General features: G+C 40.0%; 9 protein-coding genes across 10 annotated transcripts; 5 read left to right on the plus strand and 4 right to left on the minus strand.

Annotated features, from left to right (window-relative positions):
* Nucleotides 1-3,336: 3,336 nt before the first annotated feature.
* LOC140941018 (protein kinase C and casein kinase substrate in neurons protein 2-like) lies at nucleotides 3,337-11,768 on the minus strand. The gene is made up of 4 exons (XM_073389965.1): nucleotides 10,847-11,768; nucleotides 8,349-8,469; nucleotides 5,745-5,863; nucleotides 3,337-4,503 (listed from the first exon to the last, which is right to left on the minus strand). Exons 1-4 carry the CDS (start codon nucleotides 11,638-11,640, stop codon nucleotides 4,227-4,229), a joined length of 1,311 nt encoding a protein of 436 aa, XP_073246066.1. The 5' UTR covers nucleotides 11,641-11,768; the 3' UTR covers nucleotides 3,337-4,226.
* A 1,261-nt stretch (nucleotides 11,769-13,029) lies between these two features.
* On the plus strand, nucleotides 13,030-22,071 carry LOC140942351 (uncharacterized). Its single transcript, XM_073391306.1, has 2 exons — nucleotides 13,030-16,268; nucleotides 18,717-22,071. Exon 1 carries the CDS (start codon nucleotides 13,250-13,252, stop codon nucleotides 16,235-16,237), a length of 2,988 nt encoding a protein of 995 aa, XP_073247407.1. The 5' UTR covers nucleotides 13,030-13,249; the 3' UTR covers nucleotides 16,238-16,268; nucleotides 18,717-22,071.
* A 1,678-nt stretch (nucleotides 22,072-23,749) lies between these two features.
* LOC140940187 (apoptotic protease-activating factor 1-like) lies at nucleotides 23,750-53,190 on the plus strand. Of its 2 annotated transcripts, none has more exons than XM_073389099.1 (21): nucleotides 23,750-24,119; nucleotides 25,737-26,060; nucleotides 33,310-34,196; nucleotides 35,001-35,202; nucleotides 35,688-35,881; nucleotides 36,618-36,802; nucleotides 37,300-37,429; nucleotides 37,814-37,939; nucleotides 38,953-39,081; nucleotides 39,702-39,827; nucleotides 40,090-40,215; nucleotides 40,676-40,798; nucleotides 41,226-41,351; nucleotides 42,203-42,322; nucleotides 42,763-42,888; nucleotides 43,661-43,786; nucleotides 44,096-44,224; nucleotides 45,682-45,810; nucleotides 49,025-49,150; nucleotides 49,525-49,644; nucleotides 50,644-53,190. In XM_073389099.1, the coding sequence occupies exons 1-21, from the start codon at nucleotides 23,798-23,800 to the stop codon at nucleotides 50,788-50,790; spliced, it is 4,023 nt and encodes a 1,340-aa protein (XP_073245200.1). In that variant the 5' UTR covers nucleotides 23,750-23,797; the 3' UTR covers nucleotides 50,791-53,190. The 2 variants fall into 2 exon arrangements, with proteins under 2 accessions (XP_073245200.1, XP_073245201.1); XM_073389100.1 differs by having other exon boundaries at nucleotides 35,001-35,193.
* LOC140941022 (uncharacterized) lies at nucleotides 26,310-31,276 on the plus strand. The gene is made up of 2 exons (XM_073389969.1): nucleotides 26,310-27,168; nucleotides 29,335-31,276. The coding sequence occupies exons 1-2, from the start codon at nucleotides 26,514-26,516 to the stop codon at nucleotides 30,384-30,386; spliced, it is 1,707 nt and encodes a 568-aa protein (XP_073246070.1). The 5' UTR covers nucleotides 26,310-26,513; the 3' UTR covers nucleotides 30,387-31,276.
* A 4,553-nt stretch (nucleotides 53,191-57,743) lies between the features above and the next one.
* LOC140940600 (small ribosomal subunit protein eS10-like) lies at nucleotides 57,744-65,235 on the minus strand. The gene is made up of 6 exons (XM_073389596.1): nucleotides 65,160-65,235; nucleotides 64,666-64,810; nucleotides 63,771-63,843; nucleotides 63,582-63,683; nucleotides 62,320-62,444; nucleotides 57,744-57,858 (listed from the first exon to the last, which is right to left on the minus strand). The coding sequence occupies exons 2-6, from the start codon at nucleotides 64,807-64,809 to the stop codon at nucleotides 57,802-57,804; spliced, it is 501 nt and encodes a 166-aa protein (XP_073245697.1). The 5' UTR covers nucleotide 64,810; nucleotides 65,160-65,235; the 3' UTR covers nucleotides 57,744-57,801.
* Nucleotides 65,236-65,918: 683 nt separating this feature from the next.
* Nucleotides 65,919-67,458, minus strand: LOC140940738 (ARL14 effector protein-like). The gene has a single exon (XM_073389700.1). The coding sequence runs from the start codon at nucleotides 67,347-67,349 to the stop codon at nucleotides 66,762-66,764; it is 588 nt and encodes a 195-aa protein (XP_073245801.1). The 5' UTR covers nucleotides 67,350-67,458; the 3' UTR covers nucleotides 65,919-66,761.
* A 408-nt stretch (nucleotides 67,459-67,866) lies between these two features.
* LOC140940191 (uncharacterized) lies at nucleotides 67,867-69,162 on the plus strand. The gene is made up of 3 exons (XM_073389103.1): nucleotides 67,867-68,007; nucleotides 68,104-68,160; nucleotides 68,293-69,162. The coding sequence occupies exons 1-3, from the start codon at nucleotides 67,972-67,974 to the stop codon at nucleotides 68,545-68,547; spliced, it is 348 nt and encodes a 115-aa protein (XP_073245204.1). The 5' UTR covers nucleotides 67,867-67,971; the 3' UTR covers nucleotides 68,548-69,162.
* Nucleotides 69,163-69,367: 205 nt separating this feature from the next.
* LOC140940189 (condensin-2 complex subunit H2-like) lies at nucleotides 69,368-96,031 on the minus strand. Its single transcript, XM_073389102.1, has 23 exons — nucleotides 95,813-96,031; nucleotides 94,597-94,698; nucleotides 93,479-93,534; nucleotides 92,941-93,016; nucleotides 92,007-92,081; nucleotides 91,175-91,251; nucleotides 90,648-90,687; nucleotides 89,724-89,838; nucleotides 89,406-89,489; nucleotides 88,311-88,417; nucleotides 81,858-81,929; nucleotides 80,912-80,981; nucleotides 80,087-80,206; nucleotides 79,650-79,706; nucleotides 79,307-79,377; nucleotides 78,873-78,969; nucleotides 77,336-77,434; nucleotides 77,164-77,228; nucleotides 74,282-74,383; nucleotides 72,571-72,631; nucleotides 72,049-72,089; nucleotides 71,873-71,917; nucleotides 69,368-71,252 (listed from the first exon to the last, which is right to left on the minus strand). Exons 1-23 carry the CDS (start codon nucleotides 95,945-95,947, stop codon nucleotides 71,118-71,120), a joined length of 1,902 nt encoding a protein of 633 aa, XP_073245203.1. The 5' UTR covers nucleotides 95,948-96,031; the 3' UTR covers nucleotides 69,368-71,117.
* A 5,169-nt stretch (nucleotides 96,032-101,200) lies between these two features.
* Nucleotides 101,201-102,919, plus strand: LOC140941176 (tetratricopeptide repeat protein 28-like). Its single transcript, XM_073390148.1, has 2 exons — nucleotides 101,201-102,028; nucleotides 102,729-102,919. Exons 1-2 carry the CDS (start codon nucleotides 101,341-101,343, stop codon nucleotides 102,761-102,763), a joined length of 723 nt encoding a protein of 240 aa, XP_073246249.1. The 5' UTR covers nucleotides 101,201-101,340; the 3' UTR covers nucleotides 102,764-102,919.
* Nucleotides 102,920-109,690: the final 6,771 nt, after the last annotated feature.

Here is a 109,690-nt window from a genome sequence, read left to right on the forward strand (position 1 = left end):
GGAAAAGCCCTGGGGACTAGGTTGGTTTTCCACGGGATTATTATCATTATCAGGGGCCGATTTATTAATCGCTGGCTGGCGTGGCTGCTTGGGCTCCATATTACCCATGATCGTTTTGCACCCGTGCTGTGTGGACAGGTACCGCGTTGGCCAGTTTCCAGAGTTTCCACTGGAACGATTCGAGGTAGACTGCAAAACAGTCGGGTTTTTCCTCAAAATCAGTAAAGAAATCGGTAAAGCGTGGCGTAAAAGTCTTACGCGCGCGAAGCGCGCGAGCCTCTGAAGCGCAGCTTAGATTGTATTCACAGCGAGTGTTATAATGGGCTCCTGGCGTTGTAGGTCTACCGTAACAGTGTCCGTCCGAGAGGGTTTGCACGTTCCGCTGCACTCTCAACAGTAGGCTGATTTAGCAACAGAACGGGAACGTCAGTTGGCGACGGCGCGCGCAAACCAAACAACTGGCTTGACCAATGGCAGAGCGGCAAATTGAGTACCGGAAGTCGTGTTTAGTCCTTTCCGCGCGCTTTCCCGTCGTCAACTGACGTTCCCGTCCTGTTGCTAAATCAGCCCAGTGTAAACGGAGACGAAAAAAACTAAAGCCCTTTCCTTACACCGTCACTCATACCAGTTATTACCCCAGTGGCTTTGCAGCCAGCCACCTAAGAAGAGAGACTGTAGGAAGCATTCAAAGAAAAAAAAAAAGAAAAAAGAAAGAAAAAAATTGGGATCAAAGCAACCAATATGCATGGGCGTGGCTCACGCATTATTTACTCTTTCCTGTTTTGCTCCTTTTCGTTTAGTTTCTTTAGTGCTTGAAACAACCTCATGCGATGCCTCAGTGCGAAGACTTATTGACGTACCGTCTGATCAACCCAAGTTACCGAACAAAAAATGTATAATGGGATGCCCCCTCTCTCGCGTTCGGATCATACGAATGGGTGGTTTGTTAGACAGCCATCGAAAATGTCAGAGCATGTAAAGCTACGAAAAAACGAGCAACAAAAAACTGCAACTTGTTTTGCGACATTGCTGCAAAAAACGAGTTGAATAGCGATGTTGCGCGTTTTACTACTCACATAAAACTTGTCTTGCAACAAATCAGGTTGTTAACAGGTTTAAACATGGGTGGTAAAACGCCAAACTCGTCCCCAGGGCTTTTCCCTTAAAAAATGTCCCGCCCCACCTATTTTTTAAGGGAAAAGCCCTGGGGACGAGGTTGGTAAAACGCGCAACATCGTTATTCAACTCGTTTTGCAGCAATGTTGCAAAAGAAGCTGCAGTTTTTTGTTGGGCGTCTTTCCGTCCCTTAAGACAGGCCACGGGAGGAAGTGATCTCACGCAGGGGAGGAAGGCAACTCAGCAAAGTTTTATAAGTGGACGAAGAGAGGGTGGCGCTTCATCTTATCCGCTAGTTTGGCGGCAAAGTCGAGGCTACGTTAGCAGCAGGTGGGCCTTTATCCCAGGAAACACTCACTTTGGGCGACAGGACATCACTAAACACCCATTCCGCGGGCCCCCAGACGTAACAGACCACCCCTCCGGTAAGCTCCCGGGGGACACAACTGAACACACCTTCCATGGGCCCCCGAGGGACAAAACTAAACACCCATTCCGCGGGCCCTCCGGCGTAACAGAACACCCCTTCGGTGAGCTCCCGGGAGACACAACTGGACACACCTTCCATGGGCCCCTGAGGGACAAAACTAAACACCCATTCCGCGGGCCCTGCGATGCAACAGAACACCCCTCCAGTGAGCTCCCAGGGGACACAACTGAACACACCTTCCATGGGCCCCTGAGGGACAAAACTAAACACCCCTTCGGCGGGCCACCGGGGGACGTAACTCAACACCAGGAGCCCATGACTACATAGGCTCCTGCTGAACACCTAATTTTTAAAGTCAAGAGAGGATAATTATACTTCCTCGAGGTGCTTTATTCTGCAACTTAAATATCCTAACCTACTGCGTTAGCGGTTTTTCCTGACTAAATTTCACTTCATTATTATAAAAATAGTTACCATGTTAACCCTAAAGGCTCTACCTTAGCTTTGTAAGCTGCTTTATTTTTTGGGCGCTCAAAAGGGACATCATGCACTTGTACATGAGAGCGAGCCTCGAGTAGAAGGAATGAAGGGAGCAACTGTCCACTCCGCCTTCTCAGCGCACGACGTTCCCTCACATTTCACGTTGATGCAATATTTTGTACACTATTTCAGCCACCCTATACAGTACGGTAGCATCATTTCTGGCATATAGGAGATTTTGGTATGACCTTTACAATATACACTAAGTATAAGAAGTTACAATGACGAAGAAAGGAACCTTATCACAGTGCTCTATCACAAAGCAAGACTTAAAAATAATCGCTGACAAGAGTTCACTCATGCACGTGAAGCGTGCGTTCTTTAGTTTCTCCTACGTAAAATAACTGAAATTATGCCAATGGTTAACATATTATTCCTTGATAGCTATGTTCTACGTTTTACGCTACCAAACATTTTACTAAAAGTTTCTATTGGGTACTGATCCAGCATAATGTTTGGAAATTTAATCTTTCACTTGTGAAAACGAAACAAAGCTATGTTTACAGCTACAGGGCTCAAATCACTCATTAGAAACCAAAGAAAAAACAACACAAGATCAAATTTCTTTTCTGAGTAGTAAGTATGGCAACCCCATAAAATTTCGTTCACAAATTTAGAGTTAGGTTAGTCAGTCAGCGTGGCAAATAATCTCACCCTAACTTTGTCCAAGGATCAATTTCACAAAACTTTTACAGGACAGTGTAATTTTTAAGTGTAGAAATTGTTTTCACCCTCTAAAACAATGGCTACGCTAGTAAATCGCTCTTGGAAAGTTTTAATAAATTGACCCTAGGAGTAAAAGAAAAAAAGGTTCAAATGTACTATGCTTTAAACATAAAAACCGTCTTAAAATAGCCTCTCTCACAAGGGCTACAACAAAAATAAACAACAACAACAAAATATAACAAACACCAGTAATATCATTGCCAGCTGTAGAGATTATTTGCAGTGTTACTGCTATACTATAAAAGAAATAGAAAACTCTTTTTCCTAGTTTCTAGAAAGCTATGGTAATAAATTTACTAGCTGGGATTTTGTTGCTCAATATAGAACAGGGCTGCAAAAGGCAGCTGGACGTGGTATTGTTTCGGGTTAAGGTTCCATAGTCCCATACCCCTTCCAACCTCGTTCCCAGGGTCTCTCATCTTCCCACCCAAGCTCTCTCACTTGGGCGGGAAGATGAGAGACCCTGGGAATGAGGTTGTACCCCTTCCCCTCTCTTAGAGTAATGTCACAGAAAACGTGGGGCATTTAATAAATGGCTACAACCAGGATTTTATTGCCTTTTCGCCTGAACATTCTACTGGTGTGTGCAAGTCTCTAGAAATAGAGAACGCATTTTCTATTTCCATCTTTCCACTTTCTATTACATAAACTGACTTTCATATTAATAATATTGCATTCTACAGTATTTTCACTTGCTCTGACTTATTTTATCAGACCTTTGCTTAAATTCAAACACTTATATAATAATAATATGAGTGATTTGACTGTAGAGTACAAAATCTACAAAATATTACACTTCAGTGAAACATTACTATTAATAATAACTCCAAAAATATTCCAACACTATATTCAGTTTACATTGACTGATTCAAGCGTGAGCGAGTCCAACAACAATACCTTGCTGTGACACAAAAAGCCTGCATAACACACCTTATTTAGCCAGGCAAAAGCTGAGAGTCTAGTTGAGTACAAGGCAAGACATGAGCATAGAGCATCTTCAATTTCTGTGATCTGTTAAATAACACTTCTTATGCAGGCTCCTCTGTTTGTCTCTATTTATACCTCTATTTCTATAGTAAAATAATTATTGTTTTATCTGAAGATTCAGATTACAAGCATAAATTGAGTGTCACTTGACATACCTCAAACCTTCTAAAAACTCATTCATGAAAAATGCTAAATAATTTTGACCTTCCATATAATAGTTTCTCACAAAATAATGATCCCCGAGTAGACTTCATAAAAACTACTTCAGCTGACCTACGATCTTGTTAGCAGACTTTGGATGTTTCAACTACATTTCAAGTTGTTATGATCTGCTTTCGGGGTCTAAGCATTCAAGGAAACCTAGATGCAAGTTCCTGAGTAACATGACCTACTATTACACTAATGATATACACCAAGCAGTTTTTCCTTACAGAGGTTCAACGTAGGAGCCAGGAAAATGCCCAACTTTTCCTTGGAATCTCCCCTGGCACCATCCCTGGTCATCTTGGGAAGAGAGTTGAGTGAGCACATCTCCTTCTTTGAAGTTCAGCTCATCATCTTCAATACCTTGAAAGTCGTACAAAGCCCTGACTGGAATACCAGCATCTTCTACAGGTGGCGGCTCCCACTCATCCGTACCAGCTTGGTCACTGAAGTCATCATTTGATGTTGATGTGTAATTGTTGAATGGATTATGTTCAACACTACGAAAAAGAAATCAAGATGGTATTGACAAATACCTAGAGTGATACACTATTCTAACACAAGATCTCGATGTTACTCAGAATTTGCATTCTAATTTTATGTGCATTATATAACCTTTATTTTAAGAGGGTGACACCAATTACTATGAAAAGTATTCTCCCTAGTGGCCCTCTAAAAACATAATTGATAATAATAAATTACAACAATCATGATAAAAAGCCTATTTACAAATAGTAATTATAACAATAAAAGATCTTACTATCCTTTCACTTACTGTTTACAAAAAACAAACTGGATGTTTAAATGAAAAGGATGTTATTCCGTCAGTGAGAAAGGCAGCTCAAAAGAAAAAATCCAATTACTCCCAAAAGGAGTCGAACAGACCTGGGATTTTTTCTTCCAAGCTACCTGTGTCACTGATGGGAAAAAAACTTTCTCATCAGTGTATTCTCCACGCTTAAAATTCACCGTCACATTTCTATCATGGATTTTTGTAGTTCTAACTTCCTTAATGCTGCCAATTGAACAGATTTTCCATCTACCAGGGGAATATATCTTTTTTACTGAGGTAAGTATGGTGGAGCAAAGTTGGATACCATACAAACTTGTTCTTTGTGGCTGCAATGGTTAAATATAGTTTTTTGACATCAAAGATCATATGGAATTCCTAGACATTTTCTCTGGATTGTGCTACCAACATGCCATATCAAGTATTGCAATGTAATAACAACAACTGAGACCTGTTAGATGCAGCCGCTGCTGGTACCCCACAATGGGGAGGTGAAAATAAGGTTCAATAGTATTATTTTTATGCCACCAAATGTTCTACTAGGCCAATAAACCCACACCCACATAACGTCCAAAGGCCCAACAAAAGTTCTGAGCATTACCTCCTATGAATCAATTGCTGGTTTAAAAAAGCAGGAAGTCTCTGTTAAGTTGTGGTTCAATTTTGTTCTTGGTTTAAACTTATTTCCCTTTGTTTAAAACTCATTATCATATATTATGAAAAAAAATTTAAACCACGGATAAAATTGAACCACAACATCTCCAAGTAACTTGCATGGAGTTTATTTTTGTAATAAATGAAAAATCATGCAGTTTGTTGTTTGACAAGAAAATGGCAACCCTAACTTACGCATTACGTCAAGTTCCCTAAGAAGATAGTGTGCATTTAAGTCTTTACACTGAAAAAGGATTTAAATGGCCAATACATTTCAATAAGTACAACCAAACATACGTTTCATTTTTGTGAGAGTAATCAGTATTGTCTTCAATGTGATTCTGTGTGCCAGGATATGCTGCTCCATGCCCATGACTTCGTGTTGAGGACCGTTTAAGTGGTATTTCATTGTACTCCTATAAGAACATCAAAACAACAAAAATGGAAATGAAGGGCCTAACTTACAGCAACAAAAATAATTTTTCACAGCCAGCGGAACATCACTGACAGTAAAAACTGCTTAATTAATATACCCATCAGAGGAGCTAGGGTGGTGCAGTGGTAGGAGCGCTCGCCTCCCACCAATGAGGTCCAGGTTCAAACCTGGCATTGACACCATAATTACGAAGGTTGAGTTTGTTGTTGGTTATCTTCTTTGCTCAGACTGGTTTTTCTCCAGGTATGACAGTTTTTCCCAAATTCCAATTCGACAAGGAATGGTAGGTGATGAAGCACTTTGTGGATGTGCTACCTCTAAATCATTATTCATATATTCACTATAATTTCTCAGCATATCACCGAAGAATGCGTCCTGGACTCCCTCTGATTTTGAGCATACAAGATTTTTGGGCCAAACTAAAAGCTCTTATCACACGAGCCTGTCATTAAAAAGCACAAAGTTTGTGGTTTCATAGTTCCAAAAATTATAATTAAGGAATGAAAAATAGGGTGGTTTTACTCAATAACCATTTGACCCTCACCTGATAACTGTCTGCCTGCGAGTGCTTTTTACTGACTGACATAACCAAGTCTGACTGTGTAACATTGGCCTGTAAAGATGCTTTACAGTCTAACTGCTGGAATTCTGTTAGCTGAAGATCACTAACTACCTCAGGTGTGACTGTCGTATCCATTATCTCACAATAAATTAACTCCGTATTGACCTCTCCGTTTCTAGTCATACCTACAATATCGCTGTCTTGTGTTTCCTCCAAATTATGTTTGACAGCTGTACGGAATTGATTTGATGTACAGGTAATGCCACTGTATATGAAATTTGAGACCTGTTTGGGACTTGCATGCTCTGCAGCTTTGATTTCCTTTGAGCTAGTTCCACTATCTGTCTGATCACTATTTGTAATATCTACAATTGTACAATAAACTGCCTCTGCGCCATTGCCATATGTCTCCTGCACAATATGAACATCAGAGGAAAGTGATCTATCATGAGGCTCTCCTACATCATTCACAACCCTATCAGTTACACGTAATTCGCCATTTCTATTGTTTGACTCAATGCTACTAAATGACCCTCTCTGAATGCTGTGTTCTGAGTTTAAATTGATAAGATCAAATGAGTCTTTCTCTCTATCTTGGTTATGCGCCTCAAAATGAACATCTTCAGGTTTGTGGAGCGACCCCTCAATGCTAAGCACCTCAGTTGATACATTCCTTTTTATTTCCTTTTTTCTTTGAGATGTGAGATGTTTTTTGTATGTTTTTCTGTTTTGCAGCTCTTTAATGGCAAACTTTCCTTCCTACACAGGGCATAAAACAAGGATCACTCTAACAAGAATGATATACAACTATCCTCCGAAGGGGAGGTGAATAGTGGTGGATATACACCGAGACGCTGTTCACCAACCATGAGGGGGATAGTTGTTTTCGTATTTACCAAATGAGTTAGATAAAAATGAAAACAATAACTTTTTGTAAATTAAAAACGTCACTTAGTAGGAACTTTGTTTACAATTATTTACAAACATTTTGGGGGTTAATCGTCAAGTGAGTTTTACCACTTTTGTTGCAAATTCAGCATGAAAATAATTTTCCACCTACCAGTAAACACGAACAAGCCAAAGTGGTATTTGTAAGTACGAATGCTTCATTTATTGGTCAAGTTTCGCCTTTCGCAAATGACTTGAAACGAGACGCCACCTTGGCTTCAGTCGTAAAACAGTGAATAGCCAAAGATATTCTGAGTTACGGGAGCCAATCAAAACGCGCAAAAATTGTTATTCACTGATTTCGTAAAATAATACTAATGAGGGTTATTTTTGTTTTGGCCAGAGTGAAAGCAAAAACTAACACTGTGTTCAATGACCACTGCTTATCTTGGGCTCTGTTGATAAGAATAGCTAACTACATATATAGTGACAACGAACTGTCTGTCTAATACATAATAAAATAACATCAAAACACTAATATTAAAAAATGCTATGGGGCTATGCTATGCTTCCCTCCCTCCCATACCCAATGGTGGGAATATAAACAGTGGTTGTCACTTAATGAAGAATTTTCCACTACATGGGATGGCTGGGAAGTTGAAAAAACTGCAGTTTCACTTTCAATGGTAAGATGACTGAGTGGAGTCCTGTTGAGTCTGTAATCACATAGGGAGAGTCTGATTTTCATTTTATGAGTATGATTACAGACCAAATTAGACAAAATTAAGTTTTGTGTGAGTTTCAGCTCCATTAAATCCTATACCAATATTGTAAAACATTTTAGGAGGAGCACCCACGATGTGTTTTATTACTGCTTATGAGTAAGGGCTAAGGGAATTAGAATTAACCAAACTTCAGAAGAAAAAATTTTCCCAAAGAAATGCACACCAAAACACCACTTTGTATTGTCCAACTATAAAATAGGCAAAACAGTGCAAAAGAGTACGTTCAATACCTCAAAGACTGGCCAGTTTTGTGGCATGCCTGTTCCATGATTGCGTGACCACCAGTCCAAATCAGCCTGCATATCTGCTTTTTGAAAAGTCAAGCTCATGTTGACAAATACACCCGAAAACCTGAGGAACAAAAAAAAGACAGAAAAAGTAAGAATTAGCAGACTACTTTTTATTATTACATAGAAGAATATGTCGGGTAAGAAACCCAAGAAGCATGACATTCTTCCTTTGTTAGTAATAAAAAAAAATATTATTGTTGAGATTCAAACTATCTTTTTTGAAAAAAAAGGAGCGATTGAACATTTATAAGAGTTTTTCTCTAAAATTTAGATTTACTTAAGATTTTTTGCAAAATTTCACAGAAGGTTACGTCAGAGACCCACTGCATGACTTAAAAAACATAAAAGGCAGTGTGCATAGAAAGTTGTGGCTGACAGCCCGGGGCTAGTGGATTTGCAATTGGGCTAGTAAAATCTATCCTTAACTTGCCTGACGGGCAATTGAAGTTTTTTTGGGGAGGAATTCACATGAGAGAAGTACTGTAAAAGAATCAAAATTATTATCTTACTACTGTTTAAATTCCTAATTCATTATGATGATTGAAAGCTGACAAAGTGAAATCATTAAAATTATCCTGATACATATTACTGACGGAAACGTGACACTGACGGAAATGTTGTGACACTCATTTAAACCGGATGTGACTCTTTTAGTATCATATTAGTGTTATCCCTTTTTTTTTTATTGACATTTGAAATTGGAGTAGCTGAAAAAGAGAGTAGTGCAAAATCACCTTTTGTTGAGATCAGTCGGAGAGGAAATGTACGCGCGGATGGTGATTTAAATAAAAGAAGGATTTATGATTTAAACGAGTTATTTTGTGCCCCACAAGTTCGGTACATTACAATGAATTTATAATAAAGTAATTAATGAATAATAAACAATAAATGCACCCTACAACTACAACATTTTACAAAAACAAACACATTCACTGAGAGTCTGACTGTTGGAAGTGTGAGAGTTGGTTTACTTTATAGAACTTTGCACTTGTAAGCTGGTTGTCATGTCTTGAATTGGGCATCTAATCGCAAAATCATGCATCACATTTTGTGCATGTAACCTTCAAATATGTGTTTCAGTTGTATCTTGGTATGTGTGCGCGTACAACTTTATTTTGAGCTCGCGCATTATTTCTTTATTTATGTAATTGACATGTACATTTAGTTCGTTAATTAACGTCTTAATTTTACTTTGCGTTATTTTCCTGACTTATATGTGTTGTCCGTGACTGTGCTCAGATGGTGGGTGGCTCTTCCTAAAATGTTCTGCAGTTGGTATAGGATTTAATGGAGCCAAAACCAATTGTGGAATTGCACGCATTTTAGGCGTCTTACTGATGAACAGTTGCGACACGAAGATATATATTTTTTAGCAACTACTATATATAATTTGCAGTCTGTCCACTCTGAAATATGATAAATACAAAGACCAACAAAGTTTACATAGAAAATGATTCTGTGCTTTAGAAATACAAAAAGAAAGACAGTCAAATCCATAAGTATGGACACCAGGAGGGAGGGGGGTGGGGGGAGCTTATAAATGGGCTGCGTATTTTTAATAGGGTTGAGTTTAGAGAAAATGTAAAGGCTCCAAGGATGGCTTGGAAGTGACCATTAAAACCACAAATTTTGCTCAAGACCACAAACTAGTCAATTTTGTTTCACAATAGCGCCATTTATATGAGGAAAAATGAGATGCGTATTACATAAGACATGTCCTAAATAGGACACAAACTATCCCGTATAAACGGCACATTAAGACGCAACTTAGCTACAACGCCTCTTATCGAAGAACAGGTGTTAAGGGTTGGTCTTAGATAAGACGCATCTTAGGTAAATTTCACAGAAATGTGCCATTTACACGGGAGAGTTTGTGTCTTATTTAGGATGCGTCTTATGTAAGACGCATCTTATTTTTCCTCGAATAAATGGCCCTAATATCTTCACATGTGTTACATATTAACATGTTTTAGAACTTTAATAAAATTATTTGCAAACTTGCAACAAATTGAATATAATAGCATAAAACAGCTGGTTTCTGTACACATGCTTTTGCAAGCACAAATGAAGGCAAAACATGATATGTTTTTTAAAAAACGCACAGTCTTTTTACCACGACATTAAAGTTAATTCAAGACAAATGCATGGAGACAATGAAGCTATAAAAGTCACTTATTTCTTTCACTTCCTGTGTACAATAATTAACCAGGAAATACCAAAAGCAATACATATTCGCAGAAACAGTTAAAATTTTAGCAAATTGAAATGTCTACAAGACAACAAACTGTACACTATTTGTTCATGTACTTAATGGGCTTTAAAGACTTAAGCTTCTATTAATTTGCAACAGGCTATTTAAGCCTAATTCTACAACAATTTCATTAATTAATTTCGGTTTCCTAAAGAATTAATAAACAAAAAAGAAAAGTAATACTTACTCTGGGCTTTCCGAGATATCCAAACATTTGTGATACTGAGAAAGAACGTCTTTAAAAAACGTTAGTCTTGTGTCTTCATTCTCTTGACATCTTTCAAACTCTTGAATCATATCTCGCTCATATTGAGAATTATAAGCAGTAATTTCCTCGAGTCGAAGTTCATATTTTTCTCTACATTTCTCCATTTCTCGTTTCGCTTTTTCTGTAGCGTCCTGTAACTTTTTCAGTTTATCTGCAGGCTTGTCTGCGTCATGACCAGCTTCGGTTTCCAGCTTCGAAGCCTGGTCAGCGCTCCTTGCGGCGTTTTGGTAAGCTTTCTTTGCACGTTCAACTTTTGCTAAGCGTTTCGCCCACGGCTTTTGCGCTCTTGTAAAACCATCGTCAGCTTCTTTCGTCTCTTTCCACTGAAATATTCCTTTATGGTAATTTTCATTTTTCCACTTCTTTATGGACTCGTGGACTTCGTCGATTAGCTTATCTCGGCAGTGCATGTGAATTTCAGCCCGTGACTCAGCCTCCGTCACTGCCCCAAGCATGGCAGCCTCCATCGTTCCATACTCTGGACCGCTTTTTACGCATTCCTCCCATTTCTTAGACCAAGCTTTCAACTTAAACGCGTATTTGGCTTCAATGTTCGCTCGTTCAACGACGAGCTTCATAAATTCGTCGCATAATTTCGCACCATCGTCGATCCGTTTGACTGTTCGTTTGAAATTGCCTACGTCCCAAAAGCTATCTGTTGAAGCGCTGTAGAGGTTCTCGTCCGAACCTCTAGGAGTTTCTCGCATGGACATAGCGTAGTTTAACTCCAAGAGTTTCTGTTAATAATATTTCAGCTCGAAAATAAAACTCTTTTTTGCATTTTCGATGTTTGGTAGTATTTTGAAGGTGTGGGGATCATGATTTCAGGTAGCCGCATGCGCGTGTTTGATGTTTTGTTTGCACGCTGGCTAGGAAACGCGGGCATTTTTTCGTTACATTCGATAATTTTTTGGTCAACTCAGAAGTTTCTGGCAATAAGAAAGTTTTATATTTAACCGGAGCACCAACAATGAGCAGCTAGCAACAACATTCTTTTGAGACAAGGGCAAAGTAAAAATAACACGCATAATTAAAAAAAAGGGTTATCTGCTGTTTTTTTTTTTTACCGGGAGCCGAGTACAGTCGGCTCCTTTTTTTTACTTGTTTTGTTCTGCCTTTTCCGGGGACTTCCTGTAAATAGTCACGAAAGACCAAAGAGCTCTATCCTTGATTGATACTTATTTTTAACAGCTGTTTTTAAATATAAGTTTGTTAAAGGGTCATCTCACCCATCAAAGAGAATATTAAATAAAGATAACGTTTTTATTTTGCTTGGAAACAATGCATGAAGCCCGTGACAAATCCGAAAACAAATAACAAAAGAGAAGGTTTTTTCTTCAAATTCTACCAAAACAATTAATTTTGACCTCATTTAGCGGAAGAATATTAACCTCAAGTTTGTGAAGTTTTATACACGAATTTTGGTTGTAAAATCTGTAAAATACAGACTGGTGACATGACACGAGCTACATTGCAGTTTAAAAATCTGCCCTTGTGATATTTGATAACTCCCTAAAGGGATAATGCTTGAAGAGATCAAAGTGACCACAAATACTTTTGAAAATTCTTACAGTTTTCTTTGTGTCCTTCGTGATGACCCGGACAAAAAACATTCAGGCTTACCACAGTCTATGAAAATATGTTATTTGAGATATCTACTGCTTGTTCGGTGCAGGATCACCGAAAATTGCATTATGATTTATCAAAATTCACCCAGAAGTGATTGCACATCCGGCTTGGGTCAACCAACGTAAAGTGATAACAAATGTACTTCGTTACGTGGGCATGTCAAGCGAAGTGTGAAATATATCACGCTTTAACGTCACATAACTCGGCCCGTTTGATCCGCCTGCTGATGAAGAATTCGCCGAAACGCTACAGTCTCGATAAAAAAGGCCAAGAAAGCCATTAAAAGAAAAATCCGGCTGCAGCTGATGATGAATATTTTCCATAGCAAGCCTTCCTGTTTCTAGCTATGACATGTGACAAGTTTTTGTAGACCACTGCCATTCACACAATTAACAAGCGCGTCACACCCCGGTTTCAAAGCGAGGCTAGTCTCTTCCCGAGGTTTCAAAAATTTGATTGACTGCTATCCCAATATGGCCACCTAGACGCTAAAATCGTCCATTTTCAAGACCTTTGTACTTCGAATTCGCACCCAATAAGCAAAAAGTAGTCGTTCAAGGATTTGTCTTTTGATTTGTTCGAATAAGAAACGGATAAGTTTGGTCGAAAGGGCTTTAGATTATCGCGTGACGTTGTCCTGCTTTCTGCGTGTTTATACTTTGGATGGTTTGATATGCGATATCTTGTGCAAAAATGAATAGCGAAGCTAATGACAGTACGGATGCAACAGTGGGTATTGAGAACTCTGAGACCGTAGAATCCATCGCAGAAACTTCAGGGGAGAGCCGTACGGATAGAATTCGTAGGCTGAATAGAGAAAGACAGAGACGAAGGCGCGAAAAACTGAGGATGTCACGCCAGAGTGAAGCGCCATCGACAACCAGTAACGACGTGGACCCGAGCAACGATGTTGACTTGCTGTCTGAGGGTTGTGCGATCGTAGAGGTGACGCTACCGCTAAAAGTCGAGACAGAAGTTCCAGAAGAAACGGAGGAGAAGCCGACTCCAAAGACTACGAGGCCGAAAAGATCAACAAGAACACGGCAAAAAATATCAAGGCGAGAAGCGACCGCGGAGCAAACTACTTCGGACACAGTGTCTTCGGCAAACAACGCCATTTCACCACCATGTCACGAAAATAACTCGAAATATGATGGCGCTTCAGAAGAAAGCACAGTCCTTGTCGTCGCGAGCGAAGTAGAAGTGGTTGATGAAAAGCCTCAAGAAAACGGAACGGAGGAACTTGCTGAAACTCCAGAAAGTAAAGCAGACGGTAAAAGAAGACGTCTACGTGAGTCAACGAAGAGACAAACAGACAAATCGCCTGAAGACGTCGCGACAAAGCGAGTTGTTAGAGAGCGTGAAAAAAAGAAAATGCATGATTTGCCCGATGAGGTCACGGCCAGACGTGAGAAACAACGCGAGTTAAAAAGGAAACAGAAAGAGCGAATGAGCAATGAGCAGATTGAGGCGCTGAGAGCGAGATATCGTGAATGGCGGCGAAAACGAAAGGAAACCATGACGAGCGAACAACTGGAGGTAATTCGGAAAGGAAATCGGGAAAGGCAACGAAGACGGCGTGAGCGATTAGGTATCAGAAAGCGGTCAACAACACCACAGACGAAAGGGGCTAGCGAAGCAGTGATACAAGGCATTAAGAACAAGCAAGCACAGATTATTAAACCGCTGGAATCGAATCTAACTCCCGAAGCAAGCCTTGTAGCAGCCGTAAACCAGGTCGCTTCGCTGAACAGCGTCGAAGCAGCATCGGCAGCCGCCTCTTTGATGCCTAATCCCTCTCGAATTGAGGGCCCTGTCGCTGTCACAGTGGAAGTGAATCCAGGGGCCCCTGGAATGACACCTAATGTTGCCCAAAATACACAGACCGTCGTAGGACAGCCGCCTTCTTCAGCCGGACAGATTATAAGTCTTCCTGTCACATCAGCAAATGTAACACAAGGTTCGTTGCCTCCCGGAATGCCCATGCTTGGCCCTCAAGGAACTATTCTACAAGGTCTGCCACCTGGATCGGGAACTCTTTACAGCATGTCAATGCCAGGAATTCAGGGGACATTGTTGTCTGGAGTGCCTGTTACTGCTGGACAAGCTGCAGTGCAAGGAAACAATGTTGCTGGAATGCCTTTCACAGGAATGCAAGGTCTTGTGCCGGGGATGCCTGCTCAGGGTGCATTTCTGCCAGCATCACAGGCTGGAGTCCTTCCGGGAATGCAGACATTTAGCAGTATGGCGCCAACCATGACCAAAGATGGGCAGATCTTACACAGCATCTCCACGCTTCTTCCTATAGCTCCAATGCAGGGCATTCAAGGAACAGGCCAAAGTGTGGCCTTTCTTGCACCCATGCCTATTGCTGGTCCCACTGGTCAGGTGCAAGCCTTTCAGGACGTGAGAGGAGCAGTAGCTACACCAATCAAGGCCCAAAGTCCTGGAACAGGAACAATGGTTGCTTCTGTACCAATAGCAGAGAGTGTCACAGCAGAAACAGTTGCTGTTGTAGCTCCAGGAGATGGAAGTGATACAAGTGGGCAAGATTCCAAAGTAAAAACTGCAGAACAACCCAAACCCAGAGGAAGGAGAGGTCGTAAAAGAACCACTTCTGCTGCTGAGATGCTAGCTAACCTGAGCAACCTACCTCCAATGAGCACTCCTATGTCCTCAATGCTATCTGCCCTGGCTTCCCAGGTCAGAGAGAATTCACATTCTTCTGTAGTGACCGTAGAAAAAGACAGTGAGCCACCAGCCAAGAGAGCTGCAGGTGATGCTTCCCAGGTCGCAGCAGTGAAAAGAGCGCCCCCTCAAAATTTGAGTCAGTTAGCAGTCATGGCTGGAAATGTACCCTCTACCGGGCCCAACACAGTTACCTATACAGAGAGTAGTTTTCCTGTTTCAAATTCTGGTGCTAAAATTCCTCACATGAGTACATTTCTCAATCCCATGGGTGGTGGTCAGATTCCGAGTATGGGTGTACCATTTGCCAGGCCTGTGAATACCTTTCCTCCTGGGGTACAGGCCATGCCCGGTCAGTTCTTTGCACCAAAAGTGTCAGTTGGTGTTGCAACAGAGGAGATCAGTAAAACAACAGTAGGCACCAACACTGAAAGCAACAACCATGTGGAAAACAATGGGATTTACCAATCAGCTGCAATGTCATCCATAGGTACTATGACTGACTCATTGTACAAAGTTTCTGTCGGGACTTTGACAGGACAGAACAATGACCAAGCACTCGATGGCAACACAAATTGTAACACTGAGACTGTCCTAGGAGACAGTTTAACTGTAGTTCAAGTTGATGTCATTGCACCCAAGGAAACTACAACTGTGGTCCACCCACAAGAAATCAGTCCAGAGGAAATATTGCAAGAGGCCTTAAACCCGGAGCAGATTGAACCAGTTGTTCAACCACTCGATGGCAACACAAATTGTAACACTGAGACTGTCCTTGAAGACAGTTTAACTGTAGTTGAAGTTGATGTCAGTGCACCCAAGGAAACTACAACTGTGGTCCACCCACAAAACATCAGTCCAGAGGAAATATTGCAAGAGGCCTTAAACCCAGAGCAGATTGAACCAGTGGTTGTTATACCAGAGGATGTAGTTGAAGAAGTGGTAGAAGTAGCTGAAGTAGCAAAGATCACGCCCATTGGAGGTGCTATGTAAACATGGGGATGCAATCAGGACAAGCTTGATGGTAAATAATATTACTGTGATTATTCTGGACTTAGTAGAGGTAATTTTAGGTCAAGTTTAAAGCCTAGAACATGACAATGATTCCTCCTTTGTATCAAGAGAACCATAAGGCCCAGGTAAAAGATTAAACTTCAAATGCTATGAACTTAACTCTAACAAGCAAAATTTATTGTTCTCTCTCATTAGTATTAGGTTCATCAAATGTTACAGTACTACTCAAAAGTATGTTGACAATCACTTGCGCCTTGATTCTCGAATCTCGAAACTTTCAAGAATCGAGTCTCAAGTATTGAGATTCAATTCTTGAGTTTCGAGAGTTGAGTCAAGAAATATGAGGACTTTGTGGCCTGATTGATTTCTCGAGGATCAAATTCACCAAACAGACCACACTCTGGTTTAAAAGATTGTGAAGTACACACTGCAGACTGCCACAAACCACTTTTGTAAGCCTCGCTTTCTTTCCTGTCCCTGGAAAAATTTTCATTTTACGGTATCTGAAGAGGGAAATTTTGTGCAATTTAAGGGCCGAGTTAAAGAATTAGAGTCATGGGAGTGGCACTTTTATTAACTTAAATTTGCTTTATTAGAAAATTGTTTTGTGTGTGTAGCCAGTCCTTCTGTGGCAACTACATGGTGACTTTTGGCAGCTGCCAGAGCTTCTGGAGAACGCACACAGTGCTGTTTATTGTGGTGTAAAAGGATTTGTTATGACAAGTCCACAGATGAAATCCAACAGTAGGGCCATTTATACGAGGAAAAATTAGACGCGAACTTTCCGTATAAACAGCACATTTCGTCTAAAATAAGTCGCGTCTTAGCTAAGTCGCGTCTTATTGTAGACGAAATGTGCTGTTTTTACGGAAAGTTCGCATCTTATTTAGGACGCGTCTTATGTAAGACGTGCCTTATTTTTCCTCGTATATATTAATGGCCCTAGTGTATCTGTTGCAGGCCAAAATTATTAATCAGGTTAAAATTTTTTAGCTTCTAAAGGTTGATTCTCAATTTCCTTTGTCTCTTAACAAAGAAAATTGATAATCAACCGAGATCAAAAAATCTTGACGTGAATTTAATTTTGACCTGTAACATATCCACTGAAGTGAAACTTATTACTTGAGCTTGTGTAGCACTGAGAGTCGTAATCTGCAAGTGGTATTTAGTCCACAAAAGGGGTCATGGTCCCAAGCGTTCCTAGCAGAGACTGAGGAAACTGGGGATAAAAGTGGTAAACTTTCATAATATGGAAATGAGACTGGTAACAAGTATGCTGTTTATTTTTGGCAATGATGTAATTTTTGTGTGTTTATACGGGCATACTCAGTCAATGCAGAAACAAATCCCCGAGAACGATTTAAGAAGTAAATACCCCGAAGAGTACTTGAAAGTTGATAAAAAAGGACTGTGAAAAACTTATAGCAAGGAAATACTGTTTCGTGTAGGAAGCCACTTTGTTGCATAGGTAAAGAGTTCGAAAGCAAGTGAATTTAAATTTATGTGAATCAAGAATATTTCTGAAATATTTGAAGCAATTCCTGGCAAATTCAATTTGTTATATGTATTTAATTAATAGATAGTGGCATTGCACTTTATAAATACTTGGAATATCAATGACTTAACTATTTGTCACATATGTGTCATGCAGCTTTGTACTGACTGTCAAGCACTCTGCTTGCAGCACTTCATTTCCAATGGAAAGTTCTAGTCTATAAATTGTGAACTAGTCTATTTAGTTTTGTAGTATTTGTAGAAATGTGCTTTTTTTTCATACTGAAGTGTTCATTGATGTTTCCTTGGTGTCATAATGTAGATTGGCAAAGTCTCTGAGCCTCATATTGCCTTTGGAGATTCGTTGAAATTCATAAAAATTTAAACAATCTTATAGTTTTTATTGAGGCTTACCCACATTATAATATTAATGGTTAGCAAATGGCACAAGTTCAGGTACCCAATTGTAATGTTATAATCTTTTTCCAATTTTTAAAACAGAAGGTATGCAAAGTTTCTGACTGTTGTATTTACCAAAGGCAGTCAATGGTTACTGTGTAACGTGACTAGCTAGAAGTTTTTTGTCCTTCCCCACACAGACCCTATAGCTTCCATGCCTGCACAGACTTCTGAAGAATAAACTGCTTCCCATTTTTTATCTTATCTCCAAGCAAGGTTGAGTCAATGCTTTTAGAACGTCGTGTTGAAGCTATTTATAGTTTCCTGTGATACTGTTGCTGAATTCTGCTGAAGAGTACTTTTACTTTGTGTTACTTGTGTTACTTTTCCTACATGTATCATTAAATGCGAAATGTGATTGGCTTAGAAAGGGTGGTTATTTTTTGCAGCATTTGTTCACCACTTGTAAGATGCAAAATGAACGACTTAATTATGGTTTTCAAGGAATAGAACAAGGGAATGTTTGTTTCTTACATTTTCTGTTTCTTTGTGCATTGGTTTTCAGATTTTCTGTTTCATGAGGACAAAGACAAGCAAAAGACATTGAGAAGTATCTACATGAGGTCCCTATTTTAAAACTCTTTGAACTTAAAAATTTATTTAATTAGCATAAAAAGAGGAGTACAGTTGACTCTCCTAGGATGGGCTACTGCATTAAAAAAAAATGTTCCTATTCAAGGGGGTGTCTCTCTGTCAGCTGTCCACCTCAAAGAGAGTGAAAAAAAGGACATTAATTAAAATAAAATAAAATGACTGAAAAAAAAGGAGAGGTCAACTTGAAGTGTCCTTTTTGGGAGTTTTCTTCCCTACAAAGTTGTCCATCTTTTACTTTAAGAGGTGTCAGTCCACTTTAAAGAAGAGGCCAACTTGAGGTGTCCGTCTGGCAGAGATGCCTTTTATAGAGGGAGTTGACTGTAATATGTGGCTGGAACCACCACTAAGTGGACCGTGCTTTTTTTAAAGGAATGTCGCCCACTGTGGTGTCTGTGAAAGTTACAAAAAAACCTTTGACAAGGTACCTTGATTTTAAAATCTTCTCTGTGTAAAGGTTATGTTACATGAGACTATTCGCAACGACGATTTTTAGCGCAACATTGTTCCAAAATTGCATCGCTGTGTTGCGCTTAAAATCGTCATTGCAAATCCTTCTGTGTAACGTCAGCTTAAGAAACAAAGGGTCCTCATTACAATTCATTCCCTATCAAGTTATACAGTAGCACATCATATTCTTTATACTATACATATATATTATATATATATAGCACACAAATTATTAGAGTTAATTATTAGACTTCTTCTGAATCTATGCTGCCTTGTGACTCCAGTTTATCCATTAAATAATTTTATTTAGAGACAGAAGTTTATTGGCATTGGCTCTCAGAAAGGTTGATAAGAGTAGTTTTGTAGTAAAATGACGGCATGTCACAATGACTTGGTTTATTGGTTTAAGGGAATTTTTGTATATTTTATCTGTTTATGGTAAGCTGGTATGCAGTAATTTTTTAATATACAGTACATGTGAGAAAATTTAGACTGGTGTGAAAATCTTAATGTTGAATTATCGCTTAAAGATGAGTGATGTTTTGAAAATATCGTACTTAGACGTAAAGTTTGATTTTTCATAGTAGGTGTTATAATACCTTTTTAAGTGCATGGTGGACTATAACTACTCCTTCATTTCCCATAGAGATAGTTGTATGCCCTTTAGCTTAGAGACTGCTTCTTTTATGATTTAAGTGAGTCAGTGGGTCATGGGTCACTGAAAATAGTGTTTAGGGTTAAGCAATGATGATAGTGATTGGGCGGGGTTAAGCACTGGCAATAACAATTGGGGGTTACCGGTAAGTACTGAAATAGTGATTAGGGTTGAGCACTGACCTGAAGTGGTTATATCTACTTTGGCAAATACGAGAAATTCAAACTTTTGACTCATGATTCATTGACTCATTTGCTCTTAATTCTCTTCATCTTACATCAAAAGGTGATTTTTTTAGCTTGTTGAGGTGTTCACTTGTTGTACCATAAAAAGAAGTGAAGAATTACTCATAGTCTAATGTGTAAAAGAAAAAAACGAAGGCTTCTAGGTTTTATTTTCATACAGGCAAAGCCACATATAGATTGATATTATTGTTATTCCGCAAGGAAAACCAGGTAATTTGCATGGTTATATTGTAATACAGCAGTATTAGGTATTTAGAACTTACAGAGGACAATTGCACTGAATCTGATTTAAGCATGACAGGAAAAAACGAACTGAAACCAGTTTTGGAATGTTTGCCATGCTGTGGCCAGTCACACAAGAGAATGTTTCAGTTCTGTTTAGTGCTTTGCATTTTAATAAGTAAAAACATGCATTTCTTTGGTCATGACCAGCATTTCAGATAATTTTTGGTGCTTCCATTTTCCTGTTCACCTTTTAACGTATAGTTTTAGTTGCGCTAAGCTATTCAACAGCATTCATTTAGTTTTAGACATAATTGGTGGACATTTTGACCAGATTGCTTGTCTTGACACTTAAAAGATGTCTTTGAACAAAAAAGAAGTGCTTTAACCTTAACCAGAATCAAAACATAGTGAAACCAATGTAATTTATTGAAACATGATGAGACGTAACACAAGTAGGCCAGACATGTAACATTAATATTTTCTAACAGGTAACTTAAGGGTGCATTCAATGAACATTTTTCAATGGAAAAGTGGTATACAGTGTATTACTTTCTGATGACCCAGAGCAGCTCTTATGTCCCAAGACAGTAGCATAATAATAATTTCCTGAATGGTGTTGTAATCCATTTCAAAGTTAACATTAATTTTACATTTTGGAAAAGTGATAAGGAAAAAAATCTCACCTTAATTGTAACAGTATTGGTAATGGTTTTGATGTATCAGTTTTTCATGAGGTCATTTCTTTTTTAACCTCTAAGGGTGGTGAATGGTGAACTTGCATGGAACCATTTTTATCTAAACTTGCAATTTCAGAATATTTCTTATGAGTCACCGACAGTAAAACCTGCAGTAAGTTGAGACCAAATACATGTAGGTATGTGTAAGGGCCAGGAAGGGCAGAAATTACAGGCAGTTTTTTCGAAGTTTAAAATGGTGAGCAGAAAATTTGGATCTGTGTCCCTTGGGTCTGCTTAAATTATACAGCTGAACACTTTTTCAGTATTAAGCTTTTTTTTTTCCTTTTTTTTTTTTGGTTTTCAAATACTTTGCTGCAAGGACTCAGATTTTGATAGAAAGTCTTGGTGTCTCAGCAAGTCTTATGGTTTTCCATTCACCTACCTTAGCTCTATAAGCTGTCTCTATTACAGGGTTTGTACAGAGTCTTGAATTCTTGAAAAAGTCTTGAAATTTGCTCCGCAGTTTTCCAGAACTGTAAAAGTCTGAAAAATGGAGATATAGTCTGGAAAAACGGTAAAAAATCTTGAGGTTTTTTTTTCAAAGCTACAACAAGTGCTTTTAGAAGTGAATTTCTTTTTCAATTTGGTCAAATCTTATATTCAATCTCGCCCGTACATTTGCAGCACACCATGAAAAAAATCTTTGTTCCTGCCTTTATTAAGGTCTCTATTGATCACCTGATTTGATAACCTTGAGTCTGGAAAAAGAAATTCTTGTTTTGGAAAAAAGTCTGGAAAAAGCCTTGAATTTTGTATCCAAAAATCTGAACGAACCCTGCTACTAACAGAACTGGAGTAAGACTGTAATTGAATGCACCTAAAGAGTATAGACTTGTATTTGTCATTTGATGGACTGTTGGCCCCTTGTGTTGACAACTGGTTTGTTTATATGGTACAACTATATGTGATTATTTTAAAACACAGTTAATGATTTAAGTAAACAAAACTTTAAAAACAGCTTGTTGTCTTCTTTGTGAAGGGGGTATATTTTGCAAGTTGTGTTAGGCTATTTGTTCATCGCCTTAATGTGACAGGAACGCATGACGCCATGTCCACCATTTTGAAATGGCAGCCATGTTGGTGCCCCAAACAAATGTGTAAAGACTTTATGTGTTACAAATAAACTTGCATAGCTGGAGGCCATGTAAGTGAAAAGGCTCTTTTTAGGGTCATCAGGGAGGGAAGTGAAATAGCTTCCAGGAGAATTTCCCCCCCCAAAAAAGGCACAAGTGCTTGTATTATCTTTTAGGGGGTAAAGTTTGGCGATATAAACAGACAATAACAATACCATAATTTGCAGTCATCTAGATAGCTTTCTGGGTATAAATCAAACAATTATGACAATGCTGTCAACCTGTCGTATGAGTAGAAGGCCCATTGTAGGTATCTCTAGGGTGATCCACCCTTCCCCCCCCTGACCCCTTCCCCACAAAAAAAAAAAAAAAAAAAAAAAACAACTCTAAAAAGGTTTAAAGAGCACACCCACTACTAGCCTGAGAAAACAGATGACATTTTGCAACACCACCAGTGGTTTCCCCGCAAAATTAAGTCCCCACAGAAATTCCATACTGATGATGCATCACTACCCAGAGTAGTGGGTATAGTGCTTCTGATTGATTGAAGCAGATTTCCCACGCGGCACGACCAATCTGAAGCACTATCCAGATCTGGGTTGTGATGCGTCATCTGTATGGAATTTCTGCACTCATTTCTCAGACCTTATTTCACGGGGGAGTCACTGGTGGTGTCGCGAAATGTCGTCTGTTTTCTCAGGCTAAACCACTATTTTTTTGGGAGGTCATTCTCCTCCTGCAATAATTTTAACCACGATTTTTTTCATAATCCTAATCTGTCAAATGCACAGATTGCTGTCCATCAGATAGATAAAGGAGCCAAACAGGTGCAATACAAATTCACCTCTTCACCCGTGCACTGAAAAAGGGACACCTCTATAAGGACACCTACGGCTGGTCCCTGCCTTTCTTTAGTCCCTTCATTTGATGGACATCTCAGTAAGGCAGACACTTAAAGCCAGTCCCTAAGGTGCCCTCTGTCTTAGAGAAATTTGACTGTAATGAAAATCTTTATCTTATACAAGAAATGGTTTAACATTGACCTACACTCTGTATAATGCAGACCTCACTGATCTTTATACACTCACCAACCAACAGGCCTTTCATGAGTTGTCCCATGCCTCTATTTCATAAGTCAGTCAAATTCCTTGAAGATGGACACCTTTGGGACTGGCCCTAAGTGTCCGTCTTAGAGAGATGTCTGTCTTATGGTGAGTCAATTATAGGGACTAAAGAAAGGCAGGGACGAACCCTAGGTGTCCGTTTACGTTCCGTTTTACTGAGGTGTCGACTGTAGTTGATATGCAAAAAATGATTTTAGTTTTCATTCAAATAAAACCCCTTTTCAGTCATGATAAGTTTTGCACTTAGCCTCGTTTTAAAAGTGAGAGTTTCTGAGACTCGGAAACGGGGTAGCAGGGCCTTGGCTGTGCGGGACAGCGCCCGCACGCTTCCTCGCTTCGCACCCGAGATAGGTCATGCGCACTTGAGTAGAAGAACACTTCCCCTTGTCAAAATGGCCGGAAGTTTTGATTCAAGACAAAGTCAATTGCTATGATCGACGTGTAGCGCCCTCCTTTCAGTAGGCACGTAGAACACCTTTGGCCAAGATGCTTGAGAAGCATAGGCATTTGCTCATAAAATTTAGACAGGAGATCGCGGAAGATTTACTGGTGGACGATGTTCTTGTTTTTCTGCGGAGCAAGTTCGTGCTTGATTCGGATGACACCGAGGTCATTCGAGTGGAGAAAACGTCCCATCGACAAGCAGAAAAGCTGCTGGACATCCTCCCACAGAAAGGATTCGAAGCGTTTGATCATTTCTTTTCTGCTCTAAGTGATAAATACCCGCATTTGGCCAAGCTGTTGCAGAATGATTCAAACGAGGAACAGTTCAAATTCATTCTTGAGACTGTCGATTCTCCTTTGCAGTGTAAGTAACCCTAATAATCAACTTAGGTTGTAAAATTATTGTTAAATTTGTTGATAGTTTTATTAGCAATCTAGCTGTTATTCAAGCGGACTTCGCTGGCTGCCGTGTATGGGTGCTGCACCTAATCATTTCTTCTCCTTATGATTTATTTTTGGGGAGGTCAGACATGAAACCAGATATGCAAGGGAATTTTAGTTTAATCCTGCCACTGTTGTTATGCATTATAATAATTATTTCTCTGCATCATAATATTTTTGTTAAATTGGTTTACCAAGTCATTACAAATTAATGTTAATGTTAATGCAGGATGTTTGCCTCTCTTGGAGTTTGTGTGAGGGGCAGTAATGAGGGATCTTGGGTGAGTGGTACTACCTGAGCCTTTGGGTGGGTGAGTACTTTTGGGATCAACAGTTACCCTTAGTCTATACCCACCATGTCTGTACCCTAGGTACCCAAGAGGGGAGAAAAGAAGACGGGGGGGGGGGGAGAGTTAAAGGTCACAGCAGTCAATTATGGAATCTGATGATGAATGCTATGGTGCTACCTTTAAATGACTCAGCTTTAGTAAGAGCTTATTTCATATTTTTATGGTTTTCACAAAACTGCATGTAATTCTTGCCTGGTGGAATCACAAATGAGGCTCAATTACGAGCTGATGTTCAGGAAATGGGCCTGCGCTCCTCCTGCAAACAGATAACTGGGTGCATGGGTTTGCTGTTATTGATTTCCACCAATCATGACCTCTTCAAATTGAGCAGGAGGCATAAATTTATTTTCCTGGAGCAGATTTCAAATAGTGGATGCAGATGTGTTGTTTTATGTGGTGGCAATCATGTTTTAGAGTGTTTTAAGATTGAAAACCTGAAATATCAAGAAGTGTTAGAGAGGCTGGTGAATGGTAAGGATGTCTTGTTGATCTGGATCATGAATCATTTTCCAGTCTGCACCAATGGTTGTTGACACCTAATGTGAAGGAGATAACTTTCTATGTCCATTCCCGTTGTAATTTCAACCCAAAATTTGCAAATACAAGGTGCAAAATACCTAAAAACATCATGTCATCTGCTGATTTTTTTTGGTGAATACCAAAGCAGCAATGTGTTTGGTATCTGATGACATTTCCCATATCCGTAGTTAACAAAACAAGGAATGACCCACAATGAGCTACAATGAGCTAAAATAAGCTACAACTACAATGTCCTACAAAGAGCTACAAAAATGACAGACAATACACACACACATTGACCATGATGACACACATCGACACATCAAATGATCTACAATGACCACATCCAGTCATTGTGGGTCATTCGTTGTTTTAGTATCTACATTCCCATATCTGGCTTTTTCTAAAGATGCATGCATTAAATTTTGAACTTACAATGCAGACACAATTTTATTGGTCACTCACACATCTACCCTTTTCTTCTTGGGAAGGACCTAGAGAGTGGGCGAATCAAACCTAATGACAAATATCATAGGTCTCAAAATAGGCAGATCTCACATCATGATCAAGCTAGATAATTAATTCAAACTTCAAGGCCAGGATACTGCAACAAAGCTAACTACAAAGTTCCTTTCTTAATTTTGTTTCATCAATATTTTATTCTTCAACAGTAGAAATGATGAGTGAAGAACACAAAGATATCCTAAATACTAGCAGAGTGGAGATTGTGGAAGATTTGCTGGTTGATGATGTTCTTAACTTTCTTCGGAGTAAAATGGTGTTTGATCTGGAGGATACTGAACTTATTAGAGCAGAAAAAACTTCAAGAAGGCAAGCAGAGAAACTCTTAGACCTGTTAGAAACCAAGAGTGATGCTGCATTTTATGACTTCCGTGAGTCATTAGAGGAACCCTATCCTCATTTAGTGGAGCTGTTGCAAGACAATTTGAGAAAACCGCGGGCTGTCTCAGATGTCAGAGAATTAACGGAAAGAGGTGATCATATAATAGTTTTGGAAGTTGAAGTTATGTGAAGTGACCTGTTTTTTGTTGATTTGAGATCAATATACAGTCGAACCTCCATTAAGGGGCACCTGTTTAAGGGGCCACCCTCTATCAAGCGGCCAGTGACCAAAGTCCCAAACTAATTGTAGAAAAGAATGGGGAAGTACAGCTCTATTAAGTAAAGCTCTGTTATCTGCTGAAGATGGGCTGCACTGCCCTTTGCAGATCAGACATTTATTGATATTTTAGCATAAAATAAAGGTTAATGTTGGCAAGCAACAACTATTGAGCCTGCATCGCTACTGCGGTTTATCCCAAACACGCGATCTCCTTATTTGGCAGCCTGCCTCTTTGTCTTATTCTGCGCCAGTCCGTTCAATCGCCACTTTCTTTGAAGGCTGCAAGTTGAGCAGCACCAAAGTTTTTTCAGCACCAAAGTCTTTCATGGATCTTTCAGGCGTTACGAACGAGGTCCTTCGCCTTTTACTGGCCCAAAACCAGCTTGCTATCACGGGAACACGCGAACAGATGATCGAACGCCTGGGCACGATCAATGTTGATGCGCCAACATCACGTACACGAAGCTCCGATTCCACCGACCCAGCAGCCAAAAGGCCTCGCACGAACACCGATTCTTCTCCTGTCGCCCCTAACCTACCCGGTGACGTTGAGCAGCCCAACAAGGAAGGCGATTTACCGAGCGCTCGGAATGATGAACAAGATCCGCCGCAGGCTGAGAGACTTCAAAGACGCGATACCGAACTAACCACGTGCGAAGCACAAGATGGCGTCCGCGACAGGGGCGTTCCGCCTAACCCCGTCTCAAATCCAGCGGCTCTAGCCACCCTCATCGCCACCATAGTCGATGAAAAGCTAAAAAATTTCGCATCAACGAACCCATCACCCGTACCACAACAGCCAGCACATTCAGTTCCCCAACCTCCAGCGCGACAACAACTATCTGACCCTGCTTTCGTCGCGAGCCTTCTTTCACAATCGGGTTCCTCGAACTACGGCCCATCTCAGTCCCGAATGCAGCCAGCTTCCTCATCCATCGCAGCCCACGTCCCCCAGAAGACTCGGCAACTAATCCTACGCGGTGAGTTTGTTGAATTCGATTCTTTGCTGCCAGAAAACTCCTGCCTAAACGAAAGCGAACTCCCCGGGGTGTCCATTTCGTTCGAGGGGAAACAAGTGAATATTCCCACCCCTGCCCGCAAGAAGAAAACCCACATTGACTCAATCGATAGGTGGCTTTCGGCCTTTGCTGTTTTTTGTACAATCTTTCTGACTTCCTTCCCCCACAGGGCTGTCGAGATGTTTGCTTACCAAGAGATCATCCGCTCGGCCTACCGTAAGTTCGCGGGATTTGCATGGCTCTCCTACGATATAGACTTTCGTAGGAAAGCAGCCGCCCACCATTCCCTTAATTGGGGGGAAAGGGATATACAATTGTACCTCCTGAAATTTACAGGGCAGGCAAAATCCTCTTGCACCATATGTGGTAGTGGGGATCATTTTTCTCATGGGTGTTCCCTCTCTGCCCTTAGGCCCAATCCTACCCAACGAGGAACGTGTAACAATTACAACAGAGGTGCCAAATGCAGCCAGGACCCCTGCTCCTTCAGCCACCGCTGCAGGGTCTGCAATGGAGAACACCCTGCCTACCGACACGATGACACCCCTTCAAAAACTAGAGGCCAGGGTGATAAGAAACTCTCAAACCGCTAAAGCCGCCATATCATACAAACCCCAAACCCCGGTGAATGTTCCCCTGCTACACAAACTTCTTAAGACTCACCCTAATCAAGCTTTTGTAACTAGACTTTGCGATGGGTTAAGCCATGGTTTCCACTTGGGTTACAAAGGTAACCGCTTCCCCAGAGCTGCCAAGAATCTCCCATCTGCCATCCAACAACCCCAAGTTATTGAGAAAAACCTGCTAGAGGAAGTCCAGCTTGGTCGCCTGGCTGGCCCCTTTGAATCCCCCCCTTTTCAAAATTTTCAAATTCATCCCCTCGGCCTAGTCCCCAAAAAGGGAAGCCAAAAGTGGCGCACTATTTTCCACCTATCCTACCCCAAGGGGTCCCCAGATAGCTTAAATGCTAACATACCCATTGAGGATTACACCCTTCAGTATATTCGGATTGACAATGCCATTGCCCTGGTCCTCAACCACGGCCCCGGGTGCTTTATGACAAAAACTGACATACTGTCCGCTTTTCGAATTATCCCCGTTCACCCCGGGGATTGGGAACTCTTGGGGATGTCCTGGAAGGGTCGTTATTACTTCGACAAAGCCCTCCCCTTCGGGCTAAGGAGTGCCCCTTTTCTCTTTAATCAACTCGCTGATGCCCTGGAATGGTTGGTCAGACAACACCTGAACATCCCCTCCATCATACACATTCTCGACGATTTTTTCATTGTTCAACCTGCCCCCTCGTCCCTTTGTGCCACAGCCCTCTGCCGGGTTCTTACCCTCTTTGAGGAATTAAACATTCCCCTTGCCCCACAGAAAACCTTTCGCCCCACCCAAGTTCTTGAATTCATGGGAATAACACTCGATTCCGTAAACATGCAGGCTCGTCTCCCCGAGGATAAGTTAAGTAATGCCCGGTCCCTGCTAGCGGACTGGTCTTCCAAACGGGTCTGTCGTCTACAGGACCTGCAGTCCCTCATTGGGACTCTGCAGTTCGCCTGCCGGGTTATTTCCCCTGGTCGCCCTTTCATGCAGCGCATCATTAACCTTACCCGGGGTTGTGCCCGCCCCAAGCGGATTATTTTTCTCACCCAGGAGTTCAGAAAGGACATCCTCATGTGGCAAATTTTCCTCGACCACTGGAATGGTGTTAGCCTTTTTCTCCCCCCTTACACAGAATCATCCCCACAAATCCATTTATATACAGACGCAGCGGGTGCAGTCGGATACGGGGCCTTCTTTGACAATCAGTGGTTCCAGGGAAAATGGCTCCCCTCCCACCAGCTCAACCCCTCCACAGGGATAAGTATTACCTGGCAAGAGCTTTACCCAATTTACCTTGCCTGCATGATTTGGGGGCCCCATTGGGCTAACAGGAGAATTTGTTTTCATTGTGACAACCAGGCAGTCGTCGCAGTTTTGTCTGCTAAAAGCTCAAAAATTCCCCGCATCATGAACCTTGTCCGTTTGATCACCTTTCAAACTTTGAAGTTTAATTTTACCTTTACCGCAAAGCACGTCCCAGGGATCGACAACGGCATAGCTGATAGTTTATCTCGCTTTCAGATGCCCCGGTTCCACCAACTCGCACCAGATGCATCGCCCGTTCCCTGTCCAATCCCTCCTTTCCTGACGAAAGTCTAACTATGCAGGCTGCTCACTACATTTTCCAGTCCATCGCCAGCTCTACTCGTCGAACCTATTCCTCTGGGGAGCGACACTTTATTAGATTTTGCCTTTTTCATAAACTCATTTCACCCCAAACCCCTTTTCTCCCTACCAGTGAATCAACCTTAATTCATTTCGTCACCCACTTATCCAATACCGTTTCGTATGGCACTATTAAAGTTTATCTGGCAGCAGTTAAGAATCTCCATGTTGAGTTTGGCTGTCCCCTGGACTTCTCCTCCATGCCCTTCCTATACAAGACCCTTCGAGGGATCAAATCCTCCCTCGGGATTGCCAAACGGGCCCGGTTCCCTATTACTATTTCGATCCTCCGCCAAATTTATGCCAAACTAAAACCCTTCCAATCGTTGGACACAGATTCTTCAATGTTGTGGGCTGCTTTTACCCTTGCGTTCTTTGGCTTTCTACGTAGTAGCGAATTCACTTACAACGGCAAGTTCAATATTCAATCCCACCTGACAAGATCGGACGTCCACTTTTACCCCAACATTGTCCAACCTGTGTCTTTCGAGGTTGTCATCAAGAAGTCCAAAACAGACCCTTTCCGTGAGACAGCCAAGCTCACTATCGCCAAATCAAACTCTACTGTATGTGCAGTCACCGCGTTAAGAGACTATCTGCTTCAAACTAATCCCAGTGGAGCTACCCAGCCCCTCTTCCAATTCTCGGATGGACGACATCTTACTCGGTCCTCCCTCACCAACAACTTACGGGCTCTTCTCAAGGTTTGTGGATTGGATAGTACCTGCTATGCATCACACAGTTTCCGCATTGGAGCAGCCACTACTGCGGGGGCTGCTGGCCTTCCAGACTGGCTCATTAAAGTTCTTGGCCGTTGGAAATCTGATGCATATCAGTCGTACATCAGGACACCCAAAGAAACCATTCTCCAAGTCCCTCAAAATTTGGCCTCCTGTCTATCCAGTTAATGACTCGAAAACAATTAGATGTCACATCGCAATGACTATTGTCCACGCTTCCTTGGCTTTGGGAACACTGTTATGCTGCTCTATACTGTTTATCACGTACATTCTTATGTTGCGTAAAAAAAACAAAAAAACAACAACAAACAAAAAAAAAAAAAAAAACCAAACAACATGGGAACACTACGGTGTCTCTTTGTATTGTTTATTGAGAACACTATGATGTCTCATTGTAACACAATTGAGAACACTGTGTCCTACTAGAACATTCATTAAGTCATGCTACCCAAGTTTAGTTTCGGTTGGGTTCTTAAGTTAGAACGTGATCATACCCGCTTGTCCACTCCTCAATCCCCTTTCTCCACCGATGGTCTCTGGTTCATTTCATTCCCCCGTGGAGCGGATAAGAGCTGTATCCAGCCCTCGCGACCAGGTGGAGAAAGGGTCTTAGAGACTGGGGCTTTACACAGGGCACTTCTCGTATTACTCGGCGTTTTGGGCGGGGAATTGCTGCCTGCGGCACCCCTTCAGCCCTGTGCTGAAGCCCCGTCAGGGAGAGGGGGCTATAGGATTTGCTGGACTTGGTTAACTTGGCCCAAGGACATTATGCCGGCCATGCGTTTTCACGCGTGAACTATGCCCTCCCTTGCAGTACAGGCATGAGGCACCCCCTCGGTATGGCGCCATGTACCGAGGCCCCTCATTCGGTCATCATCCGGTCGGTGGGTTTTATCCGAGCCTTGCGGGTATATTCCCTGCCCAACTTTGCCCACCAAAGAATATTGTGTTTTCTCTGCGTCTGCGCGCTGTAACATTAATTGATATTTTAGCATAAAATAAAGGTTAATGTTGGCAAGCAACAACTATTGAGCCTGCATTGCTACTGCGGTTTATCCCAAACACGCGATCTCCTTATTTGGCAGCCTGCCTCTTTGTCTTATTCTGCGCCAGTCCGTTCAATCGCCACTTTCTTTGAAGGCTGCAAGTTGAGCAGCACCAAAGTTTTTCCCCTCCCACCCTCCCCTTTTCTTTGTTTCTTGCCTTCCTTAACCTTCTTACATTTGTTCACTGCGTTTGCACTCTCTCTTGTCTGTAGATTCAGAGACGTTTAATAAAATCATTAATGGCGGGGAATTGCTGCCTGCGGCACCCCTTCAGCCCTGTGCTGAAGCCCCGTCAGGGAGGGGGGGCTATAGGATTTGCTGGACTTGGTTAACTTGGCCCAAGGACATTATGCCGGCCATGCGTTTTCACGCGTGAACTATGCCCTCCCTTGCAGTACAGGCATGAGGCACCCCCTCGGTATGGCGCCATGTACCGAGGCCCCTCATTCGGTCATCATCCGGTCGGTGGGTTTTATCCGAGCCTTGCGGGTATATTCCCTGCCCAACTTTGCCCACCAAAGAATATTGTGTTTTCTCTGCGTCTGCGCGCTGTAACATTAAGAAGCAGTCGTGGCCACCTTTTGCCCATCCCAATAAGAGTTCTTCCATTGCTTTCACCTCCACTAAGTGGCCATCCAGTGCTTACACTTAGTTTGGCCTCATTTTAAGAATATAATGAAGGAAAATAAGGACTGAAGTAGAAGTTGACGACCGATTGTGGATCAGTAAAGCTGCTCTCGTTACCTGTTTGTTTCAGAAGAAAGTAATATTTCTGCTAAAGATTATGCTAATTTTTGATGAACCTCTATTGAATATCCAACCTCCATCAAGCGGCCACCTGCTGGTACCTGGAGGGTGGCCACTTAATGAAAGTTCAACTGTAGTCAACTCCTAAGCATATGTCTTAATGGAATACATACCTCTTATTAGCCAAGTTTGAGGTCCGTACTGTAAATTATGTATCCTCGTTTTTTTCACACATGGGCCATAAATCATTGCAAAAAAAACAAGGATATGTAATTTACAGTATGGATTGAGAAAACAAGGCTAATAAGATGTTTATTGTATGGCGTCCTGTTTCTGGGAAAGGAAATTAGTGCAGGACAGTCGATTTGACACCCATTTGTCAGGTGTCAGGAAATGAAAGTTCTCATTGGCTCATGGAAACAATGGTACAAAAGCTTTGAAAGTAAAATCAAAAAGTAAATGTGCCAATTTGATTTTCTGCCATAGTTGTAGTTAATAAAATCCCCTAAAATTCAGGCATAAAGGGCATTGACAGGGTCTGGAAGGGGCGGGGGTACTGATCCGGCATTCCCACTCCTTTTTCATGAAAATCCCACATCCCGCACTTTTTTCATCACTTTCCCAAATCCAATTTTTTGTTTCCAGAACATATACGTTAAAAAAGACTAATATTAATATTGTTGTAAACAATGTAAGATGTAGATTCGTTGGCTCTTTTGATTAATATTTTGAATTTACAAGTGTTTTAGGGTCATTGCAAAAAGGAAATACCTTTTCATACCTCAGTATGAGGAAGTGGAGAGGAAAAGGAGGAAGAAAGGAAGAGGCAGAGAGATATACATTCAATAAAAAGAGCCCCCATGTGTACTTTTCTAGCATCAGGGTGAAACAGTGGGTCTTCTGTCCACTCGTCTGTTCAGTACTTGACAGTTTCAATTTATTATTATGATCATTACCTACGTAACTCTATAGTTTGCTTTCATAATGCTTGCCTGTTTGACCTCCCATTTGCCACCAGAATGTACGACTTCCCAAATTCCCAACAGACAGAAAAAAAACCTGCATCCCGTGCCCACATTTTGGTGAATCCCACTTCCCAGGAATCAGTCAAATCCGGTTTTTTTTTTTGTGTTTTCCCGAATCCCACTCTGTATTAAGTTTTGGTCAAATCCCAGATCCCAAAAATACCCTTCCAAACCCTGTATATATTGAGGGTGACGCTGTCGAAGTCTGCTTATGTCTTCGATGTCCTGCTGAAAAATCCTAATAACTTAAACTTTTTGATTTGGTCTTTGCAGTTGAAAATGTGCTTCGTGAGGGTGGTGTTCCACAGCGACCAACGGTCTTTGCCAACAGAGCAAGAGATCTTCATAAGATCCATACTGCCCTTAGAGCGTTAAAGGAGCGAGATGGTTGGGTCATTTTACATGGCATGGCTGGATGTGGCAAGACTGTGATGGGCTCTGAAGCTCTTAGGAGCCCTGCTCTGCTAGAGGAATGTTTTCCTGGGGGTGTACATTGGGTGAGAATTGGTCCTGTTGACCAGTCCAAACTTCTAATGCGAATGCAAAATCTCTGTGCCCGTCTTGATTCTGATCACAGTCGACAACCACCAAGAAACACGGAAGAAGCCAAAGACAGGCTCAGAATGTTATTTGCTCATCAGCATCCTCGATCTTTGCTAGTTCTAGATGATCTTTGGCATTCCAGTGACATTAAATATTTTGACATTCGTTGTCGTATCATGGTTACCACGCGGGATGCTGCAATCGCAAATATGGTTGGTGGATCGAAAGCCAAAGTTCACATCAGCGAGGGCTTCACAGAAAATGAATCACTACAAATTTTAGCCCAGTGGACAGAGCAAACTGTGATTCATCTTCCAGGGGAAGCAACTGAAATATTTCATCTTACAAATGGCTCACCATTAGCAATAAGCATGGTTGGTGCACTGCTCCGTGATCACCCGAAGAGATGGAAGTATTATGTCAGCCAGCTTAAGAAAAAGAATGTCAGCAAACTCAAGCCAAAGTTTGAGTATGAATATCCAACTCTGACAGAAGCAATTCGCATGAGTATCAATAATTTGCATGATGACTTAAGAGAACTGTATGAAGATTTTGCAGTGTTTGATGAAGAGTCTAAAGTACCAGCCCAGGCCCTTTGTATTCTATGGGATGAAGAGGTAGGGACACTTCTTCTTCACCTGCTATCTTGAAAAATGCATCTGGTTTCAGTAATGATATTTTTTATGGGGATGGGACATTAACCCATTGCCCATCCCCCATCCTCCATCCCTATCCCCCATCCCCCATCTCCCATCCCTAATTCCCTATCCCCCATCAACCATTCCCCATCCCCTATCCCCCAACCTCCAACCCTCAACCCTAACCATTAAACCCCAACCTTAAGGAGGGTCTGTGTCTCAGTAGGTTGAATATTAATTTAATGTCATCATTTGGGTGAGTGTAGTTTTTTCATCAAAAGCCCTTTTTTTTTTAGTGATTGAGATTTTTACAAGCTGAGCTTCAATCATTGTCCTGGACAAAGTTATGATGACTTCTGCACAGCTTATCAAAACATCAGTCACTGTCTTTAACTGTTGTATATTGTAGTGCTCTTAACAGTAGTCAGTCCTGGCTAACCAGACTGGTCATTTTGAAAATGAAATTATGTTAGTCTTGTTGCAAAATTTTCAGGAAGCCCCTCACTGCCGCGCATGTTATTCAGTAATAGACTGATCTTCTTAAATAGTCTTGAACAATAATAGTGGAATTCTTTTTGTGACTCGACTGTGTTCTGGCCAGTCAGTAATCATAAATGGTAAGTGTTCCTATTCAGGACACATACCTGGACAATATTATTACTATATTATTATTATTATTATTATTATTATTATTATTATTATTATTATTATTATTATTATTATTATTATTATTATTATATTCTACATACTTCTAAAAAACATTGATGGTGTCCTTCTCTATAGTTTGAAGTTGTAGAGGACCTGATGGAGGATCTAGTAAACAAATCACTGGCCAGGAGAACAGTGAAATCTGAGGACGCCTTAGGGACTTTTTATAGCATTCACAACCTACAGCTGACGTATCTTCAAGAACAAGCACAAAACTTAGAAGCACTGCACAAGAAACTTGTAAACCAGTACAAGAAATTGTATAAGGGTGAGAAATGTGTGAGAATGGCTTTTTTACTTTAGAGATGCAATCTATAATACTTGGTTATACTTACCTACCTAAGTATACCTATGTACCTACCTAGCTTACTTTTAAAATACTTATTTACTTACCTACCTACCTACTTATATACAGTACCTACCTACCTAATTATTCATTTATGTAAATACTTGTTTACTTACCTACCTACTTACCTACCTACTAGCACCTACTTTTAATACCTACCTACTTACCTACATGTACCTACTTAGTTACCTACATCTACTTACCTACCTACCTACTTATTCACTTACTTAAATACTTATGTACTTACCTACCTACCTACTTACCTACCTATCTACCAACCTACCTAGGCCCTTGGCTTCTAGTGAAGCATAGGCTGTCAACAACACTCCTATACTATTATTTCTCTTATGGTAATTTTCCCATCAGAACCTCACATCTGGAAGGACACTAACTTTTATTTCATGGATACCTAACAGGGTTGTTTAGCAAAATGATTGATGATGGCTATATTCACTGGAATCTTTTGCGACACATGCTTAAGGCTGGTCTTGTAGATATGGCAGAGAAACTTGTTACTGATCTGGGTTGGCTGGCTGCAAAGCTTAGAATAACAGGGCCTGCAGATTTACTGAATGACTACATGTCCATCAAAGGAGTTGTTGATAACAAGGTGCTGCCATAAATGACATACAAAGATATACATCTGATTAGAAGCCCCCTGGATTTAAGCCTCCTTAATTCCAAATGTATTGTAATGAATTCAAGTTATTATCGTGTTTTGAAGCTTATTTTGAAAAAAGGAAAAATATTAGGAAATGCAAAATGTATTTTGATAAGCCCCCTTTGGATATAAAGCCCTCTTAAACCCCATAGGCTTATGTATAATGGCAGGTTAAGGCATACATGTATATTCTTGTCAGATTTCAGGGTACACCTTTCTGTGGTATTGATGAGGAAAATTTGTTTAACAGTCAAGATCTTTACTTGTTGATCTTTTTATTTTTTCTTCCAACTATTATGTTTGACTGATCAGTATTGCTGTAAGGAGAAATTTAATTTTGGTCAATCTGAATGGTCAAAGGGTTTGATACAAACTATCGTAAGAGCACTTCATGGACTTATTGAAGTTCACAATTTTTCTCTGGAAAAAATCCAACAGTTTTTTTTTACTCGGATTAGGATACGTGAACAGGTTTAAGGGAAATTACGTGGGTGTCATACCAAGTGTAAAACAATTGGCTGTGCCTCCCTTTTGGATTCTGTGAAGAAGTGCTCTTCCATTCATAAGCAAACTGGCATTAATTTTAGCACTTTTGGATAAATTAAGTTTAGCTTCTAGAAATATGTAGTTGAAAGGAAGGAAATATTTTAGCACTTATACAATTCATTCATGATCAAATTTTTAGGCATTGAAAGTCATAGAAGATTTCCATCATTTTGTGAGTGTTAATGCGCATCGTTTTGTGGAGAAACCACTTCCTGATTTGATCCAGATGGCTCTGAGTGAATCATTAGACTCAGAGGTGTACAAACAGGCTCAAGAACAAGCAATGCAGCTGGCGGCTGAGGGCCATTTCTATCTAGACTGGAGGTGGGAAATAATATTTTAGTTTTTAATACAGTGTACTGTAGTTTGTAACAGCAGTGTTTAACAAATTCAATTTTAAATGATTAATTCATTTAATAGCCAGGAATCTATGAGGTGAGGGGGGGGGGGGGGGGGAAGGGGTTGTATGTGTGTCTCCGTAAGTGTTGGGCCTTAATGTGCGAGGGAGGTTGTATACCTATTGTTGGTGGTTGGGTTCAGCCATGATGGGCAGGTTTTGGGTGAAAGGCCAAAGGCCAGACAAATTCTTATGCCTAGTCCTCCAGGCTGGGGTTTGGGTGATGGGTTAATATCCCATCCCTGAAAAAAATATCATTACTGAACCAGACACTTTTCAAAACAGGAGGAAAAGTGTTGAGGCCTTAGATGTGTAACAGAGTGAAAGAGGTGGGGCAGTTGTGGTATGCTTGACTGGGCTTGACTGAAAGTTGATGTCCTCTGAAACTATTTGTTTGTCATTATTTCTTTTTTTTTTTGTTCAGTAATCAAAGGGAAGAGTCACAGGAAACTCTGCTTATAACTGTCAAGATTCATCAAGGAGCAGTTTACTGCTGCCATTTCTCACAAGATGCAAGCAAAGTGGTATCCTGTGGTGCTGACAAAACTGTCAAGGTATGCACAGGCATCCCATCATAACACTTAAATTGCATTTATAACTGTAAACAATAGGTTATTGTCAAAACAGTTCAAAAAGAGCCTATTGCTTAATTGGAGAATTGGCTTCTCTTAGGGGCTGGTTCTTTCAGAAATAGATGTAAAATGAATTTTTTATTGCAAAATACAAATGATTGAAGAAAACTTTTTCAGCGAAATGACAACTGCAGCTTGTGGTTCCGGTTAAGATGTCATCTCTGTGGTATGTAAGAGTACAGACAATAGAAAAATGTTGTATATGTCGTTAAATACACTCGGAATAAATAAAAAAACTATTTTTACATGTCTGGACCACTTGGACCTTGACTAAGTGAGTGATCATCATCGTCTGTTTTGTTCCAGGTATGGGAGAGTCATTCTGGTAAAGAGCTGCTGTCAATGACAGGACACACTGATGTGGTGTACTGTTGTAACTTTTCCAGTGATGATGGTAGAATTGTTTCTTGTTCTGCTGATCATACAGTGAAGGTTTGTATGCCCCAATCCCAAGTCATCATTAATATCACCATAATTTGCTATGGTTTGTTGATATCATCATCGTCATCATCAGCAGCAGCACTAGCATCCCATAATCACCATTATCATCATCATTATTGTCATATATTATCGTAATGATTGTCATAGTCATCATTATCATTTTTTCAACCAATACTGTAGTTCAAACAGTTTGATATAATTCAAAAGTATTTTAATTTAACAAAAAATAGTCAAATTTCTGTTAGTTCTGAAAAGACCTTCTTGTTCCTAATCTAAGGGATTCTGGATTATAGGGTCAACTTCCTTAATATAGCTATCTAGAAAATTTCAGATTTCTCAGAATTGCAGTCTTGACAGATAATGGAATTAGTCATGTCAGGCTTTCAGAATAATTCGAGCAATTTCTAAGACATTTTGAGAACTATAATGAACAGTAAGTTTCAAGGCCTTCCGAGAGGGAGTATACTGTCACTTTGTCAGTCATTTCTGAGACCGCCTGTCACCAAGTAGGTTAGGAAAAAATGTCACTGTTGCATTTTAGCAAGGGACAAAATGTTGCTTTTGGTTCAGCATAAATTTTTGTGATACTCAATTTTTTGGGGAATTTATGACAGATATAGCACCTGGAAAGAATTACTGAAAGAAACAAAAGAATTGAAAAAATTATTATTATCAGCCTTTCTCCTTTGAGGGACCGTTCTTGGGCAATACCATAATTAAAAAATGTTCCAAAGAAAGTAACAAAAAATGTTTGGAATTAACGGAAGGGAGTTTGTTATTTCACTGCAAAAACAGGCAAAATGCAAAAGTAAACAGGTGTCGCTTTTACTTCTTAAAAATGGATTGTCTCAGTCACAATATTCTTTCCTCTATTTCTGTTGATTGTCGGTGTTTTCTGAGAGGAATGTCGCCTGTTGCTTCCACCCCTTGGTAGGCCTCAGTTACAGTGCTTACGTTTTGAGGACAGCTTACCAGGTGTCTTTTGTTTTTTTGCTTTTGTTAAGATTTGGGACTGCAGTATAAGTGGAAGAGAATTGCTTAACTTTAAAGGTCACAATCAGGATGTGTTCACTTGCATGTTTTCACCTGATGACAGTAATGTGGTTTCCTGCTCAGCTGACAAAACTGTAAAGGTATTGTTACAGTAAATATCCTGTACATACATTAACCACCAGTAGTACGATAATGATGTTGTTGATAGGTGTATGACATAATTTAACCCCAACTAGTAATGTCTTCAAAGCAACTCCAAGATCCTTGTGCTGGATTACCAGAAGTGAATTTCGAATTTTCCTTCAACCTGATTGGCTAATTGAACAATGGCTTTTTTAACAGGCCAACCATAGTGCGCACTCAAACTGGGTACAAAGCTGGAAGTCCAGAACAAGGATTTTGGCACTGGCTCACATGTGGACTTAACCATAGGTGGAAAAAGGGGGGAATAAGCTATTGAGGAAAGCACTCATGGCACTGCACTCAGAAGTATTTTCACTGGCTAAGGAGTACAGAATTCTCCTTGATTATTCATATGGCAAACTTCAGCCTTGTTTGTCTACCGCCTGTACTTCAGGGTTAATTGACGCGTATTTCTTTTTCCTTTCTGTCCTACCGTGTAAGCAGAGGTTTCTCTCCCATGCAAACAGCTTCATGAAAGCTAAAAGCCATACAAAAGAGAAACCTCTGCTCGTTTTCTGTCCTTTTCAATTCTTGAACAAACTGAGCACACTTCAGTTAATTGTGTCAAATATTTAAGGTGTGGAACAGTGGAACTGGAGTAGAGATGGTGACATTTACTGGTCATGCAGATATTGTAAGATGCTGCTGTTACTCGCCTGATGGCTCAAGGATTGTTTCCTGTTCCGACGACACTCTTGTTAAGGTTTGTGGAGATGTTTTAAGGTATCATCCAGGGTAAAAATTCATATCGTTTCCTAAATTGCAATTTTTAGATGAGTAGATAAGCTCGATGGGGACTATTTTTAAAAAAAAAATTCCAAGAAAATGTTATCTGCAGAGACATTTGGCTATTGAGTGGGATACTAAAACCGAAGCTGTACAAGTAATATAAATGTGTGTAGATTGTGCTTTTTAAGATGTGCCCACCAAGAGACATTCAAGTATAAATTACTTTTCGTTTCTAGGTCTGGGATTCTTTGTCTGGACAAGAACTGTTTTCTCTCGAAGGTGGCACAAACTCTGCCATGACATACTGCTGTTTTAAGCCTACTGGATGCAGCATCGTTGGTGTCTCGGATACTTCTGTCAAGGTTTGGCATAAAATATTACAAGTATTCTTTTTATTTGTAATCGTTATCTGCAAATTCGGTTTACGGTCATCTCGCCACCGAAGAAATCGCCACCAAGAAATCGTCTCGCCACCAACAAATAATTTTGTATTAATTGAGACAGTTTAATACCTAGGATTACTTACCTAGGAGTTTTACTTTTTCGTCAAGCTTATTCGAATTTAGAGTCCACCCAAATACAAATCTGTGGATCCTTGCGTCGAACGTCTTATGCTCTTGATAGTGCAAATACTAATATTACATGTATAGGTTCTGTGAATGTAAACTTCGAGATTTGAGAAATTAAAAAACTGGTAGAAACGTTTCACAACCACGACTCATTTCTTTGAAATATGAAAATAAAGTAACGGTTAAGAAATTTCCGTTCATGAAGGTTCAAAACAATGCTAAGCTAAGTTCTATTTTTGCATTTTGGTTTTAGATATGGGACTCAACAACTGGTCAAGAATTAAAGAGCCTCCAGACACCATCTACAACTCTCTCTTTGGCTTATTCTCAAGATGACAGCATTTTGGCTTTGGGCTTGTCTGACACAACTGTTCAGGTATTTTGTTATCGGTTTTATACCAGCGTCATTATTGAGTTAATGTGTAGCTCTTGAATTTGACGTGTTTTAAAGATCAAAGGGATGTTTTTGTGCATTTATCTTTTTCTTTTCTATCTTGAAGTAACCTGTTACCCAAGTGAAACATGCAAGTGTGGATGGGAAGCAGATGGCAGTCTCCAGAAATATCTTGTTAAATCTTTTTGAGAGCATGGTTTCGTGGGTGCTTGCAGGGTTTTAAAAGCTCATAGGAAAGCCAAGATTAGGGTGCATCCTCCTTTGTCTAAACGCAATAAACAGAAAGTGTTCTAAAGCGGGCTAACCTTTGAACTGTGTTTGCCAATTTCTTGTGGTGCTGTGATCATGTGAGACCAGGGTGGCCTGTGAGTAATGCACTGTTTCTTGTTTGTTTTTGTTTTTCTGCTAGCTGTGGAATGCCGTCAGTGAAGCCAGCTTGGGTGCGTGCAGAGGTCATTCTGGTTGGGTACACTGTGTCGCCTTTTCACAGGATGCCTGCAAGCTGGTGTCGGCATCAGATGATGAAACTGTGAAGGTAATGATCAGTGATAAATGAACTGTCTATGACTGCCGGCCAGGAGGTAAAGTGGTGTAACCCCTGTTTACATGGACATCAAGTTACCCTGGGTACCAGGGGTTTTTTCTCGCCTGTGGCGGGATGCTTCGGGGCCGACAGATCTTCGTAAAGACTTGACCGAAACCGGAAACCACGCATGAAAAGTCTCTGGCACTCAGGGTAACATCAAGTTCAATCTTTCGTGGATTATATTTTGTTCCCTGGAAATTAACATACTCATTGGATGAGGCCAGGGGCTGAATATTGTGTAAAGAATTGTTTCCGACAAAACATTTACAAGTTCCCGATCGGCAGTCTCAGGAAACCAAGAAATGTTTTTCTTTTAGGTATTCAACTAAACGTAGTCGACCTCCTTCGAGTCTTATTTTCTTATTGTTGATATCTTGAGGCAGTAATTACCTAAGTTTTTTAAATCTTCCATCAATTGTCTCAAGCTGTGCTCTGTTAAAAATCTGAATCTGATCCCTCTGTGTGTCTATTTTGTGTTTGATACAATAGAATGCCAACTGAACTGCAAAGTGTTTGTTCAACAGAGAGCTGAGCAGGTTAAATTGGGCATCAATTCTGGCCCTGGAGAAGACTTGTTCTCATTATCATCATCATCACCAATTTTGTTTCCTCGTGAAGTGCAGAACCATTAAAAAAAAAACTTGCCCAGCTTGACTTCCTTTGACCATTGATATTACAAGGATATACTGTCTACTGTAGCAACGTTTATTTGCTCTGTATGTTGCTTGTTTCCTAATGACTATGGCGATTGAGTTGGTTCTGTTTTACCAATAAAATTTTTATTCTTTCTCTGTCTGTAGATATGGACTGTTGACAAAACGACCGTTCAGGGCTCTATCAAGCTGAGAATGGTGTTTGATGTTTTATTTCTGGATGGTTCGCTGATTATTGCCATAACTGATGCATGCAACAGGCTCATGGTAACATTTGCTATTACAGTGAATGCGTTAATTTAAAAACTGTCATTGATACTTAGGGTCCTTACCAGAAGTCAGAAAAGGCCAGCCGGACTGTCCGCCGGACTTGTATTTAAGAACCTAACAAATAAATCGCCCCATCCAGATTCTGGAATCTGGGAAATTTTTGCTTGTGGAATCTGGAATCCCCACTATCATTGGGATCCGGGGGGGAACTCCCACATAAAAGTGACGGGGATGCTCGTCGGAAAATTAAAATTAAACCCGTAAGGGAGACCAATATGGGTGTGACTTAAGCTTAAACTGACCCCTAAAGGAGACCACACAAAAACGCATATATCACGGCATTTTTTTTGTAAATTTCTTTATGCACAGCCCTAAAGGATACCTGAATGGGCTAGGACAAAAGTGCAACATAAAGTTTGTGTAATTTTCCCTTTTAGATATACGAGGGTGAAAATACCATGTTTCTGGCACAAAGTGAACCACACGCATGTAAAATCACTAGCATTAGTTTCAATAGTGATGGACAGCGAGTTGCGATCGGCTTAGATGATGGCAGCGTTAAGGTAATATTCTTTTCTTTTCTTTTCAGTTTAGTTCTTTTCGGGAGTTTGCAAGCTGTTAAACATGAACAGTGAAAATTCCCGTATTAACCCCCTCCCTCCGAAAAAACTCTCCCTTTTTCTCTCCGTTCAGCTTTGTTCTTGGTCTGCAAATATGTGACATGGCGGTCATGTTGGTGGTCACTACAATGAATTTTATTTTTCGAAAATGTGCATGAAAATAGAGTTAAGTTCCCAGCGAAGAGAATTGCTTCTGTTCTTGATCATCAACATGGCCGCCGTGACGTCATTTTCGTTCTGATAGTAGCGTTGTCATTACGATCTACCAGTCTTAGTTTTGACAAATGCTATTAGGATTATATAAAAGAAAAACTCACATTCTGATTGATTCATGAATTGTTCGTTTGGAAGTATTATTGCACCATCTGCTTGTTCGTTACTTTAACGGTTAGAGTTAAAGCTTCAATATACGGCGAAGGAGAATTCTTTCCTACCGGATTTTATAAATTGATCATACATGATAAGTTACTCCCTTAGTTAGTAATGAGTTCGCTTATATCTTGTTTCAATCAGTCGGTTGTTTGCTACCCCGAGAGCAGAGGCCCTTCGATATTCTAGGAAGATCGAAGGGCCTCAGCTCGCAGGGCAGTTGTCTCCTGAAATCTCACGTAGAATGTCCCCTTCACAAAATAACTTTTTGAGTAGAGTACTTGATAGTAATTTTTTAGTATCTTTCTATCATGATCTCTTTACAAAAAACTTTTTTTTTACTTAGATTTTAGAGAAATCTTCTTGTAAATTCATTCAAGAGTTTCATGACCACTCAGGTCGTGTGAAGTGGTGTGCCTTCAGTAAATGTGGTCAAGTTTTAGTATCGGTTTCGGATGATTCCACTGCAAAGGTAACAGTCTATATTACTGGTAATAATAAATGAAATAGAACAAAGTGAATGACAATACTGATGTTTTTTTTTCCATGTTAGGACGTTAGGTCTTGTAAGATGCGATTTGCTCTGTTGTTGCTTTTGTTTTAACGGTTTTTTCCCAGTTTTTATCCACGGTCCAACAAATATATACCAAGAAAATTGGCCCTGTATTCTGTAGTTATGCCAGGAGCTAAAAATAACTTTAAAGTCTGTGTATAAATTGAGTCTGAACAAACATTTAGTACTGGTGACAATTTAAAATGAACGTCTTCACTTACTATGTAGGTTTACAGTTGTGTGGAAGGACGACTTCTGTTCTCACTGGCAGGCCATACTTCTAGTGTTCAAAGATGTATGTTCTTTAATAAGGACCATCGACGCCTGCTTACGTCTTCTCTAGATGGATCACTTAGGGTAGGGACTGCTATTTTGCACTATTTAATTCAAGTGAACATTAAAAATCCATTCTACAAAATGCCCCGAAAGAAAGCCACTCAAAATCCATGTGAAGTAAGGCAAACTTAGCCTGTGTACAGACGTCCCCTCCTCCCTCAGGAAAAAATCGGGAGAGGAGACTTAACCCTGACTTGAAGCTTTGTTGCGACATTATATAAGATTAAGATTAAATCTTTAGCCTGATATAATTTCCATATAATACAGGGTGCCTATAATATGGTTCTTCAATCTCGTCATCCTGGGTTAAACTTAACCATCTTTCGAGGAACCGAACCCAGTTCCCAAAGATTCCTTTAGGAAAGAAAGTCGAGTGGCACGTATTGAACTCCAAATGTCCTTCCGTAAAATGTCGAGGAACAAATTTATTGAAATTGGTCACGGTCAACGAACACGGTGACAAGGGATGAAACAAGACTTGCGTCAATCCCTTCATTACCCAGCCAGTCCGTGGAGCCCACTCCACCTCGAGTAACGGATTACAGAAATCTCCCGTAAATTGGACATAAGTCCCAACCACATACAAACCCTGCGTTTGCAACCCGAGCGAGGACTTCGAGCCAGGACTCGACGCAGGACTCGGCAATTTTTCGCTTTCCCTCCATTTTTACCTCCTGCAAGTCACATGACCATTAAGAGGAGGATGTTTTGGAAATCATGGAAGGTTAGGGTTAGGGTAAGGGTTGTGGCAATCATGGAAGTCCTGGCTCGTGTCCTAGCTTTGATGTTAGTTTATCTCGTTTTCAACCTTCTTGCAATAGTCAATATTTCTCCTTACTTGTTTGACTTTCTGTATACCGTGATCCTTTATCAGGGGCACCCAACTACGGTTTCCTCCTAAATGCTTTGAAAACACTTTTTAAGGTATCCTGAGTACTTTTAGATCTTTTGAAATGCATTCTAAGCAGCGCTATAAAATTTGTTTCTGTTCGGTCATACTAGGGCAACTTAAGTCTTTTGGAAATTACAAGGGCTTCAGTATTCTTTTCTCGAATAAAGGTTTCCTTTTTCTACGAAAAATAGCTTACCTGGGGGAGTGAAATGCTCAAAAATTAAACTTTAGAAAATCGTAGGGAATTTATTAGAAAAGCTTCGAAAATTTTTCATAAATGGAACGGTCATCTAGAAATTTTTAGCCTTCCTCAAGCTATAGAAAATTCTAGTAATTTTTGCTTCTCTGAACAGATATTTTACGGAAAACAGTCGTCGGGTGCCCCTGCCTTTATATACTAAGTTATACTAAGTCCAGTCAAATTGTGGTTTAACACCAACCTGATTGCAACAGAATTTCAAGAGATAATCCTCTCGTGGCGTTCAGTTGAAAGGATGAAGCCCTGGCTGCATGGCTTTCAGTGGCTCCTGGGTGGTGCCTATTTCCTTTATGTAAACTTAGCTTTTACACACGGTTTTCTCTCAAGGTGTGGGGTACACAGACTGGTTGCCTTCAGTTTTCCTGTAAGCACAGCAGTAGTGAATACATTCTATCTTGTGATGTGTCGCAGGATGACTCAAAGCTGCTCTCTGGATCAGTGGATAGATACGCCAAGGTAAACTACGGATTATAATTATACAACAAGCTGAGGTGAAATCCTCAACTTGGTTATCATAATCACTTGCGAAACAAACTGTGCACTGTTCGACAGGAACGTCAAAGAATAAATAAAGCAACGAAAAAGGATTGGACAATTTTGCACGTGCATCACGCTTTTCTGTTATTTGTTTATTTATTTATTTATTTTTTGCACATTTTAATACGACGTGAAATGGCGACTTTAAAGTTTTCTTTAGAGCGTGGAACGTGCACGTCCAGGAGAAAAATTTGTACCTGTCTGAATTCCATTCCGAATTCGAATTCGAATTTTTTTTTAATTAGGTAGAGATTTGTAAACATAATTTTTGGACTTATATGGTCACTCTTAATAGATCTTTACATACAGTGTGTTCTTTAAAACGGCTTTCATGTAAAGAAGTTTTTAACTTATCGAAAGTACCGTATTGAAGTAAAAGTGATTCATTCATTCATTAAACTTGGACGCGGATTCTCTTCTTTGGAAGCTCCAACTTAATTTCGCAGATTTTAATTCAGTCAGTAAACGACTTGAAATGATCGCGAAAAAGTTTGAAAGGACGCCATGTCAGTTTTTCCGTGAGTTTTCATTGGAGTCGTTTTAATGTTGTCGGAACGTACGGTCCGTATTAATGTGAACCCTACACCACACGTAGCTATGTCTCTGAATTTTATGGCTAATGCCGGTTCAGGTTAACAATTGATTCCAAATCTCTTCGTCCATATGTTTTTCGTGTAACCGTGATCAAAACCGCCTCGCGCGACAGACTCAAACAACGTCAGATAACCGCTCAGTGTAAACACAAAGTGTCATGAAAATATGTTTCATTTGTAAGCAGGCTGAGGATGTTTCGTTAAGTATGAACACAACATAAGTCAGATTAAAATTAAAACACTTATGAGTAATCCTCCTCCTACCATGCTATGAGATACTGAAATGCTTATTCTAGGCGGTGGGTCTAAAATAATGGTCACTTTTCACGGGCCATTCCTAAAATGTCATAAGCAGGCTTAGCTCACCTCTGTGTAACTGTTCCAACTTTTGTTTAACTGGCGCAGTGGAATTCAGAATACATGTAGGCAGGTAGCTTTTTGTGTAATTACCGACACTTTCAAACTTAACTTTGATTAAAGTAAATGGAAAGCAAACTTCTGAAACTAAAGAAAACAAGAACCAAGCCACATGTTTTTGAACTTCGTCTGCACATGCGCCGATTACAAATTGAGGAGATGTTGACGCGTGGCACGTGCAGCACGTGCAACTCGTGTTGATCAGCTTAAAATGAAAATACATAGAAAAAGCTCTCCTGAATCAGAGGCTCAAGGCCCAAAACTTTAGGCAATGATTTGCAACTTTTCTCTCAATTTATGTTTGCACGGGAAATATTAAGAGACGCTATCAAATTTAGCGCCTCCTGACTTGAAAACGTATCGCAGTGTTTTTGTCGTCGGGACTGTTGAGAGAAGTTGAACGTAATTCTACTTAGCAGGGTTGTCAGTAAGGGCCGGGGGCCGGGGATTTCCCCCGGCTACTCAGAGCATGGTCCCCGGCTACTTTCGTCGTTAAATTAAACCAAAAGAGCACCAGAAAATTCTACATTATAAAGGACATAAGCACTGAATTATAGCACACCTTTGAAACACACAAAGACTATGCATCATACTAAATGCAAGTCTCATCTTCAGCAGGTTTAAGTGATTTTGGAAAACTCGCGGGCGAAAACTAAGAAATGTCGAAGAAAGACATCTTACTTAGATTTGGTACTAGTACACACGCGCGAGAACTCTCCGTTCGCGAAAAGTCAGTTTCAACTGTTGTGTCGGCTTTGTGTTGAACATGTCGAAGAAGCGGCAAAGGAATCTGCACTCTTTGTTCACGATGAAAGATCTGAGTAGATCTCTGTTGACATCGCAGAAGAAGTTGAGGCTTCATCCAAGCGTTAAATTTCCCTGATGCTGATGTTGATGATGATGAGGATTATGATCAGGGCTTTGAAGATGAAGACTGACTGATTGCTATGTTTAATAAACTGTCATTAGTCAGTGACCAGATCTACATTAACCTTTTGGTATCGAGTATATAAAATAATGCATGGTCAATGGGAAATGTTCGATCATTGTCGGCAGGTCACATCCTCTCAGTTCTACTTTCAAGAAGTAATATATATAAGAGAAGTTAAGCATTAGCATTACTTTAGCATTCTTCTCCTCGTGTCTCGTTTCGACATCTCAGCGACGTTTATAAAGTATTAGCCGGGTCTTTTAAACGCTTTTCCGTAGGTCAGTTTCTTCGTATGTTAAGTGATGTTTCGTTCCTAAATTCGAGACCACTAATGTTACCAGTTGTGCAGTTTAGTTTTGCCATATTTTATCCCGCGATTTTTCATACGCTATGCTTGTTTTCGCCTTATTATACTTTTATTTTCCAACAAACCATATTAGCCTCATGTTTGTGATGCTTTTTCGTACATTCATCGACCGCTTGTCTTCTTTCCGCTCCTCCGGGGGTTAATTCATCTGTAATAATATTAGTTTTACCTTTGATTTCCGTAAGTCGTTTCGTTCTTTTTCAGACCCAGAGCTTACATGTATTACCATTTGGCGGCCACTAAAAAAACCCCCCAACGAGCCTTTACGTAAAATAAATTCTTAATATTCTAGTGTCTCAGAATGTTGTAGTTTTCTTTAATAAAGACGTGATCATCATAAAACCGCCAATGATAGCTCTGCTCTTGATGAAGATTGCTTTTTTTGGGCGGTAATGCCTTTTGGAAAACGGTAGAAGTTGCACTTCAAAAACTTCTTGGGGGAGCGGGGGGCTCCACGACTGCTAGCGACTTCCCCGGCTACTAACAACAAATACCCGGCAACTTGAAATCTTAGCGACAACCCTGACTTAGTGTAAGATTTGCTACAACGAAAACGCTACACGGACGTGTTCGTTTTAGGTAATGTCAGTAGGAAATCCTTGTTACAACGGGTGTCGAAACACAATTGCTAGACAAGTTGAGCTGGAGAATTTCCCTAAATAAAGAAAAAGCTAGATCCCTTCGTGTTCTCCGAATTCCACTGCACCATTCTAAACTCTACGTTTGGGCCAATATTGCTTCGATCTTTGCAGTAGGTGTAAAGAGCAGAGCTTAAAATGTGATCAAAAGAGAATTATCAATTTGCTCATTTTTGAATGTGTTTAGGTTTGGGATGCTAATTCTGGAGCTCTTTGTTTCTCCCTTGGGCCGCACCCTGACTGTGTGAGATCTACGTCATTTTCTAAAGACAACAAGTTCATCTGTACTGGCTGTGACGATGGAACAGTGAGAGTAAGTGCAGAGCTGTAACATTTGGAGATATGAGCAAAAAAATCCAAATTGAAAATGAAAAATGTTAAAATGAATGCACAAACCAACGAGAGAACAATAATATGTTGAATGAATAGGCGTCCTCAATTTTTAATAGGTAACTTAAAAAGTATCTGTTTAATGAGTAGTTAGGGAGGTATGTGGTTGTTGTAAGTTTACTTTCGTCATTAGACATTTAGTGAATCAGACGCTATATAGAGTTCAATTACATTCCAACTATACACATAGCAGCTGTAGTGATGTCACTATACCTCAAGTGGCATAAGCTCGTTAAAAGTGTTTGTTATGGGCTAGTAGGGGTATTATGTAATGTTTTAAACACACTCCTTTGTCAGGTGTGGAATGTCGCTGATGGACGAGAACTTGCAGTTTGCAGTAAACACGATGGATGGGTAAGCAGTTGTTGGTTCTCAAGCGACAGCGACTTTCTGGTTTCCGTTAGCAACAACATTAAGGTACGATTATATATTTTTTTTACTGGAATATTTATTCGTTTGTCACTTGTTGTTTGCTTGCACAGTATTTTCTCCAATTTGTCTTGGGTTTACAGTCGTTCCAAGAGAAATCGAAGACAATAGAGACCTTTAGTATCAGTTGTTTTCGTGGTTAGTGCAAACTGCAAACCTGAAGATGTCCGTGACCATGGTCTTGCGGTCACGTTTGCAGTTTGCAGTTCACGTTTGACGGCGGGAAGGGCTTCCAGCGGTAAGTGAGGCAAGGTTTTTTGGTACAGCCTCATATTTTAAGGCAGGGAATAGGTTTCTACACCCACCTGGGATGTGTTAGTTAGAATTTGAACTCCAGTCAATGATTTCTTCATGGTTTGTACGCGATAAAAGTGAAGCTCTTTGACTTTACGAAAAGTAGCGAACGCTTGCTAAAATTCGAAATTTCGACAACGTGAAACTGCAAACGCGTAAATGCAAACTGCAGATTGCGGTTTGCTGTTACCTATGAAAAACATGATGCTAAAGGTCTCTAATTGGGGGGTAAACAAGGTGCATTATGGTCTATGTCAAAATGGTGCATTCGCTACTCAGTTGCTAAGTAACAAGCTTTCCGCGCAAAGACTTCCGGATTGTTTGGGTGGACAAGCGTTAGTTGTGATAGGTTAATGACATCCAAAGGCGACCATAAACCGATCATTGTTTGTAAATAGGCCACCCAATGATCCCAGAAACCTTTTCGCCGACAGCTTGTACCCATTCTTCTCGCAGTTTATGGCAAAGTGAATTTGTTTTTCTTTTTGCATAAATGAATCCAAGTTATTTGCTGGCCCCGTAGTCTCCCACGCAGCCGTTTTTGTCACACCAGACTGAAGGAGCGTTGCGTGACCAAGTGGCAAGTGGGAAACTATTGGCCACGAGTAACCGCAAAAACCTCGGCAAATTTTTACTGAATGTCAGAAAGTTATCATTTGTTTGATTTTTTTTCTGTCTTACTCTTTACTCCAGTGGTGGAAAAGAGATGGCACATTGTGTCAACAATTCAACTTGAAGGGAGTCCAGGCAAAAAGTATTCTGTTCTCGCCTGATTTCAAGACCTTTGTGACAGTGGATAATGTAGGAATGATCTACGTTTTGAAGAAGATTTCTCCGTGATCTGACCACTGGAATGTTCCCTAATAATGCTTGCATAACACAATCAAGTTCGATAAGAAATTTTTAGGATATACATATCGAATTCGTAAATATTATTGTGATCAGAACTTGTTAGTCTTTTGAGGAAAAAACAATTGCTTCGCTATAACCGGACATCCGTGTTAAGCAAGTCAAAAAAGTTAAATTTATGAAAGGTTTTTAAAAAGCATTTTGTTTCCTCGATTTAGTTTGAAGATCAATTCTTGCAATAGAACGAGCCAAAAGTCAGCGTTCTCCATATTATTGTGGAGAAAAAAGATAGACCTCTTTATCGTTACATCGGGCATATTGAAGAAATAAATTTTTATGAATTTTGCGGGGTGTCTAGGGAAGAGAGGCAAGTTCTTGGCGAATTCGCGAAAAGTTTTTTTGATACAGAATGTCAGAGAGGAAAAGCCGATTTTTGTACCGTGTTTGGGTCAAAAAGAAAAATGTTCTTTCGAAAAGTATATCTAAATTTAATTCTTAGTTTTCAAGAAACCAAAGGTCATTGCTGCATCCAATTATTATTATTATTATTATTATTATTATTATTATTATTATTATTATTATTATTATTATTATTAAATTATTATTATTAATTATTTTTATTGTTGAATAATGAATTATTATTACCCAAATATAACAAAGATCGCCTTTCCTCGTTGGAATATGGATTAGGGTTGGGAAACGAAGTGAATGATGTTTCATATAGTCTTCATAAAAAGTCTGACGTACCGTAGGTCGATGTGACTTTATCGCAACTTATTACAAAATTCAATTCAATAAGGCTTTATAGTAGATAGGGAAAATAAATAAGTTTGTCCCCAGCTTGGCGGTTTTCCGTTTAAAATATCAACGGTAGCAGCGTTGTTTCTCCTTCTCTATTTTGATTGGTGGCAAACTTTTCTAAAATGGTAAATTAAGAATTTCAGAGTCGTCTTTTTATAAAATTTCTAATATATTTGAATGCAGATGTAAGTCCTGCTATGGCAGTGAAAATATATTATGTTGTATTTGCTAAAACTCTGTTTAAAATTGCTCACACCCTGTAAATGCTCGTAAAGTAAGGCCTTTATTCAATGACCTTTCACGGCACATCCCCCAGAGAGTTACCCCGACGAAGGTATCGTCGTCTTCAGCATTTCCTCATCTCATACGCTGTCCAGTAGCCGAGTATTTTTGAAAACGGAGGTTTTTTTCCTGCGTTTTAGCATTCCGTCCATGCGTAAACGGCGTTTTCGGGCACCAAAAATGCAGGTTTTCTATAAAGGTCCGAGAGTGCAGATTTTGGAAAACGCCGGCTTCTCGGTTACGAGTGGACGAACGAAAACGATGATGTCATGCATCAGAACGACTAGCATTACGCGTGCTCCCTATCAGATGTTATCGTATTTCCATCGTTTTAGTGTTTTCATGTGGACGAACGAATACGCTATCTGTGGACGTGTGTTTTTGAAAACGGAGAGAAAAAAAAATATCCGGATACGTGTGGACAGGGCCTCAGGGAGCCTTAGCAACGACCATGACAACGGCAACAAAAACGTTACTAATAAATTTGCTTTTTAAAAAAACTCTGTTGTGATTTTTCCGACTCGCATAAAATGTCAAATTGAAGTTTTACAAACCGAAAAGGTCGGCCTCCAGCTCACTGAGAAAAGTCTTACTTTCAAGGGAATGTGTGTCTCCCACGGAGGAAAGGCTTTGCTATTGAGGCCTTAGACTGTGAAAAACTGTTGTAAGGTTACTAAGACTAGAAGGTTTCTAAAGTGTCGGTAGAACGGGCAACAAAAACGTGCAACTTGTTTTGCAACATTACCGCAAAACGAGGTAAAAAGCGACGTTGCGCGTTTTACCACCCACTATCAAACTTGTTAACATCCTGAGTCACTGCAAGACAGGTTTGATGTTGGTGGTAAAACGCTCAACATCGCTATTTTTAAAACTCGTTTTCCAGCAATGTTGCGAGACAAGTTACATGTTTTTTGTTACCCGTTTTTCTGTAAGATTTCTCTAATAAAAACAGTAGTAATTCATTTTTTGTCTTCTGATGAATTTTACAAATTGTAAAGATATCAAACAGTTAATGCCACAATTCCATGATAAATAGTTGGTTTAATGGCCAGGGTGTATGGAAGGATTTTCAATTGCCTTACCGGTAGCCGTAAAACGGCCAAAACTGTTAATCGTTAGATTACACGAAGAGAAAAATTTATCCGTTTGTTGTACAAATTAGTTATTTGTAATAAATTGTTCTAGCCCTTACATGATTATACCTACGGTAAAAAGAAACGTATTCCTGTAGGTCTTATATAAAGTGAACTGAAAAACTTTGCCAGTATTGCTTGCCTATTGTCAATAAAACAATTATTCCACCCCGAGGTTGTGCCTTTCTCAAACAACGTCAAGTGCTATTTGTAAGGCCCAAGTTATCGGCCCATCTAACTGTAAGGAAAAAAAATACTTCCGATTGTAAGCCCCCCGCCCTTGTCAGATATAAACCCCCTCTAATGGGCAACTTCCGAAGTTCCTAAAACCCTCACTTTCAAAATGAGACCAAGTGCTTAACCTTTCTTTTGAAAATGGCTTTCATTTGCACGAGAATGAAAAGTCATTTCCATATCAAAGGCTGAGCACTTAACCTCGTTTTGATACAGAAGCCTGGAACATTCACTTTATGATGACGTTTTGAAGCTTAATTGAACACTAGTAAATGCGAAAAGTTTGATCATCACTGCTATAGCTTTTTAGCTTATTTTGGACCCCTTTTTCTATCCCGGTTATTAATCCCCTTGGATATAGGCCGCCCCTCCGTTTAATTTATAAGTTCTCCTAACATCCCTTACGAAGATGTATAATCCCAGAGCGTAAAAGCGGCAGATTACGATATATCACATCACCTCTTTCTTCTGGCGGATAACCCTCACATATTGCGTGAGTTAATTTACGGGGAACTTAGGAATAACGGGTTAATTTGTAAAGAAAGTGTGATGTTGCGTTAGTGGGAGAGTGAAATTCAAAAATTTTTGCTTTTATCAAATGAGTTTGAATCCAATCTAAATAAACAAACAAAACAAGAGTAGTCATACTGTGTTAGAGTATACTTCTCCTTTGCGGGATTAAATTAAGCCTATGGCACGCTTAGATTGGTTTATCAAATAAGAGTCTTCCCCTGGGAGTTCGAATAGCTCTCACCAAAGGCTACGGATACTAGCCTGCGCCTCGGACGGAAATTTTAAAATTCTGGTTCAGTCCGTCTGTGAAACAGCGCCGAAGTTTGATTGCGCGCCATGATTGGTCTGTTAAAAAAGTCATTGTCAATAGACCTTATTCACGATAACCGCCATCTTTGCACGCGATAAAGGACTGATGGGAAAAAAGCAATGTCACGTGGTTTCTAAGGGGGCAAACACTCGCGGTCAAGTTTGTTTACTCTTGCAAGAGCCATAGAGGGAGTCTCCCAGTCACGCCTTTGGGATATCTTAATTTCAAAAAAGTTATTTTTAGAACTATGTGGGCCATGCGAACACAGTTTCCGGTAAAACTGGGTGACTTTTGCTTGTATGGTGGTCTTTGTAGGACCCGTGCATTTTGTGTTCAACGTTTATCCGGGCCGCAAGGCTACTTGTCCTCTTTTCAGCTGTTCCAACAAAAACGATGGTCACGCGGTCGCTTTAACCGATTTCTACCGTTGCTTGTAAAGGACTCGTGTGTAGAAGTTTTAACCAGTTTCTATGGTAGGTTTTTTCGTTGAGGTAGGACAATTTATCGACTCAAAGTCCCTCCACATCGTCCCTCCACTTAGGCCGCCATTTTTTTCATTTGTTGACTCCGCCTGGCTTTGGGGCGCTGAATCGTGAAAGCGAGTCTTCCGGAAGTCAACGAGTTTACCGGAAACTGTTTCCGCGTGGTCCGCATAGTTCTAAAAATAACTTTTGTGAAATTAAGATATCCCAGCCAACGCCCTTGCCTATTATGATCTCTTGACTCTAGACAACAGAAAATAAAGAACTTTTGATAATAGGACGATAATGGCAAATTATGGGTAGAAGTAAACATCGTTACTTCTTTGGATGGTGTAGGGACCGTACATGGCCTTACAGCAAACAATAATGACCAACCTCGTCCGACCGCCCGTCCGCCTGCACCACAGGCACACCAATATAAAATAGCTTAATCAACAGGCATGGCCACCAGGACTTTTAGAGAGAGAGAGAGAGAGAAAAAAATAAAGTCGTGTCTTTTTCGACGTTAATTTTGATGTTGTTTTTAATGTCTACACTCACGTGGGTAACAGAGAAAGAGCTAGAGCGAGTGATTGGAAACAAAGTAGAGGAATTTCGTTGGAAGAAAAACATGAAAATTTCATAGCAACGGTGAGAAAATGAGAAATGCTAGCGGCCAGGTGAAAATGAGCGGCAGTGAAAAAGTAAAAACGAACATGACACTGGAAACAAAATCTTTGGTAAGTACATACGACAATTCCTCCAAAACATAGCGTGTAAATAGGAAGTTTGACGTCTTAGTCGTACAAAACGGCATTGTAGTCGTGCAAAACAACGGCAAAGAAAGACAAAAAAGCGTTCTGCACGTCCAAATGTTTTTTTTTGCTAATTAGATCTATTGATCTTGATGCCATTTTCATTGGCATCCCCGTTTACCATTACACGATTTATTTTATTTTACTTTTTTGTTTATAAGTATTATCAACCAGAGCTTCGCTTTTAGTCCTGGCTTGATCTATATATTATCTTGATTGAAAGCATTTCTCCTTAGCTGATTCCCCACATGTAGATATTATTACGTATGTAAGTAACGTCACTTTTAACCTTCAACTATTATTTTGCAATGTATTAAATGGCTTCTTTTTTCTGGTAAACTGAAACTGAGTTAGATTATCATCTCTTTGTAGTCTTCATGCCATCGGTTGAATTAGGCCCGTGGAACGTCTGTTCTCGTTTTCAAGCATTACAATATTTTTTGTCTAGTCTAGGTTTTATGGCAGCCCGGTTAAGTCGTCTTTCGGCGTCTAATAGGCCACTTGCACGATGGCCTCATTTTACTACTACAACCAGAATCCTTCAGGGTTTTGCTGTCTTGTGCAAATTCAGGCTTTTGTTATTTAATCCTCGCTGGGATTACCAAATTTAAATATGAAAGGAAAAACGTAAGAGATACTGGTCATAGTAGTAAAATGACGCCATCGTGCAAATGGCCTATTCTCTGGGTTGCCCCAAGCCTCTGTTTCAAAGCGAGGCTAGGTGTAAAGCCATTGAAATGAAAATAAATTTTTATTCTTAAGCAAATAAAACTCATTTTCACAACAAAGATTTTGTATTTAGCCTCGTTTTAAGAGTTTTTGGAACTCGGAAAGGGCCTATTAACGACCCTGACTCGTCCCCAGTCTTCACCTCTCCCGCCGCCGTGCGCGTAACGAAGACGACTGGAGACGAGTCAAGTCATGGACAGTTGCAAGCACGCTACACAAAATTGATAATTCGCCAAGAGTCTCCCACGAACAGAAATGAGGGAGTCCATCGGACAGAATGGAATTAAGTTGTGTGTATGGGTCAACCTGACGTTGGACAAACTCTTGCTAAGACACACATCGTGGGACCAGCACTGAGTGTTCCCCTAAGAGAGGTGCAGGAGTCAGAGAAAATGACTGAAGAAATGAAAGGACCAGCTCTAGGTGTCCATCTTAGAGAGCGGTCCGCCTTTAAGAGAGTTGGATATGACGAACAGTAGGTACCAACTCTTAAGCGGCCTTAAGAAAGGTGTCCAATGAAATGACTGTAGGGTGCTAGCAAGCTCTCCGGGGCGCTCTGGCAGCGGGGCAAAAAAATGAGGGAGAGCTTGCAGTCACGTCTCAGAAATTTGAATTCCTGCATCGAAAATTTCTTTGCAAAATGCTGATTGGCGGAGATGGCATTGGCACTGATGTCATTAGCCTTGGCGCGTGTTTGAAATAAAGTGTTGACAGACTAAACACGGCTCATAGCTCGTGGAAAATGTCACCTTAGACTTGGCTTTTTATAACAACTGAGATTTTACTTCTATTCTTTTTTTCGCGCAGGCCATGCAGTGCATGAAGTATTCTAAACTTTGACGACACAAATTTTTTTTTTTTGGCCACTATTGAGTCTAACATTTAGAGGCCATGAGGCTCAGGTCTGTTTCGTGCATACATGTATCGAGTACAATTATTATTCCCTGTGGTTTGTTTCTAACAGAATTTGATCTCTGATGCAGTAAAGTATTGATTTTCTTTGACCACTTCTAAAGCCTTGAGCTTTTTATTGCGGCTAAATAACCTTTCACTAAAGGTTTTAGTTTCTTCAGGTTTTCTCAGAAATGCTATTTTTCACGTGCTTTTCAATGTTTGTTTACATTCCGCGCTCATTTCTGCTTCGTGCTGATTGGCAAATGTCTGACGGCTCAGTCGACGGAGAGCCACAGGGGGCACTTGAGGCAGAATTAAAAATCCTCAGACATGACTGCAAGCTCTCCCCCATTTTTCGCCCCGCCGCAAGAGGGCCCTGGATAGCTTGTTAGCAAGCATTAAATGACTGAAGCAAAGACCAACTGTAAGTGCCTATTGTAGCGAGGTGTCCACTTTATAGAGAATCAAACGAAATGATTGAGGAACAGCAAGGACAAGCTTTAGGTGTCCAACTTAAAGAGGTGTCTGCCTTATAAAGAGTCAAAGAAAATGACTGAAGAACAGCAACTACCAACCCTAGGTGCCTGTTATAGCAAGGTTTATGCCTTATAGAGAAAAATAAGGAAAGGGCTTAATAGAACGTTTTGGGGTGAAGGGGAGCTCTTACTTGAAACTAGGCATGAAAACGTCCATTTTTTTGACATTTTTGGCCAAAATGGTAGGTTGTTAACAGCAAGAGGTAATGAAAAAATTAATTAGTGTCCAATGCAAATTTGAATATTAATGATGTTTATTTTTCAGGCTATTAACAATGCTTGACAATGCTTTGTTCATTGTTGTGGGGGTGGAGCCCCAAATCCACCACGACCACGGCCAAACCCACCTCTCTGTGAAAAAGAAGAAAATAATCGAGTGAGTATAAAAAGGAAAAAGGAATGTACTTCAATTTGTAAGCCACATCACAAAAAAGGAATAAAAGGGTTTACACTGGCTCTAGAAAAGCTTTTGTTAAAGACCTTTCAATGACGTATGTATGTAAATCACTCTGAAAAAAACTATGGCGTGGTTGCATCTGTATTAAACAGAGTGCCATTTACAGTGATTTTGTTACCTCTGTGTCCTGCATACCTGATGCATAAAAATGCCCAAAGACGCAAAATAATATTCATGGCATGCGTCCTGTAGGACGCAGAGAACGATTGATTGATTTGAAGATTTTGTGGTAGAATATCCTGTTTGTGTGATGTCTGTGGCTGTTGTTTAAAGATGCATTTTCATTTTAGTCGTTTGTGTGCTTTAAGGTGGCTCGACTGGATTTTTTGGGGTTGATACCTCCCAACTTTGAGCATTAACTACGTCGGCATGAGTAAAGATATGGAAAAAAGGTTACCACAACTGTATTATATAAAGATGAAAATTTCTTATGATCTGGGTTTTATTGCAATCGGAGTTGCCATGGCAACGTAATGACGCCATTACGTTTTTCATTTATCTTTGTGTTTCTCTGTTCCAGGAGTTTTTTGATGAAATCGCTTAAGGGAGTATGTACCTACTATAATTGCCTCCATTATGGCATAGTTTGAACAAATTCTATGAGAGCGTTTTCGAAATATTTTGAAATGTAGTTTTAAGAATGATAAAAACAGTGAAATAGCATGCTAGCCACACAATTCGCTAATATTTTAAGAAAATGATAAGCTTTGGGAACGAGGCTTCATCTCATAGTGGTTTGACTCCATTGGAAACTGCATCCAAAAAAAGAGGGGAATTGCTCCGGGCGATCGCGAGTAAGAAGAATTTTATTAACTTGCATTTAGCTGCTTTTGATACAGTTTTTGGACGTAATTTGGTCCATGCCTAAGAATTTCGCATTTTTCCAAAAAGCGCTCGATAAATTTTTTTATAAATTCGACAATCCCGAGATCAATCGTCAAGAAATATTCCCTGCAAGTTTCAAGAACATTGAAAATAGGGAAGGCTTTTAAATAGGGCCTCAAATATAACCAATTTTCCCCCCAGATTTTGTGTTTACAAGTGAGCGTCCTCATTATTCACTGGCATTGTGTTCAAGTTTCATATGCACGTGCACAACCAGCAAAAGATATAAATTTGCATGAAAAAGAACTCTTGATTACTTTCCCAAGAAATATCAGGAATATGCTAATAGTTGGCTTGTCGTCACAGATAGCAGTGAGAGCCGAAACGGTGAACGTCACGGCTCATCGCGTAGGATGGAATACTTAATTATCTTACTCAGGTTATAACATCACAGAAACTATCCCAAAGAGTTGCTCTGATGTTATAATGTATCATTAATCTCTTTACCCGGTAATTAGCATATCCCGAAGATTTTACCGAGGGTCCTTTTTGATGCAAATTTTATCTTTTTGCTAAATGTGCACGTGTATATTATATGAAACTTGAAAACAATGCCAGTGAATAATGAGGACGCTCACTTGTAAACACAAAATCTAGGGGGAAAATTGGTTATATTTGAGGCCCTATTTAAAAGCCTTCCATGTTTTCAATGTTCTTAAAACTTGCAGGGAATATTTCTTGACGATTGATCTGGGGATTGTCGAATTTATAAAAAAATTTATCGAGCGCTTTTTGGAAAAATGCGAAATTTTTAGGGATGGACCAAATTACGTCCAAAAACTGTATCAAAAGCAGCTAAATGCAAGTTAATAAAATTCTTCTTACTCACGATCGCCCAGAGCAATTCCCCTCTTTTTTCGTATGCAGTTTTCAATGGAGTCAAACCACTATGAGATGAAGCCTCGTTCCCAAAGCTTATCATTTTCTTAAAATATTAGCGAATTGTGTAGGTAGCATGCTATTTCACTGTTTTTATCATTCTTAAAACTACATTTCAAAATATTTCGAAAACGCTCTCATAGAATTTGTTCAAACTTTACCATAATGGAAGCAATTATAGCAGGTACATACTCCCTTAAGCGATTTCTTCAAAAAACTCCTGGAACAGAGAAACACAAAGATACATGAAAAACGTAATTACGTCATTACGTTGCCATGGCGACTCCGATTGCAATAAAACCCAGATCATAAGAAATTTTCATCTTTATATAATACAGTTGTGGTAACCTTTTTTCCATATCTTTACTCATGCCGACGTAGTTAATGCTCAAAGTTGGAAGGTATCAACCCCAAAAAATCCAGTCGAGCCACCTTAAATACATGTGGAAGGACCATATTTTAATTTCAGTTAACTGTAATAAAGAGTTTTGGCATCTGGCTCCAGATTAAAGGGGCTATGTCAGCTGGAGAGCATGCGCACTGACATTATGCAAATTACTTTCAACTGTCAAAATTCTATTGTTTTTAATGCGTGTCTGACTTTCTCCATGCTCTCTGTCACATCCAAGGCTCCAAATTTTAGAGAGAAGTTAAAAAGTGAATTGGGTTTGCATAAGGGATATTTCGATAGAAATTATGGAACATTTCTTCTCCGGTTATGCTAGATCAAGAATAAAAGTGTTAAGACAATTTTACTTGTAGTTTTGAAGTAAAAACACATGCCATTCATAAAAATAGAGCACAAACAAAGAGTCAACAACAACATAATTGTCTTAGTCAACAAAATAAGTTTTATTTTATAAACAACCTACAAAAGACGCTAGACCAGAGATAAAGACCAAGACTGTTTCAAATCATTAACAATTAGACTTATCTGTCACTACTGATTTTATAATTTAGATGCTGACAGAACAAGAAACATCAAGTCTTTGTTTTGATCTCAGGGAAACACACATTGCTCGCACAAAATTGTTCGATCATGCCGAATCACTGCGATGTCTACAAAAACAGAACCAAGCATCATTGGTATACTACTCCACTGTAAGCAGTCCGTGGATAAAAAGGGAAAATAAACTCTGCTATTTTCCAAAGATATGCTCAAACACCAACAGTTAAAAAACATGGCATTTACAGGATCTAACTCATACTGGTGCCTCTCTAAGTCCGTTGAGAACAATCTGGACAAGCAAACAGTCGTGTTTATCGTTGCCGTGAATCAAGATAAATACAAGAAGGAATCTAGCCCAATTTTATTAAGTTTCCTTCGCCAGAAGTTTAGTTTCGTCACGAAACTCACGGCCATGTTGTTGTAATCATTTAAAAAAAACAGCCACCGCCAACTTGATAGCCGCTTCATTATATGTCCACATACTTTGAGCACAAAAGAAATCCAAGAGTCAGCAGCCTCTAAAATAACTCAACCGAAAGGTTCTGTGAAGTATAGGGAAGATTCCATCAAAGATTCCATCACTTATTGTGGAGTAGCTGTCGTTAACTCTCTGCCATTACAATGGCCGCCAATAAGAGGACACTATAAATCCACGTAAAAAAATTCTACGGGCAAACATTCAAAATAATGCCAAAAAATTCTTCTGTAATCACCATAGAACGATTCTTAATACAAAACTTTGCTAACTATCAAACGTTGGCTGAGATTTAGACAGATAAAAACAGCCTTCCAAAATCTCTCACAGAACTTGAAAAAGTCGGGCCAGCTTTTCAAATTTGTTTTCATTGGCTCGCGCATGCGTCAGGAGTGACATAGCCCCTTTAACTGTCTGGTTACACAAAGGCCCAAGCATGAATCCTTGTTTTTTTCAACTGGGACTCATTGGTTATGGACACTAGGGGCTCATGATTTTTCACAAGGTGAATGCCCAGACTCACCATAACTATTTGTAACAAAATCACTGATTTAGCAGCCAGTTACATAAGTCCTGGCAAACAAACTTGTCGGTAACATGTTTCAAAAAGAATCTTTTAGTGAGTGGTGACCTTATTAAGAGGTCACTTGTGCTTTCCTTGGGAATGGCCAATTAATATACAAAAATCAAAAACCAACTCAAGAACAACTGAGTCAGTGACTCTTTGACCTAATGCATTGTACCTCAGTAAGCGCTCTGTTAATTAGACCACTTAACTTCTGTGTATAATTTATTTTTAGTTGCAATCTGCAAGGGTTTCTAATAGTTGAAGGCTTTTGATTTTATTATTTAATTGTATTATTCATGTACTTGTCTTGCCCTGCCACCACTAGCTTTCCAGCTATTTGCAGGGCAAACTATCCAAACTTTGTATTTTTGTACAAAGAATAAAGTTCCTGTTGTTGTTGTTGTTGTCAAAACACATAGACTGGATTGATGACACACACTTTGTAAGTTCTCAGGCCTTACGCATACTGTCCAATTACAATGTCTCAATAATGCTTAAATCACTGAGTGCTGCTAATAGTCAATGACACCAGGGAAATTAGCTATAGCAAAGTTCAAAAATAAAACACTAGAACTATGAAAGACACAAAACTAACTTACAAATTCAGGATTAAAGTTTGAACCCGCGCCTCCTTTAGGTTCCATTCCTGGCCCGGCGGGACCACGTCTGTAAGCATCCCGGTCTGCAGAGTCTCCAGAGGGGGGGCCACGAGGCTGTTCAGGACCTGGAAGAACAGTGTGCGCAAGAAATTTTAAATTGGAAAAATTTTAAATTCACCACTTTCCACTACCCATAATATATATATACTCATTAGCCCCCAAAATTTTGCACAAGCAACTTCAGTTCCTCTTGGAATGACCATAATACCCAAGGGAAACTGGAAATAATGGTTATAAATGCAAAATTTGAGATGGGGTGGAGGGGGGGGGGGGGGGGGGTGAGGCAGGCCCAGGCAAAGTGTATTGTGGGCAATGGAAAAGAAAACAAAAAAATTGAAAGAAACAGATAATGATTTAGAGAAATCCACAAAGTGGTTCTTCGCCTACCATTCCTGGTTGAATAGAGATTTGGAAATACTAGTTTTTGAGAAGGGAAAACCAGAGTGCCTGGAGAAAAAACTTCTTACAGCAAGGACAGAACCAATGGCAAACTCCACCTGCATGAGGCATCGACACTGGGGTTTGAACCCAGGCCACATTGGTGGGAAGAGAGCGGTCTCAACACTGCGCCACCCTAGCTCTCTGAAAGCGGTGAATGATACCACTTTGTACAGTGTAGTACTGTGAAAGAAGTGTTAAAGCTCATTTCCAATTACAACAGAGTCAGAATAGAAGTGAAAAGAGTTTCCATCCCACTTATGATCTTGTGAAAACCATATTGTTGGCATAAGGAAAAAGGAATGCGATTGATCCACTGTTCTACTTCTGCCCCCCAACAAAATAGTTTTTACTAGATCATTAGTACAGTAAGAGACAGTGGATTTTTTAAGGGGGAGGAGGAGGGGGGGGGGGAAGAGGGACGGGGTTGGAATAAAAATGAAATATACTCCAATGTCAAACATTGTATCAAATCTGTTTACAAATGATCATCTTGGCTGTCTCAACACAGAAACTAATCAGGTGATCCCGAAAATTCAGATGATTATAAAATGTTTTTAACTCATTAAACCCCAAGAGTGATCAGCATCAAATTTCTCTCCGTAATATCAAAGAGGTCATGAGAAATACAGACATGATCTCAGAAGATGAATTTGCTAGATATTTTATCACCTTCTCCCCACTACTTCTGTAGGAAATGAATAGGGACAACAAATAAAAATTCAAATTTTGATCTTAGGGTTTAAAGGGTTAAAAGAGAGTACCTTTAGGTCTGGGTCTAGAGGTCTCTGTCCTGGCCTGTCGGCGAAGGGTAGCTGGAACAATCTCAGGGGGGAGATGAAGGTAATCTCTGAGATATGTGATACCTTAAATCAAGAGAAAGACCATGAATAACATGCAAAAACAACAACAACAGAACTTAAAACTGCTTCATATGAAGAGTAAGTGCATACCATCATTTGTGAGGTACCAGTAGAAATGCTGCCAGGCAAACTTCTCCGTGACATATCCACGAGACCTTAGTGACTGAGAAAGCAAGAAAGTCAATAGAAACGTAAGCACACACTTATGGTACAACTCAGAAAACTGAATGGAATGTTATTGTGTTTTTATATTTTGACATCTGTTCTTATATTAATTTTTCAAATGAATACTCATGATACTTATTCAAGAATGCGTAACAGAGAATACTTAACTGAAACTGATATCCAACAAACTTTAAGATGCAGCATGGAACATAAAATAATAATTTATCAAGTACTTGTACAAAAAGCCAGGCAAATAGAAACAGCACAAAAATGACAATCAAAAATATTAAGCAAACATTTTAGACAGAAATTGTCTTCTCAGAACACTAGAAATGGCATTTCAGAGCATCAACACTTTTGAGGGAGCATGCCCCCACACCCCACTAGTGGTTCATCCCTTTGGTGCTTGCTTGATTTGTTGGTGATGAAAAAACATCCCAACTGAACATACTCAAAACCTTGAACAGTCTGGATTGGTCATAACAAAATAAACATTCCTGAAATATTTCAGGTGTTCACAGTTTTCTTGATATGACAGTAATACCCTTAACACTTTCTCCGTACATTTTGGGGAAATTAAGAAACAGTATTGGCACTTTTTTCCAGCCTTGAGCTTAACTTTTTCATCTTCATTACAATAATGGTCTTTATTTTATTTTTACTTTATACAACAAAGGGACAGACCTAGTTATCTGGCAGAGACTTTTAGGTAACCTATCCCTGTAAAAAGGCATGACAGTAGTCCAGAATGCAGTTTTATAACATTTTATTTCATAAGTATTCATCTATGTGTAGAAGGTTTAAGCTTGAGCTTATGTACCTGCATAGCCTTTATAACTTGAAGATTTGGAACAGCCTCGATATCGGGATGTTTTGGGTTGTTGAAGTCCTTTTTCGCCACTGCAACACCCTCTTTAAAGAGGTATTCGTATATTTGAACCTTGTTTTTCTTGGGAATCAACATCCTACAAAGGGCAAACAGTCGCTGTATAAACGATTATTGCGACTCGAAACACCTCAAGACATGACTTAAACTCGTGCACAAAAGCAGAAGTAGCAAATTATTCCTAAGAATTTTTACTGCTGCAACTTTACCTAACAGAGTTTAAATAAAAACAAGAAAATAGTCCTCTATGTGCTTGAAGACAAGTGTCCCTACGTAACAAGCTAAATAAAGGCTTACTATTATGGTAAAAACAAAAATATGGAAAATTTTAGATAGAATACAGTTTCAGCATTTATTTTTGACTTAGACATCAAAGGCTGACAACTCGATGGCTAAAAAATCTTGTGGATTGCAAAGACAACACTCACTTTTATTCTCCAAGATGGCGATCGAAGCGATAGAGAACGAAATGAGCATGCGCTCAGTCTGATGGCCTTGGTGGCCTTGGTGGCCAGGCCTTTTTCGTTTACCGAGAATCACGCAGCCCGATCCACGCGTGAGATGCGCGCGGCTCCTTGCGAGATAAATCTCATTTATGTCAGGGAAATAAGAAAAAAAGTATGAATATTGATTCTCGGGGCTGATGTCACGGTCTTACAGTAAAGTAAGTAAGGAAGAAGATACCACGGCCATAGTTTCATCACTTCGTGGCTCAAATCATAAATGGCCAAATGAAAAATGTAGAGTTTTCTCTAGCCACAGACGGTTACAGCGTCCTCTTAATAAATCGACCACAATTTTCCACGGTCTACACTCTTATAGACCACAGAAAGGACGTCATAAAATGTTCAAAAACTTAAGTGGATCCACGGGCTGCAGGCGAGTGGTTTCATTGCAAAATTTTGAACATTTATGGCATCATTTCTATAGTCTATAAGAGTGCAGACCATGGAAAATTGTGATCGATTTGTTTTTTACAATAACGTTTTTTTTTTTACGAAAAACCAAAAACAAAGAAGCTGCACTGCGTGACATGATGCGTCATTAGTGCGCTATACTCTCATAGACCATAGCTCTGGACCAATCAGCGCGTGAGGATTCATTCAGTTCTTGTAAAAAAATTAATAGAACTTGTGTGCTAAATGTAATTTTTATTGTTAAATACCCACAGTAAGGGAGAGGGGCAGTTTGGGGTTAAGGTTAAGAGGCATAATTGAGTGATTTTTTTTGGGTTTGAAATTTTCCATTCCAGGAATTGAGAAAGAAATGTTTAAAAATCGCGGAGCATACAATAAATTAAAAGTCCTCTACAATTTTTCTTCTTAATGTATTCTTTCTAATGCAGTAATTTACTGTCAATTTGTCTGTCAGGACTCTTGTAACTGGCTGCTACATAAATGGTGTATTCTTAGTAGAGCACTGTCATTTAACCGCCGCCTGATTAGCTCAGTTGGGAGAGCGGGAGGGCGCAGGTTCAAACCCCGGCCGGACCAACACTCAGGGTCTTTAAATAACTGAGAAGAAAGTCCTGCCTTTGTAATGATATCTGCAAATGGTTAGACTTTCTAGTCTTCTTGGATAAGGACGAAAAACCGTAGGTCCTGTCTCACAGCACTTTCACTGATTTGTTCTTGTGGGACATAAAAGAACCCACATCACTATTCGAAAAGAGTAGGAGTCGTAGACCCCAGTGGTGTGGCCAACCTTTACGGGTTGTGGGATTGGGTAGGGATGGCACCTCGCATGGGACCTGAGTCCTGTTCACGCACAGCCTGTGTCCAGAAAAGCTGGTAAATAAATAAATAATTTAGTATATCTCTATGTTATTTTCTTACAACATAGCAAAATGTTAATCTATACACAGAATTTCTAAGTAATTAGATTGCCAGTACTCTTTGCCAAGGGATTAGTGAGTCGTGTGTCATTCTTTCTTTCACGCGGGATTGACACGCGCGTACGCGACAGTAGCTCGCTCCGTGATCGCTACTTTTTGTTTTAAATACTTTATAATATCTACTCATTCAAGTCATTTATCGATTTGCTAATCTACGAGACACACTGGGCAGCGGATTTTCGACTTCTATGTCCTTCAAATAAGTCCACTGGCGATCACAGCGGCATTCAATGCCGCATTTTTCTGATCCACACGAGGGACACGGGAAATGACATCCCGGGCAGTCTGTATCCTGACAATCACAAACATCTCTGCCGTCAGACATTCGAACGCCTGATCGATCATGAAATGTCTGTTTCTGTGGTCGCTTTCGTTGTCGCTGCTGTCTTCTTCTTGTTCGGCTCGTGGGGTCGCTCCGGTTCCCCTTGTGCTTATCTTTCATATCCAGCCGTTTTAGTTTCCTCATTTCTCGTCTGCTTGTGTCTGGGTTAAAGTCTTTAAGCATCGGTCCTGGATTTCTAAACTTCAACGAATTAAGCAACTTTTCTGTCCAGGAACTTTCCGAGCTAGTTGAACCAGTTCGAGTAACTTTTGCAGGATCTTGTAGAGAAAATCCTGAAAGAACCGGCGTTTCTTCCTCAAAAGCAGAAACACTTGCTTCTCCGACCAGCGGCAATTTCAAAGTTTTCTTCTCACTTTCTTTAGATATTTCTCCTGAAGACATTCCAGGATTAATATTTTTTAAAATTTGAGATGCTAACTTTCCTTCTTAAAGCAAGAATTGTACGGAAGATACGTACTTAATGTAGACACATTGATAAATATGGCCGCCATTTTTATGAAACTACCTTACCCAGTCCTCCTCTGAATTCTTAAAAAAAAAAATTACTTTCGAGACTTCCTGTAAGGGGGTTTCCTTTTCCGGTTCAATTCTTATAACAACAAAAATTTCACTTGACCAGCCCTTCCAACACTTGTTACATTTTAATTATGTCTTAGAACAACCCTTTCTTGTAAGCAGGGAACTTTATTTTATACACAGTCAACAAAGGATCGTGGGCTGGAAACAACAACTTCGGTTCTGCAGAAAGGAGGAGTTTGCAGATATTTTCTAAATTTTCCAATGAATTTTCCTGAAAAACTTTCGGAGATAAGCCAAATTTTGTTTTATGCACCTACCTGAAAAATAGTTGCTAGGACTTTCTAAAACAGGGATTTCTTGTTCAGGACACAACAAAGTACTGGAAAGTGTTGATTGGTCAGAAGACAATGATTGCTTGTTTAACGCTCATTTCCGGACGTGTTGCCTAGCTGTGAAAAGCCAATTTGTTAAAAATTTATTTCCAATGGTTCACGACGACAGTTCCACGCAGCAAATAGTGGTAGGAGAATGTCTTTTGTATTTATTCGCAAACGTAGAAATGTTAATGAATCTACGTCAAGATTTGAATTGACGTATTTGGCTTGATTTGATGCAGGTTCGACGTTCGAACTCCACATTCGACGCGGGCAATAAATCGATCACCATGAAAGAGGTTCGTTGTTCATTATTATCGCGTAAATATTTCCTTGAAATCTTTATCAGCGCTTAATAACTACAGTTGCGGCAATTTTAAATGATACTTACTGTGGGTTAATTTACGAAACGATGCTTGTTTATAATTCAGACAGACGAGGCTCCAAAGGAAATCGACTTGAGAGAGAAGCCTGAAGCACGCGAGGCCTTGAAAGAGGGAACAGAAGATCAGGCAGGACTGTTGTCGAAAATTTCAGGTGGCGTGTATAATAAAGCTGCTTCAGTTGTCGGTGGAGTTGGCTGGGTCGCTGGAACAGCATTGTCGACCACATTTACGGCAGTATCGGCCGTAGGGGGAGTTGCATTAACGCCATTTAGGAAATCCCCAAAGGACAAATCTGACTAAGGGCTCGAGTCGACAGTACAGTAACACGAAACGGCGGGCGAATGCCGATAATCTAGGAGAACTTATTTTCTATCACTATCTTCAGGGACTGAAGAAGGAGATATTTACTTTTATGAGTTCTTGTCGATGAAAGTCTTCTTATTCCACAATGGGACCTGATGGTAAATGTAAACTTGACGAAGGCCCTACTCATCAATATTGTATTCTGTAGGAGAACGATCGTATTTATTGCCTTTCTTTCAAATCAAATACCCTTATTTTTCAGGCTTTTCTGTGGTTTTACTTTAGAATAGTGTAGTATAAAAGTACGTGATAATATTGAGTCGGTACATAACTTATCAGTTATTTTTCCTTTTTGAAAACTGCTTGTTCAGCTGTTGTACGTTGCTAATTAGCATTGAACGTTTTGTAATTGTTATTGCCATGCAATGGTGGTTTTTAGGGTATGGCGGCAATAATTTTATAGGAAAGAACTAAATTCGTATTCTTTGCGAGAATTAATAATTATTGTAAATATAAAATATGTTTTATAGTTCCCTTTAAAAGGAATAACAATAATATATTACATAGCGTGGGTGTCACTTGCAATATAGATTAAAGTTGTTGCAAAACAGATTCTTTTTTCTTTAGATATTGGAGACGTTCATTTCCATTTTCAATGTTTTTACATGTAAATCTTCCTTCTGAGGTTTCACCACATGTGTAAAGGGGGATTTTAAAATAGCTATCTGTAATAATGAACTGACTTTGGACACTAAGCTTCACTAACAAGTGGACAAGTTCTTTAGTGGGGAAATATAAGGGAAAGAAGATACAAGATTCCCCCCTTTCTGCTCCACACAATATTTTCGGATATCATTTCTACCTCTCTTCACAGGAATCATGCTTAACTACAAAAAAAACAAAAACACCACCAAATCAATGCACAACTGTTTATTTGTCGTGATGTCTATACTGCACAACTACATGTATGTACAAGGGAGAGAATAATATTATTGTCGAGGCCAGGTAAAAGAAAGCTAATAATTAAAAGAATTTTAAAATCTACACAAGTAGATGATGAAAATCAACAGCTCGAGCAGGGATGTAGTTAGGAGCTGGCTGCCAGCTAATGTCACCAGCTGAGGTCTCCCTTCTGGAGTAGGGACAATTAGGAGATTTTAGACGGTGGAGGACGGAAGGCTTTCTTCCCTTTTAGCTTCTAGTTAGCCTGCCAGCAAGCTCTTTGGGGCACTCTGGTAGCGGGGCAGGAAAAGGAAGGAGAGCTTGAAACTACGTTTCTGGAATTTGAATTCCACCTCCAGTTCCCCTATGGCTCCCCATCAATTCAGATTTCCACCAATCAGCGCAAAGCAGAAACAAAACAAACAAACAAACATTGAAAAAGATGTGCCAAGGATAATGACTTCATTACTAATGTCATCTCTGCCAATCAGCATTTAGCATAGACTTTTTTGATGCAGATATTCAAATTCCAGAGACGTAGTTGCAAGCTCTCCTTCCTTTTCCCGCCCCGCCGCCGGAGCGCCCCGGAGAGCTTGCTCGCAGGCTAGCTTCTAGTAAAAAAGCCTGCTTAGGTTTCCTTTAGCTACATAATCATTTATGACCAACGTGGTTCATTTCAAATCCCCTACTAACACAAAAAACTATCTAAAGAAAACTATTGTCATTTCAGTGAATCAGTCCCAGAATTTACAACATTTGTGGGCAAGACCTTCTTTTTCCTTTCTGATTTAAACTACTCTTATAATCACAATAAAAATATGGCAGGGCTGTCATTAGTAGCTGGTTCCTGCAGCAACATTAGCCAGCTACTTTAAGTATTAATATGAGTCAAATGTAACAAGATAATATGGGAGCATTTGTAGCATGAATGACTTGCTACTTTGCCTGAGAGACCAACTACTTAAAACATTAATGACAGCCCTGCATGGAGAGTTAATGACTGGGGGGAGTAGATACTTTTTGGTCTTAATCATTCCCTCTTACTGGAAATTTCAGTTTTGGTTAGTTACCACCCTTGTAAAAATGTTTGGTGTCAAGAAGCTTTCCCCCTTAGATTTTCAAATGAGCCTCCACAGGATGGGTGAGGATATTTTCTGCAACCACACCGAGACTCTTTGAAAAGAAAAAAAATCATTTTTAGAAAGGGCATTTACACACTACAGACATAATCATTCTCAGACAGGTCATCTGTTGAATATTCTGTGTCATTGCAGTTAAAAAGATAATTCATCTTTGTGTGAAGACTGGATGAGGTAAATTTTGGACAAATAATCCATTTGAGTTTATCAGTCTGTTTATCTGTCTGTCCAGAAGGATTCTAATGGTTGATCATGAAATATATGTTTCACACTTGACATGTACAAATTATAGAAAAATGAACAACTTTTTAAAGTGACATGGATTGTTTTTTAACTCAGCTGATTATAAACATTGATCAGTTCTGTACACCTACAGATCATCTTGTTTTCTTTCCTTTCTATTCATTTTTTTAAAAGAAGATATTTATGACACAAATATAAACAATGTAAAAACAACTCGGTATTTTATAGATGTTGTTAAAATTATCATGGTGAGCTGTGTCCTCTAAAATTAGCTATAGCTTCATGCCCTGGTGTTGTTTTTATAAGTCTAAGCTTCATAGTGTCAACTGCTTTCTCTCCAACTCCATCAGCAGTGATCTCTACATTGTAATTATTCCCCTGTAACAAAAAAAAGAATGCCATACTAGCAATTAATAAAAGCATACAAAGTTAAAATACAGTCTAATGCCGTAAAAATGAACACCAAGGGGGCCATAGAAAGTGTCCGTTTTAATGCCTTATAATGAGGTCATGCTTTTTACATTGAAAATACATCTTCTAATTGAACAAAATACTAATGAAACAAAACAGGACATTAGCATCATGAAATTAAACATCTCTAACCTTTACAAAGCCATCATCACAACTGAATGTTTTTTATTTTTAAAAAAGAAAGGTTTATTTCAGCTCATAGTTGATAATAAAGTGTCTGCATTACCAAGGTTGACTTCAGATGAGAATCTGTTAATTGGGCAAGCAACAAGTGTCTACTGTTTGCATTAATGGGTGTCAATATTAAGCTGGTTGAAGTTCAAGAAAATGTAAGGGCTTACCCCAGCGACGAAGAAAAGTGTCCATAATAGAAGAAGAAGAGTAAGGTGTCTGTATTAAGCAGGTGTTTGTAAACCAGGGTTTGACTGTGATCATTGCAATAAATTAAATTTATTAGCTTTGGCAGAGTTGATGAGGATTGCTACCACACCAGCTAGTGCCATTATCACTACAGGAGACAGACTTACCAGCTGTAAGGTGGCTAGAAATAATCGGCAAATTTCAAATGATTCCTGAAAATTAATAGATCATGACACAGTGAATTTAGAGAATAGAAGTTCATTAATATTACCTTATTTAAAAATATTATTTTTTAAAGTACTTTTGCAAACTAAAAATTGCCCTAAGGTAACGTGTACATTACCTTTCCATCAGCTACATCTTTGAAGTGCTGATTAGATTTTCCTAAAAAAGAACACCAAACAAAAGAACAAAAGAAATTTAACAAAAGGGAAAAAATGGTCATGTAACACACCACAGTAATGTTTATTACTTTGAATGCTAATTTTGTAACAGTACACTCTTAGTAATTTTTTAGTCTCCTGTCAGTCTTGAAGAGGAAAATTTGTTAGAGTTTTCAGTTTAAACTGCAGTGTTGATCACCAATGTAACCCCACTAATTCAGCACATTGCTCAGGCTGAGGGTTACCTGACTTACCAGAAACAATAAACACATCCTTGACTTTTAATGACATTGACAACATCCAAGATTTTCCAGAACCTTTTTTAAACATATTCCTGGGTTTTCCTACCAAAAGATAACTGTTTTCTTAGATTCTTACTTGAGTTTGACAACCCTGTTGGTATTTCACCGATGACAACTTTCCTTTCAAGTTACAGTTTTATTCTTATTATGTTCACGATTTTTGTTTAATGCTTACTATACCTCTAAATGATTCAAGTATTTCTTCACCATATTTATGTATATCAAATGGCCTGTGAGTTTCCTGAAAATGAAAAAGATCATCAGTTCTAAGTACAGGTTAATCCTAATAAAACAAAAAGAAACAACTGCAAACTTTTAAACACTCTAGCTCTTCAGTGGCTGCTAAGGCATTCATGCTATAAATAAACCACTAAAAAGTCAATACAATAGGCTCTTTGCATGATCAAGTTTCGGTAAACACAAAAACAGTTCGCTTTTGAAAAATTTTGTTAGCCCAAGCTGAAAGAGGATTATTAAAATTAGGTGACGTGAGAATTTTCAGCTGTATTTATTAATCTCAAAAGTAGCTATTGCAATGGCCACCCCCTGTTAGAAGCATTTGTATGAGAAAAACAACTTTTGCCACCCAGTCATGCTTGAATGTTTTTTCCATTATTAATCCTTGTAAAGTTTAAAATTTTTAAACCGTCGTGTAATCTTTTCCTTACGCATTTAGGGGCTCAAATTGTCTGTTATGAATTAAAAGGAAATTTGAGCCCTGTAAATTATGCTTAAGGAAATATTTCATAACAGTTATGAAAATTTTGAAATTACAAGGATTTGTATGGAAAACCATGCAAGCGTGACTGGATGGCAAAAGTTGTTTTTCCAACAAATGCTTCCAACTTTCCGCGGCCGTTGCAATCACTACTTTTAAGATACATGGCTGAAAATTCTCAGGTTACCTATTTTTAAAATGCTCTTTCAGCTTGTGTTAACAAAATTTTTGAAAAGTAAACTGTTTTCTTGTTTACCGAAAGTTGATCACATGATCAAGTCAAGAAAAGAGCCTATTTTTCCACTCAATCTCTTTGAGCTAAAAAGGGGCCCGGTGAAGTGCAAAAATCACTTGTGACCTAAGGCTAAGATAGACTTTTTTTGCACACAAGATTCAGAATGTCAGAATGTGTGCAAGTTTATGTGATCACTAAAATGATGTGATGCAAAAGATTCGAAGAGACATGGAACAATACCCAAAACACAATAGTTAACCACTATCATAATAAAATTATGATAATATTGTTTTCATGCAATTCCAAGTTCTAAACGCCCATCCTGATGGTTTTATCAGCAGGGCTAGATATAAAAGCTTGTCACAGAAGCACCAGCTACTAAAGGAAAATAGTTTTTGAAGTGTGATAAGTCCACAATAGCTTTTTCGTCAACACTTTTCTTCGTTGAAAACAAACATAACATGTTTGTGTTATAACAAACGTCGGTCCCTGGTCACTAAGAATACGCTTAGACTGTACTTTTCAGTGCCCCAAAATTATGTTCCCTTCCATGGAAGCACGTGGGATACCCAAGGGGACATACCCGAGGGGGTAAGATCCAGAACATTCAGAAAGGGGTGGCCAGGACACTTGCCAGCAAAAAGATTTGTCCTATTAATTTTACTGAAACGCCTTTTAAAATAAAACAAAATCTTACGGAAAAAGGGGTGGCAGCAGTCCACTTGGCCAACCCCTAATGTAACCCATGCCACACCTACCCTCCACATGCCACTGCACCAGGTGAAAGACACTTTGATTGTACTCTTCTTTTATTGTCCTTTTTTTTTGTCCCCAATTGTTTAATTTTTTTTTGGAGAACCCTGGTATCAGCTATTGTATAAAGCACCTTAACTGACTTGAATATCTCTTGATTCAATTTGCTGCTTACACTGACTTACCTCTTCAGATAAAACAGGAAGAATTCTGTCCTCCCAGTCTCTAACTCTTCTACTCAAATCTGTCTCCTGAGCATATTGCTGTGCCTCCATTAGGTAGCCATCCTGTGTAGAGGAGTTATTGGGCAAATTTAACAAAAGACAATGTCATTTTAATTTTGAACATTATTATTTATCAATAGAGCAGTGACCAGCACTTGTGACCTGTGTTTTGTACTTGCCAGCATGAGAGGTTTTGCTGCAGGAATTGTTACAGAATTACACAATCTTGGTCAGCTTTCATTGATAAGGGTTAAGCACTCATTTAACAGATAAGGGTTAAGAACTTGAATTTTACTGATTAGTGTTACACTCTTTAATTTAAGGTTAGCTTTCCATATTATTGCTTTTTTTATTTTTTTTCACATGACTCACATGGTTCGCTAACTCACACTGTGTCCAAACTCAACAATGGTAATAGCGGGGCTCCCGCGCGTGCGCGCGACGCGCGTGGGACAGAGCCCTATACTCATGGAATATGGTCAACCTCTTTTCGTTTGGTTGTCACGTGATTGACCGAGCGTACGTACACGTCTACAGATTTTACGGGTGGGGTAGGGGAGACTATCAAAAGGAAGGGAGGGGTGTCTCAGGGGTGTCTTGGTAAGTCCACATCTTTTATATAGGACATTCATAATATGGTCAATTGACAACTGTCAAAATAGGATAGCCACTGACCAGTATCCCATGACCATATCGCGGGCTCATGTGTCAACTCATCGAGGCGACGGTATTTATTTGCAAGCTGTCCGCTGACCAGTTAATTGTTTTACTAGATCGTAAACAATGTTCAATCTCATACTTTCTAGCTAGTTTGGGAGCACAGGAAAACTGATAATGCACACATATTGGACATCAATGTTCAATATTATTGACAGCCGTCAAAACAGGGTACCCGCTGACCAGTATCACTTGACCGTATTGTGGGCTCAGGTGTCAACCCATCGAGGTCAAGTATTTTTTTGAAGTTATCCGCTGACAAGTTACTAGTTTTCAAGTGATCGCAGGCTCAAGTTTAATTTTTTTTAAATTCATATGAAATATGTTGTTGTTTATGTGCCGCACAATTAAAATTTTGATTTCAAACTGACCTCAGATGCGAAAATTCAGCCAGCTGTTACAGGCAGGAAAGACAGTTGCTTTTGACTTTTCTCACCATGGTCACACGTTGGTCACGCTCTACGTTCAATTTTTATGCTCTGATTGGTCAAAATTTGACAGGTGAGTTCATGCGGAAAAATTTATGCAGCATCTTGAATCTTGTTTACTTTGACAGCCGAAGCTGACAGAGTTTTGTGTCGACTCGTGATGTTTTTAACTGTCGTTTTCCACTGGATGTACAAAATGAAATTCAGCTGCTATCAGGAGTCGTCTGTTATTCATGGCTAGTTTGTTCATTGGGTTTGTGGTTGAGAAATATGTCGGTTTTAAAAGTCGGAGATTTCGGATGGCATCGTTTTCGTTTTCACCTTGCTTGATGAGTAAGAGGGTTGCAAAGTCTGAAGCGGTACTGGCCTTACTTGATACCTTACAGGAGCTGCATCTCGAATGGTAAGCCAGAGTAATTATGGTATTTGATGTTTGTTCTTTGTATCTAATTTAATGAAGTCAAGCGTAGTTTATGCAAGTGTTTAGTTTATGCACGTTTGTAAGATTTGAGACAATGATTCAGGTTTGATATAAGCTTACAGAACTTTAAAAAGCCTTTAGATATATAGTTTCTCACCGCAAATAGAAAGAAAACGTTCCAAAGAATATTTAGTTATAATTCTGGCTGTAAAAGAAAGCTTTGAGTGATTTTCTTGCCTCGAGTTCGTCTTTGAAAAAAGCAAACACCGGGAAGTCGGCTTAAAACATAAACTTAAGCTTTAAGCTTGAAGATTCAGGATTTTAAGAGACAGTTTAATACTTGTCTTCCTGAATAAAAATTGTTGTCTCTGTATATGTTTCACCAAATTATCTATCTTTTTATTGATTGTTAGTAGTCTCTATTGTAATTTTAGTCGCTGTGCCAATTGTTTTCAGTCATTCAGTGAACATCGCTTGCAGGAGTACTCAAAATGCCACGCGTAAAACCATTTTAAAATAAAAAATAAACATAATAAATTCTTTATTATGTTGGAGCGTAACTTTGTTAATGTTCATTCAAACACTCGCCACAGCTCGCACTACAAAAGTGAGAACTGGATGGCTGTATAGATGATTTTGGAAATTTTTTAAACGGTTAATTAGCTCAAAGCCCACGCGTACTTCCATCGTCCTTAATGAGTGCACTTTGTATTGGAAAATTGTGAAATAATGCATTCTGTCTGAGGTCTGTCTGATAAAAACAGTGCCTCATAGCACTGTTTCACCTCAGATGTGATGTACAAATGGTATAAAAGGTTGGTTTACACGCACCCAGATTTGTTGGCAAGATTTTGTCAAGTAAACTCGTCAAATGCAAAAAATTCGGCCTGAATTTTTTTCCAGGCCTAATTAATCTACGGTGATAAAGAGCCACTATGGTTCTTAAATGTGATCGAAGATGATTACCAGTTTTTCGATGTACATATGAGGCTATCAACTGGATGTAAGATTTGGTTCACTCTTGGGATGTTTGCAAATTATTTTTCTCTAAAATTACTTAGCCTTTCCCTCAAAAGTCACATAAATGTACTTTAAAGTTAACTGAATTGTTGAATACAAGTTTATTGTTTGATTTAAATTATAAATTTATTAATGGGAGCCTCACTTTTAGCCCTGGCTAAATCTATATATTACCATGTAAACCCATGCAATGGTTTGAACTTGAGATGATAGAGTTAGATAAACAGTTCCTGTAGTAAATAGTAAAGATGACTTACCACATACTTTCGCACCAGTTCTTCATAGCTTGAAATAACAATGCCATCTGAAGGTTCCTCTAAAGCTGTGAATTGAAATTGGAGCTTTGAAATTATTTTAAAAAAGGAAAAAAATGGAACGACAACTGCATTATTAATATCCAGCTGCTAAGAATTATTTTGACATGCATACCCATAGGTTCCACTGGTTCTGGAACATCAGCATCTCCAAGGAAATTATCATCACCAGCTCCACCACCAAAATCATTGTCATCATCATCATCATCACCTCCTTAGAAGCAATAAGACAAACATAATCTAGCATACAAAGAAAATAATACCATCTGGCCGGTAGCCCAGTGTTTAGACTCCTTTGAGCTCTTTAAATTCCACGACTTTTTTTATTGACCTTTTCCAGTTTTCCATGACCTTAATCTTAGCTGTCATTTGCGAAAAAATTATTAAATTCCACCAAAATGGGTGTCGTTTGCACTATTTATTGCTATTCTCTATTAAAGAAGAAGGAGAATTCAAACACCAGAAAGCTCAGAAAAATTTTTCGAGCTCCAGCTGAGAATCGAACTTACGACCCTCCGAGTTATAGTTCAGATGCTCTAACCACTGAGCCACTGGAACTCTAGTAGCAAGCAGGGTAGGAATTTACCAAACTTATCTTACATTGTTCTTGCTTTGACATCTGTGGTAACTAATCTACCAATAACAACTTTAATATCATAGGTGACAAATTACTCCTTAATTTTGGCGCGAAATTTCAGCGATAATTTGTAATTTCACATGTGAAATTACAAAATTGCCATCATGATGGCAACCTTCCGTACGTCTCAGTGTCAAGATGGCGATGAAGTTTTAAAATGTCATGAATGAAGATGCCAGGGCATAAAAAGATGCTCTAGAAAACCTGAACACACAAAAGAGCACATGAAGAAGGATTCTGACAGGTATTTTGTCGAAAAAATTCTGAACTTAAGCCAAATTTAAGCTCTAAACATTTGAGAGAGTGGAGTTCTCGATCAATACGATCCAGGATAAACATGTCAAAAATCCAAGATTGCTAATGTAATTCGTCACCTATGATATTAATAGGTAATCAAATGGTATACTCATGAAATTAGGGAATAATTTCACTTGCGTTTTGTCCAAATCCTAATAATTTCCCGAGCCTTTTGGACAAAAGCGCATGAAATAATTATTCCCTAATTTCACTTGTTACCATTTGATTACACATACTAATTTCCCATGACTTTCCAGGCCTGGTAAAAGAAATTCTAAAATTTCATGACTTTCTAGGTTTTCCAAGACCACTACGAGCCCTGTAGTTTTTGTGGTTGGTCTACTGGAATCTACCTTCAATTTCCTTAGTTAACCGTTTAAGCCCCAATATCCACATACAAATTCTCCAAACTGATCTCCATACATTTCTGTTAAGAATTAGTTGAGAGAATTTGATAAAAGATCATCAAGGCATTTTCCCTTTGGTGATCCTTTTATTAATTCTCATTACCTTATCTTTTGACAATGTATAGATAATTGTTAGGAAAAAATTGTTGTTGGTTTAAAAAAAGAGGTGGTAACAACTTGCAAGAAGGGCAATCTGAAAATTTATCTTCTTTCTATCCTGACCTTCATTACCTTATAAAATCATAGCAGTGAAAAAAATTTCCTAAGAACTTTACGGATCATTTTAGTTGTAGCCAGTAATATTAACATACCAAAGGCTTGCTCCTCATTTTCAATGTCTTCATTCTCTTCTGACTTAGCCACAATGGAATTCAGTTCTTCAATTTCATCATCAGTGGCAAGTTGGGACTAAACAAGGACGGGGACAAAGGAGAAAATTAATTCAGCCAACATTCAATAAAATTAATTGTTGGCAGATTCCTCAGGCGAGGACTTTATAGTGATTGATGATTTAACAACTTGTGCTGAAGTCATCATGAGAGTCAAATTGAAAGCTGCCACCTGACAATGACAATAATTATTTGAACAATCCAAAGTGTGAAGAAAGCTTTGATGGAAAAATTCCACAAATGATACAGACATTTTTTTTTTTCATAATTTCTGGTACAATTTGTTCACACACACACACACCAAAGCTCTATAACTCTGACAATGAGCGGGAAATTGCAAACTGTAGATAACTTACAAGAAGCTGTTTCTGTTTTGCTTGTACTTTTTGCTGCCTTCTAAACTCTATCCAGTACAAGTATTCAAACTCTGAAAGACATCATGTTACTAGGATCAGTAATATTAAAGTTAAGGGTTCTCATTAAGTGCCAGCAACTGGCCAAAAAAAGGCTATATTGAATTTTGAGCCACCTACTACTTGGGAAAAGAGAGTAAGTTGAGAGTTAAAGTCTAGAAATTGCCTTCAGCACTCGATTGTCAGGCTGCCTCTAACTTTATAGTTCTAGCAGCTCGCAATAGTACAATAACTCACAAAACCCAACATAATGTTAAATACAAATAATACATTATTTGCCACAAACCTGGAAATGCTGGAGTTTTGAGTGGATTTTTTAGCATTTTGGATGCATGTGAATAAACTGCAATAAACAATAAAAAATGATGGTACATATATAAGGCAAAGGAACTCTTATTCAGTGTCAATTTGTATTAAGCACGAAAGTACTTATTGGATGCACTATATTTATGTCTCCACCTGGAGACACGACCGCCATTTTACGTGGTCATCTGAGCCAGGCAAAGGTCTAGCCACTTGCAGTGCAAAGGGAGTACCTTCATTTCTCAGTTATTTTAACACCCTGAGTACTGGTCAGGCAAGGGGAATCAAACCCATGACCACCAACTCTGCAATCAGGTGCTCTTCCGACTGAACTAATCCTGCCATCGTTAAGGCAGCATGATAACTTGAACTCTTACAACTGTACTACAGTAAATAAACAAAAAAAATCAGTCAACATACATGCTTGGGATATAAACTGATTTATTGGAATAAGTGCCGGCTCCTTTCTATCTTCTTGTCGTTTTCGTTTCTTCTTGTGTTGTAATGATACTAAAGAGGAAGGTTTCTTGAAAGGTTTGCCTGCAAATTTCAATGTCCAATATTTCTGATAAGCAACATACATGTCTGCACCTTGTTGCACCTATTATTTTACTAAAATTTGCAGATCCTTTAGACTCCTGTCATATTTTACTGGTAAAACAATAAGGAAGGGGTGCAAGGGTTTGCCATGATGCAGTTTCACCATTTTGTTAACCATTGGCACTACAGTTTGCAGAGACCAACTTGTATGCAGTCTTTGAAAATTTTGGTATATAATTTGGATTCAGTATTGGTGCAGTTTTTCTAAGCTGTACTTTTACATACGGCTTAGAAAAAGTTATGCCCCCGCCCACGTAAGGATAACAAAATAGACATACAGAGTATAAAATAATATTATTATGAAAAAGGGTGGGTATGAGTTATGTTGATAGTCAGGCTTTATCAACTAAGGCAGCCAATAACTACAGTCTCGGTCAAAAATAGCTGGGACACTTCCACCCAACTTGCTGTTTTTTTCTATATTTCACTTTGGCTCATCTCCTTGTCCTCCCAATGTGGTTTATCACAGGTAACTCACCAAATCTTGCACACCAACATTGGGAGGGCACAAAGACAGCAAAGTGTCCCAACAATTTCGACTGAGACTGCGGGTGAAAACACAGCACGATAGTAGTTGTCAGTACATTAAATGTGAAAGTGATGTAGCTCTACACAGTACAATGGCCAAGTAAAAGTTTTGCTCACCTTTCTTAAAAGGCTTATTTTTTGATATTCCTGGGTCATGTGGATCCATCATTTTCCAGTGATCTTTAAACTTTGAACAAAAAGAGAAAAGAGAGTTACAACAGAGCAAGTGTAAGTTCATAGTTAGCAACTGAAATTCTTGTATGGCTTAGTCAAGAGATAATACTGTTTCTGCAGTAATCGCATGTGTGTGATACATTTGTTACTCTCCAGGTACTGTACATGTGGCTCTTCAGAGGTGCAAATGGTGCAAACAGTTGAAGTTTTCACTGCAGCTGTCTTGTTAAGAGTCAATCAAATGATTTTTAATTTTGCATTGTTCACAGTGGCAAATTCACTTTATCAATTCGATTAAAGAACCAAAATTAATATGTGTAAAATACTTTCCTTTTCTATGGAAACTGTAAGTATGTACAATTACATGCATTGCTCGACTGTCTAAAAATCAATTTAGTAAAAGTATATATTATACTTTATCATAAAATACTGAGAATATAATGTCATGTGAATGGGCTGCTGACAGAGAAAGCGTCATTTAAGAGGTCATACAATAATCTTAAAATATTCATTTTCATGAATCATGTCTCCACAATAGCCTTTAACAAAATCTGGATCAGACCAAATTATCACCCTGTGACCCTATCCCTAATTGATTCGTTCGCTATAGTGAAGGTCAAAACTTGATCTAATCTTGTCTGATTCAGGTTTTGTTGATGCCTCTAGGAATATGGACCCTATCAATGCCCACTGAGGTTCTAACACTTTCTTCCTGTTTTGCATGAAGATTCTTTGAATATGAGTGAGTTCACTATAGCTTATTTGCTTCATGCAAAAGGCAAACAAAATTATTGACAGACTACAATAAGAACAATTTTGGGCTAAGGAGTTAAAGGAGTATGAAACATTATTTATGATCTCAAGTTGGAGTTATGAATGAAGTACTTACAGGTAAGTTTTGTACTTGCTTGGGCTGTGGATCTGCTCTTACTCTCAATGCTCTCCTTTCTTCTTGAATATCCTTTATTAGTATTACGGAAAAGATTCAACTCACATGTGCAGTACTTTTTAACACTACTAAATGAACTGTTGTAAACGGGAGTTGATTTCGTGGCCAACAGATAAGTGTCGACTGTCAACTGCTTGGATATCTCTAGACCTGGCCGGTTTCGGGCTATCAGTATTCTAAGAGACTTGTACACACTCAAGTCCTGATCACATTCACATTCATCGTTTATTGCATCCTACACAAAATCCTATCAGTTTAAAGGGTGTAGCTTGAAGCTCTTACGCTATTCCGATCGGAAGGCACATCTAACTATCTACTTTACACGATGCACATTTTTGCACGCTTGCTTACACAATAGGGATCATATTTCCGGTTCCTATCAAGCAAGTAATTGATCTATTGTTCACTAAAGATTAACAAGTCACAATTCATTGTACAAAGTGTTACGAATTCTTTAACTTTACTACACTATCCCCCCCTTAGAAAAGGGCATGTCCCCATGCCATGCAACAAAGGAAAGGAAAACTACTGGATTCTTAAGCAAAATAGAAATCACTGGGTGTACAGCCACTATAACAAAACAAATATTAACTCTGATTGCAGCTACAGTAAGAAAATTAATCAAAGTTCATTCAAAAATTAAGAAACAAAGTCTCTCATCCAAGCAGGAGCGTGAACTTCTCTTCTTGGTCTGTCTATAACAGGGGGAGGCACTACTTCAGCTACTGGTTCTGGAGCTGGTACTTCTGCCTCTGTGGAGTCCTCTTCCTCAGCTCTTGCTAATGTCTCGTTCCCGTCAGCTGCAGTACCGTCTGCATACATGAGGTCAGTCTCATCCGGAACATAGCGAGGGGGAAGATGAGGTCTCCGCACTGGCAAACTGGAAGGCTGGCCAGTAGGCTGATCAGGTTGCTGGGCCCTGTGTTGTGGCTCGCCACACAGCTTCAGTCGATTGAAGTGCACTACTCGCCGTTTTCTGGGGTTGTCCACTTCTTCTATCCGGTACGTTACATCGCTGATCCTCTTTACTACCATATGTGGACCATGCCATGGCGAATGCAACTTCTTTGTCCGTCCTGACTTGATTACAGGAACATGAAGGTACACATGATATCCAACCTTTATCTCTTCTCCAGCGACGCGGCGATCATAGTAGTCCTTCTGTCTTCTCTGGGCAGTCTTCAGGTGTTCTCTAGCTCTCTCATGGGCTTCTTCCAGGTGGATCGGAGGTTCCTTGCGTACTCAGAGGCTGCTTCCAGCTGATGAGGTTCACGACCATACATAACGTCCAAGGGCAACCGTACCTCATGTCCAAACAACAGGTAGTGGGGTGTGTACTGGGTAGAGGAATGAACACTGGACCGGTATGCCATCATAACCATAGGTAGGTGAACATCCCAGTCACGCTGGTGCTCGGCGACGTATTTTGCCAGCATGCCCTGTATCGTACGGTTCATGCGCTCAACCATGCCATCACTCTGTGGGTGGTATGGCGTTGTTCTCGTTTTCTCGATACTGAAGAGGTTACACATTTCCTTAAACAGCTGGGCTTCGAAGTTCCGGCCCTGGTCAGTGTGGATACGCTCAGGTGCCCCGAACCTGGAAATAACCTCGTTTACCAGCTTTTCTGCGACTGTCTTTGCCTCTTCATTCGGGAGTGGGAATGCCTCGGTCCACTTCGTGAAATAGTCTCCAACAACCAGAATGTACTTCTGACCAGATTCTTTAGTTGGTAGGGGACCCATGATGTCCAAAGCGATCCTCTCAAACGGGTAACCTGGACAGCTGCTGACAAGGGGTGCTCTTCCAGGCTGCTGCAGGGACTTCCTCCTGGAGCACTTTTCACACTGTTGGCACCAATCTTGGATGTCATGCTGCTGACCATACCAGTAGAAGCGTTCTCTCACTCGCTCCAAGGTCTTAGTTACTCCCAGGTGGCCAGCTGAGGGTGCATCGTGAAGGGCGGAAAGGACTTCGGATACCATGGACCTGGGAAGTACTAACTGCAGCCGCGTACCATGACCATCATCTGTTTCCCACCAGCGGTAAAGGACACCATTCTCCAACTGCAACCTGTTCTATTGTGCCCACAAGCTCCTGGTTGCTTTACTGGTTCCTTCTATCTCCTGGAAAGCCGGTTGGCTGGTCTGGTTCTGCTTCCAAGCCAATATCTTCTTCAAGTCAGGATCTGCCGCTTGACTGGATCGCAGGTTGGTCACTGTCCAACTGGGTACCCAGGTACTGGTGCTGCTGCCTACTGCATTGGTCTGGGTTATCTGGTCAGTGTCCTCAGCAACCACCAGGGGGTTTCTCGAAAGCGTGTCAGCATTCTGGTGTTTTCGTCCTGGTCGGTGTTCAACCTTGTAATCGTACTGGGCCAACAACTCGAGCCACCTGGCCACCTGACCCTCGGGTTCCTTAAAGCTCTGAAGCCACTTCAGTGCGTTGTGGTCTGTTCTGCCAGTAAACGGTCTTCCATACAGGTAATGGCGGAAGTGTCTGATTGCGTAAACCATAGCAAGCATCTCTTTCTTGGTAGTGCTGTATCGGCGCTCACGATTGTCCAGCACACGACTTGCATACGCGATCACTCTCTCACTCCCGTCCTGCTCTTGAGAAATAACTGCTCCGAGGCCATAGTCACTCGCATCACAGTCCACAATGAACTTTGCGTCACTTCAGGGAAAGGCCAGTACAGGAGCTGTCACCAATTTCTCTTTCAGGCTATGGAAGGCTCTGTCGCACTCTGAAGACCACTGGAATCTTTCAATGGATTTTGCTGTCAGGCGATGCAAAGGGGATGCAATCTCCGCAAAGTCCTCTATGAACCTGCGGTAGTACGAGGCCAGACCCAGGAAACTTCTTACATTGGACACATTGGAAGGGGTAGGCCACTGCTCCACCGCTCTTATCTTGTCTGGATCAGTACTCACACCATCTGCTGAGATCACATGGCCAAGAAAAGGGACTTTCGGTCGCAACAGGAAGCACTTTGAGGGTTTCAGCTTCAGCCTTGCCTGGCGGATTCACTCGCAAACTTCTCGTAGCCGCACCAGGTGTTCCTCAAAGTCTCGCCCAAACACAATAACATCGTCCAGGTAGACCAGGCACGTCTGCCACTGCAGTCCAGCAAGAACAAATTCCATAAGCCTCTGAAACGTACTCGGCGCATTACAGAGACCAAATGCCATTACCTGGAATTCAAAGAGGCCATGACGGGTCGCGAATGCTGTCTTCTCACGGTCAGCAACCTCCATCTCGACCTGCCAATAACCGCTGGCAAGATCCCACGTACTGAACAGTTTCGCACCTGCTAGGGCGTCTAAGGTCTCATCTATTCGCGGAAGTAGGTAGGCGTCCTTCCTGGTCACATCATTCAGCTTGCGGTAGTCCACACAGAAACGAGTACCACCATCTTTCTTCTTGACCAGAACTATAGGTGAGGCCCACAGGCTAGTAGACGGACGTACCACCCCATTCTGCAACACGTCTTCCACATGCTGGCGTACAACCTCCTGCTGGTGTAATGGTACCCGCCTTGGCGCTTGCTTTATAGGAGGGGAGTCACCTGTATCGATTTGGTGCTTTACCGCGCCGGTTCTACCTAGGTCTGCTGGTCCGGATGAAAAGATGTCTGCATACTCATCTAAGAGTGTTTTCAGTGCGGTCCTCTGCCCGCTAGTCAGGTCTAGAGAGTCAAGGTCGAATTTACTGGACACCTTTGGCTGCATCGTACTACGGGGCGCTGCGGACGTAAGGTGATTACACTCAGGGGGGTCAGGGCTGCTTTCCTCCAACTCAGTGAGAGTACCAACTGAGGTGTTCTTGTACAGGGTAACAGGCGTTGGTGACGGGTTGACCAGGCGGATAGGTACTGTGTTGTTCTTAGGGTGGGCTATCACACGAGCAAGCAAAAGATCGTGTTGTTTGGCAAAACTTGGAGATGGTTCCACTAGACCTAACAAACCATCACCACAACCAGCCCCCTTAACCTTAGCATGCAACACTATCTCATGACGTCCAGGAACAACTACAGTCTCCGCTAAACTTATCCTAAAAACTTTGTTGCCACCACTCTTAGCCTGAAGGTTAACAATTTTGCTCCCAATACTTAGTGACTTAGCCTCAAAATCCATTTTGCAACCATGTTTACGTAAGAAATCTATACCTAGTAAACAATCCTGGGTAACATCTGCAGCAACTAAAACTGAATGAACCAAGTTCACCCCATCAACGCAAATTTCCAGGTCACACTTGCCCCTAATATCCAAAGGTTGGCCATTCGCTGAAACCACTGGTTCACCAACCACACTTAACTTAAGATTTTTGGGGGACCTGTTAAGCACCCGCTGATGCACAAGAGTCACTGCCGACCCAGTGTCGACCAACATGTCAATAGGTTGCCCTGCCACTAACCCTGCTACATACACAGCAGTGTCACTAGAAACACTATGAATACTTGAAAACGAGTTTGCTACAACTTTAGTTTCTACTTTCTTACTTAAATTATTCTCCGATACATTTTGGGTCTCTCCGATTTCCCTGACCGACGCTTGACCCGCGGCGCCGATCACTTGGAGTTTCCCTGCTGATCCCGTGCTGGTTGAGGACAATCGGCAATGTAATGGCCCCGTTTGTGGCACCTAAAACAACGGCGTTGAAGTCGATCTTTTCTATTAGGCCCCAGTCCCCGACCGTTTTGTTTACGTTCGCTCTCGCCCGAAGTTGAAGGCGGCTGCCGCTGTTGCTGGACGAAGTGAACCATCTGATTTATGGCGGCTGTGTTCTGTTTGAGGAGTTCTGCAAATGCACTGCGCTCATCCTGGGCTGGTTCTTGTATTACCCGGACCGACCGACCCTTAGTCCGCCGAGACTCCGCTTCGTACACTGCCTCGATTTGCAAGGCTCGACTGACCGCTTCATCGAGCGTTTTTGGACCCGATTCTCGGATCTTCATCCGTATTTCCCGGTCTTCCAACGCGTCGATAAATTGGTCTTTCGCAAGGCTGTCTTGCAAATCAGGAATCGCCTCGGGATACGCTTTACCGACGAGTCGTCGCAGCGAACTAGCGAGATCCGGTATCTTCTCGTCCCGTTCCCGGCGTCTTGCGCGAAACTCAGCCTTGTGGAGCTCGATCCGTTCTTTCGGCACAAATTTTTCGCGAAGTGCTCTTTTTAAATCCGTATAATCTCCCCGCACGTCCGGTAATAAACTCTGTAGTTGGAGCAACGCGGCCCCACGCATACGAACAGTGAGAAACTGAGCTTTACGCGCGTCGTTCCACTCGTTTATCACGGCGGAATCTTCGAAATGTGAAAGCCACGAGTCCCATTCTTCGTTCCCGGCCGCCGAAAATGCCTCCGGCATAACTATTGGCCTATTACTACTAGTTGCCGCTGCCGCTTGTGCAGTAGCGCCTGAGCTAGTGGCAGGAGTTTCTCCCACGTTATTAACCATAATAAATTTAATCAATTACGTACACAAGAATAGCGATGACCCAAAACACAACCAAGCCAGTACAAGTCCCGCAAACCCAATTGCGACAAACAGCTTCCCGACAACTTATCAACTACAAACAAGCTCTACTTATCTCCAAGAATGCCAAACTCCTCGATCCTTGTAGAACTGATCCACGAAGACTTGAATTCTATCCCGCCGCTTGCCACCAGTGTTGTAAACGGGAGTTGATTTCGTGGCCAACAGATAAGTGTCGACTGTCGGCTGCTTGGATATCTCTAGACCTGGCCGGTTTCGGGCTATCAGTATTCTAAGAGACTTGTACACACTCAAGTCCTGATCACATTCACATTCATCGTTTATTGCATCCTACACAAAATCCTATCAGTTTAAAGGGTGTAGCTTGAAGCTCTTACGCTGTTCCGATCGGAAGGCACATCTAACTATCTACTTTACACGATGCACATTTTTGCACACTTGCTTACACAATAGGGATCATATTTCCGGTTCCTATCAAGCTAGTAATTGATCTATTGTTCACTCAAGATTAACAAGTCACGATTCATTGTACAAAGTGTCACGAATTCTTTAACTTTACTACAGAACTAAGGACATGGCCAAACCCCAACCTTTTCATGAGAAAAACTAAACTGGGCAAATTAAGTTCACGAAAAGTTTGGCGTCTGTCTCCGCTTAGTTGTATGAAGGAATTCAGATCGACCAACATGTTCTACTATCCATCTGCTTCAGATGGATAGAACGTTGATCTTATCACGAGACATGGGAAATATTCAACCAATAAAAAAAAAATTATTCAAGACAGAAAATGCTTACAAACTTATACTCTTCTCTGAAACAGAAGCTTGGGGAAACTCCCAAATGGCAACAAAAAAAATTTGTTTTCCCATAAATTAACTTTGTTTAACCAACTTTACCTCATTTTCACCACCATTTCCATTGCAATAATTATCAGAAGCTCCATTATCATCATAAAACACATCCTCGTCCATAAGCTGAGGTGCGTCAAAGTCGTCATCAACTTCTAATGAGCAATAAGACCAAAATTAATGCCTGCTGATAAAAATTACACATTGACTTGAGTGTTGTAAAGTAAAAGTACATGACTTGCACAATTTGTCATAAGTTTTATTGTAATATTCAACATATAATAATTTATAGTGAAAAGGTTAAGAGGAAACCGCTTACCACATTTGTTTTTTTATGTAATTTTATGTAAAATTTGTTTACTCAAAAAGGACCATATGAAAGGACAAAATTCCCATACAAAAAGTATTGCCGAGGGGTATTCATTTTAATGGACACATTGTATTTGACAAAATAATAAAATTCACATCCCACAGAATCAAAAGTTTAAACCACATGTCTCTATGACCATCCACATGCCTGCAAAATAATTTATTCTTTTCTTAAGGAAGGATGTTAACATCAAGGCAGGAGACTGTTAATCTTTAGTTGGACAAACAAGAAAAGTAAGTAATTTATTATTGTTTGGCATAATATCACTGTGAAATTGCCAACTTTTACATGTAGTTTCTTTAAGTACTATTCAAATCTGTAACTTCAAAAGTCTTTTGTATTATTTTGTTCTGTTGAGTCATCATGTCATCATTGTCGGGATTTCATCTGACATCAGAGAGATTTAGAATCAGATTTACTGCCGATGGCAAACATCAATCAGGGGACCAAGTGTTGTGTACTATAATCATTTTACAGTATTTATACAAAAATATTTTTGTAGTTTTATGTCAAGCCATAAGCCATAAGAATTATTTGGTACAGTTTTTACCTGTTCATTCACTAACTAAAGAAATATTCAACTTGAATCTCCCATTTACCATAAACATAATTCTTAAACTCTCTATTGATTTCTGCATAGTCTCCAATTTTTTTTTTTTTTGCAGCCCTAATTCTTGTAAATTCTTATCACAGGTATTTGCCAGAGCTGCAAATATAACTGTTAGTGATATAAAGTATAATGGAGTGACTAAAAAGAAGGGAAAATTCCAGACCAGGCAGATCCACAGCCTCAAAATTTGCATCATCACTCGGCACAACTTGATTGGCAGCTTGTTTTCCACTTGCAGTCCCAGGTTCTGAAAAGAATACAGATTGAACAAAGTGTAATAATTAAAATAAATAATAATATTGGTTGAGTAACACAGGGTTGTAATTAATTTTCGAGTAACCAGGTTTACGCAATTAGTTGGTGGGGAATCTGGTAATTGTATGTAGTTTATACTTTAATTACATTTTTCTTTTTCTGAGTTTTTTTCATGATCTTACAACATAAGGATATTTCCTGAGAACACATTTCTGGGAAAACTAACCTTGCACATCTGATGGTGTAGAAGTCATCAGTCGCTTGAAGGAACTGTCCAATAGAGCCAAGTGTGTCATATCCAGCAGTAGAGTCCCAGAAGCATGGACTGTACAGGTGTTCATCTGTTAACAAGAATTGAAACAATTAACAGAAATTCTTCACTGTGTCCACTGTAAGTTCCCTGTTGAAGGTGCAAGAGTAGGGCTTGAAAAAAAGTCCCCAGATTTTCCTACCACATAAGTAACTCTTCACAATGTACTTGTCCAACAAACAGTGGTCCAGGCAGGCCTGCCCTCTAGGTAAATCATAAACCAAGACAAGGATCATCCTGCCATTTGGGTGAGATGACTACGTGTAAGCAATTTCAAGGGTTTTTTTAGCTTTAAACAATGGGTTCCACCACCCATTTGCCCACGTGATTGGCTATGCATTTGAGTCTAAGGCCATAGAAGAAGCCTGTGTTGCAGAAATAATTTAACCTTGGTTAGTAATATCTGCAAAGCAGCACCAATATCCTTGTTCTGGGCCTCCTACGGACCAGACCAGACCAGAAGTGCGTTCGAATTTCCTTTCAACCTGATTGGCAAATCGACAATGGCTTTTTTAACAAGCCAATCATGGTGTGTACTCAAATTGTCAGGTGCACAGGTGGGGACCCAGGACAAGGATTTCAGCACTGTTTCGCAGATGGACTTAACCAGATTTCAGTTTCGTCTGTAGTGCAGGCTACCATACACCTGGAGTGAGTGCTGATTTTACTGCAATAAACCCCAATGCAAACTTTTACTCTAGAATTATCTTTTTGGTTAGTAGAGTACACAAGAACATTTATTTTAATGCCACAATCACATTCACAACAAGGCTAAATCACAAGCATTTCGTCATTTTTCAAGGGAAAAGGGGAATTAATTGTGTTAACTACATGCTGTACCTTGAAATCATTTCGACTTCCAAGAACCTCACCAGTGCGACTGAAAATGAAACAACAAAGAACTAAGTTTTAAAAAAAAAAACTTTCTTGGCACGTACATGTTGTAGTTAATTTTTTATCTCAGGTAATTTTAATTTTTCTTTTGTTTGAACTTCATTAGCATAGTCGTTACCATACCCCAAAACAAAAGAAAAACAAAAATAACTTGAGATAAAAACTAACTACAACATATACCTGTACATGTTATTGGGTTGAGTCAACTGCATATTTTGGATAAGAAAACCAAAACAATACAAAAAACCAAACTACATGTAAATAGTTTGAAAGACAATAATATTTCTGATTTGAAAAAAAAATAACCAAAGATTAAATTAAACAATACAGCAAACTTGTTCATGACAAAGTGTGGAGTAAGTAACCAAACCAATATATTCAAAAAATATTCTGTCTGAAAATTTACTATTACAAAGTTGTAAATGTATGTTTACTGAAATGATAGAAAGTCACCAAGGTGACTTAAAACAAACCTTAAAAGTACATCTTGTTTGTCCTTTTCTCCTAAGGGAAGCAAAGCAAGTGGAGTTCTAGGGACAATTTGTGAACCCTGTCAAAAAATGAGAAGAAACAATATTATTCAAGATCTTTAATGAGAAAGATGGTACGAGTAATTTTCAACAAAGACTGAGAAAAGGTAGTTTCCTAGTGTCTGGATGGGTGTGATCACCAAATGACATAATACAAAAGGTTGAAAAGACACTTGAATACCGGGTGCATCAGTTGAGACAACTGATGCAGTTCTAAAACTCAAAGGAAGGCGTCATGTTGGGATGCAGGACTAGCACAGCAGTACAGTAATTTTTTAAACACGAGAGATTTCGTAATAATTATCATGTGTTTTGTACCTAGGATATAGTAATTTTATCATAGACAGGAATACCACGACTTTACATGTAGGTTAACAGTCGGATAAAATTCTAGTTTAGCCACATTTTCACTTGGCATCACAGTAGCAACACAGTTATTTAAAATGTATTGTATTTTCTTCTGATTAATAAAGGCTGGGTTTCTGAGTTTTGTTGATTTAGATGTATATGTTACAGGTCAAAATTAAATTCAGGTTACTTTAGATTTTTTTAACCTAAGTTGATTCTCAATTTCCTTATCTCCTAACCCTAATTCATGAATAATTAGGGCTGGGAGACGAGGCAATTTAGAATCAACCCAGGTTAAAAAATTTGTACATGAATTTACTTTAAACCAGTAACATTATACACCACAACACAAAAGTAAACCAACAATAGTTTCTATAAAACCATGAAACACCCACAAAAATGGTCTCAGATTAAAAGTTTAACCTACCTCATTCTTAGATTCATCTTCATCCTCCTTCAAGTCAATATTTTTTGCCTCTTTAATGTCATCTAAACTCAAGAACTGAAAGAAATAGAATAATATCACAACAAACTGGCTTCATAAGTTGCTGGGTAAAAACATGAGGAAAATATTCCACCACTTTGACATTGTTTCTGAGCTTCCTAAATAGCACATACAGTTGAACCAGGTCGCAAAGAAAGTCAGTCAGGCAAGTTGTAGCTAACATGTACTACAGCTGTAGCGCAAAAGTCATTTCAACTACACATGTAGGCCTCCCAAAAATATTGACCAGCAGGATGATTACAGTTTTTCTGTAATTTGAATTCCCCTAAAAACTTCAATGGCCCATTGGGAAAGTTATGAACAGACTTTACATGTACTATAGCCCAACAGCAAAATCCACTAACCCTGGGCTATTGTACACTACTTTCTTTGCACACTGTTGAACATCTGCTCAATGGTACACATCATGAAAGGACACTTAGTTATGGTCCCCACTAAATACAAACACCACATTTTAAATCTCCCTTAAATGCATACCTATTAAAGTAGAAACCTTCCCTTAGGTGACACTTTTTGGTTCCAAGGGCGACCAAGGATACCTCCCCTAAGCATACATTTCCTCAAGTCTTAGGGGTGTCTGTATACAGATCAAGGTTTGACTGCACTGCCTGAGTGCAACTAGTGGAAATAAATTATTCTAAGCACCATATATTATTCTAAAACAGGCCGGCTTCATGTATGTGTACCACACATGTACATTAATGGAATTTTTGTTGGTCAGTTGAATTTATAAGCCACACAAGTCTGGTAATTTTGAGGGGATTCAATTGCAACATTTTGAGGGCCAGCTTTTTATCAAAATCAAAGAAAACCAAGCAATAAATTGAATAGAGTTGCAATGAAAAGCGGTCAACACCTCTACACTGTCATCTCTGAATGAGGCATCTTTGTCTTTGCCCTGATCATCTACTGACGATGCTTGCTGAAGTCGCCTGGCAAAGCACAATACCATAAAAGGCAATCAGTAAAACAGGTTGATCTGTGTTAGAAGACTAAAAAGCAAGCTTCAAACTTCAAATTTCTTATGGGAGCCCGAGAAAATGAATTGCAAATTCACAAAATGGACTGAAATGAAATCTTCAAAATAAATGATTTTTTAGCTGCTCTTTCACAATTCTTGTGAAATTTGAAATTCCTTTTTTTCTCTGCTGGCTCCCATTAGAAATTGTCTTAGGTGTCATTACAGATAACTATATTTAATTATATCTATAGCCCTTGAAAAATGTGAAAAAGAACGTGATATGGTTTAAATTATTCTGGTACAAGGTTTTTGTCCACTGAAAATTAAAATTACTCAATTTCCTGAGGATTCCGTCTTAATGTTATTTATTATGACAAAGATAAAGTAGTAACATGCAAGGTCAGATTCCCAGCAGTGGAAATGTTTAACTTACTTTTTACTTGCAATGAGATCCAACGTCTGATAAACCAACGTGTACAAATACTCCACCTAAAAAGGGAACTAGACTTGAAAAAGATGTCTGAACCACAACTACCATCCCTAATTTGACATGAATATAATATTATATAGCCTGTACCTTGCTCACTTGGCATGCTTAAGATTAGTAATTAGATCATGTATCTTTTAGGGGACTGTCGATTGATGTATTGGCCGACATCTCGGTCAACTGTCGATCGATATATCAGCCGCTATGTCAGCCCATACTCAGTCAACTCTCGACTGATATGCTGGCAACACTATGTTGCTACAGTCTATCGGTGAATGGTCAGCCGATACTTTACAGATGGACCATCGACATATCACTGACACTTGGCCACACAACGGTCAATACCTTGGTCAAAATGTTGGTCGACATGTCGGTTGATGCATTGGTCAAGTGGGGGTCTAGTAAAGGCCGACCGTCGGTCGAGAGTCGGCCGCGTCTCGACCAATATGTGGCCAGTACTTGACTACTCCAGTCTATCAGTCGATAGTCGGCCAATAGTTGGCTGGTACTTTGCTGATGGATCGTCCACGATCAACCCATTATCAGCCAAAACTGTTATGCATAACAAGCATTAGTGTCCATTGCGAGTCAGCTGACGTCAGGAACCTTGTAACAAAAGGCAAAGCATAGGGTAAAAGCGATAGCGATTGTCAACCGATACAACAACGATACGACCAACAGTTCACTGATACACTGGTGACACACTACCAATGCTATCGCGGCTGACTGTCAGTCGATTTGTTTGCCAATACTCGACCAACAGTAAAACATCACTCAGCCTATATATTGACTGACTCTAGGTGATGCCTATTGTCGACTGATACACCACTGATACTTGACTGACGATTCACCGATACATTGCCAACACATTACCGATGCTATCTCGACCGACTGTGGGTTGATCTGTTGACCGATATGCAACTGACAGGAAAACACCACTCGACCAAGATATCGGTCGATACTTGGCTGATACTAAACCGACTCTCGACCAACATCTCGGTCGAGAGACGACTGAGTATCGGCCGACATAGATGTTAGAATACAGATTCTGATCTGTATTATACCTTCTTGCTGTAGATACAAGCAGAACCTTGGATAAGGAGAGCTGCTTCTGCAAAATTCATGCTAGTCTTGCCTCCATCAAAGGAAATTTTGATCCTTTCAATCTGAAAGAACATCAGACACATCACATTTGGAGTACTTAATTGGAGGCAATGGGATCTTGTCATTACAACAGGGTCCCTCTAAATCTATTCCGAATGCAATATCAACATGGATAATAGCTTGTATGATCACATCTGCAGATGAAATCTTTGAATTTGTCACTCTGGTTTCTGATTGTTTTGATACAAATTTGTTTCAATACAATTTTATTCAATCCAGTTGTAATAGTTTCAAGCACTTAACTTGATGTTTTCATGTTCATGTTCATGTGCAAACTATACTTGAAGTGATCAAAACTTTGGTGCAATTTTGCCGTTTGAGTTTGTATCGAAACGAATAGCATCGAAACAACATTGAATCAAAACGACCAGTTTCCATTATTGAACAGTGTTACTTTTTGTAGTGTTTTACAAGGTGATCCTAAGTATTGAGTCTGTGGATCAAATCCTTAAAGATGATGTTACAGGAGACGATTTCATAACAACGATTTTTAGCACAACACAGCGTTGCAAAATTGTTGCGACATTATTTCAAATGGTTAGAACATTGTTCCAGCACTGCAATGCTGTGTTGCACCAAAATCATTGTTGCGAATCGTCCTGTCTTACATAACCTTAAGTGTGACATTTCAAAAGAAAGCAACAGAGCAGTACTTTTCCTGTAGTACTGTTTATAATGCTGAACAAGGCGGTTTAAACTTTTAAGTCTATGGATAAAATCTGCTACGTTTTGCCATTCAAATAAAGGCAGCTACTGAGCAGTACAAATTTCCAGTGGTACTGCTTATTTTGCTGTATGTACAAGGTGGTTAGTTACAACTTTAGAGTCTGCCAACGTGGATGAATCCTAAATTGTGAACATTCGAATGAGTTGTCTACAAAACAATTCCTTGCTTACTATATACAGTGCATATATTATAAATTTACAAGATCAGATTATGCTTCTGATTTGATCTAGAACTGTTATAAAAAAAACTTGTGATTTGAACAGTGGATGACCTAGACTCAAATTGACCTACATAATAGAAAAACCCTTGGACATCGGAGATACATGGGTTTTCAAATTTTGCCTTTAAATCGATTTTCTTTCAGCTTAAATACACCAATTAATACTAACCTCGGCCAAGTACTCTTCCAACTGCGCGGCGACATCGATATCCCAGTTCTTGGTCAGATCGCGGATCGGCTGCAACAAATGACTATATTTCGAAGCAAGATCGTTTGAATCACTGCTACTTGCTTGAGAAGGCATGATTCCAAAGATAATTTAACCAAAACTCAACCAAAACATGACTCCGAAATTGGCAAGAAGATAACAGAAAAATTTCCCGCCATTTTGTCGGGCTCTCAGAAGTGAGCATGAGTAAAAAGTGTCTGACCGCTGACCAAGGCTCGGCAAACAATTCGTGGGAACCGGGAACCTCCTCTCTGCTTCACACTCTTTCACTTTTGCTTTCCGAAAGCTGAACACGCTTTGTTTTGAGGTAAGTAAAAGTCCAAAACCTTTTTGTTTCGACAACCATTCTATTATCTTTAAGAGTAAGATTATAATTTTATCTGTTCGTGCTAAACTGAGCAACACAATTTCTGAATCTGTTGTACGCACGCAAGCAACGTTTCGTTCGAGGGGCGGAAGTTGGGTTTTGGAACTGACGGAGTTCGGTATAAAACCTTAAAAAACAAGCGAAAAATGTTTTGTTAAACTGATACAGTATCTAGTTTTATGAGCGTCTGTAAAGTAATTTAAATCAACAGCAACGAGAAACAGATGGATGGAAATGATTGAAATTAATGGATCTTCAATATTAAAGGGGCTGAGGACTTTTTGGATCTTGTTTACTGTGGGTAATGTCGACCGAGATATCAGTAAACAAGATCCGACTTTTTTCGGAGGGGGCGGCCATTTTGAACGAGCTTGGCAGACCTTGGAAGATCAGTAAATCCCAAACCATCCTAGCTTTTTAGACTCCCAGTGTATATATTTGAAGGTAAACGCCCTTCCGATTGCTGCCGAAACTAGGAATGTCCTAGCTACAAATCGTAGACGGGGTCATCACAGTCTTTATCTTTTGTTTTTTATATTGAACTTGTTTCCTTTACTTTTACGCTCGTCAATAATTGCTACTATAAATTAAATGTCCTGCTTTGTAGCTAGGATTGGAAGAAACTACGACTGTCACTACATACTGACGGCTGATGTGCTTACTTGAGTTTTCAAGTTGTGTTTATTGCTATTTTGAGCAGCCTCGGCAACAGTGTTATCCGGTCTATTCTAACCGAATAATTAATCAGCTCATTTCAGGAATTTCGTATAATCTGTGCGTTTGTGCGCATCCCTCTGGGATCGTGCATGCTTGAAGCGGTCGTAATGCTTTGCCTCAGCCCCACTCAACCATATATTTGTCCATGTCACCCGAAACGTGGTGTTTTTTTTTAATGATCGCTATTCCTAGCCTGAATTTCATCCGATTACTTCGAGTCGTTATTTATTACTCCCTCAGTAACGTCTGAATCGACCGGCCGTTTGAGTGACGTCACTACTCCTTTGCTTTAATTCATGCAAAAAGTTAAACATGATTTTGAAGTGGCAAACCAAGAAATATAGTGTGGAAATGTCTCCATGATACAGAATGGCTTTACTTTTTTCGATCGTAATTCATGTTTAACGTTCAAACTATCAACTGCATGCAGTACTCTGAACCGGTTGTAATTCCATAATCAAACTCGGTCGCAATCACGCAATGAAATAAATACACACACGGAACACTTAGTTAAAAAAACACAATGATTTGCTTTAATTGAAAAGAAGCTAAAAAAAGAAAGAAAAACTAACAGAATCATTACACTTGACGGTGAAAATAGTAGCTAGAAGGTGGAATTGCAACATTGGTCTCAGAGACTTCGTATAAACAAAATCGCTGCCGAAACCACAAAGCGGCTCTAAACGAAAAACCTACCGACTCTCCGGAATGATTCTTCATTCGTAGTTCAATTTAGCATTTCAGTTCGAAGACGAGGGCAATTTTGCTGTTTACGATAAGATTATCGAGGGAAACGTTCCCTCCCCTTTTCCTATTCTCCCCTCAATTTTTTTTTCTTCGTGAATTTTTCTCTTGCGCTCCACTATCTGAACGCCTGTAACAGGCTAGGACCAGATTAATTTTCGTGACCCACCCCACCTCTTCTATTCTGACGGCTGTTGATAACTTCAGTGGCTATGCCTTAGCAGACGCGCTTTTTTCCCATTTTGCGGTGGGGTAATGAGGATGTGGTGAGGAAATAGAAAATACGCGATTGAAGAGAAAATATTGAGACTTTTTACATCAGAGATATAACTGAGCACCAAAATAAAATGGAAAAAACCTGTCAACTGTATTCCAGCTATCATTTTATTAGTGGTGCTTAAGCCAAAACTGCTGAAAGAAATTTGATTAAATTTCGAAGAACAAATCACGCCACTTTATGGAGCAATTTATGGAAGTCAAGTGTGTGAGTTAAAATTAACTGGACGGCAGAAAGAACAGGACGGCAGAACGTTTTGCGTGTGACAAACGTGACAGGGCTGTAATTTGTTTGCGTGCTTTCTCGTGATCGTCGCTGTACATGGTGAAGTTTCGCGGAAAGCTTTTTCAATCATAATTATTATCACGCTTCTCATAAAAGGTTTGCCATCTTCTTTCCCCTCCCCTCCTGTTTTGCGTAAGTTCAGTTTTCGGAGTAAGCAGACATTTAAATACTTGTCCCGGAAGTTCGATCCGGTGGCTGGTTTTGTCTCAAAGCAATTCAAAGCTTTTGAAAATGACCCCTAGCAAAATGGCCAGCCCCTCCCCCCCCCCCCCCCCCCCTCACAGTGGACTGAAAACGTTATCGGGGTCAGTCCAAAGCAAATAATAGTTCACAAGGGTGTATGACGTCTCTCCAAAGCTTGTTTGCACTTCCCCTTCTCTGCGTTTCTGGGCTATAGGCAAAACCGGGTTGTATAGCGCATGAGTAACTATGACGGCGTTTATTAAAACCTCCGTTTTTGGTCAATCCAAACCAGAAAGATAGACCAGCCAGTTCAAAAGACCGTTTTGAGAACTTCTTCTTTGTGAACGCAAGACCAAAATGTATAAAAATGTTCGCCTTCTTGTATTGAAATAACTAGTTTGTCTTTGTGGATACTGAACCAAGTTACTCATATTTTATTGCATCCTTTCTAGTGTCGACGTGATAATGGACAACTTAGAGGAAATTACAACAGTCCTCGGTGTAGGCGTGTTTATTGCCACGTACCTAATGAAAACAAATCGTGAGATGGAGGCTATTGACTTGTTCAAGGAATGTCTGATTTTCCTCGAAAACAACGCCCTGAAAGAAGCTGGAGCATATTACATGTTTATAGTAAGATTATCCTACGAGGACATATATAGTAAAATGTACGGAGCGTTATGGCGCACTGATGATCTTAAACGCGCGATAAAATGTGGTGAAAAGCTTCAGACCTTACTACGAGAGAGTGGCAAAAAACGCAAAGGTGGGTGGGTAACTCTTCAGCTGGGGGCTTTACATGAACGTCAACACAATTATCAAGACGCAAAAGAGCTTTATTTGGAAGGACTCGGTATCTTGATAGAGACGGGAGATGCAAAAGGAGAGCTATTTGGTTCGATAAACCTAGGCAAACTGCTTACGTCTCTGGACGAGTTTGCTAAGGCCCGTCCATATCTCGAGAAAGCACTTGCAATTGCAAAGGAAATTGGCGACAGCGAAAGAGAGGAGGTATGTCACGCGTGCCTGGGAAGAGTGTTTGAGGGTCTTGATGAGTATTACAAGGCTGAAGAATGTTACAAAAGAGCACTTAACTACGCAAAGGAAGTTGGCAACCACAGTAACGAAGCCACCCGCTACGAAGACTTAGGAACTGTGTTTAGGTCTCGCGGTCAATTGAATAAGGCGAAAGAATTTTACGAAAAAGCGCTTACCAAGAGAAGGGGAATGGGTGACAAGAAGGGACAGGCCAGCTGCTTAACAAGACTAGGAACTGTGTTTAGGTCAGTCCATGACCTTGTCAAGGCTGAGGAGTACTTCGAAAAAGCACTAGTTATTGCAAAAGAAATTGGCGACAAGGAAGGAGAAGCTACTAATTTTGAACATCTAGGAACTGTGTACAAATCTCGCAGGAAATTTTCCAAGGCTAAAGAATGTTACGAACGAGCAGTTGCAGTATGGCAAGAATCTGCAAACAGAACTGAAAAGGCAAGCAGCTATAGGCGTCTAGGAGATGTGTTAGATTCTCTCGCTGATCACGCATCAGCTATAAAGTGTTATCAAAAAGCAAGGGCAATTAGTTTAGAGACTGGTAACTCAATGGAAGCTTCTATAAACTGCAACAAAATAGCAGAAGCTTGTCAGTCTCTCCGTGAATTTGCCACGGCTAAAGAATATAGTGAAAAAGCGCTGGCAATCGCAGTAACAACTGGCGACAGAATAACAGAAGCTTCTTGCTATGAAGAGCTTGGACTAGTGTCTCATTCTCTCCAAGAACTCCACAAGGCGAGTGAATATTTGAAAAAGGCACTTGCCATCACAAGAGAAATTGGTGACAAAAGCGGAGAAGCAGACGTGAGTTATTTCCTAGGAAGTGTGTTTGCAGAACTCTTTGAATTTCGCAAGGCTAAAGAATATACACAGAACGCACTGTTGTATTTTAAAGAAATGGGAGACAGCTTTAAAGAAGCTTACTGCTACGGTAATCTTGCCGTTGCGTGTTCTAACCTAGGTGAATTTTCCGAAGCTGAAGTATATTACGAGAAATCAGTTGTATTGAGTCGTAAGGTTGGAGACATTGAAGGTGAGGTATCAAACCATGCTAAGTGGTCATTAATCAAACTGCTAGAGGGGAACATACATGAGGCTGAATCGCATCTCTCTGTCAACTTTTCTAGGTACGAGGATATGCTAAATGCGATGGGAGGTAATGAGCAGTTCAAAATGTCGTTTCTGGATAAAAATTTCCATGCGTACCGTGGCGTCAGTCTATTTTATCGGTTAATAGGGAGCCATGCTAAAGCTCTTCAAACTGAAGAACTTGCCCGATCCAGAGCATTGGTAGACTTATTATCCACTCATTTCTCCGTGAAAAACCAGATATCCACCAGTGCACAGCCATATGCTGATCTTCATGAAATCGTAAATAATGAAAGTAACAGTGTTTTTCTGTACATTTCGTATCTGAAAGATCTCCTATTTACGTGGATTCTCACAGCAGACAAACCGATTCGTTATCAACAAATTAACATCGGGGAATATTTCGATAGTGAGTTTTCGTCAAGAACTGTCGATGAAGTTCTTAGCAACGAAACCTGGAGAGAAGTCCTAGTTGAAAACCAGTCCGAAGATCGATCTTGGTTTCCTTCGAACGCCTGCAGCTCCTCCCAGAAAGAATTTCCCAAACTGCATAAAGCGAAGGATGAACACCAATCACCGGAACCTACTCTTGTTGACAGTTACAAACTGATCATCGCCCCTGTAGTTGATTTGCTCGTTGAGCCCGAAATTATTGTCGTTCCTGATCGAGTCTTTTTTAAAGTCCCATTTGCAGCACTGCAGGAAGAAAATGGAAAGTATTTATCAGAGAGTTTCAGGATCCGCATCGTGCCCTCTATGACTTCTCTGAAGCTCATTCATGACAGCCCAGCAGATTATCACAGTCACACTGGTGCACTGATAGTGGGGGATCCCGAGGTTGGAAGCGTGCTGTTCAAGGAAAGTATTGAGATTGTATCGAGGCTGCCTTCTGCAAGCGAAGAAGTAGAGATAATTGGAAAACTGCTCGGTTTTCAACCTCTGCGAGGAAAGCAAGCAACCAAGCAGGCGGTTCTTGACAGCATAAAGTCGGTGAGTCTTATACATATCGCTGCCCATGGTGATGCTGAAAGAGGGGAAATCGTCCTTGCCCCTCCACCCGCCATCAACAGGACTCCAGAAGAGGAAGACTACTTGTTGACAATGGCTGAAATTTCCCAAGTTCGGCTGAGAGCAAAACTTGTGGTCCTTAGCTGCTGTCATAGTGCAAAAGGACAAATCAGAGCAGAGGGAGTGGTTGGAATTGCTCGAGCATTTTTAGGATCCGGTGCACGCTCAGTGTTGGTGGCACTTTGGGCCATAGAAGACAAGGCAACAAAACAGTTCATGAGTCGTTTTTACGAGCACCTTGTTAGTGGGGAAAGTGCCAGTGAATCTCTTCACCAGGCCATGAAGTGGATGAGAGAAAACGGCTATTCCAAAGTGGGGCAATGGGCACCATTTATGCTGATTGGAGATAACGTGACATTTGATTTTGGAGCGAAAGGTTGGTATCAATCAGTGATTTATTTCACATACTTTCAATTCGACCCTCTTCCTTCAATAAGGGCCCCTTTTTCAATGAGCAGCAGCAGGCAAGTGAAAGTTTGTTAAAAACGCTCTCGTAAGTTAGTTCCTTTATTTATTTTCGCTTACGTATACTAACAAGCGCCCTTATCATGTAAGCACCCTTACCTTAAGCCCGGATTCTATTAGTCCTCATAGATTGTATTCTTTTTTTTTCTTTCACAAAATTCGTCAGGTGTCATTGATATCAACCGCTTTTCGTCTTTCGTTTTTAAATGAAGATCCGACACGGGGGTTATTTAGAACCGTGACGTCACTGGCACCTCAGATGACGAAACAAGATCATTCTTTTAAATGATTTATTATAACCCTCCATAATAATGTAGTATTGGAACGGTGACGTCACTGGCACCTCAGATGGCGCCATAAGATCATTTCTTTAAATGATTTATTATAACCCTCCACGTTTCTTAATAATGTAGTATCAATGTCGATATAAAACCAATTGAGGGTGGAGTTAACAGCCTTTCCTTGGCCACAGAAGGTCAAAAACATCCTAGCTTGAATAGGGTTAAAGTATTTTTAATTTTCCGTTGAATACAACAGATTTATAAAAATCTTATTTATTTACATATTCACTCTGATTACCCGTAGAGTATGTAATGGTCATGAATTTTTAGTTTGCAGTGCCGGCCAAGATGAACAGAGCAAATGAAGCTATAATCTCACAAGCTTTGTACGGACCTGAACTGAGAGGCAACGATTTGCTTTATCAACTGTTTCAGGTGTTCACCTGATTGAGTTAGCAGGGGCCCAACCACTGTTTTCTGGAAAAATATCTGTTCGAAGAAGCAAGTACCGTAAATCCTCTATTAAGCCCCCCTCCCCCCCCCCCCCGGGGGTGGGTTATTTAATTTAGAAAGGGCGATGTACGATGTTATCAGTTCTCCATAAAGAACTAGAATACAACGTGGAAAAGCTCATGTACGAGAAGTTTGAGGTCATGCAGCTGCGGATCAGAATCAAATCCAATCTTCCAGTTACTAAACCAACCACCCCTGATCAATCCAAACGAAGTTTTACAGTCGTTGTTGATTAATACAGTCTATCATTTATTAGCGAAGAATAAATAGGGGAGGGGAGGGGGGTTTAATAGAGAGGGGGAGATTATTACCTTTCTTCCCCTGAAGGGGGGGGGGGCTTATTTGAGAGTGGGGGTTAATATAAGATTTACGGTATTGCCTAGAATTTTCTATTGCCTGAAGACGGCTAAAAATTTCTTAATAACCGTTCCTGTCCTGTTCAATTTTGGAAGCTCATCTAATAAATTCCCTACGATTTTCGGAAGTTTAATTTTTCACATTTCACTCCCCAGGTTTGGCTATTTTTCGTAGAAAAAAGGAAACCTAAAATTTTTGGATTAAAAAATGTGACAGAAGAGTAATCAGAAAAATTCTCTCTTTCGAAATACGTTTAATTGCATCTTAATTTGTCGGGAAAATAAAACTGAAGCCCTCGTAATTTTGATAACACTTAAGTTCCCCTAGGATGACCAAACAGACTCCAATTTTAGAGCGCTGCTTAGAATGCATTCCTAGAGATCTAAAAGTACTCTGGATAGCTTTAAAAGTGATTTCAATGTATTTAGGAGGAAACCGTCGTTGGGTGCCTCTGAGTTAGATGTACTTAGTGTTAGTTTATTCAACGTTTCGTTATGATTACATACCAGGGAGTATAATGGGCAGAGAGGGAATCTTAGGGTGTAGGCCAGGAAATGTGAATTTCATTAAAGTTATTTTTAGAGGTTGTAATTAAAGGGAAGTCTAATTCCTTGGGACGTCCGCATAATGTCCTATGACTCTCTCGTGACAACACCGAATAACGATTTGCTGACCACTCTGGATACAAGCTTTCGATTATTAGAGACCTTCGAGGACGACTACGGCTACGAGATTTGACTTAAAGTTTTTTCGCGTATTCTCAAAATATAGACTCCCCGGAAAGCTTCATTGTACCATTTTTCACTTAAAAAGTTAGCACTGTTATCTTTGGTGAAGGAGGTTACCCCCTCTCCCGATCGCAAAATGTTAAGACTTCTAACATTTCATAACTTGTTTCCGCCACTTTGACATTCTCGCTAAGACTCGTAGTGGAGTGGGACGGCTACCACTTTTTCCCACCAAAATGACGCTGGTTCAGGCGCGAACAATACTTAGTACTGAGAAAATCTCGTACTCGTTGTCGTACTCGTCTTAGAATCTAAAGCTCTCTAATTTCAAACGTTCAATTGATCTAAAACTAACTTACAAATTCACATGTCCCAAGGGCTAGGCTGGGCGTTTCCCTCTCTGTCCAATTATTGTTTCTTGTTGTATACCACGTCCTAGCTTAATAAGATGCTTTCCTGATTTTTATGATAGTGTTAGAATTAGGAAAAATCATTTCAAGGCCATTACTGTGGCCCATCTAAACATGACGGGGCGAGGTATTCTTTTGAAAACATTTAGCCCTATAGTTTTTGAAACCATTTTGAAGCTTTGGTGAACAGTCAGCGCCTTTTTTCTTTTTTGTCGTTATTTGCATCGAAAACTGAAGTGAGCATGCGTACATTGTGCAAAATGTTGGCCTTGATTTCCTTTAGCAGAAGCTTTTAAAGTTATTGGCATTTTTTTCCGATTATTGCTGTTTGATTTCAAAGGTTACAAAAGATCACTTGGCCAGTAAAATGGGTTTTCTTGATTACATTACGGAAATCATAATGAGTTACTGAACTGGTTGAATAATTTGAATGGACACTTCGTTTATGCGGAACCGTTCAATTTTTTTTCTCGGTTCACACGGAACTGAATAACCAGGTTGAATCTTGTCAGAGGTTTTACCATTTGCCAAAACGCAAAGCGCAACTTAAATGGCGTCTTCCAGTTGAGTTACCATGCATTCATCAACAGGCCGTACAACCACGCCTTTGCGTTCAAAACATTGGACGGTCGTGGTTCAGTAGATTAAACTACCGTACCGGCTAACAATTTGACCTCAATTTTGGCGTTCAAATTTTTGAACAGCCCCTCTCGTCCGCAGAGGCTTCCGCTAAATATTTCAATAAAAATAGCGCGATAATGGAAAAGTAGAAAGCGCGCGGTGGATGATGGGCCCCGCGCACTATTTTTCTCTTTCTCCCCAGCCTCTCTACGAGACAAAGAGGCCTCTGAGGAGAAGAGAGGAACGGCTAGGCGTCAAAATCTTCGTACGGTTAAGGCGGTTCCGTGTGAACGGTTCATCAAAACGTACGAGTTTTCCAGCCTCGTACCCAGGCAGGAGCCGATTCGCGCTATCCGAGTTACAATGGGAGGCTTGGAACCAAGCGCGATAGGCGAATTTTCCCGTCAAGCTTGACAACTGACGTCACATCCGAAATCGCCGAGGACGACTGGGAACGAGGCTGCGAGTTTTCAATAGGTCGAAGATTCGTCCAGTTTCCTGCGTGTTAACGTAGCCTGAATTGCGTAGTTGTTAAAATGAATAAAAATTCATCATTATTGAAATAACTAGTTTCATCTCAGTACTTCTACCCCCACCCCCCGGCTAGTTAATGAACCTGGCATGTGGCGGGAAAAACCGAGACTAGTTTCCGCGATTTACAGTAGGGACAGAGAAAAGGAGGTTTGTTCTCTTTAAGTGGTTTAGATCAGTTGCAAGATAAAAGTTTCAAATATACTGAGCAGCAGGCATCATTATAATTCGGTTGACTACTACTAAAACTTGGTCAACACGCATCCCCATTGTACGTTATTCGTCCAAAAGGAAGCGTCGTCCAACTTTTGAAGATCGGGCGAGATTTATGAGCATCTTTAACAAGAATTCCGCTTGAACGACAGGCCACGAGCAGGCTCTCGAGCTTAGCCCGCGTAGCAGGCGGCTTCTTGTTGGTTTGTGGTTCGAAAAGTAAGAGAAAATTACGGCCTCGCGATCCTAAACTGTTTTAACCGAGGTCAAACAAGAAAACGAGGGAAGAGGGAGCAAAGGGGAGAAAGCAGAGAGAACCTCCCGTCCCCCGTCGTTTTCTCGTTTGACCTCGGTTCAGCTTTCGCGCGGCCATATCTCTTACTTTACGAACCACAAACGAAAGACACACCCGAAATAACAGCCTGCTACGCAGGCCATCTAGAGTAAGGTTTTCTCGCTACAAGGAGGCTACTTGTAAGAGGGCCTGCAAGGTCCTGCAAAGCTAATCGTGAGCGTGGGGATTGGGAATTAGGCGTGACCTTACTATCCGACAAAGGGGGCGCCGATGAAAAAGTCGCTGAAAAATAGACTTCGTTTTCTTTCAAACTTTTTCCCTTATCCCAAGCCACCCAGTGACTTTAACGGTAAATCAGGTTAAAACTGAAAAGAGTGATAGGGTTCGAGTTCAGCCAAAAGAGATAGTAAAATTTATCGCCTCGCCGTTCCTGTTTGCGAGTCCACTTAAAATTTGCTCATTTGACGGTGTAGTTGTGCAGGGATGGCAAAGAAATTTGCCAAAAAGTGTGATGCATGTGCAGAGCTGTTTTTTTGCTTGGTAAACCTATTTTGTTTTAGACCTTCCCTTTGCGGATCACCGTCGTAGTTTAATTTCGTTGAAGGGCCCTAGTATCGGAGAGGTCAGTTACAATGAGCCGCCGGAAGAAAGTATCATTGTTGTACTCGGGGGCGAATCCACACAATTCAGAAAGGGGTAGGGGGACTCTTGCCAGCTATATCGGTATTATTTATTTTACCGATAATTCTCGGAAAAAGAGATGCTCATGGCCCCCTCGGACCAACCCTATTAAATCCACCTGTAGTAATTGCGTAGCTTTTCATTACTAGAGATTAAGGCTAAGTTTCCAAGGCAACGAAGGATTTTTCGACAGGTTGAAAATTGGTGCGTTGACATGTAAGTGTTCCGTTCACACGAAACAACAAGAACAACAACAACAAATAATTTTACCAAAAGCAAGATGTCACAATTATTTAATTTACAAAAGTTTATGGCGGAGGTACAACATGGCAACTTATAAGGATGATATGTATTCAGTATACATGCAAACACCAACACACCGTGACTCATGCACACACACTAGCAGGCATCCTCGGAGACCCAGGAGCAGTCAGTGGGGTGGGGAGAAAAGGTGGGATGAAAGTTTTCAAGTACGGGCAAAAGAGCCCCCGGGTACCGACTCTCACCGAACTATTTCCAAAAATTCAAGCGGATGCCGGCTCCTGATTGGCTACAAAAAATGCTTTGTATTGTTGTGCCCAATCGGCGAAAAGTTTCTCCTGAGTTCTTTTCGTGAGTTTGTACACGACGGCTATTGCTCGGTTCGTTCACCAAGCTTGTGCGTGCAAGGGAAACTTTTATTTTCTACTTTCCTAACTAGAAACGAAGGAACTACCGATGAGTCGAAAAAACGTTTGGGATGCTATCAGCGGGAGCAATTCAATTTGCCTCGAGAATATTCTGTTTTTGACGGATCACAATGTATCGTAAATAATAGGAAGTTTAAGATGCGGCGGCGACGAGGAAGTCAAATAAGCAATAGCTTGATAAGGCAGAGCAACAACTTTGCACGTGCATCATGCTTTTTTGTACTTTTCTCTGCACGGCTATCCGTGAAAATGCCTAATTTCACGTTTTGTGAAGGACTTAAACAAGAAATGACAAAATTCATTCTCTTCATGAACTTGGATATGGTTGATAGAAATTCAGCTCCAGAAGAGTTCGCTTGCATGTGACAAAGTAAGCGAGTTAAAATAATCACGATAGAGACGGAAAAAATGTGAATTCACTTTTCCATGCGACGTTTTCGTGGCTGGCAACCATCGTGGTATCTTTTAAAAACTTCCTAATATTTCCTGTTGTAAGTTCAAGCTTGTATTTTTAGAAAGCGTCTTTAGTTTTCGGGCAGACAGTATTTTGAAATCAGATGGGGATTTTTTATCACACTGAAAGTTTCCTGACTGCGTGCATTTCTTTGGTGCATGAACCAGACAAGCCGTGATCGAGACAATAGCCGTCGTGTACGAGTCACGAAAAGAACTCAGGAGAAACTGTTCGCCAGTTGGGCACAATAATACAAAGCATTTTTTGTGCCCAATCAGGAGCCGGCATCCACTTGAATTTTTGGAAATAGTTCGGTGAGAGTCGGTACCCAGGGGCTCTTTTGCCCGTTCTTGAAAACTTTCGTCCCACCTTTTCACCCGACCTGACTGACTGCCCCTAGGTCTCCGAGGATGACTAGCAGGTATTTAAGGAAAAAACGAAAAAAGAAGGATGGAAGTTACGAAGTACAAAATATTTTCCGAAATTAGTACACTGAAAGGTACTGTTGTTTTAGTTTTGATTTAAATTGAGAAAAAGAAAAAGGTTTAATCTGACCATCAATTAGCATGAGAAAACAGCCGACATTTGGCCACGCTACCACTGGTTTCCCTGCCAAATGACGTCTGAGAAATGAGCGCAGAAAATCCATACTGATGACGCCTCACTACCCAGATCTGGGTAGCGCTTCTGATTGGTTGAATCAGAATTCCTACGCGGCACGACCAATCAAAAGCACTACAGAGATCTGAGTAGTGAGGCGTCATGGTCATCAGTATGGAATTTCTGCGCTCGTTTCTCAGACGTCATTTGGCGGGGAAACCAGTAGTGGTAGCGTCGCCAAACGTTGGCTGTTTTCTCAGGCTACCCATCAATTGAGTTCCAGATCTTTGGTCCTTGAAACCTAGTATTAAATTTTCCATCATTAGTTCTAGTCAGTTTGGGAAGGTAATTGACTGATTAGCTGCAGATCGTGTTTCGTAATGATAGATCTCACTAACTTTAGAGCAGAATGCATTAAAAGCAGAAGGTAATAAGGAATCTCCTTAACTGTGCAAAAAAGTTAGACGCCTAGCCGTTCTTAAATTTAAACGCCAAAGTCGAGGTCAAATTTATCCGGTACGGTCGAAAATTTGACGGCGCGAGGTGGCCACCATAAGGGTTGATTTTAAGTGTCGCGTAACTTTGACGTGCGTTCTTGCGTAAAAGTTACATAAAACTTGCTTGGTTAAAACCTTCTTCACTGGGCAGGACGTTTGTTCGCAATCGACAATTATCTTGGGTAGTAGTTTTCAGATCAATCAGCAGATAACCAAAAGGTCTTTTTACAGCCTCCTCGTACTGATTTAAAAAGAAATCAGTTTGCCCGGGATACATTTGCTTGGCAAGAGTCAAGATTTGCAATTTGTCTCGTGGGTTCTTGAATAACACCAGATAATGGCTGTTTAGGCTTATGCTGCGGCTACCTTTCCCCTGATGAAATATAAAATAGAGGCAATGCATGAAAGGTCGCTCGTAAGCGTAAAAGTTGAACCTTGCTCAACTTCTCGTTTAAGCTCAGCACTTTTTATCTTGCCTCTATTTTATTTACGTGATTATTATTTACGTCCGTTAACGTGCGTAGCCAAAAACGCGTCAGTGGAAATCAACCTTTACTGTCTAATTTTCTGTACGGTAAGGCGTGGTTACATGGTACGCGGCAGCTCAGCCAGGAGACGCCAACTGGTTCGTCAGAACAGAGCAAAAATATTGAACGGCTTCGTGTGAACAGTGTCTGGGCAATTTTTCAGTCAAAAATTTGTC

Source organism: Porites lutea, chromosome 6 (assembly GCF_958299795.1).
Source record: "Porites lutea chromosome 6, jaPorLute2.1, whole genome shotgun sequence".
Lineage (NCBI taxonomy): Eukaryota > Metazoa > Cnidaria > Anthozoa > Scleractinia > Poritidae > Porites > Porites lutea.

Coding starts and splice junctions, on each gene's coding strand:
- LOC140940191 (XM_073389103.1), top strand. CDS start 67,972: ATGGTTCACGACGACAGTTCCACGCAGCAAATAGTG. Junction 68,008..68,103: donor GTTCCACGCAGCAAATAGTG/GTAGGAGAATGT, acceptor GATTTGATGCAG/GTTCGACGTTCGAACTCCAC. Junction 68,161..68,292: donor AATCGATCACCATGAAAGAG/GTTCGTTGTTCA, acceptor TTTATAATTCAG/ACAGACGAGGCTCCAAAGGA.
- LOC140940187 (XM_073389099.1), top strand. CDS start 23,798: ATGCTTGAGAAGCATAGGCATTTGCTCATAAAATTTAGACAGGAGATC. Junction 42,323..42,762: donor ATGCATGCAACAGGCTCATG/GTAACATTTGCT, acceptor TTTCCCTTTTAG/ATATACGAGGGTGAAAATAC. Junction 43,787..44,095: donor CGGATGATTCCACTGCAAAG/GTAACAGTCTAT, acceptor CTTACTATGTAG/GTTTACAGTTGTGTGGAAGG.
- LOC140941022 (XM_073389969.1), top strand. CDS start 26,514: ATGGATCTTTCAGGCGTTACGAACGAGGTCCTTCGCCTTTTACTGGCC. Junction 27,169..29,334: donor TCGGCAACTAATCCTACGCG/GTGAGTTTGTTG, acceptor TCTCGCTTTCAG/ATGCCCCGGTTCCACCAACT.
- LOC140942351 (XM_073391306.1), top strand. CDS start 13,250: ATGAATAGCGAAGCTAATGACAGTACGGATGCAACAGTGGGTATTGAG.
- LOC140940738 (XM_073389700.1), bottom strand. CDS start 67,349: ATGTCTTCAGGAGAAATATCTAAAGAAAGTGAGAAGAAAACTTTGAAA.
- LOC140941176 (XM_073390148.1), top strand. CDS start 101,341: ATGACTTCTCTGAAGCTCATTCATGACAGCCCAGCAGATTATCACAGT. Junction 102,029..102,728: donor ATTTGATTTTGGAGCGAAAG/GTTGGTATCAAT, acceptor ATGAATTTTTAG/TTTGCAGTGCCGGCCAAGAT.
- LOC140940600 (XM_073389596.1), bottom strand. CDS start 64,809: ATGTTGATTCCCAAGAAAAACAAGGTTCAAATATACGAATACCTCTTT. Junction 63,844..64,665: donor AAGTTATAAAGGCTATGCAG/GTACATAAGCTC, acceptor TTGCTTTCTCAG/TCACTAAGGTCTCGTGGATA. Junction 57,859..62,319: donor CAAACTTTAATCCTGAATTT/GTAAGTTAGTTT, acceptor TCTTTTTCACAG/AGAGGTGGGTTTGGCCGTGG.
- LOC140941018 (XM_073389965.1), bottom strand. CDS start 11,640: ATGTCCATGCGAGAAACTCCTAGAGGTTCGGACGAGAACCTCTACAGC. Junction 5,864..8,348: donor AAAACTGGCCAGTCTTTGAG/GTATTGAACGTA, acceptor ATGTTCTTATAG/GAGTACAATGAAATACCACT. Junction 4,504..5,744: donor TACTCTCACAAAAATGAAAC/GTATGTTTGGTT, acceptor TCTTTTTCGTAG/TGTTGAACATAATCCATTCA.
- LOC140940189 (XM_073389102.1), bottom strand. CDS start 95,947: ATGCCTTCTCAAGCAAGTAGCAGTGATTCAAACGATCTTGCTTCGAAA. Junction 81,930..88,310: donor GAAATGGTGGTGAAAATGAG/GTAAAGTTGGTT, acceptor ATACTAATAAAG/GATATTCAAGAAGAAAGGAG. Junction 71,253..71,872: donor TTCTAGCCACCTTACAGCTG/GTAAGTCTGTCT, acceptor TTTTTGTTACAG/GGGAATAATTACAATGTAGA.